The 143,506-nt window shown below is 45.1% G+C and overlaps 2 protein-coding genes across 9 annotated transcripts; one reads left to right on the top strand and one right to left on the bottom strand.

Annotated features, from left to right (window-relative positions):
* The first annotated feature begins 22,449 nt into the window (after positions 1 to 22,449).
* On the top strand, positions 22,450 to 101,741 carry RALY (RALY heterogeneous nuclear ribonucleoprotein). Of its 5 annotated transcripts, XM_025398468.1 has the most exons (10): positions 22,450 to 22,974; positions 61,107 to 61,189; positions 93,583 to 93,847; positions 95,051 to 95,123; positions 95,304 to 95,351; positions 97,349 to 97,515; positions 98,153 to 98,266; positions 98,479 to 98,717; positions 99,979 to 100,027; positions 101,380 to 101,741. In XM_025398468.1, exons 3-9 carry the CDS (start codon positions 93,592 to 93,594, stop codon positions 100,021 to 100,023), a joined length of 942 nt encoding a protein of 313 aa, XP_025254253.1. In that variant the 5' UTR covers positions 22,450 to 22,974; positions 61,107 to 61,189; positions 93,583 to 93,591; the 3' UTR covers positions 100,024 to 100,027; positions 101,380 to 101,741. The 5 variants fall into 5 exon arrangements, with proteins under 5 accessions (XP_025254253.1, XP_025254255.1, XP_025254251.1 ...); XM_025398470.1 differs by lacking the exon at positions 95,304 to 95,351; XM_025398466.1 differs by lacking the exons at positions 99,979 to 100,027; positions 101,380 to 101,741 and having other exon boundaries at positions 98,479 to 99,180.
* A 9,721-nt stretch (positions 101,742 to 111,462) lies between these two features.
* EIF2S2 (eukaryotic translation initiation factor 2 subunit beta) lies at positions 111,463 to 136,973 on the bottom strand. 4 transcript variants are annotated; one of them, XM_025398465.1, is made up of 9 exons: positions 136,713 to 136,973; positions 129,671 to 129,848; positions 127,766 to 127,869; positions 122,626 to 122,761; positions 121,280 to 121,380; positions 120,546 to 120,694; positions 116,924 to 116,980; positions 113,704 to 113,793; positions 111,463 to 113,101 (listed from the first exon to the last, which is right to left on the bottom strand). In XM_025398465.1, the coding sequence occupies exons 1-9, from the start codon at positions 136,725 to 136,727 to the stop codon at positions 113,005 to 113,007; spliced, it is 927 nt and encodes a 308-aa protein (XP_025254250.1). In that variant the 5' UTR covers positions 136,728 to 136,973; the 3' UTR covers positions 111,463 to 113,004. The 4 variants fall into 4 exon arrangements, with proteins under 4 accessions (XP_025254250.1, XP_025254249.1, XP_025254247.1 ...); XM_025398462.1 differs by having other exon boundaries at positions 112,622 to 113,101; positions 113,708 to 113,793; XM_025398463.1 differs by having other exon boundaries at positions 112,622 to 113,101; positions 113,708 to 113,793; positions 122,626 to 122,752.
* Positions 136,974 to 143,506: the final 6,533 nt, after the last annotated feature.

The following is a 143,506-nucleotide window of genomic DNA, read 5'->3' as shown; positions in this document are numbered from 1 at the left end:
TTGTCATTGTGAACAATGCCACAATTAATAAGTTCATGCATTTGTAATTTCATACTTAAAGGTAAAGATGCCATTATAAATTCTCAGAAATGGAATTGTTGGGACAAACAGCACATGTATTTTTAATTTTGATGTTTCCAAATTGTCTTCTATAGGCATTGCACCAACTTATATTCCCAATTTTCATGAGACTGCCATGCCCCCTCCACTGACCCTCTGCCAATGGATATCATGTTAGGGTCTTGCTAATCTGATAGTAAAAAAAAAGTCAAGTTTATCTGAGTTTTGAGTCATAGGTAGGCCTTTTCCATACCCTCAAAAAAAGGGATTTTCCTATGTTTTCTTTTGGTATCTTTACTTTTTTTTTTTTGAGACAGTTTTGCTCTGTTGCCAAGGCTGGAATGCAGTGGCATGATCTCGGCTGACTGCAACCTCCAACTTCCAAGTTCAAGCGATTCTCCTGCCTCAGCCTCCTGAGTAGCTGGGGCTACAGGCATATGCCACCATGCCTGGCTAATTTTTATATTTTTAGTAGAGACGGGGTTTCACCATGTTGGCCAGGCTGGTCTCGAACTCCTGACCTCAGGTGATCCGCCCGCTTGTGCCTCCCAAAGTACGGGGATTACAGATATGAGCCACTGTGCCCAGCCAACATCTTTACTTTTTTACTTGAATCTTTGATCCAGGTAGAAATTATCCTGAGCTGTATGTGGTGGCATGTACCTGTAGTTTCAGCTACTAAGGAGGCTGAGTCAAGAGGATTGCTTAAACCCAGGAGTTGGAATCTAGCCAGGCACCATCACCAGAGTCCTGTCTATCTTTTAAAAGTTCCCGTATCTTATCACCAGGAACTAGAGACTAAAAAAGAAAAAAATGACCTGGTGATGAGAGGGAGAAATAGATCTAACTTGTTGCTGTTGTTTTCTATCATATGGGTACCCAGTTTTCCCATCAACTCTCTTGGAATAGTCTATCTTATCTCCTCTGGTGTAAGATGCCACTATTATCATATACTTAATTCTTGTGTGTATTTTGGATGTATTCTGGGTTTTCTAGTCTATCCAGCTAGTTGTCTATCTATTCATACAATAACACTATACTGCTGTAATTATTATTTATAAAGATTGAATATTTGATAGCAATAGTCCTCTCTCATTCTCTTCTTATTTATTTATTTTATTATTTCTTTCTCTTTTTTTGAGACAGAGTTTCACTCTTGTTGCCCAGGCTGGAGTAATGGCACCATCTCGGTTCACCACAACCTCCGAATCGCGGGTTCAAGCGATTCTCCTGCCTCAGCCTCGTGAGTAGCTGGGATTACAGGCATGTACCACCATGCCCAGCTGATTTTGTATTTTTTGTAGAGATCGAGTTCCTCCATGTTGGTCAGGCTGGTCTCGAACTCCCAACCTCAGGTGATCCGTCCACCTCAGCCTCCCAAAGTACTGGTATTACAGGCGTGAGCCACTGTGTCCGGCCTTCTTTTTTTAATTTTTTTGTAGAGATGGGGGTCTTGCTTTCTTGACCAGGCTGCTCTTGAACTGGCCTCAAGGGATCCTCCGACTTCAGCCTCCCAATGTGCTAAGACTACAGATGTGAGCCACCATACCTCGCCTTCTTATTTACATTTTTTTTTTTTTTTTTTTTTTTTGAGACGGAGTCTCGCTCTGTCGCCCAGGCTGGAGTGCAGTGGCCGGATCTCAGCTCACTGCAAGCTCTGCCTCCCGGGTTTATGCCATTCTCCTGCCTCAGCCTCCCAAGTAGCTGGGACTACAGGCGCCCGCCACCTCGCCCGGCTAGTTTTTTGTATTTTTTTTTAGTAGAGACAGGGTTTCACTGGGTTAGCCAGGATGGTCTCGATCTCCTGACCTCGTGATCCGCCCGTCTCGGCCTCCCAAAGTGCTGGGATTACAGGCTTGAGCCACCGCGCCCGGCTATTTACATTTTTAAAGTTAACTTTAAAACATCCTCAGGCAGGAACTTCAGGAGGTATTCCCGAAGAAGGCATTGTTGTCATCGGAGTTGACAGCTCTATGCATGTATTGTTGCCGAAGACCTTCCAGTGGCACAAGATGTGGGTGGACCTGGAATATGATGATATTGGTGATCCTGATCCTGTGTGGGCCTAGGCCAATGTGTGTGTTTGTGCCCTGGTTTTTAATTTAACAGTTTAAAAAATAAAAACAAAAACCTTCAAAATCAAAAAAGCTTATGGAATACGCGTATAAAGAAGGAAAATAGTTTTGTAGAGCTGTACAATGTGTTTGTGTTTTAAGCTGTGTAACAGTCAATACGTTTTTAACATTTTTTAAGTTTATAAAGTAAAAAAGTTACAGTGAACTAAATTTATTTTTTAAGAAAAAAAGATACTTTTCATAAATTTAGTGCAGCCTTAGTGCCCAGTGTTTATAAAGTCGACAGTAGTCTACAGTAATGTCCTAGGCCTTCACATTCACTCACCACTCACCCACTGATGCACTCAGAGCAACTTCAGTCTTGCAAGCTCCATTCATGGTAAGTGTCCTATACAGGTGTACAATATGATCCTTTATACCATATTTTTACTGTACCTTTTCTATGCTTAGATATGTTTATTTATTATTTATTTATTTGGGAGACAGGATCTTGCTCTGTTGCCCAGGCTGGAGGGCAGTGGCGCAATCTCGGCTCAATGCAACCTCTGCCTCCCGGGTTCAAGTGATTGTCATGCCTCAGCCTCTTGAGTAGCTGGGATTACAGGTGCATGCCACTACACACTGGCTAATTTTTATATTTTTAGTAGAGACGGTGTTTTGCCATGTTGGCCAGGCTGGTTTGAACTCCTGACTCAGGCGATACACCTGCCTTGGCCTCCTAAAGTGTTGGGATTACAGGCGTGAGCCACCACGCCCAGCCAACTTAGATATGTTTAATTACACACACACTTACCATATATATGTCTATGGTATAGCAATAGGGTGTGTAGTAGGGTATACCATCTAGGTTTACATAAGTGCACTCTATGATGTTCTTTGCACAAGGATGAAATCACCTAATGAAGCATTTCTCAATATTTATCCCCATGGTTAAGTGATGCATGACTATTTATATGTACATATATACATATAAAGAGAGAGAGGGAGAGGGAGAGAGAGAGAGAGCACATAGGGACTGTGTATAAATACATATATATATATATCTCTTTCCCTATGCCTTATATATTAAAAAAGAAATACATATATATATATATTTTTTATTATTGAGTCATCTTATCCAAGAACATGACACATTTTCCTATTGTTCAACATGTCCTTTGGTAATATTTTAAACTTTTCTTCATATAAATCTCGCACCTTTATTCCTAGGTACTTTGTAACGAAGTGTTTAAATTTCTTCATAAATTGAATCCCTGCATCTTTTTTGTTGCTATTGCAAATGGAATATCTTCTTCCTTTGTGTCTTCTGGTTGACTATTGTTTGCCTACATGAAAGCAGTTGATGTTTATTAATTATTTACCATATTATTCCGTGGAATTCATGTATTGTTGTCAGCAGCTTTGCAATTAATTCTCTTGGTGTTTTCAGTTACATAATATTTTCCCCCAAATACTGATAGATTTATTTCCTCTTTTCCACATCAATGCCTAATAAGATGACCTAATAAGAAGAGACCTCAGTTCCCTACCTTAGTAGTCTATCTGGAAAAAAAAAGTCTCAACAAATTAACCATAATAAAGATACAAAGGGCAGAGTCAAGACAAGAAGTGAAGGTGTCTGGAATCCCAGTCTAAGTTCATTTGCAGTGTTCTATGCAGCATAAGAGGTGAGGGCCTGCCTGCTTCACCCCTCAATACTGTTGCTTCTCAAATAGCCAGCTTAGAGCTGCTTCTCAAAATCCAACCATAATTTTTCCAGACTGGGCTGAACCAATGAAATAAAATATCTGAGAAGCGAGGAGAGAAGAGGAAGGGTGGAAATAATAATTCTGGCTTTCTTGGGTTTGCACTGTGGCTTCTGGCTAAAAGCTTCATGCCAGAGCTTGCTTAACCTTTCCATGGTCTCAGGAATGGGAGAATCTACCAGGAAGATCCAGACCCTTTGTGCAACAGATCTATGACCAAGATATATCACTAAATAACACATTCCTGTTACAAAACAATGTACCAAATAGGCTTATAGTAATACTTTTTTTAAAAAAAAAAAGTATTTTTATTTTGAATAAAAATACTTTATTTTAAATACTATTTTGCTTTTATTTCAAAATAAAATACGTTTTGAAAAGTATGAATATATGCTGGTACATGCATAGAAAAAGAGATCTAGAGGAATATTAGTTAAGATGATGTCAAAAGCAGTTATGAGCCAGGTGCTGTGGCTCACACCTGTAATCCCAGCATTTTGGGAGGCCAAAGTGGGAGGACTTCTTGATTCAGTAGTCTGAGACTAGCCTGGGCAATGTAGAAAGACTCTATCTCTACAAAAAATTTTAAAAAACATTAACTGGGCATGGTGGTGTGTGCCTGCAATCTCAGCTACTTGGGAGGCTGATGAGGGAGAATTGCTTGAGTCCAGGCAGGTGAGGCTGCAGTAAGCCCTGATCACACCACTGCACTCCAGCCTAGGTGACAGAGCAAGATCCTGTCTCAAAAGAGAAAGAAAGGAAGCAGTAATGTCTAGAGATTGTGGCTATGAAAGATGTCTTAGTCTGTTTTCTGCTACTATAGCAGAACACCACAGGCTAGATAATATATAAAGAACAGAAGTTTATTTGGCTCATGGTTCTGGAGACTGGGAAGTCCAAGAACATTGCATTAGCATCTGGTGAGGGTCTTCCCATGGTGGAAGGGCAGAAAGTGGAAGCTAGTGCACAAGACAGAGAGGGGACATTGGGCTAAACTCTTTCTTTTATCAGGAGCCCACTCCCGTGATAATTAACCCACTCCCTCAAGCCCTCATGACCTAGTCATCTCTTAAAGGCCTCACTACCCAATACCATCACATTGGTAAATAAATTTCAACATGAGTTTTGGAAGGGACATTCAAGCCATAGCAAGGAATATTTATTTTCCATGTTATCTGTGTCTGTAACATTGGTGTTTTAAAGTAACAACCAGATATTGCTTTTGTCATTAAAAAAAGAAAGATAGCTCTACACATACTAAAATGTTTATGAATGAAACAATGTAATTTCTGAGATCTACTTCAAAATAATGTGGGAAGAAAGAAATGGGTGTAGGTAGAGAGAAACCAGACTAGCCATAAATTGATAAACACTGAAGTTGGATGATGGGCAAATGGGAATTTGATATATTATTTCCTCTGCTTTTGTATATACTCAAAATTTTCCATAATAAAAATATTTTAAAAGGAAGTAATTTTATAGACACAGATATGAAGAGACAGCCACGTTGTAATTTTTAAAAGAAACAGCGTTGTATGTATGATATTGCATCTGTGTGCAATGATACTTGTGTCTCTCTCTAGGTTTGGTATATATGTAAGAAAAAAAAACTTGGGTCAAGTAATAATAACAAGCAAGTTTACTGAACACTTGTGAGGGTAGCAGGGAGCATCTTAAGTATAGAAATCTCTACTTTCTTTTTTTTCAAAATGATGTGTTTAAAGCTGAGCGCAGCACGCATCTGTAATCCCAGCACTTTGGGAGGCCGAGGAGGGCAGATCACCTGAGGTCAGGAGTTTGAGACCAGCCTGGCCAACATGGTGAAACCCCGTCTCTACTAAAAACACAAAAATTTGCCTGGTGTGGTGGCATGTGCCTGTAATCTCAGCTACTCAGGGGGTGGAGGCAAAAAAAAAGATATATTTAAAGCCACCACCTGCAGGTCTTTTGGAAATTTAAGTTTTTGCTAGCCCAGTGAATTTTTTGACGTACTTCCCATAAAAGGGTGGTGTCATGTACCCTCCTTTTGAACCTGGATGGGCTTCTGTTTTGACCAACAGAGTACAACAGAAGTCCCACCTACCTAATATTCGCACCCTTTCTCTACCACTTGCTAATTGTGACCTGTGGCACAATATGAACTTTACGGCTCTATACCTCCTTTTCCACCTCTGTAAAATGAGGATAATCATAAATACCTCATAGGATCATTGTGAAGATTAGATGAGTTGTATGTGAAATTCACAGAACAATTTATGGGCAGGTAGTAATTACTAAATAAATATTTTCTTCATTAACAACAACAACAAGAAAGAGTACAGCAGAAATGATGCAGTGTGATTTCAGAGACTGAGTCATAAAATACCATGCAGCTGCTGCCTTGTTCACTGGAGTACTTGCTCACAGGTTCCTGAGCCACTGTGTAAGTTTAACTACCCTGTGGCTGCCATGCTAGGAGGAAGCCCAAGCCACATGGAGGAGCTATGTGGAGGTATTGTGATCTGCAGTCCCCACTCTGCCCAGCCTTTGAGTCATCCCAGCCCAGGCACCAGATAGGTGAGCACAGAAGTCTTCAGATGATTCTAGTCCTCAACCCTAGGAGTCTTCCTCAATAAGCCCCTAAACATCATGGAGCAGAAATAAATTATCCCTACGGTGCCCTGTGTGAATTCCTGATCCTCATTATCTATGACCAGAATAAAGTTGTTTTTGTTTTACATCACTAAGTGAGATGGTTTGTTATACACAATAGATAACTGGAACATAACATGCAGACTTTCAATTATATGAGATAATTACATTTGGTTCTTACGGTTTAAATCACTGTAAAGAGCATTTTTGTCCTTACTCGCAGTTAATCACAGTCTTACACTGTAGTCTTCTTTACTTATATTTTTAAGTTAATCTATTATTTTTGTTTAAATATATCTTTAAGAAGAAAAAAGAGTGTTTTTGTAATGCATAGTAGAAACAATTGCCATGAAAATTTTAAATCATGCATTTCCATGTATCATTTTAAATCATGTTGTGGCTCACCAGGGACGTATCCCACCTTCTAGGAATTACTGCATTAAGCTTTCTTCTGATCACAAAGGTCTCTTCTAACTTTTACATTTGAGAATGTATGAGGTTCCTGTCCCCGGGTTGTCATTGCATGCTGCCCCAGGACACCCTCTCTCTGAAGGAGTTCACAGACAGAGTTCCCGTGCAGTGCATGGGAAAGTTAATACTCGCGGGAGGTGACCCACATCAGGAACGGTGAAGGGTCTGAGATTTTACCCTACTTACAAACTCATTAGCTGGATTATTTCCCGAATGCTGGCAGAAGACACAGACTCCTGGGTCAGAGATAAGAAACTGTATTACTTACAGAGAAAGTAGAGGCTGACATCAGGCTTACCCTGATTCCCCAAACCTCCAAAGTCCTGAGGATGCGATGCAGGTGGGCCTGCTCACACGGAGTTGTGTCACAGGAGAGGAATATTGAGCTAAGAGAAACTACTGCTTTTACAGTGAGCAGTCACAAACCTTCCCTTTGAAGACATGACTTCATCCCTCAAGGTTGTTTTCTGCAAACACAACCCTGAGAAATGGCCTGAGTAAAGGGCAATCAGGGTCTTGCCTTCCTGGTGCACCAGCAAGAACATGCAGGGATGCTCAGAGCTCATGGATATCCTGATCACAAGCTGCATGGCCTAGGTCAGATAGGCTAGGGGGTGCTGTGAGGTCCCAGAGCTGAAACTCCACCACTCCCTTCCCAACTCCTGAAAGCATAGCATAATGTCAGCAAAGCGGAAGGAGGGGTATTAAGGGGATCACCTTGACTCCACTTTAATCAGTAATAATAAAAGGCAAATGATTTGCTCACTTCAGCTTTGCTTTATTAGTACAATAATCCAAATGATGCTGAGCTTCTTCAATTTGCACTTTCAAGGAAAATCACACTAACAGGTTTCGTCAATTAGTTATTGCTATAGCAATGCCACATAACAATCAACCTCAAAGTCTCAGTGGCATATGACAGTAAGCACTGGGGTTACAAGTTTCCTGATCAGCAGGTGGCTCTGCATCACTCCAGAAGTAGGCTGGGTGGCTCTGCTGCACGCAACTCCCATCCTCTTCCTGGAACCAGTGGGCTAACCAGAACATATTTAGTTCTTGGAGATGATGGAATTGCAGGAGAGTATGCCTAGCTGTGTAAGCATATTCCAAGCCCATTTGCTTTATGTCTGGTGCTATGCCATTGGCCAAAGCAAGTCTCATGGCCAAGCCCAAAGTCAAGGGGTGAGGAAGTATACTCCATCCATGGAGGTGGAGGGGAAGGAGGAAACGTTCCTGACAACGATGGAATCTATTTTCTATCAAAAGCCCATGGTTTCTCTTCCTATTTTTCACTCACACAGGCCTCACACTCTTTTTGCAAAGTCTTCTTCGTATTCTCCCTTCAAGTCCAAAGTACCGAAGTACAATTAATTCTCAAATAACGAATATACACATGATAGTTCCTCCCTTACCTCTCAGAATTGGGCTATAGAAAAATTTGCACTCGTTTTTTCTCAATTAACCAATATTTCTTCCCAAATAATAAAGAAGAAACAAAACATTGACTCGGAGTTTATGCCTCTTAGCTCCTACTTCTGCCCACCCTGCTGGGATCTGCTCCTGGAGGCTTGACAATGACCCCAGCACTTTATGTTCAAGCTTTTACATGCACACGAGAACTTCTGTTTGAGAGATATGTACTGTGCAATTCCTTATAAAGAATGACTATAGTTTTTATGGTTATATAAGGTTATAAAAGGTAATAAATTAATTTAGGAACGATTCTGAACGAAGAGCAAGAATAAGAGAACAATAACTAAAACATCTATTTTCTTTGCTGTCTTGTAGAGTTGAAAAGAACATACTTAGGGAATGAGCTTTACAAAGACGTTAAACAATACAGTACCTAAGAATGTTGTTATGGTGATATCTTTTCCTTAAAGATATTTTTTCTTTATCCCTGGTGTGTGTGTATGTATGTGTGTGTGTGTGTGAGAGAGAGACAGAGAAAGAGAGAGAGAGAGAGAGAGAGAGAGAGAGAGAGAGAATATCAGGGGACGTGTGTATCCCTAGGAGTCTCTGGAAGGTATTTGTTACATGCTTAAAGACCAGTTATTGGCAGCCATTATTATAGCCCCCCAATCTTGTCCCAGCTGTGAACATCCGCTGCCTGGGAGGGCACCTGAAAACTCCTCATCTTTTCCATTGCTGGCGATATCAGTATTCATCAAAATTCATCAAAGGTTTTTTGTTGGAAGTGATAGAAACCCAACTGCAACTACTTTGAGCAAGAAACGGTAGTTCATTCGTTCACATAACCAAACCGTGGACAGCGCCCTGTGGAGCCAATACCCCGGATGACTGGATTCAGCTACATAAAGGCCACCAGGCTGTTCTCTCTCTTTTCTGCTGCTCTTTGCCTGTTGGAGCCATTCTCGCCAGTCGCAGGTGGACTTCTCCACAGGGAGGGGAAGACGGACTCTGGCCACTCCAGAATCACAGCCTTTCAGCTTTAGCAACTCTTGGAGTTCAGAGAACATCTCTCCCTTAGTTTTGGTGTAAAAAGTTCCAGGAGATATCTCTAATTGGCCTAGCTTGAATGACATGCTCATGGCCCGGACCAATCACTATGGCTCCATTTCCACAACAAAGGTGGGATGCGCTGATATGGCCACCGGGGACATCATTGGGAACTATGAAACCACTTTAATTTGTATTAGCTATGGAGATTCTTATGAGAACTATCAAGTTGATAGCAAGCCCTCTCTCTTCGTCTGTGCCTTAGGAGGCCCATCAATGGGAGGGAGGGGATCTGGAGGTTCCTCCTATACAGCAGGGTTTGGTCCCTGTGGGTCAGTGAGTGGGGCTTATAAAATTAAAAGCCAGGTGCGGTGGCTCACGCCTGTAATCCCAGCACTTTGGGAGGCCGAGGCGGGTGGATCACCTGAGGTCAGGAGTTCTAGACCAACCTGGCCAATATGGTGGAAACCTGTCTCTACTAAAAATACAAAAATTTGCTGGGTGTGGTGGTGGGCGCCTGTAATCCCAGCTACTCAGAAGGGTTAGGCACAAGAATTGCTTGAACCCAGGAGGTGGAGATTGCAGTGAGCCGAGATCGTACCACTGTACTCCAGCATGGGCAACAGAGAGACTCTGTCTCAAAACAAAACAAAACAAAACAGAACAAAACAAAACAAAACACTAAATGGGTGATGTTTTAGGGTTCTCTCAGTCACACACCTTGGGACAAGAATCCAAGGCCAGGTAGTTTATTTGGGGGATGATCCCAGGGAACACGTTAATAGATTAGGGAGTGAGACAGGAAGGAAAACGCTGCCAATAAATCAGGTATGATGAAGAAATTCCCCACTGTGGACAACTGGAGCTCAATCCCACTGGGACTTCCAGGACACAAGAACACTCAGGTGTATCCAGTACAAGGGGAGAGGATACTAACATCATCATCAATTCCCTGTCATTGGCTGAACGATATTTCTGTGGGTACCACATCTCCAGTACTTCTGTCTTGTCCAGTGAGTGGGCCAAGTTTGCCTTGGTGTCAGGAGAAAGCTCTCAGCAGAGTCACAGCTGCAGTCATCATCTTAGGGATTCAGGGCTGAGGAGGCACACGTGGGGCCCTAGCAGATGACCCCGGATTTTCAGCCCACGAAACCATGATATGCTGGAGTTTCTCCATCCCGCTGCTAAGTCAATGGGAAGGGCCTCTCAGGTCATATTCCCAGAGGATGGCTCAAGGATCCATGTGTGACCTGGCTGACACCCAGGCCTTCTTGAGGGAGGAAGAGGTGGGAGGAAAGGAAGATGGACCTTTTACTCAAATGCTATGAAATACTCCTTCATGAGACTTTTAAACTGGAAGAGACTCAGTTACAATTAGTAATCAGATTTATATTTTTCTCTATCAGAAAATAAAGGAAGCACACACACAAAAATGATCACTTACGGAAAATAAAGGCTACTCAGGAGACTGAGGTAGGAGGATCACGGAGGCCCGGAGGGTTGAGGCTGCAGTGAGCTATGATTGTGCCACTGCACTCCAGCCTGGAAGACAGAGAAAGACTCCGTTAAAAAAAAAAAAAAAAAAAAAGAAAGAAAGAAAGAAAAAAGGAGAAAGAAAATAAAGAACTATGCATTTTTTGCAACTGTGAATTGTAGAGGGTAGAATTCAATCCTTCCATAATCTCCATGATTATATTTGGGGAGCCCTTTATCTGCTTTGATCATTGCCATATTCATTGCATGTAGCACTGTACTAGGCACATAAAAGATGCAGACTAATAATTTATTGAATGAATGTATGCTTCTATATTTCCCTACTAGTGACCCTTTCCCTCCCGAGATTCAAGCCATTGAATTTCAATTAGTATATTGCAGCTTCACCCAGAGCTGTGGGAGTGTTGGTATTTTTTCTTGGACAATTAAGTGCTTTAGTGGAGAGTCAGGGGGTGAGGGGTTGCGCTCTGTGCCCCACACAAGCTACGCTGGCCTCACAGAAAATGGTGAGACTGTCAGAGCACTGGCTGGTGACGGAAGGGCTGTATGTGCCCTTCAATTTAATGGCCTTTTAATTAGTATCAATAATAGCTAGGCCATCCCTCGCTGCACTGCCTGTCTGTCTCCAAGGCTCATTATGACCAGGGATGAACAGCGCTCCTCCAATCCCTTATGTCCTCATAGTCATGAGACCCTTTGCTATTGCATAATATTGCAATCCACCATCACACCTGGCCCACAGTAGTTGTTTAATGGATGCTACTTCTTTTCCACTTTTGGCCCTCCTTTGAAGCCCCAGCAACTTTAGGCATTCGAAGCTGGGCCTCTGCACCCCATTCCTTGTAGACAGAGGGGTGGAAGGGCTGGAGATGAGAGTCCTCGAGAGAAAGAGAGTAGCTACACCCAAGGCCTCCCTGGTGTTCGGGCTCTGTGAGTTAGTTGGGCTGGGGAGATAGATGGAACTGCTCTGTGTGCGTAGGGCAGGGCTGGGACCGGTAGGCATCCTTCTTTGATGTCGGCATAAACTCTAGCAGGACATTTTGAAATAATCTGATCCAGGGTTTCAAACCAGCAGACTGTAGGTTTGAATGGCTGTATATTTTTAAACAATTCAAATGAATTCATAACATTTCCTTTTCTTTTCCCTGCTTTTCCTGAGCTGTATATAACATTTTAATATTGGGAAATTTAACATCATAACCTACATTTCCTGCGTCTCTAAGGAAAAGAAAAAAATCAGGTGATCTAGCTACACTGGGCCCCGATTCCATATGGTAACAGTTGGTTGAAGCTGGGTAGTGACCACCCCCACATAGAAGGGCATAGGCTCAGCCACTATAATCCTCACCTGACCTGCTTCCCTTGTCTGTGTTATCTGCCTGGCCTCTGCGAGCATTTCAGTATGCTTCCCCCTTCACTGAACAGCTGGAAAGACGGGCTCAGGGAGGGAAGTGGTTTGAGTTGTCTAAGCACATACAGACAAATAATGGCCAACTTCAAGCCAGGCTATTGTGAATCCCAGTCCAGTGCTCCTATACCTCACCACTTTCTGCTGCTGCTTATAAGTTTCTTCAACTGGACAGAAGTTACTGCAGTGGGAGGTGCAGTGGAAGGAGCTCACTCAGAAGTGTATGAATGTGACAGCTCTGTCTCTGCTTGACTGGGGCTGTTGCTTCCCATCTTTGGGCCTCAGCTTCCCCATCTGTAAAATGGGGCTAATAACAATCCTAATCTCTTAGATGTGGTAGAGCTCTGAGAACTCTGTGGATGTAGGAAATGTTATTGAACATGATTGTTGTTTCGATTGCTATGTAACCCCGAAACTTTGTGATTTAAAACAATAACCATTTTATTTGCTTATGACTGTTCAATCCGGGCTGGGCTCAGTTGGGTGGTTTTTCTAGTGATCTTGCTGGTGATCACTCTTATGGTTGCATTCAGCTGGCAGGTCGGCTGATGGCTGGGCTCAACAGAGAAGCTGGGATGGCTGGCCTGACTCTCTTTATACAATTTTAGTCTCTTCCCACCATGTGTTCTCTCCATGTGGTCTCTCCAGCAGGGTAGCCAGACTTCTTACACAGTTGTTCAGGGCTCCCAAGAATGAGCATTCCAAGAGGACAAACCCCAGTGTGCAGGCATTTCCCAAGTCTCTGCTTGCATCACAGCTGCTGATATCCCATTGGCCTAAATTTGTCACATTGAGGTAGAAGGCAGGACTCAACTCCAGAGGTGGGGCTCAAACTCTGGACCAGATTGAAGACCAGCTGAACAGGGAAGCAGTGAAAGCACCTCTCCATAAGACATACCCAGCAATGCCATGTCAGTTTACCACTGTGATGGCAACACCTGAAAGTTACCACCCCTTTCCATGGCAATGGCCTAGAAGTACCATCCTTTGTCCAGAAAATTCTGAATAACTGGCACCTTAATTTGCAGGTAATTAAAAGTGGGTATAAATATGACGACAGAACTACCCCTGAGCTGCTACTCTGGGCATGCTGCCTATGGGGTAGGAGCAGTACCTCTGCTGCTGTTGTACACTGCCACTCCAATAAAAGTTGCCATCTAGGCCTGGTGCGGTGGCTCATGCCTGTAATCCCAGCACTTTGGGAGTCCGAGGCAGGTGAATCATGAGGTCAGGAGATAGAGACCATCCTGACCAACATGGTGAAACCCCATCTCTACTAAAATTCAAAAATTAGCTGGGTGTGGTGGTGCTTGCCTCTAATCCCAGTTATTCAGGAGGCTGAGGCAGGAGAATCACTTGAACCAGGGAGTTGGAGATTGCAGTGAGCAGAGATTGTGCCACTGCACTCCAGCCTGGTGACAGAGTAAGATACTGTCTCAAAAAAAAAAAAAAAAAAAAATTGCCATCTAACACCACCTGTTTGCCCTTGAATTCTTTCCTGGATGAAACTTCCCGGGCTAAGCCCCAATTTTGGGGCTTACCTGCCCTGCATCAACATGGCAAAGTCCATAGTCAATGTGGGAGGGGACTACATAAGAGTATGGATGCCAGAAGCATGGTTCACTGGAAGCCACCAAATTAACAGTCTACTGCAATCATTTCATTGGGGTCTAACTAATGGCTAGAGTAGGCAGAGTAGGCCTTCACCTGCAAGGTGAAACTTGATAGTCCCCAAATCTTCCTGCTCAGAATGTTCTCTCCTGATGAACCAGCCCAGATTTGATGTTTACCTTTACTTTGCAGCTTTGGCCCAGCATGACCAGGCTTTCAGAGTTCACATTAGGTCACAGCCCTCAGTGCCAATCCAAATGATTAGTATGATTGTCCATGTGTGGAGAAGGATTCCATGGTGGGCAGGGGGACAGAATGTCCTGATTGGCCAGGCCTGGGTCAGGTGCCATCACCAGGGCCGGGGGGAATGAAGTCAGCCCCTTCTGAATTAATAGTAATAATATGAATACTAGATGACATTTGGGGGTGTTTACTATGTGCCAGTCACTCTTTTAAACATTTTATCTGAATTAACTCATATAATCCAATAACTCCATGAGGTAGATACTATTCTCCACATTTCTTATATGAGGCACAGAGAGGTTAAGGAATTTTTCCAGGTTCACACAGCTGGTCAATGGCAGAGCCAGGATTCAAATCTAGGCAGTCAGACTTTAGTTTCCATACTCTTTATGGCCTGGACCAAGAATAGGAGTAGAGGCTCACAGAAAAATCGGATGCTGGCCAGGCACAGTGGCTCATGCCTGTAATCTAAGCACTTACAGGGAGTCTGGGATGGACAGATTGCTTAAGCTTACGAGTTAGGGACCAGCCTGGGGAACATGGTGAAACCCTGTCTGTACGCAAAAATACAAAAATTAGCTGGGCATGGTGGCACAACCTGTGGTCCCAGCTACTCTGGAGGCTGAGGTGGGAGGATCACCTGAGTCCGGGAAGTTGAGGCTGCAGTGAACCATGATTACAGCACTGCACTCCATCCTGGGTGACAAAGGAAGACCCTGTCTCAAAAAAAAAATTTTTTTTTAAAGTCAGATGCTATTAAGAATATTGGGAAATGATACAGCATAGACAAAAATAGTATCTATAACTTGCAACTACCCACTAATAACCATAAAGACATGATGTGCCATTTAAAGCATGATCTAAGGAAAACCTTCATGTTCTTTACGCAGAAACTTGGGCTACATGTGGTGGCTCGTGCCTGTAATCCCAGCACTTTGGGAGGCTGAGGTGGGAAGATCTCTTGAGCCCAGGAATTCAAGACCAGCCTTTGCAACATAGTGAAACCCTGTCTTTACAAAAACATTTAAAAAAAAAAAATTAGCTGGGCATGGTGGTACATGCCTATAGTCCCAGCTACTCAGGAGGCTGAGGCAGGAGGACTGCTTAGCCCAGGGGTTCAATGCTGCAGTGAGCTATGATCGCGCCACAGCACTCCAGCCTGGGAAACAGAGAGAGACTCTGTCTCAGAAAACAAACAACAACAAAAAACTGGGTAATTGGGTATCTTCCTCTCTACTCCAGATGGGATTCTTTTAGTTTTAGGTTCCCCTTATTGGATCCAAAGCTGAGAAGTTCTTGGGCCACCTAGTCAAGAATTCCTGAAGTATAGCAAATAAGAACATCTGGGACCACACGTTACCAACATCTGGCCACAAACTCTTAAAATAATATGGAGAAGTAGATTTGGAGAAACAGATGAAGAACATGAGGGGGAAGGTGCTGGGTGAAATGTACCTGGGGAATCATGATTGAAGCAAGGATGATTGAAAAGTCTCTTCAAGTATGTGTGACACTTCTAAGTATTGGGGGGTGGGGTGGGGGTGGAAGGCCTCATGTATCTGTTGTTTCCTGGGCACTCAATCCTCTTTGAACAAGATGCTCTTGATGGTTTTTCTCATTAGAACAAATGTCACAGACCCAATGTCTTCCTCGTTTATATTTCTTCTAATGTGCTTCTGCTTGAGCAAGTGAGCCCTTAATGTCAATTTCAATTAACATAACTGCATCTGATCTCAGTGGTGTCACTCATGGATGCAATGAGGGATGGAGGAAGGTCACTGGGAAGTGGGGAGATGTGTCCCCTCTTGTTCGAAGGCTTGAAGGCACCAGTGAGGGAGGTATTGGGAGGGAAGGTGCGGAATGATTTGCTCCCTACTTTATAAAGACCATACTTTAAAGATGTCAGCCTGTCTTTTGTTTGATAAAAAACTAATGGGAAGACCTAGTGGCAAGGCAGAGAGCAGGGACAAGGGCTCTGAGGGCTGAGCCAGGGAGAAATGAGAGACACACAATCTTGTATTGACTTATAAGAGCTTCCTCCATAACCTTGAGCTCCCTAGTGATCAATCACAGCGTGTGGGAACTGTATGCTCCAAGTCTGCTATCCAGTGTCCTGGGGATTCCCAGGGATGGCTCAAAGTGGTGGTCCGGCCCCACCACTTCTGTGTGTGGCCTGATCTCAGCATGGAAATGGGATGGACCACAGTTTGGGGTGGGTGTAACAGAGCAAGCCTCAGGGAGAGGTAGAGATAGTCATAACCTGCCAACTCTTCCTCCCTCTTGTTTTCCATCCTTCCTTCCCTTCCTCCCTTCCTTCCTAAGAAGGGAAGTTGTTCCCTTTGTGCCCTTCCAAAGGGAATTTGTTCAGGAAAGAGAAAATATGGATTTATGTTCTCCAAGACACAATCCTCAGGGATGATTCTCCCTCCTTTGAGAAGTCAGAGCATTTGTTCTTTCATCCTCTTTGTCATCAATAACAATTATTAGAAGAGCTTACTATTTCTTGAGCACCTTCTGTGTGTCAGGGGACACTACATATATTATTTCTAGCTTTCACAGCAACCCTCAAGGTAAATGTAATTTATGCCCACTTTACAGAGGAGGAAATTGGGGCTTAGAGTGCTTGAGGAGTTTGTCCAGTAAGTTGATTGAACTGGGCCCGGTTCATTCGATTTCTGGCTCCAATGTCATCAATTACTTGCAATATATACTTGCAAGGGACTGGCTCCTGGCTAAGACCTGCTAATGGATGCATCTGAAACGAGAAATGTCTTCTATTCAAGTCCCAGACATCCATATCAACAAGGATTAAACACAGAGTTTAACCTGCATCAACTGGCAGTCAAGATGCAAGGGCCGTAATCCTGGTTCTGCAACTCTTTTGATGGGCAGCTTTCAGTGTATATGATGTGTGAACTTCCCTCTCCAGACTTCATTTCTCCATATGCACAATGGGCAAGTTGGACTAAATATGTCCAAGAGTCAGTTCAGTTCAATCCAATCTGACAGCACTCATGGGGCTTTCCTGTGTGACTGTGCCAGAAGGATATAAAGATGGACAAGGTAGACCTCCATTCTCTAGGTGAGCTAGATGCATGCTCTAATACTTATACACAAAGAGCAAGAAAGCTTGGCGAGCACGGTATCTCATTTAGACTCGGCCAGTGGCAACGTGTGTGGCACAGGAGATGAGGCAGGCTTCAGGGTGGAGGTGCCATTGGCACTTGGGCTTGAAAAGGAAATAGAACATGTGGAGGTGGAGACAGGAGGAAGCTTTTCCCAGCCAACACCACATGGAGCAGAAGAACCACCTGGTCATTCCATAAAATTGTGAGAAGTAACAAATCATTGTTGTTTTAAGTCACTACATTTTTGGGGTGATTTCTTATGTAGTAATAGATAATAGACCCCAAAGGTGGGTGTGTGATTATAGGCTTTATCCTATAAAGGTCAGAGATTGCCCATTTTTAGACCACAGCCTACAGTAATTGGCCTGCAGACATAATTCATTTGGCTTGCACAAGGTTTTTAAAAATAGTTGAGCCAACATTTAGAAATTGGGAGATTTTATATGAAAATCCAGATTTGGGGGCTCTCTTGAAGAATCCTACATCTCAGCACCTGCATTCTAGGAACAGTATGCAACACACATCCTCCAGTTCATGACAGTGCTCTCCACTCCCTGTTGTCTCATGTCTAATCTTTCTAGCCCCTGTAGACACTTGAGGGTTTGCTATTGTTGTTGTTTATTTGTTTTGAGAAGGGTCTCACTCTGTTGCCTAGGCTGGAGTGCAGTGGTGTGAGCATGTCTCACTGTAGCCTTGGCCTCCTGGGCTCAAGTGATCCTCTGGCCTCAGCTTCCCAAGTAGCTGGAAGTACAGGCACATGCTACCATGCTGGCTAGTTTTTTTTTTTTTTTTTTTTGTAGAGACAGGGTCTCACTACGTTGCCCAAGCTGGTCTCAAACTCCAGGGTTCAAGTAATCCTCCTGCCTCAGCCTCCCAGAATTCTGGGATTTCAGGCATGAGCCACTGTGCCCGGCATGACATTTGAGTTTTTGATCCATGCCGATGACATGGCAGTGGGAGGCCATTGAAGGTTTTTTTGTTTTGTTTTTCTGTTTTTGAGACAGAGTCTCTGTCTCTCAGGCTGGAATGCAGTGGCATGATCTCTGCTCACTGCACCCTCCACCTCCCAGGTTCAAGTGATTATTCCACCTCAGCCTCCTGAGTAGCTAGGATTACAGGTGCCCTTCACCACGCCTGGTTAATTTTTATATTTTTAGTAGAGATGGGGTTTCACCATGTTGCTCAGGCTGGTCTTGAACTCCTGACCTCAAGTAATCCCCCCACCTCGGCCTCCCAAAGTGCTGGGATTACAGGCATGAGCCACTGTGCCCAGCCCATTAAAGGGTTTTGAGCAGAGAAGGAATGATGAGAGTTGGGCAGTAAGTAATGTATTGGTTGGGGGTGACTCTGGGGTGGGTGTAGTAAAAATCTATTATTCAATCTGCCCCAGACCATGAACTCCATCTTTTGGGAAATGCATCTTTCTCTGACCATACGGTTCCGATGGGGTTGCCATCTCCCTGTACATCCCACTTCCCTATTCACAGTGATTGGTTAGAGAGTGGCACCTGGCTTAAGTTGGGCCAGTCACAGCACCTGGTTTTCCAGCCATAGATGACTGGTACAGGGACGGGGTCTTACCCATGTTGGACCAACCAAAGTTTTTCCCTAAAATTTTGTCCTTCATACCAGAAGCAGAAACCCTCAGTCTCTCTCCGGTAGAGCAGGTGAGAGTTGTGAGTGGTGAGTGCTGCTGCAGCCAGGTGCCTAGCCTTGAGGAGAAAAACTCACATACAGAGGCCAGAAGAGATAAAGGACTGGGAGAAGAGTCCCGGCAACATTGAAGCCTCTGCGCTCACCACTTCTGTGCATTTTCTGGGCCTGGTTCTCCAGCCCTCCCATCAGTTCTGGGAGCTCCCCATTCCTTCCTGATAAATTCATTTGCTGCATCTGTTAACCTGAGTTTATTTATGTTTCGTAATTTGCAACCGAGAACACTGGTGATAACCAGGGGCTTTGAGGCAATTCCAGGAGGGCTACTTCTCACCCCAGTCAGGGAGGAGCCAAGACAGGGTTTATCCTCAAACGCAGAGCAGGAAGGAGATAGTGCTATTCCCACTGGAAAGTGAATTGTCCTGTGAGGCAGGTATCCCTTCCTGCCACTGACTTCCTCCAGAACCATTAAGTAAATATCTATGCCTTTCTGAGCCTCCATTTCCCTATCTGTAAAACAGGACCTGGGAAAGAATGGTGATTCTTAAACTGTATTCTGTAACACCCTGGGATTTTGTGGAGGGATCACTGCTTAAGAAGGGTGGCCTGTGGCTGGGGTGGGGAGGTCTAGCAGGAAGGACTCTGGGTTCCTCTCCCCTACTTCAAGCAAAGCCACCTCCTCTCCCTCATCTGTTTCATGCCTTGCCTTTCTGTGAAAGGTCTTGCGTAAGAAAGGTGGACAGCTTGAGAGGTTTGAAAACCCCTAGATGAGGTGTCTTGGAGGAACTTTCCAATTATAAATAGTTCATGATTTTATGGATTCCAAGAGAAAGCAGGATAACTTTTGTTTTGTTTTGTTTTTGAGGCAGAGTCTCGCTCTGTTACTGAGGTTGGAGTGAAGTGGTGTGATCTTGGCTCGCTGCAACCTCCGCCTCCCGGGTTCAAGCAATTCTCCTGCTTCAGCCCCCTGTGTAGCCCTACATTGGCCATATCACATTTCCTCATCTGTGAAATGGAGGAAAAAAACAGAACTAACCTTGTAGGATTACTAAGGGGATTAAAAATGCAGTCAAACCAAATTACGTTATATTCTTCCAATCTTGACGCTTTATCATTTATTGTCTCCACCTGTTGAACTGTACTCATCTGTTTTAGTTAGGAAATTATGGCTGCAGGTTATAAAAATCACAACTCAAATTACTATAAAAATATATTTGTTCATGTTAAGGTCCAGAGGTGGGTCAAGCTTCAGGAATGGCTGCACCAGTCTCTGGTTCATTTTTTTCTGTAATGTTTTCTGTCTTGCCCTCCTCCGTGCGATGGTTTTGTCTTCTGGCTGGCTTCCCTCATGATGGCTAAAAATAAAAAAAAAATCTGCTGCAACTCTAGATAGGCATCATACCCTATGCCATACTATCCAGAAAGCAAAAGAATGTGGCATCTTCATTCTTCACCTTTATTGGACTAACGACCCTAGGTCCTTAATAATTAGGGAGTAGGATAATATAGTAATTCAGCATGTAGGACCCAAAGTTGGACTCCATCATCAGCTGTGTGACTTTGGGAAAGTTAACCTCTTTGTGCCACAGTTTCCTCAGCTGTACAATGGGGTAAGAACAGTACCTACCACATAGGGGTGTTGTGGGAATTAAATATGCTTGAAAAGCACTTAGCAGACTGCATGGCAATTAGTAAATTCTCACTAAGTGTTAGCTAGTGTTGCCAGCATATTTCCTTAGAAATGTCTCCCTTCTGCTGGATGTGGAGGCTCACGCCTGTAAGGCCAAGGCAGGAGGATCACTTCAGCTCAGGAGTTCAAGACCAGCTTGGACAATATAGTGAACAGCCCAGAGTGATAGCACATGCCTGTAGTTCCAGCTACTAGGGAGGCTGAGGTGGGAGGATTGAGTTTGGGAGGTCGAGGCTGCAGTGAGTCTTGATCATGCCACTGCACTCCAGCCTGGGCAACAGAATAAGACCGTGTCTCAAAAACTGTACAAACATGGCAGGGTGTGAGGTGGCTCACGCCTGTAATCTCAGCACTTTGGGAGGCCAAGGCGGATCCCCTGAGGTCAGGAGTTAGGGCCCAGCTTGGCCAATTTGGTGAAAACCCGTATCCACTAAAAATACAAAAATTAGCCGGGCATGATGGTACACGCCTGTATTCCAGCTACTTGGGAGGCTGAGGCACAAGAATCGCTTTGAACCCAGGAGGCAGAGGTTGCAGAGAGCCGAGATCGTGCCACTGCACTCCAGCCTAGGCGACAGAGCGAGACTCCATCTCAAAAAAACACACAATGAACAGACAAATAAATGACAGAACAAGAAGATAAACTAGAGAACATCTCGAGACAAGGTGTTCAGGGAAGATTTCTTTTGAGGAGGTGATATTAAAGCAGAGTTTAGGGAATAACGTCCGAGGCCTTGCGCTCAGGGTCGTCAACTCTTTAATTTGATTACTCTTCCTTTTGAAGCAGGGCAGGGAGTCATCAAACAACAGAAGGGCAATTATAACTGTTGGTATGGCAAAGCCAGGACTCTGAATTCAAATTCTGCTCCATTCTCAGGAATCCCGTCTGTTAAGCAGGTTCTGGGGAAGCGATGTGAGTCGTGAAATCACAGGTCAGAGCAGGCATCGAGAATATGGTCAGTTCTCAACTTTCAGGGAAGTCCATAGCTGAAGAATGAAGGACAACGGGCCTCTTGTGCTCTCGTTAGGAAGACTGGTTCACTGGAGGCTGGAACACGATTCAAGTGAGAGATCCCGACAGGAGAAATGTGTAGGAGGGAGGACTAGCACCTGGATCAAGTTATAAAACATCTCCTGCATCTTTTTCGGACATCACCCTCAGCGCGGCCTCTTCGCCCAGTCCCAGATTAGGCAGCGAAGAGCGATCCTCACCGTAAGTGCCACGTCCCTTGAAAGCGAAAGGACCAGGAGTTTCTTCCTGCCTCGTCTCTTCCGGATCCCTCCTGCACCGCCCGCAGCCTGCAGGTTTCAACGCCATCTCCAGGCCCCGCCCACCTCAAGCACCACCCCTCAGTCCTTCCTTGGGGCACGCCTCCTTCCGGCACCCGCCCAGAGTAGGCGCCCCTGGGGCCCCTCCTCCCCTCCCTGCTTCCGGGCCCGCCTCCTTCAGGCCCGCTTCTACCTTCCTCCCACTCTAGGCTTCTCTTCAGCCCCGCCTCCCTCCGTCCGTGGCTCCGCTCTCTGGGCGGTTCTCCATTTAGCCCCGCCCACAGCATCTCCTTTCAAGCACTGTCCTGGCTCCCAGCTCTCCATCGCCTGCACGGCCTTCCCTGCCTGTCCGGCGACGCTCTTACCAGGGCCTCATCACCCTCTTAGCTCCGCCCCTACTTCGGCTCCAAACCTGTGCAAGCGACTCTCTCTTCCCGCCCCAGCCCCGCCTCCCCAAGCCGCGTCTCAGTCCCTCCTCCCTTTCAGGCCCCGCCCCGGCCCCGCCTTCCTCCTGTCCCCGCCGAAGCTCTGGACCTTTCCAAAGCCAGGCTGAGAGGGTGGGGAGAGCCCATGCGCTTGAGAAGCCGGGCTGTTTCTGGGCGGGGCTGCAGACTCCTAGTTCTCGTGTCACCGTGTCCTTCCGGGGAGACAGAGAGAAGGGGGAGAGCCCGGGACTAGGGCCGGAGCGGCGGGCGGGGCTGAGCAGCGGGGAGCCGCTCCGGGTGCCCCCACCCCCGCGCGCCTCAGTGGTGCCGGCCGAGGGCAGGGCTCGCGGCTGCGGGGCTCGCGCCGCTGTCAGTGCGGCGGGGCGCGCAAGCGGCGCGGGCGCGGGGCAGCGGAACCCGGAGAAGCTGAGGGGGCGGTAGCGGCGGCGGCGGAGGCGGCGACGACGACGACGACGACGACGACGACTCCCGCGCGTGTGCCCAGCCTCCTCCCGCCGCAGCTGCCCTTTTCCTCCCTCCCTTACGTCCCCGAGTGCGACAGTACCGCCTCCTTCCCAGCCGCGCGGCTTCCTCCAGACCTCTCAGCGCGGGTGAGTGGGGGCTGCGGGCGTCTCCTTAGGGGTGCGGGGAGGGTGTGTGCTTTGTGCCTTTCCGTTCACTCACTTCTTCAGGCAGGCCGCTGCCTATATTTAGAAACTCTTATTTCTGCCCTTCGGGGAGTTCCCGAGAGCCCGAGTAACTCTAGGCCCCCTCCGCCGCTCCTTTCTCCCACTGGGACCCGCCGCCCCGGGTCGCCGGCCCCAGCCCTTAGCGCCCGGTCCCGCTCCCGGCCGCCCTGGCGTTCCCTGCCTGCTCCTTTCCCGCGGGCCAAGTCTGGGCCAGTAGTTGGCTGGGTGGGCCCGCGCCCGCTCGGAAGTTGGAGTCTTTTGTGCTCGTGCCCCGCCCCGCCCGACGAGGGGCGGAGGGAGGGGAACGGAGGCTGCTCCGGGGAGGCCTCGGGCGGGCCCGGCCGCGGCTGCTTCCGGCTCTCCTACCCAGGCTGGGTCTACGGGCTCCCGGAGGCGCGCAGAGCTGGTCCTGTCTCGGCTCCCGCCTCTTCTGGGCTGTTTGCATGCCTTGGGCTCGGAGAGAAACAACAACGGGCCCTCAAACTGGGGCCGTATCCGCGTTTTCCTCAGCCCCCTTGGCGGCCGAGCCTTAGTTTGCCTCTCGGTGACATGGGGGGAAAGGGAAACCCGCCTCGCGGGGTGTTCATGGATTCAGGGAGGGAACTAATATGTGAAAGAAGTGGTTAACACCAACAGGGAGCATTTAATGAGACTTCACCCAGGAACTTCCCAAGCCTTATTTCGTTTAATGCTCACAACGGCCTTGTGGTTTATCCTCATTTACAGAAGCAGAAATCAAGGCGCAGAGGGGTCAAGTAATTTTCTCCGAGTCACAGTAGCCACAGAAGTGCAAAGGAGCGGTGCCAGTACCTGTTATTTATTAATATTTCCTGGTGTGAGCATATATCATCTCTTAGTGCAGAGGGCATTCTTACCTAGCCTTGGGTCACACCATTTAATTAGGGACATAACTCTGGGTTTTCCCTGACTTCTGGGCCGTTGTCCACTATACTATGGATGAAATTCCATTCTGGGGTTACCATAGCTCCAAAGGAAAAGGTTTGGATGAATTCCTTGCTGGTATTGCGACAATTAGAAGTTGATGGATGCAGACTCCAGGACTCAAACACAACTCAAATTCCCGGGGGTTTTGGCTCAAGGAAGCTTTGAGACTGTAAACGGTGGGATCCACCCTTTAGTTTTTGTGTGGCGTGTTCCTCCTCCCAGACCTTGCAGGTTCTCTATGTTTAGATTTATCAATCCTAGTTTGATGGGGGTTAGGGGGAATCGCTCAAGTCATCTGCTTTGAAATAAATATTTCTCCTATTTTCAGATAAGGCCCAGAGTGGTTAAAGTGAACTAAAATTAACTTTGGCAAATGTTCCAGTTTTTCAATGTGATCCGGTTTGAGGGAGTGTCTAAAAATCAGGCAAGGGAGTTTCTGGGCCAGGTCTTGAGGAGTCTCTTGATGTTCACATTAGTTCTTTGGAGTCTGGTAGGTCTGTGGTGCCTGGCCAGGATTCTGGATTTAGGAGTCCTATGTAGGAGTTGAAAGGGGTCCTACCGACCATCTGGTCCACCTTTTTCCATACCTGCCTTTTCCTGCTTCCCTGCTAACTGAACCTTGGAAAGGGGAAGTAAGTTGTCTGAATTCAGATTGCCTTGTCAGAGCGAGAACTGAAATTCCCGGTCTTCTTCCTCCTAATCCAGTAATATTTTTATTTCTCCCATACCTTGCCACTTCTTGTATTTTTTTTTTTTTTTTAGTAGAGATGGGGTTTCACCGTGTTAGCCAGGATGGTCTCGATCTCCTGACCTCGTGATCCGCTCGTCTCGGCCTCCCAAAGTGCTGGGATTACAGGCTTGAGCCAGCCACTTCTTAAAAAGGGCACGAAACCACTTATTCAGGTCTTAAGGTCAGGAATCCTGAGTAATTGGAAATCCCAAGGAAGTTTTATAGTCCCCACCACTTTCTGTGCCTTATGGTTAGTATTAAGAGGAGGCCAGGTTTAAGCACAGGTGTACTAGTTCTCACAAGTCACCACTTCGGTTTTATGTGTTTATGGCTTATATACTCTTCCATAACCATTATGTGGTTTAATTTGTAATCCATTTCTGTGAGGGGGTTTGTAGAGCTTGGTTTATGTCTCTTACTGTGAGGGAATGGAGACATAGCATAGCACTTGCCTTAGATGACAGAATGAGTAAGTAGTGAGGACAAGACACCTCTCTGGAGCAGAGGATTTGATCTGGCATCATAAACTGAGCCACTCATTGTGGCTCTCTGAGCCTCAGTTTCTTTATGTGTAAACTCTCATAGGATTGTTGTGGGGATTATTTAAAAAATGGCTTTGAAAGTGCTTTATAGTGGCAGTAGTAATAGCTAAATTTATTAAGTACTTAACGTGTGCCACCGGCCAATGGACTGAGGACTTTATGGACTATATTACTTAATTTTCAGAGCAACCTGTGAATTAAGTACTATTATTATCCCTGTTTTATAGAAGAAACAGGCTTAGAGAGGTTACATTACCTGCCTCAGGGTCATGTAACTGGTAAGTGGCCAAGGCAGTATTCAGACTGCAGACAGTATAACCTTAAAGCTGGCATGCTTTTTTAAAAAAAAATTGTGGTAAAATATATATAACATAAAATTAACCATTTAACCATTTCAAAGTGTACGTTATGTGACATTAAGTACATTCACATGGTTATGCAACCATCATCACTGTCCATTGTCTTCCCCAGCTGAAATTCTGTACCCATTAAACTAACTCCCCATTCCCTCCTCCCTCCAGCCTCCCGAAAACTATCATTCTACTTTCTATGAATTTGACTACTCTAGGAACCTCATGTAAGTGGAATCATGCAATATTTGTCCTTTTGTGACTGCAAAGCTGGCACACTTAATGTCTTCTTTAGTCTCAGCGTGCATTGTAAATGCAAAATATTAGTCCTCGCCTGTAGCAGAGATGTGACATGCAGCTCCAGAGCAGGAACCCAGGCCTGGTTGTATCTCTGAGTAAGACCTACTTCTCTCCCCCTTCGGTTGAGCTTGCTTATCACCGAAGCCTGTTTTGAATCTCTGCTGGCTCCCTCGGTATCTGCAGAAGAGACCTTATACCCTGTGTTTTTGGAGACGGAGTCTCTGTCGCCCAGGCTGGATTGCGGTGGCACGATCTTGGCTCCCTGCAACCTCAACCTGCTGGGTTCAAGGGATTCTCTTGCCTCAGCCTCCCGAGCAGCTGGAACTACAGGCTTGCACCACCACGCCTGGGTAATTTTTGTATTTTTAATAGAGATGGGGTTTTACCATGTTAGCTAGGCTGGCTTCGAACTCCCGAACCTCAGGTGATCCCCCTGTCTTGGCCCTCCAAAGTACTGGGATTACAGGCATAAGCCACCACACCAAGCTATTACGCCCTTAAAATAGAACCTAGATAACTTCCCACCCTCACCTCGTTTGCAGCTGCCTTTCTGACAGTCTAGGGTTTGGGGATATGGGGCTGCAGTTATCAGGAATAACAGTGCAGTGGCAGCAGCTTGGATCAAAACTACTCAGGATGATTAAGTAGATCACCTTTATGAAATGTTCCCTCTTTCGTCCCCCTCTTTCCATAAAGACACACAGGAGGGATTAGCTTTTGGGTTCTTAGAGGATGTTTATGGATCCTCACTGCTTGCAGTTGGTTAAGATGAAGTTAGATGCTGCATATAGCGTGTCAGAATGTCCTTTTGACCGTCTTCTGTGTTGGTGTATTTAGGGGAGTGGGCTTTTTATGCTTATGAAGATGGTTGGAATTTTGTCCTGATAACAACTGGGGGTTGGGAGAGGTGGTGTCTCAGAGATGGGTAATAGGGTAACAAACACATGATCATGTGTCTGGTCATGTCACACTCTCCTTAAAAATCTGATGGCCCAAACATTGCCTACATATTAAAGTTAAACAAATGTGACCCATGAGGTCAATGTGTTGAATTTATTGGATAGAATCTTGTAGTTGAGGGACCTTATAGTCATTTAGACCAGCTACCTGGCTGATATTTGAATTGGTTACTTGTTGAGACTGTCTTTCATTGGATACCTCATTTTTGGAAAGTTTTTCATTCGCTGAACAATTAGTAAGCATCTGTCAGACCTGGTACTACGCTTAGGGATTTGGGTTCATATAGCCTAGTGGGAAAGATAGGCAAGGAAACAGGCAGTGTGAAAAGTGTTGTGACAGGGACAGGTACCAGGAGAGCACAGAAGAATGATGCCTAACCCAGCACTGGAAGGTCAGGAAAGGCTTCTTTGGAGGAGAAGTTAGTTAAGCCTAGCCCTCAGGAGAAGAACAGACATAAGCCAGGAAAAGAAGAGATCTGGGGAGTCAGGGAGGAGGCAGAGATAAGACTGTTCTAGGTAGAAGGAACAGCAAGTTCAGAAATGGTGATAATAGGTTAAGACTTTTGGCCATTTACCATATCCATTACGTACTATTCTAAGAATTTAATTTGTATTAACTTATTTCTTCCCATAACCATCCTGAAAGTAAGTACTATTATTAATCCCATTCTGTAGTTGAAGAAACGGGCTAAGAAAGCTAAACAAATTTCTCAGGATTATTGGGTGGAGCATAATGCTTGAGGTGGGTGGATGTGGCCAGACAGGAGACTTTCAAGGTAGGCAGAGCAGAAGCCAAGTCAGGAAAGGGCCTTCTTGCCTGTGTTGAGGAGTTTGGACTTCATCCTGAGGTGAGGGGGCCATGATTCGATGTACATTTTGGAAGGATATCTCTGGCTGCCTGTTCAGGAGTGGACTGGAGAGCTAGAGCACTGTGGGCAGAGAGGCCAGTTAGGAGGTTGGCAAGAGGTAATGATGTTTCAAATGAAGGTGGTAGAAGAGCATGTGCAAGAGTGTGTGTAGAGAAAAGATGGAATTGCTGGGCCTGGTGGCTCACGTTTGTAGTCCCAGCACTTTGGGAGGCCAAAGTGGGTGGATCAGCTGAGGTCAGGAGTTTGAGACTAGCCTGGCCAACATGGTGAAACCCCGTCTCTACTAAAAATACAGAAAAAAATTAGCCGGGTGTGGTGGCAGCACCTGTAATCCCACCTACGTGGGAAGCTAAGGCAGGAGAATCACTTGGATCTGGGAAGTGGAGGTTGCAATAAGCTGATATCGAACCACTGCAGTCCAGCCCTGAGTGTGAGACTGTCTCAAAAAAAAAAGAAGAAAAAAAAGAAAAAAGGTGGAATTGAGTCATGAGACACAGATTATTGGTGTGGAGTTAGGTAAGGAAGGAATCAGGATGACATCTGGTTTCTACCTGGTGCAGTTTTGTAAATGGGTGCTGTTTATTGAGGTGGAGACACAGGAGAAGGAGGAACACGTAAGGGAGGGGGTAGGGTTTCTTATACAGGGTCTCCTTACATATGCTTTCGCTTACCTCTAGTTATGGATTCCAGTTCTTTGTGTCAGGTCTGAAAGGGAGAGAGAGTATGGCACAACTGGTCATGTTCCTGGCTAAACTGGATGATGCGAACATTAGTTTAGGAAGAGAGGAGATATTCAATCCTAGACATCCAGGCATGGCACAGCCTGGAAACTACTTACGTTAAGCCGAGAAAAGTTTACATTTTCTCCAGGCTACGTCCTTTGGCACTTTACTTTTCATATATTAGTGTATTCCTCTCTAAGTCGAAGCCACTTCTCTGCTTACTCTCTGCTAGGCACTGGGAAAACAAAGATGAGTAAAACTTATCCTAACGAGCTCATAATCCAGAAGGGCAGAAATCTCAGTAGCTTGGATGCAGCAGTGGCCTGGGGAGAGGGTGGATGGGGCAGGGCAGGGTAGGACAGGATGGAGAGGGACCCGGAAGGGTTTTTATTAGGGATAGGAGTCAGGAGACCCCACTGTGTGTGCCAGTCTTTTTCTCAGTTGGCAAGTGTCTAGGTTTATTCATCCAAATAATGACTAGATGACCCACAAAGTCCCTTCTAGCAATTACATTTTAGGATTCTAGGTGGTGGTTTAGATAATATATCTCTAGGAGAGATGTTTTCTTTCTTCGTCTCCCCCTTCTTAGTTTGGCATTGGTGAGGGGGGAATGGGGGTGGAGATAGCAAGGTTTTCACTTGAGTGTCTTGGTCTTAATTCAATTTTGGCCTCATGCATAAAATGTATAGCTGGAAGGGAGAAAATGACAGCCGTTAACCTGCTTGTCCTGCAACTTCCCCCTCGATACTGTAAGGATAGTTTCAGACCTGTGCTCAGGATGCAGCTCACAGACCCTTAGGAATAGAGACAGTGTGCAGTGGAATAAATAGGAAGTCTAGTCACTAGCCTGAGCATCGTTTGGTCAGTGTGTGGGCTGGACTAAGGCCCTTTTTATAGCCTTGTTTCCTCATAAAATCATCTGGGGAGTCCCTGAAATTCTGTAAAGGTCCAAAGAGTGGGGGTGGGGAGGTAGGGACAGAAAAAGGGTTGGAGGTCCCCCTCTCTCTCACTTCTCCCCTGTCTTCGAATGAATAAGTAGAAGCAGGTATCTGGCCAAGTATTAATGTTTATCATCTTTTGTTTCCACAGCCTTGCCTTAATTTTCTCAGTGTTAGCGTCTTCTGTCATTTCATAATGGCTTTCATGGTAATCAATGTCCTGTACCTCCTGGGAGGAAGGAAGGAAAGATGGGATATTGTCCCTGGGCTCTAGTCTCCATCTCCAGAAGAACCATTTAAGAAATCCACTGTGCCGGGCGCGGTGGCTCACGCCTGTAATCCCTGCACTTTGGGAGGCTGAGGCGGGCGGATCACGAGGTCAGGAGATCGAGACCATCCTGGCTAACACGGTGAAACCCCGTCTCTACTAAAATACAAAAAATTAGCCGGGCGCGGTGGCGGGCGCCTGTAGTCCCAGCTACTCGGGAGGCTGAGGCAGGAGAATGGCGCGAACCCGGGAGGCGGAGCTTGCAGTGAGCCGAGATGGTGCCACTGCACTCCAGCCTGGGCGACAAAGTGAAGACTCCGTCTCAAAAAAAAAAAAAAAGAAATCCACTGCCCCCTGTTGTTTATTCTGGGGTTGGGATAGGGAGTTGTGGCTGAATACTTGGGTTTCCTAGAGGGTACATACTTGAGTTTCCTAGGGAGTGCTCTACTAACTAAAGTGCAAATCTGGCTATCTTCCCAACACACCAGTGAGTTTGACTGGGGAAAACAGCCGTCAGTGGGCTTTTGATGCTTGCCAAACCCATGTTAATTGTAGGTATCTAATACTCTCTGGGATCTCTGTCTTCCTGTCTGTGAAACAAGAGAATTGGACTAGATAATCTTAAGTGATATTTCTACCTTTTTACAGTTTTGTGAAAGTGGCTTGAGAATTTATCTCTGGAAGGAGAAAGGACTTTGCTAAAGTATTGAGAGGATCTCAGAGGGTTAAATTCTGGGTTCACAGACGATACCTTTCAGTATATAAACAGATGGATATTGCTTTTTAGAGTGGACAGCTTGCTGAAAAATTGCTTGTGAGATGAATTTGTCAAGTTGTATGCTGAGCTCCATTATAAACTTGGAGCTGTAGCCTCATGGGACAAACTTGGAGTCTAAGACTATAAAAAAAATTACATTTAAATATGTAGCAAACTTTAAAGTCACATAATAAAGGAAAAAAAAACACTTTAAGATTCTCACACAGTGGTAGTAATGGAAAAACACTAGACCAGAAACTTGAATTTCTTAAGAGCTTTAGCTTATGGAGTATATACCCCACTGAGGTTACCTGCCCCTTGAAGTGCCATCTGTAGAGACTGAATAGTTCTGTTTGTCAAGGTAAGACTCACTGCTTTATTTCAAGTAAATATTCTCTTTTAGAATGCCAGGTTTAGAAGCTTAATGTTATTGGCCAGATTTTCTTCATTCCAGAAACATTTATCTGGTATTTAGCTGTCTCCTGTTTATTTTATTAAGGATTTTAATAAGCTTAGTTAATGGTACTATTTACATGGTGTCTGTTGATCTCTTTGTCTAGTTTCCTTTGAAATTATTTGTGTTAGTGAAAGCAAGCCCAGCAGTAGATTTAAAAGGGTCATTTCCGTAACTTCATTTATCTAGATCTGGGTTTTCTTTGTAAATGTGACCACACTATACTGAGAAGTCAATTTTTTTTTTTTTTTTTTGAGACAGTCTTGCTCTGTCGCCCAGGCTGGAGTGCAGTGGCATGATCTCGGCTCATCGCAAGCTCCACCTCCCGGGTTCACGCCATTCTCCTGCCTTAGCCTCCCGAGTAGCTGGGACTGTAGGCGCCCGCCACCACGCCTGGCTAATTTTTTGTATTTTTAGTAGAGACGGGGTTTCACAGTGTTTGCCAGGATGGTCTGGATCTCCTGACCTCGTGATCCGCCCGCCTGTGCCTCCCAAGGTGTTGGGGTTACAGGTGTGAGCCACCGCGCCCGGCCATGTTATTTCCTTTTTATCCAGAACATGAATTTAAGGCTTTGGAATTTTGTTCTTGCGGATACCTGTAAGGTGGTACTGAGGAATGGTGTTGCTGCCAATGTAATAATGAGGGCTGTGCGTGACTCAGTTGGACACAAGAATAACTTCTCTTCAGACTTTTAAAGATTCACCCTAAATTGATTCTTACACCAATTAAAATCAACCCTTCCTAAAATTAGGGTTCAGAGGAAGTTACTTAGTTGCTGTGGCATGATTATTTATGCTTGGGAGTCCAACAGCCTTCCATCCCTAATCTCAACCATTCGTTCCAGGAATTTGGAGTACCTCCTATGTGTTCTCCTTGTGGAGAACATAAAAACCAACAAGACATAATTCCTGTCCACAAATTACTTTGAGTCTTGAGAGGAAGACAGAGAAGTAATTCAAATCCAGCCTGCTGCCCTGGCTCATATATTTGGATTGAGAGTTCAAACGGAAAATAACATAATTGATGGCTACGTCAGTAGACAAGAAGACCAGTTTGATAATCTGACTTTCAGTGTGTAGACTTTTTTTTTTTTTTTTTTGGCATTTCCTTCTCTCCCTTCTGTTTTTTACAGATATTTATCCTCCGTTGCTAAGGTGTCCAACACCCAGTGTGTAAAGTCAGGAGTGTTAGAGTAGGGGACAACATTGCCCTTCAGGTTTGGGTGGCCAGATACCTGCATCTGGACACCCAAACAGTTCTCTGGCTGGCTTCAGGAAGATTTGGTATTGTTTTGCTTCTTATGAAGAAATGAAGAAAATTAAGTTTCATACTGAATTATTTTAAGTTTTATTACGCTCTATTTTGAAATAAAATTGCTCTGTTTCGTATGCAAGTGGAATTATCTGAGGTGGTTTCTGGCATTCGATCAGTCTGTGATTTAATAATTGTGATTATATTGTAGTTTGTGAAGCCCATTGCCACTGCCTCTGCCAGCCGCCTTTGAACACTTTGCAGCAAGGAGCCCTAGCAAATGGAAATGGTGGGCACATTGAGGCTCTCCTGGTTTTGAAGGGCTCTTCCCTCTTTCCTACCCTTCAGAGAGAAATGTTACTTGGGATGCTGTGTTGTGCTCCCTATTTCTTCCAACAATTTAGCATTGCCTGTGGGGTCTGGAATAATAAGGCCATGTAAACTGGAGATGTCATCTCTCACTCTGAAGTTCCATTTTCTCGTCTGTGAAGTGGGGTTAATACTCCATATCTTGCCTTCCTCACAATGTTATTGTGAGGAGCAAATTAGAAAGTTGTAAAATCACGAGACAATTTATATGTGAAGAATCCATTAGTCATTTGTCAGAGGTGAAAGGTAAGTGACAGAATTTTCCATAGGAGGGGAGATCGATCTCTTTGTAGGGAGCAGGGAGAGTGATCTCAGCTGATCTCTGGGATTGGGAAAAGGTGTGATGAAAGCATTTGGACAGGGGCAATGATGAAGCAAAAGACTAAAGGTGAACTGTGTAGCGGGAACAGTGAGTGAGTGTTCTCTAACCTCATACTCTTAAGTCCTAGGTTAGGCATATGTTTAGCTTTAGTAAATACGCCACAGTTTTAAAAGGCCTGCCAGATTACATGGTTAGCGATGAGAAAATTGCTGTTGTTCTGTGTCCTTGTAAACGTTTGGGATTATCTGTCTTTTTCATTTGAAGCCATTCTGTTTAGTATAGATATGAATTTTAAGAACCACAATATGAATTCTCACATAGCAAGTACCATAAAGGGGTACAGTGATTGGGAAGGTCAGAAGGGGAAGAGATTGCTTCCTTTGTACATGGAGGAGGGGCAGAGGGGGAGTTCCCAAGGAACATTTGTGGACCAGTGAGTATTTGTGCTGGACCTTGCAGGATAAGGATAATGACCATCTGTTGTCCAGGACCATTTTAATTTCTAAGATTCTGTCTGGTTGTACTTACAGATTATGAAATACCAGTATTGCCATGTCTGTACCGTATCTCCCATACTATTTAGAAGCAACACCCAGGTATCTTTTCCTCAACTGATGTGCTTCCCTTCCCCGCTTTTCCAGAAAGAATGTTCACAGGTGATTAGGCTGCAGAGATAGAGAACATTCTGTGCAATGGGGACAACTTGAGTAGAGGCACAGATGAATGACTAGACTGAGTAGCATCCATATTTCTGCTAATGAGCAGGTGGTAGAAGTGTCCCACACTTTGGAGATGGGTGATACCTTCTCATAGCCTCTTAGAGCAGAGCAAGGTCATGTCGTTATGAAGCCAGTTTGTATTTAAACTGGATAAAAGGATGAGAATGATCTCTTTGCTTATAATTACATCATTTCAGGAAGGAAATTAATCCAGTAAACAGTCATACTTGAAGTATATCAAAAGAGAGTTTTTCTTCTTAAAATGGTTGGGGAGGGAAGGGAATACTGAAACCTACATAACTTAGTCTCTCAGAGCTCATCTATTACTTGTATATTTGCTCAGGGAAAAAATTGCCATTTCTTTGTCAGCTTTTATCCTGCCAGTGGACCCTAGCTGGGTGTTTATTTTGTGTAGTTTTACCAAATCACTTTGAAGGTTGGCATGAACATTGATCATGTCTTTGAGCCTTTCTTCTTTGTTCTGTCAGCAAATATTAGAAAATGTACCTTAAATTACTTGGTTGGGGAAAATAAGGTGGCCCTGCCTGCTTCCAGAGAACAGCGCTTTCATGTTAAACATTAGTCAGCTTCTGATCCTGTGTCAGGTCATGGGGTGTTTGTCAAGATAGACAGGGTGCTAGAGCTGCCACTAGGGACTTTCACTAGAGAATTTCTAGGCCCCCTGTCGAGGAGACTAGTTGAGTAGTTGATTTAAAAATCTGATGGGCCGGGCACAGTGGCTCACAGCCTGTAATCCCAACACTTTGGGAGGCCGAGGCAGGCAGATCATGAGGTAAGGAGATCGAGACCATCCTGGCCAACATGGTGAAACCCTGTCTCTACTAAAAATACCAAAATTAGCTGGGCGTGGTGGTGCCTGCCTGTAATCCCAGCTACTCGGGAGGCCGAGACAGGAGAATTACTTGAACCAGGGAGGTGGAGGTTGTAGTGAGCTGAGATCGTGCCACTGCACTCCAGCCTGGAGACAGAGTGAGAGACTCTGTCTCAAAAAAAAAAAAAAAAAAAATCTGACCTGGGTTTTAAATGTTAGCGCAGCCTTGCATATTAGTGATATTAATTGGGTGTCCACTATGTTGAGATACCGTATTTAGTACCTTGTGTTTATACTAATACAGCTAATATTTACTGAAGGTTACTATGTGTGAAGCTTTTTATGTATATAAAATATTATTTAATTCTCACCTCAAACCTAAGAAGTAGGCTGTGTTGATCGTGATCATACAGATAGGAAATCGAGACACAGGGAGGTTAAGAGATATGCCGTGGTCAGCCGGGCGTGGTGGCTCACGCCTGTAATCCCAGCACTTCGGGAGGCTGAGGCAGGTGGATCACGAGGTCAGGAGATCGAGACCACAGTGAAACCCCATCTCTACTAAAAATACAAAAAATTATCTGGGCGTGGTGGCAGGCGCCTGTAGTCCCAGCTACTTGGGAGGCTGAGGCAGGAGAATGGCGTGAACCCGGGAGGCGGAGCTTGCAGTGAGCCGAGATCACACCACTGCACTCCAGCCTGGGGCGACGGAGCGAGGCTCTGTCTCAGAAAAAAAAAAAAAAGAAAAGATGCTGTAGTCACACTGCTGATAGATGGAGTTGCTAGGATTGAAACCTAACTAATTCCTCTTTATTTTTAATATGGAAAATTTCAAATATATACAAAGTTGAATAGGTTAATAAAATATGATTTATCCATCACGTGACTTCAACAGTTAGCAGTTCATGGTCAGTCTTGTTTCATTTATACCCCTACCTACTTTTTTCCATTCTGTGCTTTGAAGAAAATCTCAGCTATCATATTTTGTCCTTAAATATTTCACAGTGTGTCTCTAAAAGATGACTTCTAAAAACAATTGTAATGCCATTACCATCTTTATAAAGTTTAACAGTACCTTAATAAAATAAAAATCCACATGATTATGTTCAAATGTTCGATTGTTTTGTAAATGTCACAACCTTATTTTGATAGTTTGATTCAGGATTCATATAAAGTCCACACATGGTTCTTAAGTCTTTTAAGTCTCATTTAATTTATATGGTCCCTTCTATAGTCACACTTTGCATAGAGATGTTTCAGTCAATGATGGGCCGCAGATATGACAGTGGTCTAATATGATTGTAATATCATTTTTTTTTTTTACTGTACCCATTGTATGTTTTAGGTGCACAAATACTTACCATTGTGTTACAGTTGCCTACACAGTAATATGCTGTATAGGTTTGTAGCCTAGGAGCAACTCTATACAGCGTATACTACATAGTCGAGGTGTGCAGTAGGCTGTGCCACCCAGGACTGTGTAAGTGCACACTGGTGTTTGCACAAGGACGAAATCGCCTAATGATGCATTTCTCAGAATGTATCCCCGTTGCTAAGTGATGCATGACTGTAGTTATCCCCCGTTTATTTGTTGAAGAAGCTGGGTGTTTTTTTCTATAGATTTTTCCATGTTCTGGATTTTGCTCTTTGCATTCCTATGGTGTGTTTTCTGTGTTTCTTTGTCCTCTGTATTTCCTGTCAATTGTTGGTTAAGGACGATATCTCTTTTTTTTTTTTTTTCGAGATGGGGTCTCGCTCTGTCACCCAGGCTGGAGTACAGTGGCGTGATCTCAGCTCACTGCAAGCTCCGCCTCCCAGATTCACGCCATTCTCCTGCCTCAGCCTCCTGAGTAGCTGGGACTACAGGTGCCTGCCACCACACCTGGCTAATTTTTTGTATTTTTACTAGAGATGGGGTTTCACTGTGTTAGCCAGGATGGTCTTGATCTCCTGACTTCGTGATCTGTCGACCTCGGCCTCCCAAAGTGTTGGGATTATAGGCATGAGCCACCACGCCCGGCCAGAACAATATGTCTTAACCTTCATGACAGCCCTACAAAAATAGGTATTGTTCTTATTTTGTAGGTCAGAAAACAGACTGAGAGAGGTTGGGTGGCTTGTCCAAGGCCACACCAGGATTTGAACACAGGCCTACCTGTCTGCAAAGCTTTTGTTCCTTCATCACTAAACCACTCTGTGACCTTAGGCAAATCATTTTAAGTTCTCTGGGTCAGCCAGGTACACCTGTAATCCCAGGACTTTGGGAGGCCAAGGCAGGCGGATCATGAAGTCAAGAGATCGAGACCATCCTGGCCAACATGGTGAAAGCCTGTCTCTACTAAAAATACAAAAAATTAGCTGGGCGTGGTGGCATGTGCCTGTAGTCCCAGCTGCTCAGGAGGCTGAGGCAGGAGAATTGCTTAAACCCAGGAGGCGGAGGTTGCAGTGAGCTGAGATCATGCCACTTCACTCCAGCCTCGGTGACAGAGCGAGACTCCGTCACAAAAAACAAAACAAAACAAAAGCCAGGTGCAGTGGCTCACACCTGTAATCAGCACTTTGGGAGGCAATGGAGGGTGGATCACCTGGGGTCAGGAGTTTGAGACCAGCCCGACCAATATGGTGAAACCCCATCTCTATTAAAGTACAAAAAATTAGCTGGGCGTGGTGGTAGGCACCTGTAATCCCAGCTACTTGGGAGGCTGAGGCAGGAGAATCACTTGAACCCAGGAGGCAGAGGTTGCAGTGAGCCAGGATTGCACCATTGCACTCCAGCCTGGACAATAAGAGCGAAACTCCATCTCAAAAAAAAAGAAGTTCTCTGGGCCTTCACTTCTTTGTTTGTGACCGTTTGAGTGCCTACCATGTTATAGTATGGTACTAGATGGTGTGAATAATACCCATATGAGTAAGAGTGTCTTCAAGGAGCATGTAGTCAATCAGGGACTGCAAGACCATATGCTATTTCAGACAAGGTCATTGTGGGGCTATGGGATCCTTAATCTCCCTTAAGAGTGTCCTGCCTCCCTGCCATCCTGTCTTGCTGTTTTCTGTGCCACGCTCTTCACTGCTGCCTGGTACCTTTTCCTACAAACCAGTTTTGTTGTATTCTCCCTGCTGTAAGTCTAGCATAGGAGTTTTGGTAAATAAACAAAAGTTTTTCCAGCAATAAACTTTTCTTTGGATTGAGTTACTGTTTCAAGGGCAGCTACTCTTTTTTTCTCTTGTGTTTGGCAAAGGTGTTATTGCTTTTATGGAGATGCTGAAGGAATCTAGGGAAGATAGAATGATGATGGAATGAAGCATGGGGAATGCCATCCTGCATCAGGGGAGAACATATATTTAGCATTGTACTGTTCACTCCCAGGGGCATCTGACTAATGGGGTAATTTTGCTCTTTTGCAAAGACAAGGAGCTTTTAGTTGTGATGTTCAGGGAGCAGAATTTTAAAGGTATTCTATTTAGGGGAACCAAGCTGCCAGCAGTGTTGTCGTTTTTTAAATTGAGACAGGGTCTTGCTCTGTTACCCAGGCTGGAGTGCAGTGGCACAATTGTAGCTTACTGCAGCCTCGAACTCTTAGGCTCAAGCTATCCTCACGCCTCAATCTCCTGAGTTGACATGACAGCTGGAATGACAGAGACATGCCACTACATCCAAGTGTTTTTTAAAGTTTTTTGTAGAGATAAGGTCTTGCTTTGTTACCCAGGCTGGTCTCACACTCCTGGCTCAAGCAATTCTGCTATCTTGGCCTCCCAAAGTGCTGGGATTATGTGTGAGCCATTGCACCCAGCCTCTGTTATTATTTTGAGTGGAATTAAAGCCTGGGGAGATTGGAACTGCTTTTCAGTGGAGATTGTATGTATGTGTGAGATGAGAGGTCCTGTCATAGGGCTATGAAGGTGACTGATTTCTCATGAAAAAGGAGGACGATTTTTGAGAAAGTAGCAGAGACTAGAACCTGACGCTGACCATGAGGAATTTTTCCATTTATAAGAGTGGGAGTAGGCCTGTCTTCACTCTCTGAGTCCTCTACCTGGGATTTGTTTTGTTTTGTTTTGGTGTTTTATTTTGTTTGTTTTTTTTTTTTTTTGAGACGGAGTCTCGCTCTGTCACCCAGGCTGGAGTCAGTGGCTTGATCTCGGCTCACTGCAGCCTCTGCCTCCTGGGTTCAAGCAGTTCTCCTGTCTCAGCCTCCCAACTAGCTGGGACTATAGATGCGCGCCACCACGCCTGGCTAATTTTGTATTTTTAGTAGAGACAGGGTTTCACCAATTTGGCTAGGCTAATCTTGAACTCCTGACCTTGTGATCTGCCCGCCTCAGCCTCCCAAAGTGCCGGGATTACATACATGAGCTGCCACGCCCCGGCCTCTACCAGGGTTGTTATATTGTGACTCCTTGTACACTGGCTAGTCCATGCTTTAGAAGCTTGTAACCTGAAGCAAAGAGACATGGCTTGGATCTTTGGGCAACCCTTTGAAGCATTGGCCCAATTTGGCAGAAGCTTTGAGTTTACAACTTCATGTACTTCATGTTCTTCATTTCTCTACTTTTTTCTACTTTCTGCTTCTTTATCGACTGGCTTCTTTAGACAGCATATTTGTTCTCAAGTTTGTCAAAGTCACACCATTTCCTATTGTTTCTTTGATACTCAAGCCCAGTGTCAGTTGTCATTTATCACCAGAGTAGCACTGTTTTTGGGAAACACTTGATCAGCTCATTTTTGCTAGCTGCTTGCCACCAAGGTCCAAGCCAGCTCTAGAAGGAACGCTAATATTGAAGAGACTTTTACCCAGTTAAGGTGCTGGTGAATCCCCTGCGACTAAGTAAATTATCTTCATTTTACTGGGAACTTTTGGTGCCCTTATTGGCTGGTAAATCTGTCTCCTGGCCTATCTTAGGACTTCATATGGACAGCAAACTAGTCAAGGCTCAGTGCATCATGTCCTTGTCAAGTTGGCATTTTTTGCAATCCTTGTTATATATTTGTAAGGTAGAGTGGAAGTGAGTCTGATGCGTCATAAAGGAAACCATGGACATTAATTCAAAATCAATAGTGTTTTACTTAGGAGTTGGTACCTGGTCTTTTTTTCTTCTAGTGGCACTCTGTTGCCCAAACTGGAATGCAATGGTGCAATCTCAGCTCACTGTAGCCTCTACCTCCCTGTCTCAAGTGGTTCTCCCACCTCAGCCCCCTGAGTAGCTGGGACTACAGGCATGCACCACCACGTCCTGTTGTTTTTATGTTTTATTTTGTAGAGATAGGGTCTTGCTCTTTTACAAACCAGGCTGGTCTTGAACTCCTGGGCTCAAGCCATCCTCCTGCCTTGGCCTCCCAAAGTGCTGGGATTACAGGCCTGAGCCACTGCACCAGGCCTGAAAGTAGGCAAAAGAATCACCCAGAAAGTCACCTGCTGGTTCCCTTTGACTTCTTGTGATTACTGTAACATCATCCAGTATGTGGAGTACCGTGGTAATTTCCGTGACAACTGATCCTGATTTCCAGATAAAGAGAGGGAGCTAATAAGTGTTAGGAACTCAAAAAGGGTAGTAGGCTAAGTTTTTGTGATGCTAAGTAGAATTTTTAGCCGAAAGGCCCTTTCAGCGGCAACTGCCTGATTAAACCTCTTGCTCTTGTAGGTCTGAAGAGGTTAAGCAACTTGCCTAAGGGATTGCTATGTTTGTGGAATAAACTCTGGATCCTCAGCTTAGTACCTCTCCGTGCCTGCTATTCTGCATAACTTTTTTCATTATATCTTGGCTGAACTGCGAGCTATATGAAGGCAGAAACCATGTCTGTCTTGTTGATGAGTGTTTTTCCAGAGCCTGGCATAGGATCTAAGTATTTTTTGAGTGAATGAATAAACTGGGGGTGTTTCTCAAACTGAAATACATGGCTGCATAGTAGATGATACATGAAATCACAGGGTAAAGCATACATCTTCCTGAAGTGTCAGTATACTTAGATTTTTTTGGAGTTGGATTAGTTTAAATATTATAACTGGTAATTTAAAGTTTGCTTTTAACTTTAAATATCTTTATGGAATGAATGATAAATTAGCATGAAATGTTTAAATGAAGTGAGAAAGCATCAAATAAGTTACAGGATTATAGCAGGCCCTTTGAATTCTACCCCAGGGTGAGTCTGGCATCATCAGATCTCTGATATTTTTAAGAGCAGCTAGAAATCTAATTTTTTTAAAAGTGAGACCTGATTTTGAATGTTGGCAATTAACTCAAGAGGTTTTTAAGTAAATTTGTACATATCAGACATATTCTTGGGCCTAAACATCTGCTTGTGACCTTTGAGATAAAATACAGGTCTGAGCAGGAACTAGACTTTGGATAGGGCCAAGATAGGTGGTGGTGTCAGGGATAGCTCCTGTTCTGAGTCTGGCTCCCTCAGATTTCAAACTAACCATAAGCAGGGGTGGAAAGAGTAAAGCTAGAGACTTGATCAGAACAAATTCCCACAGTAAACATCCTCTATAGGAAACGGCTTCTGTAACTCACAGGCTACCGTATCCCTTCTCATTTACTCCCCTTGTTTTGCAGATGAAACTAAGGTCCAGAGAGGGAACCAGAGCTTTCTTCTAGGACCCTAAGAAGCAGCCATGGGACCAGATGCAGTGGTTCACGTCTATATTCCCAACATTTTGGGAGGCCGAGGCAGGCAGATCACTCAATTTACAACAGGGTTACATCCCAATAAGCCCATTGTAAGCTGAAAATATCGTAAGTTGAAAGTCTTTTTTTTTTTGAGACAAGGTCTCGTTCTGAGGTTAGGAGTTCGAGACTAGCCTGGCCAACATGATGAAACCCTGTCTCTACCAAAAATACAAAAAGTAGCCGGGTGTGGTGGCACACGCCTGTAGTCCCAGCTACTCAGGAGGCTTAGGCATGAGAATCGCTTGAACCCCAGAGGCGGAGTTGCAGTGAGCTGAAATTGTGCCACTGCACTTTAGCCTGGGCGACAGAGCGAGACCCTGTCTCGAAAGAAAAGAAGCAGCCATGGGTCCTGGGCAGGCTCCACTTCAAACTCTTGAGCTTTGTTTGGTTTTCCTGCCTCACACACTTGGGCCATGGGGCAGTGGCTTCTGGCATAGCCTGCGGTGGTTGGGAGAGCTGGGCTAAGGCTTCTTGGTGCAGCCCTATCATCATGAAGTGGCGGAAGGTTGAGGTGGCAGATGGTAATGTGCTGAGCACTCTTCTTGGTGCAAAGGGTCTGTTTCTGTCACTAGCATCAGATTGACCTTTTTTTTTTTTTTTTGCCTAGAGAGATGTAGAAGACAGCGCAGCAAAAAGAAGCCTCAGGGCCCAGATAGAGCTATCCCTCCTTGTGCCTTCCTTGCCTTTTCTCTTCCTCTTCATTTTCCTTCCTCCACCTTCTTTCTTTTTGAGCCCTACTTACCCTCTCTTCTGCATCCTCCCCAACCCCCCATCCTTTGTTTTTTTCCTCACTGTTGCCCTTCTTGAGAAATTCTTGTATTGCTACTGTAGTGCGCAGAGCTTGGGATCAAACCTGTTTTCTGTGTTTTTAAAGGGAACTTGCAGTAAAAAGTAGGGCATCTAAAATAGGGAGACTAGACATCTTGAAACTGTCCCCTCTTCTTCTCCATTCCCACCCCAAGTCATAAAGAATGAAATCTAAACTCTGGCCTTGGCCACAAGGCTCATGCAGTCTGGTGCCATATCACTTTGCTGCCGTTTGTCAGCAGCAAAGTGCTTAATACCTGCTGTTTCCCTGTGTTTCTGCCAGTAGGAGGTTCCCTGTATGTGCCAGGCTGTATCATGACTTTGACTACAGACAGTCCCTGGTTTACAGTTTGACTTACTGATTTTTTGACTTTATGTTGGTACGAAAGTGATATGCATTCAGTGGAAACCGTACTTGGACTGCTCATACAACTAGTCTGTTTTCACTTTCAGTACAGTATTCAATAAATTATATGAGCTATCCAACACTATATTATGAAATAGGCTTTGTGTTAGTTGATTTTGCTCACCTGAAGGCTAGTGTTAATGTTCTGAGCATATTCAAGGTAGGCTAAGCTAAGCTATGGTGTTTGGTAAGTGCATTTTCCCAGCCTGGGCAACATAGACTTCATCTCTTAAAAAAACAAAACAAAACAAAAAACCTAGCTCGTATAATGGGGCATTCCTGTAGTTTCAGCAGCTACTTGGGAGGCTGGGGTGGGAAGATCACTGGAGCCTGGGAGGTTGAGGCTGTAGTAAGCCTTGATTGTGTCACTATACTCCAGCCTAGGCATCAGAACGAGACCTTGTCTCAAAAAAAAAGACTTTCAACTTACGATATTTTCAGCTTACAATGGGCTTATTGGGATGTAACCCTGTTGTAAATTGAGCAGCATCTGTATTTCCCCTAAGTAGAAATCCCCTTATCTTCTTATCTCCTTTACCTGACAGACTCCTATTTATCTTTCATATCAATTTCAATGCCACTTCCTCAGGGAAACCTTCCCTAATCACTACAGAAGCAGAATTAATTTTGATCAAATAAAATACAGGATTTATAGCAGACCCTTTGACTTCTAGGACTGCTGTAGTTGTACTCTAGTGCTGTGTCACACCCAAATCCTCTCTCGTTCATTAGATCGAGACATTACAGACCAGGGGATAGTGTGCTACTTACCTGTATTTCCCTTGTGTCTCTGAAATAGGCTTGGCACAAATAGTACTTGCAAAATGAATGATGGAAATGTGTATGCATTGATACTCATAGTATAGTTTGGTGTTAAGTGCTACAGATGAAATATGACAAAGTGTGCTTTGAAAGAAGAGGCTAAATTTGGGGGTGACTAAAATCAAAAGAAATTATTGACTTGAGGGTCTCTGTTTTGTAAGAATACGTAATTAGCTTAAATAAGCAGCAAAAGGTTAGTTTTAATTATGTAGTTTCTGTTAATAAGTGTTTTTGTCTGTTTTACCTCAATTTGAGCAGGTAAGTTTGCCTGCTTGCTGGACATGCCTCAGAACACATGAATAGCCCGTACTAGATCTTGGGAACGTGGATCTTAGCGTCACTATGGAATAAGTTCTTATATAAATACCCCCAGCCTTTTGAGAGCAGGGCTTATTAAAGGACGCATATGTAGGGCCAGTACCTACTGGCAGTTGGGTTCAGGGAAATGGGAGTGACGTTTTAAAAAGCAGTCGGATTCTTAGCTCTTGAAACTTATTGTTAACTTAAATTTCCAGTAATTAAAAATTTTAAATTTTAAAATTAGAATTGCCAGTACTTTAACCTTTGAGAAGGGTTTCTTAGAAATAAATTTAGTAATGTCCTCAAGACGTTAGTCTTACATTTAAACTTTTTTCTTTAAAACTTGGTATTGGTTGTTAACTTTTACACAGTTCTGAGTACTGTTAATATCTGGAAAGTATCTTGAGATATCAGTGGAAAGCTAGACAATCTAAATTTAACAGGAAATACTTTTTTATGATTCAGAAAATAAAATCAGATTTCTTCAAAGTCAAAAAAAGAAATACGACAAAGTGCTCTGGAAATTTACTGGAATTCTTGAGAGAGAACTAACTGGAAGAAATGTTGGAAGCTTCTAGAAGCTGGTAGCATTTGAGCTTGTCCTTAAAGATTCAGCAGTTCAGTTGGCAGAGATGGTGGGAAGAACCTTCTAGATGGAAGGAATGGTTGGTAATGAGGAAATACAGAAGTCAGGCCCTACCTGCTAATCTACCTGTCCCCCTTATTCAGAATTTCTGTCAAATGTGTGCTAAATCTCTGTGGGCCAGCCTAAAGGAAATTTACTTTTCTTCCTATTCTTTCCTTCCCTTCTTCCTACCTCTTTTGTCCTTTTTGCCTTTTATTTTTTGTTTCTTCTCAATGTTTCCCCCTTTTTTTTTTTTAATCTCCCCATTTCTCTAGTCCTTTAAAAAAACCCCAAAAAACAAAAAACTTTATTTACCTTTCTGTACCTACTTGTTTTTTGCACTCTTCCTAGGTAACCCAAGAAATCCAAGCCTTTGGGTGGAGATGTGAATCAGCCATACAATATTTAACTCCAAATAACACCTCCCCTTGTGAAGCTGAGAAGTAATTGAGTCATAATTGCTTCTCATCTGTCTCTTGTGTTTTATTGGCATAGACTTTTTTTTTTAACCTCCCACAATGCTGGGGGTGTCATTATCATTTTATTTTTCATAGTTGTCAAAATGTCAATTTTAATGAGAAATTTCTGCAGATAGGTCTGCCCTTGAGTGGTAGGAGCCTTCAGGCAAAGCCAGGGCTAGATGAATCAGAAATGTTCATGGATCTGTTTTCTCATGCATACAGGTGTATAGGCCACACAGAGACAGACATACACTTTTCCCCATCCCTGCAGGCTCAATGCTTTGCAACACGTGCACACACACACACAATTGAGTCATGATGGTGCATATATGTTCTCTCTTCTATACACATTCAAAGTATCTCCCTTACACTTTCAAGCCATCTATTCCTCTTCCTCCCATATGTGCACATATTTACCCTCTTACACCCCTGTCCCACTGTCTTCTACCCAGATACCCAGAATTGTGTGTGCTACAAAAGTATCTGCAAGCCTAATGCAGACACCACACTGTTCACTCCCTTACATATACGCACGAGTCCTCCCCTCCATACATGCCCACATATACTCAGACATCTCTACCCATGCCAGATGCCACACACCGAGTACCACAGCATCCTCCACATTTCTTTATACCCAGGTGCTGTCACCACCACCCCTTAGGGTGGTGTATCTTCATAACAGACATTTTAGTTTCAGACTAGTTTTGAAAGGAAATGTTCTTTGCCGACAGCCAAGCTAGCAGACTGTTAGGAAGTTGGAACCATTTATGACAGATCCTTTGGATTCAGGCCCCTAGTATAATGATGGGGGTAGGGGAGGACTGGATCAGACAACAGTGGGCTACCTCTGTTACTGTTTATGACCCAAGGTGAGTTTGAACCTGAGTTCACTACTATTGGAAGGCGATCCCATACTTAGCACAAGAGAGCCAAAGCCCCACTGCATGTGTTCCAAATCAGAATCTCTGGGGTCTGGCATAGAAACTGATGTTTTTAATGAATTCCCTGAGTCCTTCTGTTGTGTAGCCAGGTTGGGAAACACTTATCTAGAGAAAGAACTAGAAGTAAAAAGATATGCATTATCTTCTGATACCACCTTGGATAAGTTTCTTTTCTGGACCTCAGCTTTCTTCACTGAAATATAAAAAACCTTTACTCATAAAGGACCCTTTCAGTTCTAAAATTTCATGCTGCTTTATGATGAATTTAGTCTGGGATCTTTTTCTACCTCATGGTGTCCGTTCTCTGTGTCTGCCTGGGGCAGGGCATTTGGCCAGAGACTAGCGAGACAGCCCAGGCCCTGACCTTCTGCCAGAAGCACTGACACAGCTCCTAATTAGAAATGGATCAATATGGGCCTGCAGCCAGGCCTGGGGAGCCTGGGAGGAGGCTGGAGTCCTGCTCCTAGGTGAAGAGAATAATTACCATGAAATGGATCTGGTTGTACTTGTCAATACAACAGTTCTGCTGGTGTAGCCCACCTCCCCTGGGGACCAGCAGGCAGGGCTACCCTGAGCAAATGGGGAAATGGTTAACTTGTATCCCTATTTGATGTGTTTTCCTCACCTTTTAAATTCTTACCTAATGTGATGCTAGGTACATAGTATAGGCCCCCTCTTCAGATGGAAAAATCACTTATTGAATACCTACTAAGTGTTAAATACTGAGCCTCATTGTGTTTATTTCTCCTTGCAACCTACTGGCATAGGAGGGAAAGGAAACTGAAGCTCAGAAAAGTCAAAGTGAAGTGACTTGGCTGCCCATTGTCATATAGCATAATCTCTATTGTGCTATGCTATTAATATATTTCTGAGCATTTGCAACACCGATTCCAATCTGATGAACTGTTTTCTACCAGGGCCCTCCTTTACCCTTCTACAGACTGAACTGGAGCTCAGGCTGTCTCCCTGGAGCTGTTCAAAGACTGGAGGAAATTCTTTAAAACCTGTGGTAAGGCAGGTGTGGCGGATGGGGAGGGATGCTCTGCTTGCTTTTGCTTTCTCATCTCCTTTCCGAGGTCCCTAAGGAGTGAGCAGGCTCTAATGGGAGAGATCAGTTATCATTTGGGATCAATGAGAAGGTTTTCTCCTCTATGGAGTGCAGAGTCAGGTTTCTGAACTGGCCTTGTGCAAGGAGGGGGAAGGGGTTCATAACTGGATGCATTGGAGAACCTGCAGGCTTTACATCCTCAGCAGCCAGTGTGGTCAGACCAAATTCCTCCTATAGTTGGTCATTCAGCAGATACTTGTTGAGTGTCTCCTGTGTGTCAGGGCTTGTGCTAGTGCTGGGGTTTCTTACATGACCTCAATCTAGCATCAGAGTCAGACAAAGATACAAACCACAGTATAATGTATGTTCCTTAGAAGAGTGTATAAGGGATTCTGAGATTCCAAAGGCATGAATGGGGGTTCTCCTAGGGGATATAATTTTGATCTGTGTTTTGAAGGAAGAATGAAGAGTAAGAGTTAAGCCAGGAAGGGCACTCCAGACCAGGGAACCAGCACAAACAAAAGCATAAAGATGTGTCTGGGAATTCTTGATAAAATGGTGGGCATTAAAGCAGTACCTAACATGTAGCAAAGCAGATTGACTGCCCTGAGCCCTTATCCTTTGCCAGATTTAAGGCTGTAGTAGTAGCTATTGGATGGCAGTAATGCAGGAGCAGCAGGTAGGGAGGAGGAGATCGATTTATTAGCAAGTACCGACTGAAACTTATTTCTAGACTTCTGTGGGGAAGAAGGGAGGAAGCCTGAAGAGCAGCAGCCCTCTGTCCTCTGGGCCAGACCTGCAGAGGTGTTGTAGTTCTTGGCAGTGGTTTGAAAGTTCATCTGGTCCAGGCAAATAGCTTTGCTTCTCTCATGGCAAAGTCCTCTGCTTCACACAGTCTGCCCCTCCTTTCTGTGTTCTTTTAAAGAAAGAAATTAATGGAATCTGTTCAAAATACCCCTGAAATGAAATTACATTTTTAACTCTAATTACCCTAATTAAAACTTGACAGCCGTAATCCTGGAATGGCAGATATGCCTGGGACAAGCTCACTTACCCAGATGGAATGTTGTTCTGTTCTGGGTTTAGAAGAAAATTTCTTTCGGTGTTTGTTTTGTTTTTTCCATCAGCAATTTAGTCTTTGACCCCACAAATTCCACACGATAGGATAGCTGCACTTTTGGACTACAGGCTTGCCCAGGACCCCTAATCTCGACAGAGGTTCCTTTGCATCCAGAGGTAGAGCTCCTGATGATTCTTACTACATACCTTTGAGTTTTTTCTTCAGTTGAGATTGAATTGCAGCCTTTCCCTCAGTGAAATCACCTGCCTTGGGGAACCAAGGATCTGTTCTTGTTAGAAGGCTGTCTTCTGGTCTAGGGCTAAATACATATTGGGGGTCAGTTTAGGGCTGGTACTTAGGATACAATTTGAGGCTGGGGACAAGGAGGTCTGAAAATAGGATCCCTTGGCCGGGCGCAGTGGCTCACGCCTGTAATCCCACCACTTTGGGAGGCTGAGGCAGGCAGATCACTTGAGGTCAGGAGTTCAAGAGCAGCCTGGCCAAGCTGGTGAAACCCTGTCTATGCTAAAAATATTTTTAAAATTAGCCAGGCATGGTGACGGGCACCTGTAATCCCAGCTACTCCGGAGACTAAGGCAGGAGAATCGCTTGAACCTGAGAGGTGGAGGTTACAGTGGGTCAAGATTGTGCCACTTGCACTCCAGCCTGAGTGACACAGTGAGACTCCGAATCGAAAAAAAAAAAAGATCCTTCTACTCTTCACATAGTTCCAGTTCCTTTAATGCAGCACAAGTGAGAGCAGCCTAGTGAGATGCCTGGTCTTGGCCTCTGCTTTAAGTGGTTACCTGGCTGGACCCAAAAACATGATGGGATGGGAGGTAGGGGCAAGCCCATAAAGCAGACTGAAGGGTTCTTTGATGCTGTGGGTCGTCTCATGGTTCTGCTAGAACCAAAGATCCCCATGTTCTAGTAATCTATTCGGCCTAGAAGCCTGTTCAGTAGGCAGACACTGGGTGCTCTGTTAGGTACTGCAAGGGACACAGAGTTGAGTAAGATACAGTCCCTGCCCTTGAGAAACTTAGAATTCTGGAGGAGTGGGGAGGTAGTGGTGGGTGAGGGACAACCATATACATAACAAATTATGTAAGACAGAGCAAGCTTTATTCGGTAGATAGGAAGCTTGAGTGCCCACTGTGTACCAGGTTCTGAAAATAGTGTATAGACATATGAGACACAGTTCCTGTTTTTCAAGTACTTCCAGTAAATTAGATAGGCATGTAAAGGTTCACTGTAACACATGTAAGTGGAGGATGTGCTGGACAGATTACCTGGGAAGGAGGCTAGTCAGGGAAAGTGAGGATTAACTCCCATGGGGGTGAGGGGGGGAATCATTGGCAAAGACTTCTCCCAGATGTTGGCATTTGGACTTGTCTCTAAGTAGGTAATATTGGCAAAGGGATGGAGAAAGTCATCGCGGATGTTAGGGAACAGCATGAGGAATGGTAGAAGCTGCCAGATTACAACTCAGTGTAATTGGAGTGCAGTGTGCAGGAAAAGGATGTAGAGGATGAATAAGGGTAGAGTTTAAACCATCCTGTAGGCAAAGGGGATCCACTGAAGTTGCAGGACTGTGACAGGAATAATGAATTAGGCGACAGAGGTGATTGGAGACAGATTAGTTAGAACAGGTGTCAGCAAACTAGTGGGCCAAATCTAGCCCACTGCCTCGTTTGTAAAGTTTTACTGGAACACAGTCACACTTGTTTGTTCATCCATGATTGCTTTTGCACTACAATGGCAAAGTTGAATACCACACAGACTATGGTAGCCCACAAAGCCTAATTACTATCTGATCCTATACAGAAAAAGTTTGCTGACCTGTAAGTAAGAAGGTAGTTATGCAGGTTCTGTAAGAGAAGATAAATGTCAGAACTAGGCCTGAAATGGATTGCAGGTATTTGAAGAAGGGACATGATTTAGCAGAGAACACCTGTCTTAACCTACCTCTCAAAACTTTATAAAAATCAAATTTACTGAAAGTCACTGTCTTTTTCTTTTTCTTTTTAATTAGTTTATTTTTTGTGAGACAGAGTCTCACTCTGTCACCCAGACTGGAGTGCAGTGGCGCAGTCTTGGCTTACTGCAACCTCCACCTCCTGGGTTCAAGTGATTCTTTTTTTTTTTTTTTTTGTGGCGGAGTCTCGCTCTGTCGCCCAGGCTGGAGTGCAGTGGCCAGATCTCAGCTCACTGCAAGCTCCGCCTCCTGGGTTTACGCCATTCTCCTGCCTCAGCCTCCCGAGTAGCTGGGACTACAGGCGCCCGCCACCTCGCCCAGCTAGTTTTTTTTGTATTTTTTTAGTAGAGACGGGGTTTCACCCTGTTAGCCAGGATGGTCTTGATCTCCTGACCTCGTGATCCGCCCGTCTCGGCCTCCCAAAGTGCTGGGATTACAGGCTTGAGCCACCGCGCCCGGCCCGGGTTCAAGTGATTCTTGTGCCTCAGCTTCCCAAGTAGCTGGGATTACAGGCATGCACCACCATGCCCAGCTAATTTTTGTATTTTTAGTAGAGATGGTGTTTTGCCATGTTGGCCAGGCTGGTCTTGAACTCCTGACCTCAAGTGATCTGCCTGCCTGGACCTCCCAAAGTGCTGGGATTATAGGCATGAGCCACTGTGCCAGGCTGAAAGTCACCATCTTAGTCCATTTTGTGCTGCTGTAACAGAATACCATAGACTGAGTAATTTACGAACAATATAAGTTTGTTTGACTCATGCTTCTGGAGGTGGGGAAGTCCAGGGCCCCTCACCAGGGGCCGCATCTGGTGAGGGCCTTGTTGCTGCATAAAAATGTGGCAGAAGGCATCACATGGTGAGAGAGAGTGGGAGGGCCGAACTCACTTTTATAATAAACCCACTCTCAAGATAGCAAACACTTTCCTGCAATAATGACATTAATCCATTCATGAAGGCAGAGCCCTCATGCCCTAATTTTGCCTCTCAGAGTCCCCCCTCTCAACATTGTTGCTTTAGGGATTAAGTTTCCAACACATAAGCTTTAGGGGACACATTCAAACCATAGCAGCCATGGCCATAAAAGGATACTTGATACACAGGCAAGTCCTGATTTGTCTTTATTAGCTGTGTGACCTTGGGCCAGTCACTTAACTCAGAAGTTCGGGTGAATATGAGTAGAATAAAGAAAAGACTCATCAATCAGATCTTCCTCAGGAGACGGAACTCTTTTTTAAAAATTTGTTCTTTTAAACTTTCTTACTTTTTTTTTTTTTTTAATAGAGACGGGTCTTGCTCTGTTTCCGAGGCTGGTCCTCAACTCCTGACCTCCCAAAGTGATCCTTCCACCTTGGCCTCCCAAAGTGGTGGGATTACAGGCATGAGCCACCACACTCAGCCTTCTCTTTCTTTTTTTTTTGTTTTTTTCTTTTTTTAAATACAATGTCTCACTTGGCTGCCCATGCTGGTCTCGAACTCCTGGGCTCAAGTGATCTCCTGTCTCTGCCTCCCAAACTGCTGGGATTATAGATGGGAGCCACCACACACAGCCTGGATAAAGCTCTTATTCTCTTCTCTATACTTTATACCTAACCCCTAGTTTTTAAGTTTGAGGGCCCTCTAGTGGAAAAGACAGATACCATAGAAAATCTGGAACATAGTATGAGTTGAGAAGTTGGGGATGGGTAGGCAGAAGGTTTTGATCACTCAAAGCAGCTGATGTTGTGGGTGGAGGGGCTTATGATACTTTGAGACACCCTATTCCTTTTCCCTCCATAACTGTTGACACTTGTTCTGTCCAGTTTGAACTTGTTTCTGCCCCTCAACTGCCAGAGCACATAAGGCCCCTACGAAACTAAAGGCTGGCTTTATCCCTCAGTCGCCTTTACCAAACAGAAACTGTGTGCCACTTGACATCCCTATGTGCCCCTCCCTGCCACTCTACTCAGCCCCCTATGCCTTACTTCCTTTTTCCTTCAGCACTGTGCATCTGCCCTGAAGGATGGAAAAAGTACCATCTAGGGAGACCACAGTGGTGAGTTTTAAGCTCATTTCTGCCTTCAGCTTCCTATGTGACCTAAGACAATTCATTTCACGTCTCTGGCCCTTCTGTAGAATCCAGTACAGGTATCTTCAGCCACTTTTTGGGACTTGGGATTTCTTCTCTAAGGCTCCAGCTTCATAGCATAGCATTTTCCCCCCCAAAGTTCCCCTCTCTTTTCAATCTAGAATATTAGTATATGCTCAGAGATCATTTGCTTGAAATTCACTACCTTCACCCATGAGGAGAGTAGTCATATCTCTTTTTATTGGTAGGGTTCCAGGAACTGGCAGTCAATCTGATTGCTAGAGTGGAACAGACCCTGTCAGCAAGTCATGATGTCTCCAGGATGGGTGGTGTAGTTCAGTACAGGCAAACTTTTGGCTCTGGGAATCCAAGATACAGTAGAGGAAGAAGGGCCAGGCAGTAGTCTAGGCAGTTTACATACTTTTCCCCCCTCATTTATCTTCACTATTCTGAGGTAGGTGATTTAATCACCATTTTACAGATGTGACAACTTCAATTTTAGAGAGTATCATTCAGTAGACAATGACTGACTCATTGCGAATACGGGAAAACAACTAAATATTTCTTGCTCCCAAGTAGAGAAGAGTGGTAGAAGAGACAGGCAGATGAAACAGTGGTCAGAGCACTAAGGATACCCAGTTTTGGTGGCAGAGCCAGGACTTAAACCTAGGTCTATCTGCTGGTTCTTTCTACTATATGCTGCCTTCCTTACAGAGGGGTGGAGAGAGCAGCAAGCCCAAGTGGACATCTAGGCTGGCAGGCAGTCTCTGGACAATGGCCATTCATGGGGAGGCCTGTCCTTGGATTTTGAGCTGGGCTTTAGTTCGGGGGGGTGGGGGTGGCGGGGGCTAAAGTCTTAGGCGGGTGACTAAGACCAGGGATCTCATGTGGAACTGAGCCCATTTATAGAATAAAGCACCTAATTTTGTGCACTCCAGAAAGTGAAGCCTTATGATCAGCACTGATCATATGCTGAAGTATCACAAGAGCCCCACAGTCAGTCTATGGTATAATAACAGGGAGGAAGAGTTGGTATCTAGGTACATGGTTGGGGTCCAGAGTTTTCTTTAAAAATGAATGTTGGGTCTGGTGGATAAATGAGCTCTCAAGTATAGAACATTGAGCACTGGGACCTCAGTCTGCTGGTCCATTCCCCTTAGTTCACAGATGAAAAAACTGAACCTAGCATTATCAGGGGCTTTTACTGAAGAGTGCCCAAGGTAAAGCAGGAGGACTGAAGGATGCTCTAGCCCAGAGCTAACTAGCCATGGTCAGAGAAGAAGGAAGACATGGCCTCTGGGGAAAGGAACCAGCATTTGCAAACGCTGTGCTGAGAGGAAAATGGTTCAAATTTTTAAGCTGAAATGATTTGTAGACTCTAACAAGGCTTATTTTTTTAACCCGAAGACAGCCTCCCTATCAGCTTCTAAAGTCCCTCGCTTCTCTCACTTCAGGTGGGATTCAGCAATTCAAATCCAGTTCTCAGACTAATTCTGATTCCAGGCAGGTAAATGAAACAGTCTTACCCTTGACTCCCATCCATGTACCTACAGTCTTTACGTAACTGAGCTGAAACTGAATCCTTACTGAATTTTTCACAGATTCCATTTTGCCTGGCCATCCACTTACGATTTTAATTTTTGGGTGAAATTGGTATTATCTCTCAGATCGTAACCCTCCACCCTGGAACTGGAGTTCCTGGAGTGAATCTACATCTGCAGTTAGAGCAACATCATTGCTTTTTTGTTGTTGTTGTTGTTGAGATGAAGTCTCACTCCTGCCTCTGCCTCCTGAGTAGCAGGGACTACAGGTGTGTGCCACCATGCCTGGCTAATTTTTTTTTTTTTTGTATTTTTAGTAGAGATGGCGTTTGACCATGTTGGCCAGGCTGGTCTTGAACTCCTGATAATCTCAGGTGATCCGCCCGCCTTGGCCTCCACTGGGATTACAGGCGTGAGCCACCACACCCAGCCTGTCATTGGTTTTTGAATACCTATTCAAAAATTGATTTGTAAACTTGAAATTTGCAGTTCCAGCCTCCACATTGAGGTCCCCTCCAAAGTTATTCCATACTGTATGAAGTCTGAGTGAGGTGAGAGGTAGCTTGGTTGGGAATAAGGAGACTGGGTTCTGGCCCTGCCACTGACTTCCTTCTGTGTGACTTTGGACAGATTCTCCTCCCTGCTCTGATCTTACCTCCCTTTTTGTAAAATAGTTGAACCCTTCCAGCTCTGGTCTCATCAGGGGCATGAAAGCCATTTCTACACGGTCTCAATTGCACAGAGCAGTGTTTGGTCGGAGCTTTGGTGTGTTGGTTACTCATTATAAAGCTTTAGATTCTCACTTCCAGCTCAAGAGGGGGAAGGGGAACCATCCAACTGTCTCATTAGCATGGAGAAAAGAAAACAGTAATTACTCGTGCCTCCCTTGATAATTCCTGCGGGTTGGATCTTCTAGGGAAGGAGGAGGGGAAAACTAGAGATAGCTTCAGCTGAGAAAGGAGAAATGCTGTTAGCTACCCAGAAAATGCAGAGGCAAGAATGATTGTCTTGCACATCTGTTGTATTCTGTGGACGTTCCTCCAGGCAGCTTGGAGACTGCCTAGATTGAGTTTCATCTATTTATGGCATGCATTATGTTCTCATACGTGAACATGGGTTGGGCTCAAGACCCCTAATGTCACCTGTCATTAAGAAACCAGCTGTCCTCTAGGGCCTACTTTTTGATACACTGGGCATCCTGACACCTGTCTTTGTTTGGGAGTATGGGAGGGTTTTACTGAGCCATTTTGTGTCCTGGCTGCATTTTTTATTATGTTGTGAGGTCATTTTCTTTACCCCCACAGCAACACAGCCAGTTGTTTTATTATGCCTGAGCGTAGGCAACCATACAGTAGAGCCAGTTACAAGGGTCAAGGTCAGGTATCCTTGTGAGGGGAGGAGTCTGGAAGAACTGCAAGACCACGGGGTTTAGTAAAGGCTGGGATAAGCAAGTCTTAGAGAAGGGTTGAGGCAGTTTTGAGGCTGAGAGGTTAGGGGAGCTGGAACCCAACTATCAAATAGATTGGCAAGTTAGCTTGTGGGATGAGGGCCATTTGCCCTGTGCCTTTGCCCTGTGCCAGTCTTTTACTCCCTGTGTGTGGTCAGTTGTGAGCCCTCGAGTGCTGACTGTGGCAGAAATGGGTTGGAGACTGCCTTCAGGGGAGCCCTGCCTGAGGGAGCCTGGAGCCATTAGACTGAGATTATCTCCTGTGGCTGTGGCTGCTCACTGGTGCCTTGGTTGCCACCCCGGAGGCCTAGAGAACCCAGCTTCCCTTTCTCTTCCTGTCTCTTCAGGAAGGTAACCCTTCAGCAACACCTCTTTTTTTTTTTTTTTTTTTAAGACAGTCTCACTCTGTTGCCCAGGCTGGAGTGCAGTAGTGCGAATTCAGCTCACTGCATCCTCTGCCGCCTGGGTTCAAGCTCTTCTGCCTCAGCCTCCGGAGTAGCTGGGACTATAGGCATGCACCACCGCACCCAGCTAATTTTTTTGTATTTTTAGTAGAGACAGGGTTTCGCCATGTTGGCCAGGCTGGTGTTGAGCTCCTGACCTCAGGTGATCTGCCCACTTCAGCTTCCCAAAGTGCTGGAATTACAGGCGTGAGCCACCTTACCTGGCCCAGCACCTCTTTCAGCCAGTCTTCCTGTGGGCCCTAGAGCTTGCTTATTCTAAACAGCAAGAGTTCTGTAGAGACATGCTATTTTTTTAAAATTGTTTTACAAATGTAGGAGATTATTTCCTCTATCAAAATCTTTCATCTTCGGCCCCCTGGGAATGCTCCTTTTCTCTTGTCCCAGACCTTTTGCTTGATTCCCCACCCTTTGATGTCCAGATCCAGGCTTCCCATAATTTTCACTCTTCATTCACTTTCTGGCTCCTTTCCCTAGCCTCCAGTAGTAGATTCCTGGGTTTTCTTTTTTTAGAGGATAAGGAAGGTTTTTCAACAGAGCTTTCATGACAGGGAGCTATTGGGGAAAGGTCCAGAGGATGTCAGTAACCCCTTAGCCACAAGGAGAGATATACTCCCAGGGCTTGTTAGCTTGGAATAATGCTGATAGAGGAGGAAGCTGTGACAAGAGAAAGAACCTGCTTGTCTTCTGACCTCTGCAGGCTTCAGCTTAAACCAGGCAGAGGTTGGGCTGGGGCAGGGCAATAGTGAGGACTAAGGGTTGGAGCCCTGAGCAACTTGTCGGTAAGTGCTTCACTTTACCTCCTGTTGACAAATTTAGTTTGGAGTTTGCACAAGCACACTCCCTTCATTTAACATTTATAAAGAGAAATTCCTGCTGCTTCTCTTTTGAATAAAAGTCCTTGGTTCTGGTACCAGAAGGAAAAAGATCTTTTCCAAAGTCTAGACCTCAGACTTTTTAAAAATTTAATTTAATTTCATTTTATTTTGTTATTTTTTTTGAGACAGAGTCTTGCTCTGTTGCCCATGCTGGAGCGCATCGGCTCACTGCAAGCTCTGCCTCCCGGGTTTACGCCATTCTCCTGCCTCAGCCTCCCGAGTGGCTGGGACTACGGGCACCCGCCATCACGCCCTGCTAATTTGTGTGTGTGTGTGTGTGTGTGTGTGTGTGTGTGTGTGTTTAGTAGAGACGGGGTTTCACCGTGTTAGCCAGGATGGTCTCGATCTCCTGACCTCATGATCCACCCACCTCGGCCTCCCAAACCTCAGACATTTTAAACCTGCTCAGGTGTCTCCTTCCTTACCTATTCTCCCTTCACCCCTTTCCCATCCTCTTTTCTCTGCTCCCTGCCTTTTCACTCCTCGCATCCCCCTTAACTTGTGAAAACAAGAATGGGAAAAGGACACCTTAAGCCAACAGATTAGTAGGTGTTTGGTTGATATAAATACTGGGACTGAGACTCTGAATATGGAGCTTGAGATTTTGGACTTGACTTCTAGTCCTCAGAATAAGAGTTACTGGGCAGGTTTTGTTTATTCCTTGATTAACTCACATGTCAGATACTTAGACTGACACAGAGCCTGGCAGGTAGTTCAGAAGACCCTAATCCTACATCACCCAAGACCCATATGACAGTTCATAAGACCCTAATCCTGCCATAAGGTCACAATCTTATGGAGAAGATGAGCAGCAGTGAGCACACAACCCCCACTCCCTCCACATCCCCCATTCAATCTTTGAATTTTGAGGATAGAAAGAACTTTAGCTTATCTGGTCTTCTTTCATGTTACTGTGTAATAAAGTAAGGCAGATCATGAGAGTACGTAGGCTCTGGAGTAAAGTAAAGCAGACCTGGGTTCAAATTCTAGCCTTGTTGCTTACTAGCTGTTTGACCTTGAATGGCACACTTAGCCTCACCTGTCTTCAGTTACCTTGGTTGTAAAATGGACATGTCATCACCTACTTCACAGGGTATCATAAGGATTAACAGTTTAACACCCAGCCTCATGCCTGAGGCATAGTAGCAGCCCATATCTTTCTGTCACCCTGCATCAAGGCTTGGCTTAAATCTTTGCTTCTTCTGTGAAGCTTCTGAGACAACCCCAGGTCAGACTGATTTGTTTCTTCACTTTCACAGTATATAACATTCTTTGAACTGTTAGATCCTGCCTAATATTCTTAGTAATTTTTTTTTGTGGGATATCATAGTCCCATCCTGAATGCCAAGTGCCTAAGGATAAAGACTGTTCTCAATCATCTGTGCGTCCTCCATAACCCCTCACTCAGAGCTGTGTACATAGCAAAGCCAACCAGTACAGCTAGTATCAGGAAATATTTTTTGACTAATTAGATAGAAGGTTCGTGTATGTACTCTGTTTTTCAGCTTACAAGAAGAACTATAAAAGACCTGGCTGGGACTCTCCCATCCTAACTCTGCTCTTTTCCTCACCTGTTATCACATTGATAAAAACATGTGATCATAAAATCCTTGTGTTGGCAGTATAGGAATTCCCATTTTGCAGATGAGGGATCTGAGATGAAGATTAGAACTCAGGTCTCTTGTTGGGAGATAGATCCAGACTAAGTAGGAGGAATAGAAACAGAAATCTTATAACTGGCTGGGCGCAGTGACTCACGCCTGTGATCCCAGCACTTTGAGAGGCTGAGGCAAGCAGATAATTTGAGGTCAGGAGTTTGAGACTAGCCTGGCCAACATGGTGAAACTCCGTCTCCACTAAAAACAAAAATTAGCCAGACGTGGTGGCATGTGCCTGTAATCCCAGCTACTTGAGTGGCTGATACAGGAGAATCGCTTGTACCCGGGAGGTGGAGGTTGCCGTGAGCTGAGATTGCACTACTGCACTCCAGCCTGGGCAACAGAGCAAGACCCTATCTTAAAAAATAGAAAAGAGGCTGGGTGCAGTGGCTCAAGCCTGTAATCCCAGCACTTTGGGAGGCCGAGACGGGCAGATCACGAGGTCAGGAGATTGAGACCATCTTGGCTAACACGGTGAAACCCTGTCTCTACTAAAAAATACAAAAAACTAACTGGGCGAGGTGGAAGGCGCCTGTAGTCCCAGCTACGCAGGAGGCTGATGCAGGAGAATGGTGTAAACCTGGGAGGCGGAGCTTGCAGTGAGCCGAGATCGCACCACTGCACTCCAGCCTGGGCGACAGAGCGAGACTCCGTCTCAAAAAATAAAAATAAAAATAAAAAAGAAATCTTGTAACTGACTAGGTCTCCATTCTTTGGAAGAAGCAGGAATTTTTACAAGGAAGAAGGGGAACCCAGGGGTACTGTATTCCTGAGGCCTTAGCTAATGGTGAGACCAGAAGTGAATATACCCACAAGCCGGAGATGTTTCAAGAACATGGCAGAGAGAGTGGCGAGAAAAGGGTTCAGGATAATGTCATAGATTCACTAGGCCTTGAAAATTAAGAAGGGTTTGAATGTGTATAAATGAAGAAGGGCAATTCCAGTGAGATAACAGTATGGGCAAAAAATATGGGAGGTGGAAAGCCCACAGTAGAAGTAAGGCAGATGATGACCAGATACTGGCATACCTAAGAGCAAGGCTGAGGTGAGCCATGACTTTTTTTGAGCAGGTAAGTGGCATTAGGCCCATTAGTCTGGCAGTGTGGGTCTCATGGATTGGAGTAAGAGGGGTAAGGGAGACTAGTGAAACAGAGACCGGGGAAGAGACTCATGTAGCAGTCTGCCTTTGTAATGTCAGTAAGTTTTGAGAAATATTCCAGTAGTGCAAGCAAGAGATAATGTGATCCTGAACCAAGAGGAAGTTGACAAAGTAGGGAATAAATAATACTTTGGGAGGCCAAGGCAGGTGGATCACCTGAGGTCGGGAGTTCGAGACCAGCCTGACTAACATGGAAACCCTACTAAAAATACAAAATTAGCCGGGCGTGGTGGCCGGCGCCTGTAATCTGAGCTACACGGGAGGCTGAAGCAGGAGAATTGCTTGAACCTGGGGGGCCGGAGGTTGCAGTGAGCTGAGATTGTGCCATTACACTCCAGCCTGGGCGACAGAGTGAGACTATGGTGAAAAAAAAAAGAAAGAAAATAATGATTTGGATGAGCTCTTAGAGTGGAAAAAAGTAGAGCTCTCAGAGGGGAAAAAAAAACCCCACAAGGATTTGGCTGTTGTAGGAATGGGGCAGAGAGAGAAAGAGGGGTTGAGACCATGAATATTTGGAGTCTGAGTACCTGGGAGAATGGTTATGCCATTCTCTGAATCATAGAGGCTGGGAAATAGAAGATGAATTGAGTTTGTTGACTTGTTGATTGGAGGTGTTGATAGTCCAGTCCCTTTAGCACCCGACTCCCTGGTGCCTCTGCCTTTGTCTTTTGATCCAGAGCTACAGAGATCCTTCAATTCCTTGTGCTTGCTGCTTTGTTCCAGACCTGGAGGCCCCCCGCACCCTCAATCCCTCTACTCATGACTTGGAGCAACTTTCACTCCCTCTGAAATAAAATAGTGCTTAGGCCAGTACCTACTCTGTTTCCAACTGTGCAGTAAATGCACAGTTGTTATTAAATGGCCGTTGTTATTATCATAGCTTTGAGATTACAGTAACTAGAGATTAGAGAAGCCTCTGGAACCACCTGGCTGAAGGACTCAGGAGTCATTCAACTTGTATTCGGTAAAAAGCCTGGACTGCAAGTATATGGAGAGGATGTCAGGCTTGGGTGTAGATGGGTGGGGGACTGTGAGCCATGTAAACTAGAACAAGAGAACATGTTTCCTGCCTTCTTCTGTTTTTGAGAATTGTTACATGTAATGTGAGGTTAAGAGGGCAAGCCCTGGAGTTGGACTCCTGGGTTCAAATCCCAGCTCCACCATCTTGTTACCGTGCAATGAGCAAATGTACTTAATTTCTTTGTGCCTCAGTTTCCCCATTAGTAAAATAACACACCAACCTTAAAAGATTGTGAAGATTAAATGCGTTAATACAAATAAAAGGTTTATATCAGTGCCTAGTATGTGCTAAGTATGTGCTACTATTCTTATTCTAGAGTCTGCTCTATTTCATTCCACATTCCTGGGAATGAATATATAGGGATTTCTCTTCACCATCCTCACCCAACAGAGGAGGGGTCTGAGCACAGAAACCTGAAATAAATCTCAGAGTGCTTGAAAGTTTGTCTCAGCTAGAATCTAGGTTATCTAAGCCTGGAGGAGCCTGGGCCACAAGTGACAGTTAGAGTTGTCTAGAAGACCTGAGTTTGACTCCCAGTTTTACCACTTGACTTGTTTTGATCTTGGGCAAGTAACCTAGTCTCTGAGCCTTAGTTTTCTCATACGTAAAATACAGAACAAATTCCTTCTTGTGTTTCTAGTATACCTCATTTTCCTTGTGACTCCATTCTAGCTATATTATTAGTCTTCTTGTTCCTTAAACATACCAAGGCCACAGGGCCTTTGTACTTGCTGTTCTCTCCCTGGAACACTCTTCCCTCAGATCTTTGCATGTCTTATCCCCTCACTTCATTCAAATCTCTCTGGATGTCACCCCTTATAGAGGCCCCTCCCTGACCATTTTATCTAAAATAGACTTCACCCTTACCTTTTGTCATTCTTTATTCCCTTACCTTGCTTTCCTTTCCTTTTTTTTTTTTTTTTTTTTTTTGAGATGGAGTCTCGCTCTTGTTGCCCAGGCTGGAGTGCAGTGGCGTGATCTCGGCTCACTGGAACCTCCCCCTCCCAGGTTCAAGTGATTCTCCTGCCTGAGCCTCCCAAGTAGCTGGGATTACAGGCGCCCACCACCATGCCTGGCTAATTTTTTTTTTTTTTGTATTTTTAGTAAAGGCAGGGCTTCACCATGTTGGCCAGGCTGGTCTTGAACTTTTGACTTCAGGTGATCCGCCCCCCTCGGCCTCCCAAAGTGCTGAGACTACAGGCATGAGCCACCACGCCAGGCCTGCTCTATTTTTCTTTATGGCACTTAGCACTACTTGAAATTATATGCTGTAAATAATTGACCTGTCTTTTGCTAGGATGCAAAATGTGTAAGGTTAGAAATTTTGAATGCCTGCTGCCTGTTCTGAGCAGCACCCCTAATGGACTTTTCTCTCTATTATAGGTGAGCCCTATTCCCGGAGGCAGGTGGTGCTGACCCTGTAACCCAAAGGAGGAAACAGCTGGCTAAGCTCAGCATTGTTACTGGTGAGTGAGGGTGCCTGGGAAAGCTCTGGGCAAGCTTAGGCCAACATGGAGGGTAACTAGTTTGGGAATTGTTTTTACCTTCAGTACAGATAACTCACAAGTGATTATCTTCCTACTCCATGTCTAAGAGATCGGATGTTGCACAGGTAACCTTCTGAACTGGGAGGAGGGTTGAGACTGCTCTCCTAGAGCTGCCACAAGAATGTCTGGGATCATTTACCATGAGTAAGGCAGAGCAGGTCTGCTTCCTTCTTGCTTCTGCTAGCTGCTTTCTGCTGGGATGTGGCGGGTGGGGAGCTGTCCTGGGACCTGGCGGCTGTACCTGTCCTCTCACAAGCTCTTTAACATGACCTCACAGCCCTTAGAGATTTTTTTTTGGCGGGGGGCGGGTAGAGAGGGGACAGAGTTTCACTCTTGTTGCCCAGGCTGGAGTGCAATGGTGCGATCTTGGCTCACTGCAACCTCTGCCTCCGAGTTCAAGCAATTCTCCTGCCTCAGCCTCCTGAATAACTAGGATTACAGGCATGCACCACCATGCCCGGCTAATTTCATATTTTTTAGTAGAGACGGGGGTTTCTCCACGTTGGTCAGACTAGTCTCGAACTCCCGACCTCAGGTGATCCGCCTGCCTCAGCCTCCCAAAGTGGTGGGATTACAGGTGTGAGCCACCGCGCCTGGCCCCTTAGAGACTTTCTTAGATTTAGTTTCTACTGTGATCTGCCAAGCTCATAGGTCAGCTCCAGAAAATCCTGTAGTTTCTTCAGTTCTGCAAAATGTCGTATGAATAATGGTGAGAGTGGAGTGATTAGGGCTTTATAAATGGGATGTCAGGGGAACCTGCAGATGGTGAGAAGGAAGGAAAATCCACACATTAAGAACTTACTGTGTTACTGATGTCAATCTAGACAAAATCCCTTTTTGTTTGTGTGGGGTTTTATTTTTGTTTTTGGGAGACAGGTGTCACTATGTTGCCTAGGCTGGTCTCAAACTCCTAGGCTCAAGTGATCCTCCTGCCTCAGCCTCCTGAGTAGCTGGGATTATAGGCATGTACCACCACAGCCTGCTCTGAAACCTCATTTTATAGATGAGGAAATTGAGGCTCAGGAACTGAAATAATTTGCCCAGGGTTCACACCTGGGAATCCATAAAGCTGATGTTAGAACCCAGGTCAGTCTGACCATAAATGCCGTTGTTCTTCCTGACCTGACAGGCTTTCGTTGGGCCGCTAATTTCCCTCTCTAATTCTGAATTTTCTTACAAAGTTCAAGAAGGCAGACTTAGGGATTCAGAAAGGAGATTCAGTTGAGGGGCTGAACAGGGCAGGTAGGAGTTGGGGGTCTCTCTGAGCAGTGGTATTTCTAGTGAGGGGAGCTACTAGACTGAAAGATAGGAAGAACCTTCAAGCAGGCAGAGGCCCAGGCTAAAGTGACCAGAACAAGAAGAATGTATCTGTAACACATGGTATCTCATAAACACTTGGGCCAGTACAGGATAAGGACCTGAGTACTGGCTTGAAGTTGAGAAACCTGGGTTTTTATCTTCTTTCAACATGTGCCCTTGGACAGTCTTCATTCCCCTATTTGTAAAGTCGGAGTGCCTCCTTGTCCCCTCATGTCTCGTGTGTGCACCAACCATGCAGGTATGTTACAGAGAATCAAATGAGAAATGCAAGTTGGAAAGCTTTGTGAATTGTAAAGCAGCATGAATGAAACAAGAAAGTGAGAGGAAAGCGTTTTAAGTGTCTGTCTTAGCTCGTTTTATGTTGTTATAAAGGAGTACCTGAGGCCGAGTAATTTATAAAGAAGAAAGATTTATTTGTCTCACAATTTGGATGTCTGGAAAAGTTCAAGATTGGGTGTCTGCACTCAGTGAGGGCCTTAGGCTGCTTCTACTGTGGTGGAAAGGGAACTGCTGTGGTTAGAAATCAGATGGTAAGAGAGGGAGAAGGGAGATGCTAGGCTCTTAACAACCATCTCTTACAGGAACAAAAAGAGTGAGAATTCACTCGCTTCCCCTACCCTCCTTCCAGGTAGGGTATTAATCCGTTCATGAGGGATGCCCCCAATGATCCAAACCCCTCCCATTAGGTCCCACCTTAAACATTGGGGATCAGATTTCAGCAAGAGGTTTGGAGGAGTCCAGCATCCAAAATATAATAGTATCTGTGGCATCTCAGTCCCTGACCTGTTTGCCACCCCATTCTCCAAAAGTAAACAGGAGGATTTTCCTTTGGAAATTTTTCACTGTAAATCTTCTCTTATGCCCTTCTCCTCCTCTCCTTTCTTTTGTAGGCCCTACCCATAGCTTAGTTTTTCCTTAAGGAAGAGGATTCTAGGGCACAGATGACAAAGCCAGGTAGCACAGGCAGCCACGATTTGCAATGTGTGGGCTGCAGAGTGCAGGTTTAAGTGCACTCATGAGCCCTGGCATAGGATACTACAGCAGTTCCCAAGAGCCCATCCCAACAGGAGTCGGCACTCCACTGAGGTGTTGCCTCGTTCCCTGCTGTCATCTCTTGAAGAAGGCTATTACTCCTTTGGCCCTAGGTTCCCTGCCTGCCCCTGCTTACTGCTAGTGAAAAAGGCTCTTGTGCTGTAGCCTCACATTTTATGGAGGCCATGGTCATTCCAGTTTTTCTACCATCTTGTTCTCCCCCTTTACCAACGATGGAGACCATTCTCTTCATACTGGGTTTTAACAATGGATATTCTGTTCTTCTATCTGCCTGAGAGTGCACAGAGGGTTTTGACCCCTACCTTCCCTCATACTCTGAATATCCAGGCTCTTGCTGCCACTTCTTTTTGCCTTGTTAATGTAAAGTTCTACAGCTTCTGGCCTTTCCCTGGCCTGGGTGCCAAGCTTGGATTTTATATGCTTCCTGTAACAACTGCTCTGTGAAGAAGCTCCACTATTAACTTTTAAAATATGAACGATTCCATGTAAATCAATGTATAATATATACATTTATATGTGATAAGCTACCCATATAATAGCTTATTTATCTAACAGCCTCATTTTTCCGGAGTCCAACTGAAAAACAAGAGGGAAGTAAAGCATTGTCATCCTTAAGTATTTGCACAGTGCTAATTTATTCTTATTTTTTATTTTTATTTTTTTTGAGACAGAGTCTCACTCTGTCGCCCAGGCTGGAGTGCAATGGCACGATCTCCACTCACTGCAAGCTCCGCCTCCTGCGTTCACACCTTTCTCCTGCCTCAGCCTCCTGTGTAGCTGGGACTACAGGCACCCGCCACCATGCCCAGCTAATTTTTGTATTTTTAGTAGAGACGGGGTTTCACCGTGTTAGCCAGGGTGGTCTCAATCTCCTGACCTCGTGATTCGCCCGTCTCGGCCTCCCAAAGTGCTGGGATTACAAGTGTGAGCCACCGCGCCTGGCCATTTATTCTTATTTTTACGTGTTGTTGTAACAAGTTTAGCATTTGGTTTCTAAAACCCCATAAGATTAAAAGCAGCATATCAAAAAAGGGAGAAGAGCTGCTATATTAATCCCATCTAGGGGTGAGAGCTGAAAGCTGACTGAAAGGGGAGGAGTGAAAGAAGAGTAAGTTAAAACAACAGTCTGGAGGCCACTTAATTTAGGAGCAGCACCTCCACAACTATGTCCCTCAGTAAGATGAGGGTGGGGCTGGGTAATTCTGTGGTGGTTTTGGGTTCCTCTTGAAAGCCAAAGTTTTCAGAAAATGTTAAGTATTTATAGTGTCTACTATATATTATCAAACACTATACTGAATGCTTTACATAAATATATTTCATTTTCATAGCAACTTGGGAGGTAGGTGGTGATATTCTTATTTAATAAATTACTTGAGAGTTAGAGAGGGACGTGTAAGCAGTGATCAGAAGAGCTAAGCTTAGAACCCAGAAGAATCTGGCTCCAGAAAACCAAGTTTTTTTCTATTATATCCTACATTGGCTCTTTCCCCACTACCTAAAACCCTGGTCCTTCTCAGGCTCTTAAGCTAGTAGTCCCCCGCTACTCCTTTTTATTCATTCTCCTATAGACATTTTTCGTTTTGAAGATACACATTTATTCATTCATTCAGTGAGTATTGGATTGTCTGTCATATACCAGTCACAGTTTCAAGTGTTTGAGGTGTAGCAGTGAATAGAATAGTTTTTTCTCTGTAGTTTATGTTCTAGTAGAGGAAAGCAGATAAACAAATAAATCTGAAGAAAAATAAAGCAGGGTAAGGGAATAGGGAGACACTGGATTATTAAGGAAGGCCTCTCAGAAAGTAAAATTTGTGCCGAAATATGTAAGAATTAGAGTAGTGAGCTGTATGTATCTTTGGGGGAATAACATTCTAGGCATAGAGTTCAGCAAGTTCAGAGGTCCTGAAGTAAGAGCATGCTTCTTGTGTCTGAGGAATGAAAGGAGGCCATGTGGCTACAGATGTGGTAAGAGCAGACAGCCTTCCTTACCTTGTTCCCAATTTTAGGAGGAAAGTATTCCATCTTTCACCATCGTGTGGTGTTCAGGCTAAGGAAGTTCCCTTTTATTCCTAGTTTATTAAGAGGTTTCATTATGGATGAGTGTTAGATTTTGTTGATTTTATGGTCTTTGTTCTTTATTCTACATTGACATTACATTAATTGATTTTCAGATATTAAATCAACTTCACATTCCTAGAGTAAATCCCACATGGTTGTAGTGTATAATCCTTTTTATATGGAGTTAGATTTGATTTACTGGGGAATACTGTTCTGTAGTTTCTTAGGTCTTTATCTGCTTTTGGCATTAGGGTGACCTCATGGAATGAAGTGATATGTTCCCTGCTCCTCTGTTTTCTGAAAGAGTTTGTAAAGGATTGGTATTATTTCTTCTTTAATTGTTTGATAGAATTCATCAGTGAAGCCACATGGGCCTGGGCTTGTCTTTGTTGGAAGAGTTTAAAATTACTAATTCAAATGTCTTACTTGTTAAATCTACTTAGATTTTCTATTTGTTTTTGAGTCACTTTTGATAATTTGTGTATTTTAGGAATGTTTCCATTTCACCCAAGTTGTCTAATTTGTTGGTAATTTGTGTCTTTTTTTTTTTTTTTTCTTGGTCAGTCTAGATACAGGTTTGTTCATTTTGCTTGTGTTTTCAAAGAACCAACTTTTAGTTTCATTGTTTTTCTTTTCCATTGATTTTTTACTTGTGTTTTTATTATTTTCTAATTTCTGCTGCTTTGGGTCTAGTTTGCTCTTTTTTAGTTTCTTCAGGATTAGTTTATTAAATTTTGAGGCACAATACACCCCTCACCAAATAATTCTTCAGGCTTGACTATACCAGTGGACTGTCAGTTTGCTCCTTCTGATAACAGTAGCCTCTGGAGAAGTATCAAACTTCAGAGGGGGCCTGATTCAGAAACAATAGGGAAGACAAGTGGCCAACAATGTATATGTGTTACCAGTAGAGAGAGTGCTAGGGCTAGACCCATAGCGCCTGGCAGCCTGGACCCTACCTCCCCAAAATCAGCACTAGGCGGGCAGTGAGGCAGGCTGAGCTTCAAGTAAGACATATGGGGGTGGTGTAGCAGGAAGTCAGGTGACACTTGGCAAGCCAGGGCCTCCCAGGCTTCTGAGGAAGGTTCCCTGATAAAGAGCTAGAAGAGACAGCTGCCTACCTCATGGACTTCAGAGGCTTCACAGTGGCTTTTGGGGGACCTTTCTGAACACCTCTTTTGCCTGTTACAACTGAAATTCTAAGCAGAGATTTGATTCCATTAAATAAGGGTTACAGTGCAGATGCCATAGGTAACATTGAGGTGGGAGGGGCTCTGAGCAATACCTGGGCTTGCTGGGGACTTACTCGTGACCTTTAGTTTCCTCATCTATAAACAAGGAATAATAGTTTCTACCCAGCCTTCTGTGTAAAGCACATTTCAGGTAAGTGCTATATAAGACCATTGGATAGTGTACAAATGTACAAGACTATTAATGTTAGTAATTACAGTGTTAGGGACCTGGGATAGAGTCTGAGAAGGTCTAGGAGCAGTAGCAGTGCATCATTGTCCTTCAAGGTATGGGGATGAATGTTTGACCAAAGTGGACCTGGTGGCTTAGAAAGGGCAGGAGACTCATTGTCTGCCAGTGTAATCATCAGATGGCTCCTAGAGAATTCTGTGTAGGAGCGGGGATCTGAGGGGGAGGCTGCCAGAGCAGCTCATGTAAGAAACAGCTGTTCCTATTCACTCTCCACCCGAGGATTTTGGCCATATTTTATTACTTTGGTTCCAGAAACAGCTGGCTTGCTTGAGGATTGCTGTCATAGCAAAGCAATAACCTACAGCTTGCTTGGGGAAAAGGAATCGCATGCAAAGGGCTCTGAGCGCTATGAGGTCCTGGGTTCCCCTGTTCCCTTCCCCAGTTTTCATTAAAACTAAAGAAGATCCTTTTGTCCCTTTGGAGCAGCAGGCCAGAGCAGAACAGCCGAACAGGAGAGGGACCTATAGGTTAGATTAACTGGAGGGCAGTTCTAGGGATTTTGGCTGTGGCAGTGAGACAGGGTCCTGAGCCTAAGAACATTGCCAAGAGAACAAAATCTAAGCTGGATAACAAAGCTCAAGAAACCATGGTCTGTGAGCAATGGTGGTTCTAGAACTTTGAGATGAGTAAGAAGTGAATAAAGGGGACTTATCGAATGGGACAGATTGGGGGGTGCTCAAAACTTACTTTACCCCATTAACACAAAGCAGAAATTGCTTCCTTGGAATTATCTGTCATTGTATTATTTGAGTCTCCACTATCCATCCTTCCCCTCATTGCCACCTCCCATATCCCCAATTAACATAATCTGTCAAGAGTCAACAATTCTGAGTACATAGGGCAAGAGGTAAAAGATAAAAGATATCTGTGACATAAGTCATCTTTAGGAAGATTAAGTAACTGCATCTTTCCCACTATTGTGTGTATTCTTAATACCAAGATTTGGGTCCTTGATCTGACATTTGTTTTCTGTGTGACTAACTTGTCTGAGCTGTAGTTTCCTCATATAAAGTAATGCCTACTTTATATAGCGATCGTGTTGCTAGTAGGAGATGATGAAGAAAATACCTGGCTTGGCTTGGTGTTCAATCACTAGTGATTGGAATAAATTCTGATACCATGTGTTGAGCGTCAGATTGAAGTAGGAGAGTGTGGCGACCCAAGCTCTTAACCACGTTCTACTGACTCAAACCTGGGAAAGCATTTTATACCTGGGCCTCTTTTTCCTCAGTTCTGCAAACAGGGAATGAGGTGGAAAGTTGGTCCATAATTGCTGATGTTTCTTCCTGTTCTGTGTCTCCAAAGGCACATTGGTCTGTGGTCCAAAAAGATTAAAGAGTCAACAGGGACCCAAGAGAAGTCTCAGCTTCGGTCCTGCTTAAGCCTGCAGCAGGACCAGTTAAAAACAAAGAGCCACTATCTATAGTAAGGTGTTAGAAGTGGCTGGAAGTCTGCTGCAGGGCAGTGACCTGCCTGTCACCCAGCATTTGGAAAATAAATGTCAAAAAGAAAATCATAATGGCCTAGAAGATTGGAAACTGAGTAGCTAGCAAGTGTGAGAGAGGGGCCATGAGGCATAGGACCCAGATTGTGCTCTATCACCCACTCACTGGGTGTTCCCAGTCACGCTGTTTCTCTTTGCATCCTCCATATCCCCATCTGTAAAAATGAGTTAGGCATTGTATTCTCCAAGGGCCTTTTCAGGACTAACTTTCTGAAATTTCATTGGCCCCTTTTTTCTGGCTCTTGTGTTTGTACTCTAGTTTTTGCCTTTAGTACTGAGGATTTCATTTATGAGAAGGCTTTTTAACCAGACAGAGTTTGTCTAGCCCTAGGGTATTCAGAATGCTCTTGAAACTATAATTTCAGGCCATTCAGTTTTCATCTAGAGATGCCTTGGTTCACCTGATCCTACTCCCTCGTTTAACACTGAGAGATAATGCAACAGAGAAGAAAGACTACAGGCTTGACAGCTGACCCTGAATTCAAATTCCTGCCAGTATTAGCTTAATCTTTCTGAACCATATCATCATCATTTAAAAGTGCAATAATGGGCTGGGCATGGTGGCTCACGCCTGTAATCCAGCACTTTGGAAGGCCAAGGAGGAAGGATCACGAGGTCAAGAGGTCGAGACCATCCTGGCCTACATGGTGAAACCCCGTCTCTACTAAAAATACAAAAATTAGCTGGGCGCAGTGGCATGTGCCAGTAATCCCAGCTACTTGGGAGGCTGGGGCAGGAGAATCGCTTGAACCCAGGAGGCGGAGGTTGCAGTGAGCAGAGATCTTGCCACTGCACTGCAGCCTGGGCAACAGAGTGAGACTCCCATCTCGGGAGAAAAAAAAAAAAAAAAAAGTGCAATGGTGATAACAGATTCAGCACACAGAATTATTTTAGAAGAGGAAAGAAAAAACTGAGGCCCAAGAGGTGAAGTCAGGTTCAGGTTCTCACCCAAATCCAAATCTCTTGTGTCTCGTTCCAGAGTTTTTTTTCCCCTCTAGAGCCAAGGTCAGTTGTGCCCATATGGATATAGTAGCAAAGATTGGAACTGAAAGCATGTCAGCTTTTTTAACATCTCCGCCAACAGCCCTCTCAATTCCCCTGTGGCGTGTGTCAATAACACAGCCCGTACTTGTTTTAGAAACAAGCGCTCCATAAGCACTCCTGTTTGATTTTCTTTGGCTGGTACAGGATCCAGATGCTCTTAGAATAGCACAACACTCTCCAAATCAGCCCATTCCCATTCTGAGCCACTCACAGCTCTGATCTGCTGCTGGCTGGGGTTCATCTCTGAGTCTTCCCTACCTATCATGTGAATCACATTCAAACTTTCGCTAGTTTGCCCTTTCCCTCTTGAGTAACATTTATTGTGTGCATACTGTGTGCCAGGTATTGTGACAGGTACTTTAAATAGATTATCTCCCTTAATCTTTATAACTCATTAAGCTATTAATAGCTCCAGAGGGGAAAGCTGAGGCTCAGTGAAGTGAATGAATTTACTGAAGCCATATCTAGTCTCTAAAATAGCTAGAGTTTGAACTGAGTCCTGACCCTATCGACTAAGCCGTAAGGTAAGCTCTTTCCTGAGTATCACACTGCCTCCCTGGCCTCCCTTCCAGGAGTGTAGAGTGTCTGGGAGTACCCAAGAAGAGGCGTTTGGTGCCCTGAGTGTAATAGGAATGTCTTCCATGCCTTCAGTGTATTTTCCTGAGAGTTTCTGCACTCTGTGCCTCAAACCAACTTCTCCAGAACCCAGGTATAGAGCCCAGAGATCCAAGCACTAAGTGAGAGAGGCCATGTTTCCATCGTGATCATGGAACTGAGTCCCTAGTGAAAAGTATATTTGTCCTTTTCAAAGTTGAATGGAGAGAGTATTTCAAGCAATAACCCCTACTTGTATGCCCAACTCTGAAGTACAGGGAAGGAAAGGGAAAGGGTCTATACTCCTCGACTGTGATAAGTCTCCTCCAGGGATCTGGCAGGAGCGGAGACATGCACACACAAAAGATGTTAGGACTGAGATTGTTCTGATAGGTTCTCAAATCTGTACTCAGCAGTTTGCAAAGCGATTTACCTTCAAGAAACCGTACTGTGAAGAAACTGAAGGAATCTGCCTTTATGTGACAGAGCCAGGGGCTAGAGTCCAAATCTTTAGTCTTGATAATGCCAGTGAGGCTAAGTCTTCCCTGAGAGGGTTTTCTCCCTGGCGTTGGACCTACCCAGTCTCCAGTTGCAAAAGGAGCAGGCCCTTAGTTTCTGTCTTTTTCTGAGCCTTCCTCTGCCCTCTTGTCCCCCTCCTCACTCATTCATACTCAATTGCTAGGGACTTACTTTGAACCCTTATAGGGTGTTATTTTTAGGCACAGGGTGATAGGAGATATTTTTTGTCTCTGTATTTTCCCCAGGATCAGTTGCCATAAAATCATGGAATTTTAGGATATCAGAGTGGGAAGGGACATTAATTGACAGTCATCAAGTTTACATAGTAGCCCTTTTTTAAAACATATAAATCCAAAACAGAGCTTCTGGCTGGGTGCGGTGGCTCATGCCTGTAATGCCAACACTTTAGGAGGCCGAGGCGGGTGGATCATCTGAGGTAGGAGTTCGAGACCAGCCTGGTCAACATGGCAAAACCCTGTCTCTACTAAAATACAAAAATTAGCTAGGCATGGTGGCGCAAGTCTGTAATCCCAGCTATTTGGGAGGCTGAGGTGGGAGGATCGCTTGAGCCGGAGTGGGTGGAGATTGCAGTGAGGCGAGATCAAGACACTGCAATCTAGCCTGGGCAACACAGCAAGACACCGTCTTTAAAAAAAAAAAAAAAAGCCACCACCAAACACAGCTGCTTTGGCTGAAGCAGCAGCAAGAGGCCTAGTAGCTCAGCCTCCCCACTACCCTTACCAAACAAAGACAACCCCCCGAGGCAGCTGCCTTAAACTTCAGGGTTCCCAGGATCACAGTTTGTAAAACAACACTGACCTGAACCAACTTTCCCATTTTATCATTGTTAAATTGAAGCCCAGCAAAGGAGAATAATGTGCCAGGGTCACAGAGTGAATTAGTGGCAGGTGCCCTGACTCTCTGCCTTGTGTCCTTTTTACTATCCTATGTCATTATGTCATTTCGTTAAGTGACCACTTCTAACACTTGACTAGCATCCTGTGCCTGGGTGTCAGGCTTCTCTTGCCTCATGACGTCTGGTTCTTGTGAGGTAGGCAGGCTTGTGAATGTGTGTGCCTCGGTCAGGGCATAATTTTCATACATAGAGCGAGCGTGTGTCAAGTTTTGTTTAATTGTTTAATGTGGAAACCAGCAGAAGTAGAATAGCTGTGAAACTGGATTTAGGTTGTTAATGAAAGAAGGACTGCTGAAATAAGATTGTTTTGGTTAGTGCCCTGATGAAAATATAACCTTTGAAATTATTTTGTCTGCATATAAAAGGTATACCTTCTTAGTTTTTTACACATTAACCTCTAACTGCAGAGTTTTAAAACATTTGGACCCTAATCATTTGTGAAGAATAACAAAATTCCGTTTCCCAAGAGTGTCAGATGACTCCGTTCATAATAAACAATGTGTCTAACATGACTTTAAGTGGTCACACAATCATCTTTTTGCCTTACTTCCGAATTTTGGATAATTTTCCTTAACATACAACCACTGAAAATGATCAGAACCTCTTGTGTTAAAGCCAGCTAGAGCCATCCCAACCCAGGAAGGCAGCTTTCTGCTCAGGGAACAGACCTGACCTCTTTACTAAGGTTTCTGCAGTCAGCAGCCATCAGCAAGATCTTGAGTTCGCTCTCCTTGCACCCCTGCTCAGTGGCCTGGAATTTGGCCTTTGCTAACCCTAGACTTGCTTCTTTTTCTTCCCCTGTTCAAGGAGGCTCTTTTCTTGCTTGTGGTCTCACCCTCAGGACCATCTTGGATGCAAAGAGGTTACAGATTTCCATTTGGAAGAAGTTTCTTTTATGTGCAGAGCCAGTTCTACTCAGAATAAGCAGCTGCTTTCATTATGTGGTTTTGTCTCTGAACATGTTTTGTCCATCTCTCCATGCCCACTGCTACCACCCAAGGCCAGATCTTAATAATCTGTCTCTGGCAGCATTTTAATTATCAACTCACTTGCCGCTCCATGTCTAGTCTTTACCCTGAAATACAACCTTTTCTCTCTCCATAGCTTTTAAGACACAGATCTTATTCCTATGACTTCCTTGCTCATGAAACCTCTAAAATCTAATCTTAGTAGCATGAAATTTGAGGTTCTGCAAAGACTCTTTATCCCTGTTCTTTCCAGTCCTTTCTCCAACCCTCTTCTCATACCCTGTTCCATAGGGGTTCATACTAGTGGGTAGGAATATTAGAGAAACCATATTTGGGACAATATGAAGGTTAGGAAGCATTCTTTGTTGTGGGGCCATGTTAAGATTTAATTTGGTAAACCTTTGTGCTGGGCACAGAAATAAGTCTTAGGAATAAGGAGTAACCAAACACATGGTTAAGGGTTTTGGAGCCTGTAGTTGATGAAGGACAGGAAGGTAAAGTAAGTAGGCTAGAGCGATAATCACTCTGAATGGAAACATGGAGAGTGCTTTAGGAGCTTGGAGGGGACCACTACCTGAGAGATGAAGGAATACCTCCCAGAAGAGGTAATATTTGAGTTGGACTTCAAAGATGAGGCATTTGGTAATTGTAAAGGGGAGACTGTAACTTCTAAGCAGAGAGACCAGTGAGGACAGAGGCACAGAAGCTTATGTGTGTGTTTCAGAGAAGGGAAAACAGTCCATTGTAGCCAGAGTATAAGAGTTCAGGAATGGGACTGTGGTTAGGGTTAAAGTTACCAAAGTAAGTTGGGGTCAAACTCTGAAGGACCTAATATTGGAGGCTATTGTGTATGTACTGTGTTTCACACATAGCATACAGTAGTACTTCATTAATTAGGTGATATATATTTGTCTATTTGTGCGAGTATGTAGCTCTGTGTTAGTATGTGCATTACCTTTTTTTTTTTTTGTTTTTGAGNATTTTTTTTTTTTTTTTTTTTTTTTTTGAGACAAGGCTTCACTGTGTCACCCAGGCTATAGTGCATTGGCACAGTCATGGCTCACCACTGCAGGCTCAACCTTCTGGGTTCAAGTGATCCTTCCACCTCACCCTCCCAAGTAACTGGGACTACAAACATGTACCACCATGCCCAGCTAATTTTTTAATTGTTTTTAGAGACAGAGTGTCACTATATTGCCCAGACTGGTCTTGAACTCCTGAGCTCAAGCAGTCCTCCTGCTTTGGCCTCCCAAAGTATTAGGATTACAGGTGTGAGCCACCATGTGTGGCCAAAAAATATTTATTAATTGAAAATTTTAATACATTCTCAGGGATCAACTTAAGGTCTCCTAACTCTTTGCCCAGTATTCTTTCCATTAAGATCGCTTGGTGGGGCCAGTGGTTGGGTTTCATCTTAGGGTGACCAGATAGTAAAGAGAGGGAGGGCTGGATCTCTGTCACTATTGATATGCTGACAAGGATGGCATTTTCTGGCCTTTGCTGCAGTCCTTATATATACTCCCCACTACAGAAAGCCCAGATTCAGTAGTCTCTGGGCTGCAGACTCAAGCTTTTATTGCCTTTGCTCCCTGTAGTATACTGAACAATGACACCAGTGACCCCCAGCTTCTCACTCTGCCTTCTCCTTTATTTTCTGTCTCATCAGTGTCTTGCCTCTCCTTCTATTCTGCTGATAGATGAGGAACTTGAGCTCATTTCACAAACATCAGCTACAAGGTTCACTGTTAAGGAGTTGTTGTGTCACATACCTTGGGAAACCATTTACTGAAAAATGCCCACCTAGGATTCTTTCACCTGTTCACTAGCAGAAATTTCACTGGTTGCCAGGGTAATGCTGGAGGCTGGGATTGCAAAGATTAATAAAACAGTCTCTGCCTTCAAGGAGTTCAGAATTTAACAGAGGGAGACAGATATGTAAATACAAAAGTGCAGCAGATGTTGCAGTAGAGGTCAGCAGAGAGTATCTGGGTCCAGAGGAGGGAGTGGCTGGATCTGCCTACAGGGTGGGAAACAAAAGCTTTCCCAAAGAGTGTTCTATAGGGACATCACATCCGTGGGTTTGTACTCAGAACACTCATGGCCCCAGCCACACCACCAGATCAGAAATTGGTTCCAGGCCGGGCATGGTCGCTCACGCCTGTAATGCCAGCACTTCGGGAGGCCAAGGCAGGTGGATCACTTGAGGTCAGGAATTCGAGACCAGCCTGACTAACGTGGTGAAACCTTGTCTCTACTAAAAATACAAAAATTAGCCAGGCGTGGTGGCGCATTCCTGTAGTCCCAGCTACTTGGGGGGCTGAGGCACAAGAATCGCTTGAACCTGGGAGGTAGAAGTTGCAGTGAGCCGAGGTCGCACTCCAGCCTGGGTGACAGAGTGAGACTGTCTCAAGGAAAAAGAGAAAGAAATTGGTTCCAGTCGTACTTTATTGATGACGCTGTCTCTCTCTTAATCTTACTCATGTTTAGAGTATGATATTTTGAGCTGTCTGTTAAATGGGGGCAATAGTAATACCATTTTCATGTAGAAAATTCTTGAGCATTTAACTTGCATTATCTTTACGTTATCTCATTGAATTCTCACAACAGCCTTATGGAGAAAGTACTGTAATATTATTCCCATTTTACAAGTGAGAAAACCAGGCACAGAGAGGTTAAATCATTTACCCAGCATCATACAGCCAACATATAGCAGAGCTGGGATTTGAACCCCAGGTAGTCTGATTCCAGAGTCATTTTCCTAAAACGGCCCCAAAAAGAGCCATTATGACGTTGATGTAATTCTTACCTCAAAGAGTTGTTTGAGAATTTAAATATACTTAGCAGTGTATCTTCCATGTAATAAGCAATTAATGTAATGATCATTTATATTACAAAACATTCTTTCCTAAATGCTGGGGTGGATTGGGCTGTTGCAAAGATATCCCCTTCCTGTCTCTCTCCAACTTTTCCTGGCTTTAGCATCTGTGCAGCCTGCCGCTTTGTATCTTAAACAGCATAGATAAGGAAGGAGGTGGGGGTAGGGCACGGGGACTGTGGTATGTGGCTCTGTTGGAGTTCAATTCAGCAGATACTCCCTAAGCATCCACTCTGGGCTAGAGCCTGTCCTGATGGCAGTGGGGATGCCAAGATGAAATAGATTGTGGTCCCTGCTGTCCAGGAATTCACAGTCAGTCTGGGAGGAGAGATGACACCGAAACAGATTATTTTAATACAGTCTCCTCAGATGGATCTTAGCCAGCACATCAGACCCCACTGCCCACAGCTCATTCACAACTAGCAGGGCAAGAATGCCTTACCATTATATTGATTGTTAAAATAATAATCCTGTTAATATCTTTGACATCATTAAAGTCACTGTTATTAATGTAGAAAGTAGTAATATCTTAGAGAAGGTCAGCAGCTACTCGAAAGAGACTTTTAACATGCTCAATTGGAAAAACCTATTTTATTTTTATGGGTAGGAGTGTTCCAAAACTGCGGGTAGGGCTAAGGGTGTCCTTGGCTTGGGGACTATACTGTGGGGAAGGATTTATGTCCACCCAGCCTCCCTCCTGGCCACCCGATGTGCTCCATAGTTATCACATACTTTATAGCTTCTTGTTCCCAGGCACATTTTTTTATTTGGCAGAATGAGCAAGAACGGGGGAGGTAGCTTTCTGAGGCAAGACGTCTGTCAGGAGAGGCAGTGACTGAGTGCTGAGATTGGCAGGGGCTATTGCCAGGGCAGCTAGGGCTTTATGGAGTGTATGTCTTATTGCATATATCACCTCCAATTAATGGATCCATGGACACCATCAGTGCTTCCACCACATGCCTAGCAGTGTGCCCCAAAATCTCTGTGCTGCTTGAGGAGAGAAGACTAACACATGAGACAAAAAGAGTTTGGCACAAGATGGGATGCTTTGCTCAGGGGTTGGATTGGTGGTTCAGATGCTCAAAAGCTATAGGGACTTACGAGTGCCTCCTTATTGAGCACTGGACTGCATACGACATCAGAATGGGTGATGGCTGTCTCTTAGTGTCCACAAAGCCCTTTCTGATCTGATCTCAGCTAGGCGCTCTAGTATCATCGGCATCATTTCTTCTTACATCCTGGACCCTGGGCAAACCAGAGTACATCATATTATTCACTAAATGTGGGATCTCTGTCAAACTTCTGTAACTTTCCTTATGCTGTTTCCTCTTAATTGTACTCTCTTCCTGTGTGGGGGTTAACTTCAACTCATCCTTCAGGACAAGATTGGAACTTATTGATGACTCTTCTTGTCTGAGTCTTCTCCCTTTCTTTCTGTCCCTTAGGTAATTGACATGCCTCCAAGTTCCTAGTTGCTCCTGTCATAGACCTCATCAAGACGAAACATAGGTTCTGGTTTTCTTGAGGTCTCCACCACTGACTGGACTATAAATTCTTCTGGGGGAAGATTGTACTTTATTAGCCTCTGTACTTTTATACAGTGTCTGGCAGTAATAGGTGGACAATAAATGATTTTTTGATAAATGAGTAAATCTTTTTAGCATGTTACTCCTCTACCTAGGAACCCACAGTAACTTCATGGCACTCAAAACTTTGTAGACTCAAAAACTAGTAAACATAGTAGACTCTATATCTTCACATGTACATAAAAACAATAATGAGGATTTGATTTTCCCTACTAATTTAACTCTACTCTCCATACCCACCACCTGCCCAATATGGCGATGCGTGATGCTGCGAGGTTGCCATGAAAGTGACATTCATTGGAGATAACAGTGTAAATTGGTATAACTCTTTTGGAAAGCAGTTAAGCAGTGTCTTGCCAGAGCCAATAAAATGTTCATATATTGGACCAGTAATTCCACTTCTGGGAGTCTGTCCTAAGGAAATAGTCTAGTTTATACAATAAGCTTTCCCTCAGATGCTGTTGTTTTTAATAGTGAGAAATTGGAAAAAGCCTAAAAGACCACCAGTCTAAACTATGATAAATCTACTCAGGGAAAACTACAAGCTTTTAAAGCAGTAGTGTAAAAAATGATGCTTACTGAAAACTGTGCGGCAGTAAGGACAAATATGTTATATATAATAAATGTATTACAATGCTAATTGAAAAAATTAGGCTACAGAGTTTGAATGAGGGATCTAACCATGTAATCCAAACATAATGTGCAAGAAAAACACTGGAAGGAAATACACTAACATGCTAACAGTTATGTCCCATAAAGGGTTGGGCGTTTAACAGATGTTTTCATATGGTAATTTCAAATAATAAACTTACTAAATATAATAGCACAAATTCTTACCCAAATTATTGGTTAAGAATTTTGAAATAATAAACCGCCCAGGTGTAGTGGCTCACGCCTGTAATCCCAGCACTTTGGGAGGCCAAGGTGGGCGGATCACGAGGTCAGGAGATGGAGACCATCCTGGCTAACATGGTGAAACCCCGTCTCTACTGAAAATACAAAAAATTAGCTGGACATGGTGGCGGGTGTCTGTAGTCCCAGCCTCTGATCTTAATTTCCGTTTTAAACAAAGAAGTGATAGGGTAATATATTACTCTGGTGACAGTAGAGGATTATTTAAAGAATGTTAATAAGAATGAAGAGAAGGGGGCTACATTCTAAAAATACTGAGGCCAGATATGCAGGACGTGGTTAATAACTCAGTATGTGGGGGAAACATATATGCCTAATAGAGAACATTGGCTCAAGGAGTTTAATGAGATGTCCAAGGTCACACAGATAGTAAGTGGCTGATCCTGAATTAAAACCCTGTTCTGTCTGTCCAAAGCCATGCCCTTTCTCCTGCAGCTGAGACACCTATCATAGTTTTGGAGAAACTTTTTTTTTTCTTTTAACCAGTTGTAGTGTAGAAGCTTGTTTAGCGTAGCACCTCCTTTTTGAGGGGAAGGGGGCCAGAAAGGGTTAATTCTTTCTAAGACAATGACAAGGGGGAAAGACCATAGATACCAAAGCTGCTTCTGTCATGATCAGTTGAACTGATTAGAAGTTCAGTAGGCATTGGGTGTGTCATACCTGTCGTTTTGAGGGCTGTTTTTTGTGAAGTTGCAGTGGTTCATTGGTTGGCTTTTGTTTGTTGCTTAGCTTATGGTAGCAGGGCCTCTTGGACGTAAGCATGCATATGTATACCGTATTACATGCTAATGAACATTTTGTTCATTGCACCAAGTTTATTGATGCTGCTGCTGCTGTGGGAGTGAGAGAGGGGTCAGGATGGCAGCTTCAAACAAGGGACAATGTCTAAGCTGCTCTCTGGAAGGAAGGGTTCACCTGACCATACAATGCCCTATCCCCATACTTACCTCTCAATGACTAATCCAAGAAAAGTTGATTTTGAACTTGAGTCTATCCTTTGAAGTATGATACTTATCCCTTCGGAAGAACCTATTTCATATTGACGTGTTCACTCTCTGACCTTGGGCAAGGTCTCTGGTGCTAGGGTTTACTCTCTGCACTAGGGTTTGCCTAGTAGAGAACATTGGTTCAAGGAGTTTAATGAGATGTCCAAGATCACACAGCTAGTAAGTGACTGATCCTGAATTTAAACCCACTAGGGTTTACTCATTTATAAAGTGAATGACACATAACTACTCAGAGGATTGTTGTGTATAGATTCAGTAGCCTTAACTCATGAAGAGGCTTGTAAGCTACATTAAAGGATTTGAACTTGGTTCTTTATGGTGGGAAGCCCCTGAAGGATTTTAAACAGGAGGCGGCAGGGGCACACTTGATTGATCACACAGGAGGCAGATGCTTAGTAATGTTTGTGGAGTTAGTGTTGTTACCAGGGAGACAAAGGCAGAGTGGCTGTGACTGTGGCATCATTCTCAGTGGTCCCCTTTAGACCAAACATGTGGCACTGTGGGAGATGATGCTTAGAGCCCTAAGTTATGTTTGGATCAGCACCCTGGAGAGAGGTCACCCCTTCCTTCCTTCCCCTGCCTGAATGTGGGAAATTTAAAATATATGTCGATGCATATGCTGTCTTGTAGGGTCAAGCCTTTGGGGCTATGAGGGGTGCCACTTAGTGTGTTCAAGAAGGATTGTTGTAATGAGGAAAATACTGATTCCGCATGAAAGGATTTTAATCAACTGCCCTGATACCTGAGGGACACAGTACTTGGCTGGAGTGCTGAGTTTTGCACCATCCAGCCCTTGCTTCCAGCCTGTTGGCTTCCTGCCTGGGTGCCTCTGTCTAGGAAGACGTGCAGCAGCTATCCATCCTGGGAATATTCCTGTCCATGCTTATGTAGCACATCTCAGGGAACAGAACATGTTATCTCCTTTGACCCTCACAACAACCTGTGTTACAGGGATTTTTATCCCCATTTTACAGGTGGGGACCTGTGAACCTCAGAGAAGTCAAGTGCCTTTTCAGGGTCATACAGCTAGTAGAGACGGGATTCAGGCCCCAGCGCTCCACAGGCAAGGAGAAATCCAAAGCTAATAAGCCCCCTTACTATTTTAACTTAGAGCTGTGCTTGTTGTGGGAGGAGTTAAGCCTTCCTCTCATACAGGTTGGGAAATGAGAACAGGATGCGCTACCACAGCACAGCCTTCTGCACCCTGACTCAGAATACAGCAGCCACAGAATGTAGAAGTTCCATCAGAGACACAGAAGAGTGAGCAACTGGGGGCTTCTTGCAGTATCAGTCCCTGGGGCCCTGTTGCCCAGCAGGGGAGCCTAATCTGCTCTATAGGGTCCTCAAAGCACAAGGAGGCCTTGGTGGGAACCTTTGCTTAGGGTCCTCTTCCTACCTAATTTCTCAAGTTGTATTCCTTATGAGCTCTGGCAGCTGCAGTGTTCCAGATGCTCATTTATTTATTCATTCATTCAGCACTTAATAAGTACCTACTCCTGTCTTTCCTTTTATGTTCAAGGCACGTTTCCAAATACTAGAGTTTTGGTGATACACTTGAAGAGACTTTATTGCATCCACAGTCATAGTATTTTTTTCCTTGATCACAGTTCAGCTCTAGGTTAATGTTCCATTAGAACTGACCACCTTATTTTTATACTAACATGGAAAAGTTCTTGCAGGTTCCAACAACAACAATAATAATTGAGATTGAGCATCCCTAAGTTGAAAATCCAAAGTTCTCCAAAATCGGAAACTTTCTGAGTGCCAACATCACATTCAAAGGAAATGCTCATTGGAGCATTTCAGATTAGGGATGCTCACTCAGCTAGTTAAGTATCTGCAGATATTCCAGAATCCATAATCTGAAACACTTCTTGTCCCAAGCATTCGGATAAGGAATACTCAACCTGTAGCAGCAGGAGCTAATATATTTGCATGCTTTCTGTTGTGCTGGACACTATTCTGAATGTTTACATGAATTATTTTATCCTCTAACAACCCTAGAGATATGTATTGCTATCTGCATCTTACAGATGAGACAGACACTTCCCGAAGGTCATGTCATAGCCAGTTCAGTAACAGAATGAAGGTGTTTGGTTTCAGTTCTCTCCTGATGACATTCCGTGTCCTCTCTCACAGGAGTAAAGATTCAGGCTTTGGCTCCTGCTTGATGGCAAGCCATGTATTTAACTCCTACACACAGCAAGCTTTACTTCTTTCTACACTGAGTCGTATGACCCACTCAGCTCTGAGTTATGCTGAAAGATAACACTACATAAGCTCAAAGCAAAAAGCAGTTTTGTACACTGATGAAAATTTGACTGCACACGTGGAAGATTGAAGGTGCACTATTGTGCCTTTGAACACTGGTGAAGAGCTTCAGTTTGCCCTGTCATAGTCTTAGGTAAGTACAGTAGCATTCAGGAATGAATCTGGTTTCCATCCCTCTCAACTCCCTAGATGGAGAGAGAAGACTGGTTTGTAAACTGCCATGATACAAGACAGAAAATGAGAAAACCTTTTATTCCTTTCACTCTCCTGGCTAGTTTCCTCGTGTTCTTCAAAGTATGGAGAGAGGGTCTGGAATACCAGACTCTTCAGAAATATATACTCAGGCTCCAGGAGAGTGGTTCCAGTCCTCCATTAAGCCTGGATTGTCTTCCCTTGCAGGATGTAGCATGATGTAGAGCAGAGACCAAGATAAATCACCACTCAAAGTTCTAGGTGGCAGGTCCTTAGTCTCCCTATCCCCTTCTCTCAAGAGAGAGAGACAAGAAAAGGAAAAAAATTGGATAGTTTTTGTAAATTAGTCTGACACTGATATCTAAAAACAGTCAGGCTCAAGGACTTGGAAAGAAATGAAGTAAACTTCATGCTTTCTTTGCTTTGGTTTCATAGAAGTTCACAGTTGAGCAAGAGTGGCTTAGAGCTATGTTACTCAAAGTGAAGTTTAAAAAGCAAAACAAAAGGAAAAACTGCTTCACCATAAATAGTTTTGAGAAGTACTGACTTATTTAGTTAGTGTGACAATGTGAAAAATAACCTCAGTCTTTTGATTATAAAATGAGATTAATAATACTTGCCTCAAAGTGCTGCTTTGGGGATTATTTGATGGTAAATAATGTTTTGAGTACTTAATATTTGCCTACTGCTGTGCACTGTACGTGTATTATTTAATCTTCTCCACAATTCTGTAGTAAATTTTCTGAAACTTTGGATAGGTTATAGGATTTGCCAGAGATCAAAGGTGTGGCAAGTAAGCAAGTAGATAGGATTTGAATGGGAGTTACGTGGCATGTTCTGTGTAAGGAGCCTGTTCCCCATGTGGGCTCCCTTGTCACTGTACTTTCTCTGTATCACTAATGGTAGAGATCTGCTTTCTTTTTTTTTATCACTGACCCTAACTTACTTTGTTACCTTGGGCAAGTCCCTTTCTCTGAGCCTTAATTTTTCTTATTTACCCTCAAGGGTATGCCACATGACCTAGATTTTTTTGTTCCCTACATCAGGTGGCATATCCTAGGAACCAGGGACTTTATTCATCTCTGGTTCCACAGCATCTAGCTAGATAGGCCTGGCATATAATGAGTATTCAGTACTGAGGCCATTGGTTACTCTAGAGGATCTGTAAGGTTCCTTTTACTCACTACTTTCTCTGAACATCCTACATACTTTATCCTCTGCCTTCCCCACCCTTCCTCAACATCATGTTTCCTGCCTAGTTCATAGGACAGCATGACCTTATTTCCTTATGTCTGCCTGTCGTAAGCAGTCTTGATCCTGCTGTACTTTCAGACAGCCCACATGGTACCCATGTTTTTATTGTCTGTGAAATGTGTCTAGGATAAACTACCAGGGATATTAAGTTAAGGGGTAGAAGGGGCCTGCTCACAAAATCAGAAGAACACTCTTACTCCATTCCTACCCAGTTGGGCCTGCGCCTACGGCAGCCCTGCCAGGCCTGAGTAATGGCCATAGCTTGGAGCAGGGTTTTCCTTGAGCTCCATCGGGATTTCCAGTAATTGGAACATGGCACCTTCCAACTTGTAATGGATGGCAAAACAAGAGGGGCATTTGTCACTGCCTGACTTCCCTGTGGGAAAGAGGCTCATAAGTCACAGCTGACAAACCCTTTGATGACTTTTAAACTTCATTTACAGAAAAGAATAGCTATAATCAACCAACAGCAAGCAGTGACTAATCTTGCCACATTATCACTGTGAGGAGCCAACCCTTAAGGCATAGGAAGGGGGCGGGGGCCATCCCCAAAGCTCACAGCAAGTGCTGATTGGCTCTTGGACTTGAGAGTATGCCTTCAGCTAGGTCCTGTGAGTTTATGCTCCAAGGATCGGTGTTAGGAGGTAGAGGAAGAAACTGACAAGGCAGATACAGGGCATGCCCAGTTTTGAAGCCGTTCTGGGCCAAGATTATGAGATCAGCTCTGGTCTCGCACATATTCATCCTACCTCTGCCATTTCCTGGCTTGAGTGAGACCAAACACCAAGCCTTAGTTTCCTCATATGTGAAATGGTCACAACATATATCATCACTATCGCATAGCAAAAGCCTTAGTGCAGTTCCTGGCATGTAAGTACTCCACAAGTATTGATGATCATTATCATCATCATGTTTGGGCCTGGAGTACCTTTTGTGGTCACATGGTTTAAAACCTAGGTTATATGGCATGTCAGCAAAGCCAGGACCATTCTTCCTGTGGATGGGGGCTCAGTGGGAGCAGTCTAATGGAACGGGAATAACACAGGCTTTAGAATCAGACAAGCCTTTGGGTCTTTCCATCCAAAGCATGCAACTTAATGTGACTGTAGACAAATTAAGTTGTTTCTGAGTCTCAGTTGTATCTGTAGAGTGCAGATGATACTACATATCTCAATAGATGGTGATCAGGATTACAAGCGATTATGCCTGTAAAGCTTTCAACTCAGTGCCTGGTACAAAGTTCTACATATTAAATTGTGTGTTCCCTTTTTGTTCTCCCTCAAGGCAAGAATAAGTATGCATCTCTCCAGGGAAGCAGGAGACAACAGTGAAGACATTCTTGTATTTCAAACTTCTATTTCCAGCTCTATGTACGGGAGGAAGAGGAGAATAAGGGAATCAAAGAGGAGAAAGGGATACCTTTTGTATATTGTTCCTTCCTCCTGCCAGGCCTCTCCCGCTGTCACTACTCAATGGGAATTCCTCTTAAACACTCTCCCTTTTGCTAGAGCCTTCCATGCTGCTCCTACCCCTTCTCTGATCTCCCAGACTACTTTGCTTGGACAGTAGACCATCTCAGGGCATGTGTACCTTGTGGCCATGATAGATGTCCCCTGCTGGATGGGGAGTTGCTTGAGGTCGCAGACCCAACTGCTGAATAAATAAATAAATGATCGATTTGTTAGTTACTTGATAATACCCAGTCCATAGTTAGCTCCATATTTGGATATTTATAATTATGATCAGACGGACAAGTAGGTGTTTGGATGACTTCTATGGCAAAAAATAAAGAGGCTGACAATCATTTGTAGGTCCTTAATTCTAACCCAGTATCAGGGATTATAGGCATAAGTTACCTACCCATCCCTCCTTAACTTGTCCGGTTCCTGGAACTAGGAAGGGGAGCTTGTTACAGATGGTAAGCCTCAGCCTAAGGCCCCAAACAAGAGTAGAGTTAGTGTTCAGGATGCAGGAGGGTGGGATTATATACCCAGACCATGCTATGGGGAGATAACTGAGGCCTGCCTTCTGTTTCTGCTTTGGGGTATCCTCTTGGGGCCTATCAGATACGGATACCAACGTCAGTAGTATAGGACCTCACAGTACAGTTGAGGGGTGAGAATGACTCAGCAAGGCTGGAACCCCTCCTGGCCAGTGTTCCCTCCTCTCCCAGCCCCATACAGTAGTGGTTTGACAGGAATGGGGTGGGGACACCTTTATGAAGTTTCTAGGTTTGGTTGCAGATACTAGGACAAGGGAGAACATGCATAGGCTCCCTACTCCCTACCCCCAGCTCCCTTACTGTCAGGCAAAGTGTGGTGCACAGGGAGATGACATAGTAAAGAACATGTCATCTTAGGGCTAGGATGTGGAGGAGCTAGAGTGCCAGGCTAGGTTCATCTGTTTTCATAGAGCATTTGGGTTATCCAGTTTCTTAATACCTACTAGTCCTACCCATTATACCAGCACTTTACTCATATTGTCTCCAGTTCTTATCCTAATTCTGGGAGGTGGGTATAATTTCCATTTTGCAGTTGAGGACTCTCAGGCCCAGCAAGGTGAAAGGATATGGCCACAGTTACAGTTTTAAGTGATAGATCTCGGATTGGAGCTCAGTCCTGTCTGACTCTAGAGCCTGAGCTATTTTTGCTATTTCATATGCATTTGTCCTTTGTTACTACGATATCGTTTTAAAAAACAGGTTCCGGCCGGGCGCGGTGGCTCAAGCCTGTAATCCCAGCACTTTGGGAGGCCGAGACGGGTGGATCACGAGGTCAGGAGATCGAGACCATCCTGGCTGACACGGTGAAACCCCGTCTCTACTAAAAAATACGAAAACTTAGCCGGGCGAGGTGGCGGGCGCCTGTAGTCCCAGCTACTCGGGAGGCTGAGGCAGGAGAATGGCGTAAACCCGGGAGGTGGAGCTTGCAGTGAGCTGAGATCCGGCCACTGCACTCCAGCCTGGGCGACAGAGCGAGACTCCGTCTCAAAAAAAAAAAACAAAAAAAAAAAAAACAAAAAAAACCCAACAGGTTCCCAGAGAGAGGGCTTCTTGAAAAGCAAGTAGAGCAGAAGACTGGTGAGCGCTGTGTTTCCCAGCATTTCCACAGTGCCAGCACAGAGGAGGACACTCAGGAAATGTTTGTTAAATGAGTGAAGGAGATAGGAACTGGGTAATAATAGAAATTGGCATAATCTGTATCTTTTGATAGTATATTACAGATGCAACAGAGCACTTTCACATCAGTTAGCCTAGTTGATTCTTGGACCTGAAAGGTAATCAGGGAAGAGACTATTTCTGTTTTTGGATTAAAGACGAGAAGGCCTAGAGAAGTTACGTGACTTGTTGCAGGTCACATGACTAAGAACAGTAGAGCCAAGGCCAAGCCTTCTGGACCTGTAGCCTGCAGTGCTTATACTTCACCCATCCAGGAGCTTTTGCTGTTTGACATGCAGGGAGCTGACTCTTGAGAGTGATCGGGAACTAAAGAGCATTCCTTGGGAAATTAGTCCTGTCTGGCCAGTAATAATCATTTGGGCACTGCTAATGAGCCAGGACTTGGCCAGTTTAATGAGATTAATAGATGTTCTGTCATCCCTGGCCGCCTGGTAAAAGCAGAAGCCTCCAGACCAAGGAGGCCCTGGACGCTGATGAGTCTAATTGCTTGACTTTCTCCAGAAATAGTCTTCGATCACTAGTAGCTATTTTCCTTCTGAACCACCCGGATGTCCCCAGGGTTATCTACGGGCAGAGAGCTGGCCACAGGCTGCTGTTCCCCTCATCGCCGTGCAGGAGAATAAGGCCAGAGGTGCCCAGCAGGACTGAACCAAGACAGAGACTATAAATAGCGCTGGGGACATCAAAACCTAAAGCAGCAGCTCCTCCCTTGAAATGAGCATTTCAAGAGGAAGAGATTCAGTGCTGGGGAGGATTTACAGAGGTCTCTGAGTGCCTGAGACTAGACTTGATCTGATAGGCATTATTGGGAGCACATGAGGGGTGACATGGCAGTTAAGAGTGTTAAGACAGCCATTGAGACAGTGGAATGGAGAGTGTCGAGTAAGAAGCCTTGATTCAGGACCCCTAGCTGCACTCCCCTCACCAGCTGGTTGACCTTAAGTAAGTCACTTATCTTTGCTGATCCTTCTTTTTTTTTTCATTTATACAGTGGGACGGGATGGGTGCAGTGGCTCGTGCCTGTAATCCCAGCACTTTGGGAGGCCAAGGCGGATGGATCAGGAGTTCGAGACCAGCCTGACTAGCATGGTGAAACGCCATCTCTACTAAAAATACAAAAATTAGCTGGCTGTAGTGGCGGGCACTGTAGTCGCAGCTACTCAGGAGGCTGAGGCAGAGAATTGCTGGAACCCGGGAGGCAGAGGTTGCAGTGAACCAAGATCATACCAGTGTACTCTAGCCTGGGCTACAGATGTCTGGTGAGAGCCCTCTTACAGGTTCATGGACAACCATCTTTTCACTGTGTTCGCACATGGTGGAAGATGCAGAGTAGCTCTCTGGGCCTCTTATTTATTTATTTATTTTATTTTATTTTTTTTTTTGAGACGGAGTCTCGCTCTGCCGCCCAGGCTGGAGTGCAGTGGCCGGATCTCAGCTCACTGCAAGCTCCGCCTCCCGGGTTCACGCCATTCTCCTGCCTCAGCCTCCCGAGTAGCTGGGACTACAGGCACCCACCACCGCGCCCGGCTAGTTTTTTGTATTTTTTAGTAGAGACGGGGTTTCACCGTGTTAGCCAGGATGGTCTCGATCTCGACCTCGTGATCCGCCTGTCGCAGCCTCCCAAAGTGCTGGGATTACAGGCTTGAGCCACCGCGCCCGGCCCTCTTATTTATTTTGTAGAGATGGGGTCTTGTGATGTAGCCTAGGCTGGTCTCCAACTCCTGGCCTCAAAGGATCCTCCCACCTTGGCTTTTCAAAGTGCTGGAATTACTGGCGTGAGCCACTTCCTGGCCTGGGGCTCTTTTTCTTTAAAGGCATTAAACTCATTCTTGAGGGCTTTCCCTTCCCTTTGGGACCTAATCACTCCCAAAGCCCCACTTCCTAATACCGTCATGTTAGGGATTAGGTTTCAACACAGATTTGGTGGAGGAGGCACACTCATACTACAAGAGATATAAACTGGATTTGTTCACTAAAATTCTGTGCAACCATGAGGAATTGTAGTAGAAAAGGGAAAGGGCAAGGACCAAGGAGAGCGTGAGTGGCTGACGCAAGGTAACATAATCTTGCTGGGGAAGTCAGAACCCAAGGCATCCCTGTGCCATGTGCAAGATACCTGCAGATACCTGTTTCTGAGGTTCTGATTCCAGTTCCGGCTTTGCTCTGTTAACCAATTACCTTGCTTCTCTGAACCTGTCTCAGTTTCCCTATGTCAAACAGCTCCTCACAGGGCTGTTGTGAGGATTAAATACTGTAATACCATGCAGCATTCAGTAATTAGTGGCTTTTTTTTTTTTTTTTTTTTTTACGGGAAGTCTTGCTCTGTTGCCTAGGCTGGAGTGCAGTGGCGTGATCAAACAGTTCTCCTGCCTCAGCCTCCCAAGTAGCTGGGATTACAGACGTACACCACCATGCTTGGCTTTTTTTTTTTTTTTTCTTTCTTTCTTTTAAGTAGAGACGGGGTTTCGCCATGTTAGATAGGCTGGTCCTGAGCTCCTGACCTCAAGTGATCCACCCGCCTTGGCCTCCCAAAGTGCTGGGATTACAGGCATGAGCCACTGTGCCAAGCCAGTGGCTGTTTTTACTGTGACGGCTCTTTGGGTATCTCATTTACCCAAAGTTCAGAGGTAACTTTTAGGACTTTTCTACCTTTGCAAACCCCTGTCACTTTTCTCCATGTTCAGGCTTGGCTCTCCTGTGTTCAAAAACAATTTCCAGCTGAAATATTTCAACTGGAAAAAAATGAATTTGTTTTTGCCAGGTTTCTTCTGCTCTTACTAGCCTAGAGGAGCAGGCCCATCCCTTTGAGCTGTAAATTGCATTTCAAAGCCTGTGTCCCTAGTGGATTTTAATTAACTTAAAAGGCCCAGCTTTTACGCAGCAGTTGTTTCTCCTGCAGGTATAGGTGAAGGCACTTATTGGGGAGCCAGTCCCCAGTTTTCTCAAACATAGTGTTTTGTTTTGTTTTGTTTTGTTTTGAGACACTGTGGTCTCTCCCAGCTCCTCACTGTCTTGGGGCCTGTCTCTCACCAGCCCAGAATGAAAAATGGAATATAAGGACCCTAGACTTAGCGTCAGAGGACCCATGGGTTAGTCTTGGCTCTGCTACTCACTAGCCGTGGCGTCCTGGCCAAGTTTTTACTGTGGGTAAAACTTCGTTCCTCTGAGTGAGAGCATTTATAAGCTCTATGTGCACACAGGTCTCTGCTCATCTGACATTGCAGAAGTCTCTAGGAACAAATTTGCTTCTCTCCCTTCCTCCAACCACCAAGAACAGTCCTTCTACCCACCTCTCTTCAGCTCATTGCTAAACCTAGGACCCCTGGGGGCTGCAGACACCTTGCTCTCAATTACACAGCTAATCTGAGAGGCAGAGCTTGGCCCAGGGCAGGAAATAGCTTACCAAGTCAAGTAGCTCCTGCTGAATGGATGTCAATATTTTCTAGAGCTGCCACTCTAAGCTAGGGGGAAGCCTTGAAAAGCATAGCAAGAATTGGGTGGGAGGGATTGAGTTGGTCTGTGGAGGTGGGTATTTGGGTCAAAGATTAGAAAAAGGTATCTGGGACCTCTGCCCCAGTGGTCCTAACCACTTAAGGCAGTCCACAGCTAGACCTTCTCACCACCTCCTGGGACATATGTCCACTCCCTCCCTAATATTGATTGAACACTTACTGTGCCTCAAGTTTTGTCAGGCCTGCCCTGTAACATTTGCAGGGCAGAGTAACAAGAGTACAAATAGAGACCCATGTACCATATGTTTAAACATTTGAAGGTTCTAAGTGAAGCTAATAAATTGTGATGTCCCTAACAACTTGGAATACCATGTCTAAATTTAGAATTCTTGGACTCGTTAGGATTCTGTACCTGAACCTGGCAGTTCAGGGAGACCTAGTCTGGCCCCACCTCCTTTTCATTCCCTTTCCCAATTCTATTCCTCACTTAGAGGAGCCTCATCAACATGTGTGTGGTCACTCAAGCCTTTCCACACCCCCATAGATACCTGTCTCTTTGGGCTGAGGGAGTCCACACAACAGTAGCACATCCTGCGCATCCTGCTTCCAGAGGAGTGTGCAGGGCATGAAAGTGGATAGGGGGCTGTTGAGACGAGGAGCTCAGAGGTTGGGTGCCTAGAGCATGCCATAGGTGAGCATTTCTCCTTTTTTTTTTTTTTTTTTTTTTTTTTGAGACGGAATCTTGCTCTGTCCCCCAGGCTGGAGTGCAGTGGCGCGATCTCAGCTCACTGCAAGCTCCGCCTCCTGGGTTTACGCCATTCTTGTGCCTCAGCCTCCCGAGTAGCTGGGACTACAGGCGCCCGCCACCTCGCCCGGCTACTTTTTTGTGTTTTTAGTAGAGACAGGGTTTCACCGTGTTAGCCAGGATGGTCTCGATCTCCTGACCTTGTGATCCGCCCGCCTCGGCCTCCCAAAGTGCTGGGATTACAGGCTTGAGCCACCGCGCCCGGCCAGCATTTCTCCTTTTAACTGCAGACTTCTCACCCAGAGCAGCACTTGCAACCACATACATACACTTCCCAAGTCTCTTCTCTACAGATCAGAAAACTGATGTTCATATGCCATGGCTTCTGGCTGCCGCTCCTTGGCATTATACAGAATGAGTTCCACTCTGACCTTTACCCTCATCTAGAATGGGGCTTGCAGATGGCAGTATTGGAATAAAGAGGTGCAAGCCAGTGTAATTACAAGATCTTGTGAAGGACTTTAGGGTTTGCAAAGTCCTTTTATGTGCATCATTCCAAACCCCAGGGAATGAGAGAAAAGACTGGCAGAGCCAAACCTTAAAAACTTGGCTCGCCAGCCAGGGAGGTGAGTACTGATCTTGTCACAATACCATGAACAGCTGTTCAGCAAATGCTTCCTGCTCAGTGGTGCTTGTGGCTCCCAGTAGAGGTCACTCTGTCTCCATCCACACCCCAGGCTTGGTTGACTCCCTCTAGGCAAAGCAGGTGGCTTCTCCCTGGGCCAAAACTGTAGCTCTTTGAGCTGAACTACCTAGGAGAGAATCATCTGATGCCCATACAGGGGCCCTATTAACTTCTTGTATACCCATGGATAGACAAAGAATTAACCCTTGAATGGCTCGGCATCCATGTGGGAGAGGGATTGTCAGCGAGAACTGTGAGGAATGGCAAGCCCATGGGAACAACAAGCATTGAGCATTTCCTGCCTCGTATGCTATGCACAGCGTGTTATTCTTTGTGTCCCTCACTGCCTAATAAGTGTAGATGAGTGGAACCACAGGTAAACTAACCAGAGTCTGTCTCTTTCCAAGTCAGTTCCAAAGCTGGAACCAGCCCCTTCATCAGTAGCAGTGATGGGACCCTCTCAGCCCCTTTTCTTTATCTGAGATAATGCACTCCTGACTCCAGTATATCCATTAGGTAAGCCTAACCCCAGGAGCAGTTTCTTCCCAAGTTGGGCTCAGGTCCAGCCTATGATTTCCTTGTAAACAGTACCACCTGCTGGTTAGAACATGCCAGCTTTAAGGCAGGGAGGATTTAGGAGAAAAGTCTCTTATCCCCTAGTGGGATAAGAGATACAGATTTATTTTTTCCAGTTCACTGAAAAGAAAATCCCCCAACATATTAGGTAAGTAGGCTGGCAGACTGATGAAAGTTTTTATATATGCTCTTTGGAGTCTTCTATCACCTGAAATGGTCCTAAGGTTAGGTTATTGAGATAGGAGGGTTCCAAAAGGGAGCGGCATCAACCTACACCCATGAGCAGAAGACTGGGCCGGGAACCGCGAATGCCAAGGCTTAACTTAGGCTTTTCCTACTGAAACTGAGCTTCTCTCCTTTTCCCTTTCCCCGTGGTGCCTATGCCTAGCCATAAACTGTGAGGGAAAAATTTGTACAGCCCTTTGGGGTAAAAGACCTGACCAGAATATATAGAGAGCAAAGGGTAGGTGCAGTGTTATGTGTAAGCCAAACAGAAAAATATTTGAATGAGTTAGTATTAATATGGGTAACTAAAAAATAAATCTATTAAAAGTAATTCTCAGGTGAATGTGCTGACTTTCTGTGGTATCTAAATTGGCTTTAGCTCTGGGAAGCAAAATGATAAAGTTGAAAGAAATAGACTTTAGGGACGGACTGACCTGAGTTTGAATGCTCCTTACTAGTAAGTTAATGAACTTGTCAATTAATTTCTGGTAAAATATGAGTAATCATGACATTCACTTGTGGGATCTTGGGATTATTCAGTATTGTATGCCACCCTTAGCCCACAGTGAGTACTTGGCGAGGCTTTGTATTAGTCCATTCTTGCACTGTTATAAAGAAATACCTGAGATCGGGTAATTTATAATGAAAAGTTTAATTGGCTCACAGTTCTGCAGGCTGTACAGGCCTCTGCTTCTCAGGAGGCCTCAGGAAATTTACAATTGTAGTGGAAGGAGAAGGGGAAGTAGACATGTCTTCATATGGCCAGGGCAGGAGGAAAAGAGACAGTGGGAGGTACTACACTCTTCTAAATAACCAGATCTTACAAGCACTCACTCACTATCACGAGAGGAGCACCGAGGGGGAAATCCATGATTTCAGTCACCATGATCCAGTCACCTCCCACCAGGCCCCACCTCCAACACTGGGGATTACAATTAGACATGAGATTTGGGCACGGACACAAATTCAAACCATATCAGGCTTTTCAAAATGGCTGGTAGCAATCCAGACAGTTCTGTGTCTGGATCAGACTAAGCAGTTTTGTTTTCTTTTCTTTGTTTTATTTTTTTGAGACAGAGTCTCGCTCTGTCACCCAGGCTGGAGTGCAGTGGCACAATCTCAGCTCACTGCAACCTCTGCCTCCCGGGTTCAAGCGATTTTCCTGCCTCAGCCTCCCAAGTGGCTGGGATTATAGGTGCCCGCCACCACGCCTGGCTAATTTTTTGTGTTTTTAGTAGATACAGGGTTTCACCATGTTTGCCAGGCTGGTTTCAAACTCCTGATGCACCTGTCAGGTGATGCACCTGTCTTGGCCTCCAGAGTGCTGGGATTGCAGGTGTGAGCCACCACGTCCGGACCCTGCAGTTTTTATCATGTGGTGGTCTAGAGTAAACATCACTTGCAAATACCATGTGACCATAGTTCTACATTGAAGATCTTCAGATTTAGATCCTGAATGGAATAACATTTGAGATGAGCATTAAAGAAGTAGACTTAGAAGAATTAGAGTCAAGCAGATGAGGGGGTCAGATCCCAGCCCTGCCATTCACTAGCATCGTGGCCTCTCTGAATGTGAGATTTCTCCCTTGTAAAATGTTGTGGTTCTGCATATCATGTGAGTACCAAATGAGGGGATATATGTAAAGCACCTGGCATGAGGTCAGCAGCCAGTATGTGGCAACTCTTGGTAACATGACAAGAAAACAAGATGCAGAAACAGGTAAGCTGGATGCTATAAGGGTTAAGGAAGGTAAGAGGCAATTCATTTATCCAGGATATGGGCCGTGGGCAGTCCTTGAGTCCAGCCCAGGGACCCAACTTCACAGATATATGGGCCGTGGGCAGTCCTTGAGCCCAGCCCAGGGACCCAACTTCACAGAGGCTCTCTCTCTTCAGGTAGGCACCATGTCCTTGAAGATGCAGGCAAGCAACGTAACCAACAAGAATGACCCCAAGTCTATCAACTCTCGAGTGTTCATTGGAAACCTCAACACAGCTCTGGTGAAGAAGTCAGATGTGGAGACCATCTTCTCTAAGTATGGCCGTGTGGCCGGCTGTTCTGTGCACAAGGGCTATGCCTTTGTTCAGTACTCCAACGAGCGCCATGCCCGGGCAGCTGTGCTGGGAGAGAATGGGCGGGTGCTGGCCGGGCAGACCCTGGGTAAGCCTCTCTCCACTATATTCTCCTAGTATTCTCTAGAGTAGCTGCTATCACTATCCAGTTCTCAACCCCCTTCTCTGTTTCTCTCACCACTACCACTGCTCTGAGATTTTAGAAATTTATAAGGTATGGTTAAGTAGTTATGAAATTAATCCCTATAGGGAAGAATTTTAGAAGCCTCTGGAAAACACTTCTGACCTATCTCTGCTTTCTCAGAGCTTGTTAGTGACACGCTTTACAGTTCCAGTTAAAATGCAGATTCTCCAGAGAAAGAGACCAGAATGGCCTAGAACAGCCTGTTACACCGGGTACAGATCCCTTAGGTTAGAACCCTTTCTGAGAGCGAGCAGGAGGGTCTGGGAGCACAAGGACAATGCGAATACGCTTACGCTTGGCTTTGGTGTCACGTCCATGTGATATGACTATGCTAGTGGTCTCTCTTGAAGTATGTACAGTGTTCATGTTTGTGCATTTACTCCTGTGTACATGTGTATGTTTGAAAAGGGGTATCTATATGTGTTTTTTTCCTGAACAAGAAGTGTATGGATTGACTGAACATATGGAGATATGTGGATGCATACCTTTGTATGTATAGGTGTCGTGTGTGTGTGAGAGAGAATGTATTTGAATGTGTTAGCAGATATGCATATATTTACCAGGTATTTATTGAGACCTTTGCATGTAGTAAGCATTATTCTAGGCATGAAGGTGTTTGGTAGAACATCCATGTGAATGTGCATTGGCTCATTTGCATGTGGGTAGTTGTCTATACTGAGTGTACTTGAGGGTACACATTACCTGTGTGTCTTTCTTACCTGGATATGTGAATGTGTGTGTGAGGGTGGCTCTATGTGTGTGTTCCCATGTACTTGAAGTATTATGCATTTACATGAGTGTATTTCAGAATATGTATAGGAATACTCGACGTGTGTGGGGGGGGTGGGGGAGGACATGTTTATGAGCGTGTATGGATGGATCTGAAAGTGTACGGACATGTAAACAGGCATATCCATGTGATATCTGGATATGAATCTAATGTTTGATGACTAGATGTGTGAAGACCTTTGTTGGCGCCATCAGTGAGCAGAATCCATGTGTATACCATGTAAGCACATGAATTGCTGTGTGTGTGCATGAGGGTGATGGGTGTGGGCACACTACTGTCATGCTAGCATTCCAACTCTGCCTTCTCCCTCCACACAGACATCAACATGGCTGGAGAGCCTAAGCCTGACAGACCCAAGGGGCTAAAGAGAGCAGCATCTGCCATATACAGGTGGGGCTGTCTGTCTGTCTGTCTGGGTGGGATGGCTCTCTCTTTCCACAGAGGGAGTAAATGCTGGTGTGACAGTGTGCTGAGTCTAGAACTTGGGGAGGTGTTTGGAGATGAGGGCCTGTGGAAAGTGGGCTGAGTGGCCGTCCCTAAGTTCCAGCCCTCTCCCCTTTGTTTCCCCAGTGGCTACATCTTTGACTATGATTACTACCGGGACGACTTCTACGACAGGTGAGCAGGGGAGGGGCGTGCCCAGGCGTGAAACAGCCAAGCTGGAAGAGTCCTGAGAGATTGTTGGTGCAGCCCACTCAGTTCTCCAAATGAGAACCAAAGCCCAGAGGTTTGCCTAGGGTTGCTCCACCAGTCAGTGGCAGAGCTGAGACTGGGGTCCTGTTCTGCAGATACTCAGGCCAGAGCTCCTACTGCCATAGCACACTGTCTACCACGCTAACTACCCTTTTTCCTTTTTGTCCTTGGGTGAGACTCAAGGAGACTGTACAGCCAAGAGCTGTATAAATGTGGCCAGTTGGAATACACAACAGGGTACAGCGCTGGTTGCAGAGAGTTTGAGCCTTTCCCTCTGTGAGGTACCCAAGCAGCTGGTAGGAACCCCAGAGCTCAGTCTAAGCCTCTTGGGTTTATATTTAGAGACAAGAGGCCAGCAGCCGTTTGGAAGTCTGATTAGTCCCTGATGGGCTGTGGCCTACCCTCTACTCCCAAGCCCTACCCAGACTCCAGCCCGGAGGCTGTGGGCTCCCACTACAACAGCACTAGCCACATTCTTGAGTAGAAATCATGGTAGAGACTAACTCAAATCTCTCCTCCTACCTGCTTCTCTCCCTCTGTCCATCTTAGCCCACCCCAGGCAGCCCAAGAAGAACAGTGCCTCTCTGAGTGCCACCCCGACCCTCACCCCCGACCCCCTGTGAATGGTTTCAGGAGACTGTGTGGTGTAGTGGGAAATATCCTGGGAGTCGGAAGATTTAGGTGCTAATCTCAGCTCTGCCACTGAATGGATTGTGTGACCTTGGGCAAATTCCCTTCCCAGTTTGTGAAATGGGCTTGCACCAAGTCTCTCCAGGCTCCTCCAGCTCTGGGATTCTGTGGTTCAGTGATTCTGACCAAGGCCAGAGCCGTCCCCTCCCCTTGGGGGCAGAAATGCAGGGTCTGGGATTGGATCCATTCCCAGAGACTCTCCATCTGCAGCCATCACCACCTCCAGGGAGGGGCTCCCTGAACAAAGGAGCCCCAAGGAATGGGGCTTTGGCCCAGTGGTGACAGATTTCCTGGCTGTTGTCAGGAAAAATGATATGGAGTATACCCCCTACGGCCGTAATTCCCTGAAAAAGGTGGTAGCAGCAGATGTGGGAAAGACTGCTTCTCAGCCTACTCAGTTTCTGCCTGGTCAGCTGGAAAGGAAGCCCTCCGGGAGAGGGCTGGGAGATGACTTTGGTTGGGAGCAATGCACAGCCTGGGAGCCTTGGGGGGTCTGATTGAGCTGCCTGACCTTGATACTGTCCCAGGCCCCTGGCCTTTGTCTCTGGAATGGAGCATGAAGGGTGTGGTGATTAAGGAGGTCAAGTAAGGAAAGGGCTTAGACTTCAGTCTTACGCCTCTGAGGTCATGGGCTCGTGAGCTGAGGGTCTCAGTACCCTGACCTTTCATCTATTAACACATTCTAAAGTGTGTTTTTAACCGAATTCTTTCATACTGTACCCTTGGGTGGACACTGAATTTGGGTAGCCGTCCTCATTTGGCATATGGGGAAACTGAGGCTTAGGCAGGCTCAGTTGACCCCCACTCCCATACCTCTCTGTTCCTAGCTGGGAATTTGTGCTGCTTTGAGAGTTGCAGACTCGGAGCAGAGGTTGGGGTGGCAGTTGACCAAGCAGAAGTCAGGTCATGTAATAGAGCAGGCCTGGTTGTCAGGGGACCCAGGGATGTCTTCTCTTTTGAATGGGGTATAACCACTACCACCTGCTGCCTTGCCTGCCCTTACTTGGCCTGGATGGTTGGAGAGGTTGTAGTGAGGTCGTGAGGATCCCAACAGCCATCAGGGTCCGGAAAGCCCTTCCTCTTCACTCCAGGGCTAGCTGGGAGCCTGCAGAGTTGTGTTTAGTGCAGGCCTCCCAGCCCCTCACCAGCCACACACATTTGGAGCTGGAGCTGCAATACCTGCCTGGTGGCCACAAGCCATGCTGCAGCCTCTGGCCCATCTGCCCTCACAGGCTCTTCGACTACCGGGGCCGTCTGTCGCCGGTGCCAGTGCCCAGGGCAGTCCCTGTGAAGCGACCCCGGGTCACAGTCCCTTTGGTCCGGCGTGTCAAAACTAACATACCTGTCAAGCTCTTTGCCCGCTCCACAGCCATCACCACCAGCTCAGCCAAGATCAAGTGTGAGTAACTGTATCGTCTTTTTTTATCATTAGCAAAATAATAGAATGACATTTTTTTACATTGGAAAATAGATAAAAGAAAAAATCTTCCACAATTCAGCTGCTCTGACACAATCACGTATTTTCATGCATTTCTGTGAGGAGACAGCTGTTTTAGGAGGAGGGGGTGGGTTGGGTAGGGTACATAGGGTCCAGTGCTGGATATGGTGCCCAGTGAAGAAATGATGCCATCTTTCCTCTAGGAAGGATAAGGACGGGTCTACACAGGCCCACTACTCCACATTCACTCTGGTACACACGTACTGCTTAACTAAGCACGCAGGAATTCAGATTGCAGAAGACATGTTCTTACTCAGGTGCGCACAGAAGAGCACACCACACATACACACCTGTGCTCCTGTCTTTCCTGGGTCCCTTTCAGAGTTGAGATATCGGGAGAAAAGAAAGCCAGGTTCAGAAGTGTTCACTGTCATTGTAGGGATGGATGCCAGGTAGTCTAAGGAGGAGACCTTTTCCCTGAGTAGGGAAAAAAAAAATAATAACTGCTTTCCTGGTTGAAAGAACAGGGCTGAGGTTTTGTGCTACTGTCAAGCCTCCAGCCCCATAGATGACAGCCCTGTCCCCCCTCCACTCCCAGTAAAGAGCAGTGAGCTGCAGGCCATCAAGACGGAGCTGACACAGATCAAGTCCAATATCGATGCCCTGCTGAGCCGCTTGGAGCAGATCGCTGCGGAGCAAAAGGCCAATCCAGGTCAGCCTCTGAGGATTCTCACCTACCTCCGCGACCAGGGCACAGGGCAGAGCATGGGGAAATAATACATGGGAGAGAGGAGCTAGGGTGGCCCTGCAGATCCCGAGCCACCTGCACTCACCATGCTGAGGCCAGCTTCTGCTAAGGTGCTGCCCTAGACAGCTGCCCCAGGCTGAGTTTTATTCTCCCCTCCTCCTCCCCTTCCCCTCAAGATGGCAAGAAGAAGGGTGATGGAGGTGGTGCCAGCGGCGGTGGTGGTGGCGGTGGCGGTGGCGGCAGCGGTGGCGGCGGCGGCGGTGGCGGCGGTGGCGGCGGTGGTGGCGGTAGCGGCAGCCGGCCACTAGCCCCGCAAGAGAACACGACTTCTGAGGCAGGCCTGCCCCAGGGAGAAGCACGGACCCGAGATGACGGCGATGAGGAGGGGCTGCTGACACACAGCGAGGAAGAGCTGGTGAGGGCCTGGCCAGGGGCACGACTGGGACTTGACTGCGCTCCTACTCTCAGGAGACCAACAGGGCAACGGGCAGCCTGAGCTGGTTGCCCTCATTGTGAACTTCCTCTTCTCTCCTTCCCAGGGGTTCTAACGGTCCTGGGGGAAAGAGGGAAGAATGAGCAGGGGGCACTTGCCTATCTCAGACACCATCAGAAGTCCCACTGAGGCCTAGGGCAGACCTCCCCTAAGTGCAGGTGCATTCTGGCCTCCGGTTTCCACATGAGTTGGAGAAGGGGAGATTTGGACATAAGAGAGCACACATGACCTGCAGAGCTTCAGAGCAGGGCTGGGGTGGCTTGTGGAGGCCACACCCAGGAGGTGGGTGTCACCTTCACATGAGGATTTTCTAAAAGCCGTTGCTGCTCAAGCACGAAGCAAAAGCTGTCTCATAAGGGAGTGAGCTCCCCACCTATTACTAGAACTATTCAGGCTGAGGGCGGGAGGCCATTTGACAAGGAGCTTATGTTGAATGGGAGGGTAGACCAAACTCTGAGTCTGTGGGATATGGGTTGTGTACTTGCTGCTCATTTACTTAATGAACTCTCATTGAGCACCAAGACCCAGACCACACTCTCTAACTTCACATAACCTTAACAAGAGCCCTGTACTATGCAGAGTATTCTGTTCCCACATTTTACCCTGTGAGGAAACCGAGACTCAAAGACTGAGTGGCGTGCTTAGGGAATCAGCTCATAGGGACTGAACCAGGGTTGGAGTCTAGACTGACTTGCTGGGTCTGCAGCTTTCTCCCTTTCAGCACTGCTAGGTTCTATCATGAGAACAGATGGGCTCATGGCCGTGACAGTTAGGAGGTCTGCCTTATGCCCAACTCATCTCTCAGTATAGCCTGATCCTTCATCTTATTTGCTCAGGCATAGCAGTGTCCATAAAGGGCCTAACAAAGACTTAGATGCCTCCAGAGATGGGGAGCTCACCAGTCTATAAGGCTTTCAGCCTTCTCCAATGCAGGCTGTCTATGCACAGAAATGGGGCTCCTGCGACTCCCAGAACACCCTTCACTCCTCAGACCACCCTCACAAGCTTCCAAGCCAGCTTTGTTGGCTGGTCCCATAGTCATTCCCCTTGGCTGTTCCTGCCTCTTCTGACTGTGTCCTCTAGATGCTCTCTGGACCCTGAAGTTTTTCTGGACAGATGGCTCAGGGCAGGACTCAGAGCTGCAGTGAGTGATGTGTGGTCTCTCTTACCTCCTCCCTATCAGGAACACAGCCAGGACACAGACGCGGATGATGGGGCCTTGCAGTAAGCAGGTACAGGGGTCCTGTCCTGATGGGCAGAGGGTGGGGAAGCAGTGAAGTGGAGGTTGTTGCTTTTTCCCTGGATTGTGCAGGAAGTGTCATGAAGCATACCTGGCCTGGTAGCACTGACTGTGCCCAAGAATGAAGTCCCTTCCATATTTAGCTGTCCCATCACACCCCTTCATTCCTAGGGCTTGCCATGCTGGGGAAGCAGGTGCTGTAGATGGGCCAGCTGGGCCCGCCTAGCAACGGTTCCTTCCCTCAACACACTCAGCCGTGTTGCCTGTCTCTGCCCTTGAGGAGCTCCTAGTCTGGTAGAGGAAGATATGAGCCATTACCACCTAGTGTGAGCAGGATAACAATAGAGCGAGGCCAGGTCATGGAAGAGATGATGTGTAGCTGAGCCTGCTAGTGATTGAGGGAGCAATGTTCCACACCAAGGGAATGGCCTTAGCCGTACAGAGCTGTGACAGTCTTTGGTATGTGGTGAGGCCAAGAGCCTCCTGTGGCTGCAGTGCCCGGCTAGTTGGTATAGGACTCTGCTTAGCATCAGAGGGTGATTGTGAAGGACCGTATGTGTCAGGCTTAGGGGCTGGGATTTGATTCTTTCATGGGGAGGAAATGCCCTGTATGACAGGAGCTACACCTGCTTTCTCTGAGTTCATCTTCAGTCCCACAAGCTGATGATTGTACCAATATAATAGATGTGGAAACAGACACTAACGGGGGCAGGGAGATAAGGTAGTAATTGGTGGAGCCTGGATTTCAGCCCAGTGGTGTTAGGCTTCAAAGCCCACTCTCTGGCCACTGTTTACCATCTACTCTGCCCTACCTTGAAGGAAAGCCAGGACACACCTAGCTCTGCCTACTCTCTGACCCATTCCTTTGGGGTGCCTTGGGTGGAGAAAGGTCTCAAACACCAGTGTTCCCAGGGAGGTGTCTGGATAGATGACACATTTATGCTGTAGTAAGGAATCCCACCAGCAAAGGCCCCAAGAAGAACTTTAGAAAATTCTACATATGCTGCAGTCTTCTTTTGGAACTTCTTGGTTTGTTTTGTCTGGAATGCAAACAAACCTCCATATCCAGCCGTCCTGTTACACCCGTTTGTGCCTGATGCTTGCCAAAGCTTGTTAAAATAGTTCACAGGTGAGTTACATGGGCTCAGGTGAGGAAATGGAGGTTCAAAGAGCAGGTGAGACTTGCCCAAGGTTACATGGCCAGGAAATTTTGAGGCCACAGCCAGAGTGCAAGAGTATCTCTGTCTCCAGACTTCATTCTATCCTTTCTTCCCTACCCCTGTTATTAGCACCAGGGTCTCTTCCTCTCGGCCTTAGTCTCTTCTTTGTTTCTCTCTCTCTCAGCCTGACAGGAGCAATGGCCACCAGCAGGTGAAGGGCATCGCTGCCCCAGGCCTCAAGCCGGGCACCCAACCCTGGATGCCACCCCCCAGCGGGTACCAGAGGAAAGCTGGCAGCAGGTGCCTCCTCCCCCAACGCATCCCAGCCAGTGCCATATCCTCTGCAGGTGGAGTTACTGGCTTACTCCTTCCCCATGAGCCCTCCCTGTCTGCACTGCCCAGGCCAGAGGGTAGAGCACAGGAGTTTCCCCACACTGCCTCCCCTCCCCAGGACACTCCCAGGCTTGGGTTTTTTCTATAGGTTTGGCGGGGGGCCACAGGGAGGGGACCCTGACAATAAAGAGATTGGATCCCAACCTGCTCTGAGATGGGATGATTTGTGTTTTCTCATGAAGATATCCCAGCCCTTCTGCCCACCAAAAAGCTGGTCTGGGGTGCCTAATACTGATCCATCTGGACCTTAGTGTCCTCGGTGGTGATTAAAATGGCCAGTGGGGCCACTGGGGAGGGTTGGATATGCTGGCCCAGGAGCAGCTTGCTGGCTGAAGCGTCAAGCAGTTGTGACCCACTTGGTTTACCCCATAGTAAGTCAAGACCTTATCTCTTTCCCCGGCTTCTAAGTCTGGTCTTTCCCAGCTCTTAAAAGGATTCTGGAGTCTGCCACTGTGTACGTTCTCTCTTCTGGCTGAGGACACTATAATTTTTTCACTTGGACTTTGTCCTCCCACCAGCTTCCCAGTCTCCTGCTTCTGCCCTATACCATCTCCCAGCAGCCATGTAGTCTTTCCGAACGTATCCCTTCCCTGCCTAAAATCCCTTTACTGACTCTTCCTCCTGAATGTGGGGTGTAAGATCCTGCTTACTCCAGCCTCTCCTGTTTTTGTCACCACCCCTTTCCTGCCCCTGACACAAACCCTACATCTCAGCCTCACAAACCACACAAGTTCTTCACACTCCAGGCAGGTTTGGTAGCAAGGAATAGAGTTGCACTCCACTGACAGCAAGCAGTAGGAAGTTTGCATCAAGAAACACGCAGCCTGTCTGCGCCTGTCTTGGGCCACCCATCTAGACATTTGTTCTCTAACAATCAACCGGGTTCCTTCAAACATGTGCTTCTTACACATGCTCATTGTGTACTGCTAATGTCACCTCCTTCCCCCTTAACTCCTCACAGTGAATGGATCCATTTTCCCCATGTTCAAGTTCCCAAGAGAGAATCAACTGCCACTGCAATTTTTTTTTTCCTAATCACTCGTAGGTTACAAGTTCCCACTCTGTTCCAGTGAGCTGCGGGATTCATATGTGGCCACTTAGGCTGGTCTCGTTGATATGGAGCTGTGGGAGGGCAGCACCCAGAAATAGGCTTTGTTCCAGGCCTGGCACGCACTCTTCCTGCTCCTACTTTCTCTACCTGGGAAATAGCCGCTCAGGATGAAGCTGCTGCTGTGGTGTCGCCACCTCTGAGAAGTCTCCCAGACCCTCCGACTGCTCGTTAATTGCTCATCGTTCCCCCAACACAGAATTCAATCCCATCATCAGAAAGGGCTTTAGGTTTTCCCTCCATCTTTACGTGTTGCTCAGAGTTTGCAGATCTGCTGGAGTCCTTATTGAAAACTCCCGTTTCAAACCAACCTGATCTACAGCCTCTAAAGAAGCTTCCCCCTGGGCTTTGGCTCTAGGTTTTGGTAGAGGGTGGAGGCTTTGGGCAGTGCTCAAACTCCACAGGGAAGTCTTTGTTGTCCATGTCTCTCTCACTGAGCAGTCCTCCTGCCTGTCATCCTTGGCAGGCCAGCACTCTGAGGTCCCAGTGTAGCTCTGCGCTTTGGTCTTCCCAAGCTCTCCTGGGGCCTGACTAGGCCAGCCCCAAGGCAGCCAGAGTTCTGGCCTCATACCTGAGCCAAAGGCCCCAATCCCTGCTTGGCCATTGCTTGAGTATTAGCTGCCCCAGCAGGATCACAGTCCCCATACATCTGCCTGCTAGGGACCCTGGGCAGCAGGGAGAGAGTTGAGATTTGTCAGGAGCCCATGGTGGAGGCTGAGACCTTAAGGCCATGAGATACAGGCATGGGGTGAGAAACAGGCGCCTTGGAATTGGGCTGGGCCTTGGCCCAGCTTAGTCAAATCCAAAGGCTTCAATTTGGAGAGATGAAGAGGGTGTACAGAGGAAGGGGCTCGGTCCACAACGAGTGCCTCATCTCCCTGAAGAGTTCTCAGTGGAACATACTTCACCAATCCATGTACCCACATCTTTGCTTGTCCAGAAGGCCAGAGTCAGCTCTAGCAGACCCATTTCAATACCCTGGCAAGTCATTACTGCCCTTAGCTCTTAGTGTCCCCATCTGTAAAACATGGGGGACAGCTGCTAGCCTGTATTGGAACTTGGGCAGAGTTCAAAGAATGGGATTTAGAGCTGAATGAACCTTGCACTGAGGGCATAATAGCACTAGGGCACTATCCCTGTGCCCCCAGAGCCTAGTGCTCTATGCCTGCTGCAGGCCCTACCCAAACGTGCTTTACTGAGGAACTCAGTGTTTCAGAGCTTGACGGTCAGGTTGATCATGCGCTTGTGACCATGGACTTCCTTAGTATGCCAGGCTTGGAGGACCGTGAGAAAAGCAGGGAAGACACTTTCAGGGGTAGCAGGCATCAGCTCTACTCACTCCTGCCCTTAAGGCCTTGCCTAGTCATGCTGGCACCAGGTCATAGGCTGGACAGGGAGAATGAGAGTCCCATCGGGTATTCCAGAAAAGCCCCTGGATGCTCCCCCCTGGGAAAGCGCACAGCGGGACCCTCGGGTAGGAGGTTGGGTTCCAACACTGCGTACACGTGCCCTTCCACCACGTTGGGGCAGCAAAAACATCCATTCTGCTGTGCAGCAGTTGTCATTTTTCTAACATCTGAAAACTCCAAAAGGAGATAGTGATAAATGTGGTACCAGATTCTGCCCAAAGGACCAGTCTTTAGATGTTTTCAAGATTGGAAACCTCATTTTTGATCCTCACAGCTATCTTGAAAGAATAGAGCAGCCAGTGGGTATACTGGATTGTGAGCCAAGAGGCCTGGGGCTTTCCCCCTGTTGCTGCCAGCCAGGTTGATGACTCTGGGCAAGTCTTTTTCCTTTCTAGATCTGTTTCCTCAGCTGTAAAATGAGAGGTTGATCCAGATCAGGGATAGTAAATGGGCCTTCGTTCAGTTACTGACTGTTGTATAACCACCCCCAAATTTAGTAGCTTTAATAAACATAAGCTCCCGATTGTGTGGCTTGGCAATTTGAGCTATGTTCAGCGTGGCGGTTCTTATTTGGACCCTCATGGCTGAAGTGAACTGGCAGATCAGCTGGGGACTGGCTGGTCTCAGATGGCCTCCCCCACATGTCAGGTGGTTGGCTGGGCAACTGGGCCACATGTTCCAGCACCTAGCAGGCTGACCCAGGATTCTAGACATCATGGCTGAGTTCCAAAAGCCACAGAGAACACAAGCCCAGCATCAAGTGCTTTTGAGGATCTTGCTGTGTCGTATCTTTAAGGTTCCATTGGCCAAAGTCACATGGCTAAGCCCAAATTCTTCTTAACAGGAGGAGCTTCAAAATACGGCCATATTTTAAAAATCTACCTCAGGTCTCAATTCACTTGCCGGCTCAGAACTTTTAGTAGTGGCTGCCTGGAGTGCCTTTTGAGGATCTGCAGCAATTTTTAGACTGTTTGGAAATACTGATGTGATAGTTTGGCAGTGTCTCTTATGGGCACGGAATTCAAGTGTGGGCACATGTCAGGTATTTGCCAGCCCTGGCCAGGTTGACCCATAAGGTCATAACCTGCCCCATAGGATGTTATATGCAGTGGGTCTGTCTGACAAGACCACAGAAATACAGAAGGCAGAACAGGGCAAAAGATTCTGAGCCAGGCATCCTTGGTTTTCATCCCAACCAGATCATAGATTCATTGAGGTTTTAGGCAAATCAAAATCCCTTCACCAGTAGCCAGACTCTTCATAATAAACTTCATCCATAACAGTAAACCATTTCCTGAACACCTGCTGTTAAAAAGCACATTTTACACTTACTTAATTTCCATAACCACCCTCAGTAGGTGTAGTAAGGACTTTTGGTTACAAGTTACAGAAACTGAATTCAGTCCTGCTTTAGTGGAAGTTTATTGGCTCACAAATTATAAAGTCCAGGGATGGATCTTCAGACATGGGGACTTGGGTTCAAAAGCTGCCATCAAGAGTCTGGTTAGCCAGGCATGGTGACACGTGCCTGTAGTCCCCGCTACTTGGGGGACTACAGTGGGAGGATCATTTGCACTTAGGAGCTTAATGCTGCAGTGAGCCATGATCCTGCCACTGCACTCCAGCCTGGATGACAAAGCGAGACCCTATCTCAAGGAAAAAAAAAACTGGTTTTCAGGCAGGTTCCAGGTAGTGGTAGAGCATGGCCATAGGGCCTGTGAGGGTAGAGGGACGGAGGAGAGAATTCCCAAAAGGAGGACAAGCGTTGGTTAACAAAAACAGCAGGAGTCCACTGTGTGGTGATGACTATTCTATAGATTTTGTAGATGAGATTTAAAAGCATCGCCCCAAGTAGAGGTGGCATCTCTATCCTTCTATCCTCGCCTTTATCTAAACTCTGTGACCGATCTATAGCATATGATGGTGGTGGTGCTCTGCCAATCTCCCAGTCCGGGACTTAAGCATTAGCAGCTGCCACTTACCATCTCTTGGGACCCAACCACCGTGCTGTGAAGCAGCCCAGGCCACACAGGCCACGTGTACATGTTCAGCTGACAGCAGTATCAAATGTCAGACATGAGTGAGGAAGGCTTCAAGATGACTCCAGCCCAGCCACTGTCTGAGGACAAAGTAAGAACTGCCTCACTGATCCCATTCAAAGTCCAGCACAACGAGAGATAATAAAATGTTTGCAGATGCTAACATTCAGAGTGATTTGTTATATCAGTAACCAGGACACAGGCCCGGAGGTTCAGTAGCTTGCTGTGCTGCTCATGGGACTAGGTTAACAGTATAGATTTTGTTGCCGGGCGCAGTGCCTCACACCTGTAATCCCAACACTTCGGGAGGCCGAGGCGGGCGAATCACGAGGTCAGGAGATGGAGACCATCCTGGCTAACACGGTGAAACCCCGTGTCTACTAAAAATACAAAATTAGCCGGGCGTGGTGGCGGGCACCTGTAGTCCCAGCTACTTTGGAGGTTGAGGCAGGAGAATGGTGAGAACCTGGGAGGCGGAGCTTGCAGTGAGCTGAGATCGTGTCACTGCACTCCAACCTGGGTGACAGAGCAAGACTCTAAAAAAAATATATATATATATATATATATATATATTTTAATAATTAAATATATTTATTTTTATGTGTATATATATATTTTTTTGGACAGAGTTCCTAATCAAATTATTTGTTGTGTGACCATAGGCAAATCATTAGCCTCTCTGAGCCTCATCTTTCTCATCTAAAAACCAAAAGACCACATCCTATTACAAAAATAAATGAGAACATTTACCACCACCTAATCCAGTGCAGATTCAGGTGATTTTCCCTGGAACCAAGTAACAGACCATAATTTCCTTTTTTTTTTTCCTCTACTTATTCATACCCACTTTGTTCCAAAACATTTCAGGCATCTTAACAAGGAGAAAATGAATAAAATATAAAAATGAGGTAAAGGAGATAATGGAAAGAAGGCTTTTTTTGATGTTTCAGCATCTTTTGAGTTACTATAGTCAAGAGTGGTGTGTCAGTTGGTCACTAAGCCTCGTAGGGCAACCCAGCTGGCCCTCTGCATTTGAGTGAATGGGCACCTCCCGCCAACTGATGTGTGGGTTCCTGGCATGCACACATCCCCTCACTGCACCTCTTGCGGGAGCCCAGATGACCTGTCCTACAGAGGTGCAGTAGCTGGACAAGTGCATGGGTTTGGCTCTTCCAGGTGCATGGAACAGAAACGGGCAGGGTTACCCGTTCTCCCTGACCTGGACCTTTTTTCTTCCCTGTCCTCTAGTCTCTAACACTTAAGCCCCCTCATCCCTCAAACTCCACCTTCAGTGTTTCCATCTCCCTGACCATGCAGTGAAGCTGCTTAAGGCCAGAGACTGTCTCATTCATCCTTGCCCATAAATCTTTTACACGTGTATTTGTGACGTGGTCAACTATTTATGAAACATACAATAAAGTATTTACCTTTGTGTTAATTTTTTTGAGACAGGGTCTTGTTCTGCTGCCCAGTCTGGAGTGCAGTGGGCTCAAGCAATCCTGCCACCTCAGTCTCCCAAAGCAGCTGGGACCTCAGGCGTGCGCCACTACATGCAGCTAATTTTTAAAATATTTGTAGAGATAGGGGTTTCCCTATGTTGCCCAGGCTGCTCTCGAACTCCTGGGCTCAAGTGATCCTCCTGCCTCAGCCTCCCATGGTGCTGGAATTACAGGCGTAAGCTGCCACACTCAGCTACCTTTGTGTTCTTAATTGTATTCCACCTCCGCAGCAGCATTAGGCTCTACAGAAAGAGATGTGTGCATATATACATATATGTAGCATTTACTCGTGCCCTTTGAAGTTCTGTACACCCATTACATTATTTATCCCACACAATTGGGAAATTGAAATTTAAGGTTGAGTAATTTGCCCAAGATCATGTCACTTGAAGGAGGTAGAGGCAGGATGCAAACCTTCCCTGACCCTGTCAGAATAAACAACTCTGAAATTCCTCTCTTGGTTTTTGTGACAACAGTCTTTCCTGGCTCTCCTCTGAGCACTCCTGTTTCCCTTGCTGACTCTTCCCCTTGTGCCTGCATCTCTCTACCCTCTTTTCTCTGTACCCGCTCCCTGGATGACTTCATCCATGGCTTCAGACTCCACTCATGGCTCCATGATCTTCACCTCTAACTCATTTTCCCCCCAAGAACACCAGGGGAGTAGGTACAGATGCCCATCTAATAACTGTACTTCGATGTCCACAAGAACCTTTCCAGCCCCACTTGCCTGTGTCAACCTCCACTGCTCCATTTTTCCCTGTTAATTTTTCCCTGGTACCTTAGGTCCTTTCTGTGTCTGTCTTGGACTTTTGCAGTAACCTCTAACTAGTCTCCCTGCTGCTCTTCCTACTCGGCTGTCTCCTTTATCACCATCCCATTGAGTGAGATCCACACCCCTTAGCATGACAAAGAAGACATCCCAGAGATGATTGACCCCTTCTTCTCAACACCTCCCCTCCCGCAGTCTGCCTCTTCGTCTCAAGCCACATGGAATAAATTGTGGAAAGACCTGTGCTGTCTGGCTTGTGCCTTTACACATGCTGTTGTCTCTACCTCGAATGCTGTGTTCCCCCACTGGCTAACCCTCGTTATCCTTTATAACAGCTCAGAAGTTGCCTGCTCAAAAACACCTCCCTGGCCTGAATTAGAACGGCCCTCCCATGTGCTGCTTCCATCACAGATCTTACCATCTATTATTACACACACACACACACCCAGATGTGTGTATTTTGAGATGGGAGTCTCACCCAGGTTGGAGTGCAGTGGCACAATCTTGGCTCACTGCAACCTTTGTCTCCCAGGCTCAAGCAATCCTCCCACCTCAGCCTCCTGAGTAGCTGAGACACCAGACATGTGCCACCACGCCTGGCTAATTTTTTTGTATATTTGGTACAGATGGGGTTTCACCATGTTGCCCAGGCTGGTCTTGAACTCCTGAGCTCAGACAATCCTGATCCTGAAATTCCATCCTAGAAATTCAGCCCAATAAAAGGAAAATAGTTCTATGTGCCAGGCAGGCCTGGGTTAAACATACTATCTTACCATTACCTCTTTAAAGTGGACATTTTCCCACTTTATAGCTGAGAATATAGGATGATAATCAGTGGCAATGGGAGACTGCCACTGTGGACTGTTCAAAGCCCATGCTCAGCATTATCAAGAATTAGCAAGCACTTGCCTTTAGGATACTGATTTAACTATGGCATAATATGGATAGACTTTTTTTTTTTTTTTTGGAGACGGAGTCTCGTTCTGTCGCCCAGCTGGAGTGGAGTGGCTGGATCTCAGCTCACTGCAAGCTCCGCCTCCCGGGTTCACGCCATTCTCCTGCCTCAGCCTCCCGAGTAGCTGGGACTACAGGCGCCCGCCACCTCACCCGGCTCGTTTTTTTGTTTTTTTTTTTTAGTAGAGACGGGGTTTCACGTTAGCCAGGATGGTCTCAATCTCCTGACCTCGTGATCCGCCCGTCTAGGCCTCCCAAAGTGCTGGGATTACAGGCTTGAGCCACCGCGCCCGGCCATGGATAGACTCTTACGTGGTCTTTTAAAATTAAGCCTGTAATTTGGAAAAATTGTCTTGATACTAAAAAGTTATATGGTGGTTAGGATTATGGGAATTTAACATTTTAAATTATAATCTCATCTTCCCACCTCACCTGCTACAAAGTCCAGCTTCTAAGAACACATTGCAAAATTTAATGTTCTGTTCAATTGTGAAGCCTCAGTATTGTCAGAGCAAATATGCGGAAGGGGGAGTCCAGGTGCAGAGCTGGGACCTCACATACCACAGCAGCACTTCTTCCAGACTGTCTGGCCCAGCATGTTTTCTGCAGAACCTGTCCTGTGTTCATCAGGTGAGGGGAGAAGTACGCAAAATTCTGCATATTTTTTACTCCCTTGAAAGAAACTAATTCAAATACATATCACCTACAACTTTCTAGGCATTGCCTGCTCTCAGTATGAATGAGTGAACAAAACAAAAGTGTCTGTGCTCAACACTTAACATTATGGTGTGCTGGAGAAACCATCTTTATAGTGGGCAGGGACCCAAGGAAGTGTGGGAGTGAGCCAGGTAGACACCTCGGGAAAAGCTTTTCAGACTTTCTCTAGGTGCGAGTAGGGGGCATGCAAACAAGGTTTTCTAAAAACTAGAGCTACAACTGCATGTTTCCTACGTGCTGATGAAAATGCACAGCACTGGCCAGGTATGGTGGCTCACGCCTATAATCCCAGCACTTCGGGGGGCCAAGGTGGGCCGATTGCTTGAGGTCAGGAGTTTGAGACCAGCCTAGCCAACAATGGTGAAACCCCGTCTCCATTAAAAACAAAAATTAGCTGGCGAGGTGGCGGGTGCCTGTAATCCCAGCTACTCAGGTGGGTGAGGCAGGAGAATCACTTGAACCCAGGAGGCGGAGGTTGCAGTGACCTGAGATCTTGCCACTGCACTCCAGCCTAGGTGACAGTGAGATTCCATCTCAAAAAAACAGCAACAAAAGAAGATGCACATCACCATATTAAAGATTTGTCAGGCAGTTATGAAACCCACTTACTCTGACTTTTTTTTCTTTGAGACGGGAGACTTGCTGTCGCCCAGGGTGGAGTGCAGTGGCACGATCTTGCCTCACTGCAACCTCCACCTCCTGGGTTCAAGCAGTTCTCCCGCCTCAGCCTCCGGAGTAGCTGGGATTATAGGCCACCATGCCCAGCTAGTTTTTGTGTTTTGGTTTCTTTTTAGTAGAGATGCGGTTTCACGTGTTGGCCAGGCTGGTCATGAACTCCTGACCTTGTGATCCGCCCACCTCGGCCTCGCCACCACACCCAGCCTACTCGACTTCTCTTTACCATAGAACCCCCCTCTTCCTTTGTATAATTAGGAATAGTCCTCAACATTGTTTCCTAAGACACTTTGGAAATGATGGTCTGGTTCTCTTCCAAAACTAGAAAGTGGCTCTTGATCAGAAGCTCTTGATTGCCTTTGTCTTGTCACCACAGTGCAAGGTTCGTTTAGCTGAGCTGTTTGGTGAGAGACAGTGGAGACAGAAGAGGTTAGTGCTGCTGTGTCTGAATAACATTTAGGGGCAACCCATTACTTTTCATGCGCTTTCAATCCAATTCAGTCAGTTATCGCAACTGGACTAACGGGCTGTATCAGTCCTGAGAATCTGCTTCAAGAATAAAGTTAAAAAGGGGTTGAAATCACCAATTTATTTGTCAACCTGTCACCAAACTGAAGAGTATCATTCCTTCCCCTAAGGGGTCCCACTAAATAAATAAACCAAACACCCATACATACACAAAAGCAATGGAGCGCTAATTAGACAAGAGGCACCGATCCTTGCTTTATTCATGTAGAAATATCCAACATTGGGAATCGTGTGGGTGTAGATACAAAAAAAGGAAAATGGGGACATAAACAGCAGTTGGGTTCATTGTGGCAGTGGCAGTTCAGTCAGCCAGTGTATGGGTTGAGGGAAAGCACCCTCTATTGCTTTACCCACCACCCTCCACAGTTTTAGCCAAGGTATTTGACAACACTTGGCCTATGCTTTAAAATTAAGGGTCACAGTGATTAAAAACAACATGGTCAAGACATTTGGGTCTGAGTGACTGTTCCTGGGCTGCTTAGTACGAAGTCTGGCAACAAGAAAGCGAGGAGCAACGTGTATGCCCTTATCCTCAGCAAGTGAGAGCAAGGCAGATCACAGCACAGACACAGAAGATGGCCTTCTCCCATGTGCCAGCGGAGAATCCCCTTCCAGCAAATCCTCAGGAAGCAGAGCACCACACAAGCAGCATTTCTTGGTTTCTCATGGTCATATTCAAAAGCAACTTTTAAATCAGAAAATAGAAAAGCATTTGTGGTGGGTCTTTTTCAAACCCAGAACACAAGTTGGCTAGGAAAACAGAAAGCTTCCTCTAGCATCCCTGTTTGGACTCCTCTTGGAGGAGTTTCCTGAACCGCACATACATTGCTTCCTCACCAACAGAGATGCTCAGCTAGGATCTTTCTTAGTGTGCCAGTTATAAGACACATTTACAGGCTATGTTTCTAAGACCTCTTAGTGGTCAACGAAGAAGGAGGGTACCTAGCACCTTGTATTCCTTCATGTGGTAACAGCTGGGGGAGGACTTGGCGGTGAGGTAGTAGCAACCATCCTCACATAGGGAAAAGAAGTCAAATCTATGGAGTCATTCCCTGGACACTGAAAACAGGCAGTCCTCCCAAGTCTCAAGGTCCCACCACACACGCGTGGGAGGCCGTGTCTGCTTTAACTGTGTATCTCAAGAGAAGCAGAGAAGAGGAGAAATGGCTGCCCAGATGAAGTGCCTGTCGTTTTCAGAAACTGGAAGTGCCTGTCCAGTTTCTCAGGACAAGGATACAGAGACTGTCAGAGCCCACACAGTTTTCTATGGTTGGTTTTTTGCTGATTTCACCAAGCACAATTTTTATAGAAAAGAAAACTGAAGGACAAACCAAATTGAAAGAATCACTGTTATAATAACTTTAATTTATCTTGCATTTTACAGAAGTCTATGAACGATTTTAAAAAAGCACCTCCTTACCCCGTATCATGTTTCTCTGACAGGTGTTAAAAGTAGGCAATGAGTATGTCAACAGCTTGAACATCAGCGTCTTGCAAGGTCTTCAGACCAACCAACCACTCGCCAAAAATCTCGGCAGCTTTTTTATCTTGTTTTTAATACAACGGTATATCCACTCTGATGGCAAACCTGTCCAGCCACATCTCCACAACACGCTTTGCAAAATCAGTGATTAGCAAATTAGTTAGCTTTGGCACGGAGCTGTGCTCGCTTGCCCGTGACAGCCTGGAAGCCGGTTTTGATGCTGGCAACAGAACATCTAGAATGACAAGTTTCGCACTGTAGGAAATAGAGTCGTGTGTCCTTCTGTAGGATTGTGTCCGGTGATCGGCATGTGTGACAAGTGACATATTCCTCTGCAAATAAAGCAACACACAATTACCTGGTGGCCGCAGTGAGGTAGAGAAGTTTCTGCCTTCTTAAATATATCTCCTACAAAGAACTCCATAAGCCCAGGCTGAGAATTTACCTGGGCACCCAGACCAGGGAAGCTCAGCTATCCGAGGGGTAAGAAAACACAAGCTGTCTGCTGTGGCGTTTCCGGCACTAAACATGGGCTGATACTCAATGCCCCAGGATGCAAGGAAGCCTGCCAGCTTGCTTATTCTTGTTTCTGTCTACAGGAGAGCCACTCAAACGTGTTAGCAGACATGCCAATTTTAAATAACTAGGAACAAAAGGGGGCCAAGGCCAGGCCTGAATCACAGGCAGGTTTCTCTGACTTGGCCTTTAGCCCTACAATCAACCAGCAGCTTCAATCAGCTGGGCTTTCTTTAAAAATCCAAATCCTTCCCTATGCCCCTAGTTAGTAGTCAAGAGCCACCTCCCTTTCACTATCACTTTGTCTCTGATCTTTTTAAGGCCAGCTTTTCCCAGCTCACTGCAATCAAATGGATCTTCCTACAACACTGCAGTCTGATGAGAACATTTCAGGGTGATCTAATGAAATTAATTACACTTACTGATATATCTTCTCAAGACATTTTCTATCTGTTTCTGTTGGAATCTTCCTTTGATTACAAGTTGGTTATTACCATCTATAGAACCACTATGAAAGAAAACAAAAATATCTCCATTATTATTGTTTTTTTCTAAAGGAACCAAATTCCAGCACCTTTAAACTTAATGAATTTAAAATATATTCAGTAGCATAGGATAAACTCTACGACTGGTGCTATACTACTTAGTTTCCCAAAATTTATTTATTTATGACACAGGGGTCTCACTCTGTCACCCAGACTTGAGTGCAGTGGCGCAATCGTGGTTCACTGCACCTTCAATCTCCCAAGCTCAAGCAATCCTCCCACCTAAGCCTGCCAAGAAGCTAGGATACAGGCACTCCCCACTGTGAACTGAGCTAGGACTACAGGCACTCCCCACTATGAACTGCTAATTTTTTGTTGTTGTTGTTGTTGTTGGTAGAGATGGAGGAGTCTCCCTATGTTGCCCAGGCTGGTCTCGAACTACTGGACTCCAGTGATCCTCCCACTATGGCCTCCCAAAGCGCTTGGGATTACAGGCGTAAACCACCATGCCCAGCCTCAAAATTTATTTTTAATTAAACAGGTTGTGTCTAATGATGTGCCCATACTAACATCAAATCCAATTAAATCTCCAGTGGTAACAATCAGATTTATAATTGATTTTAAGTCTAAAACAAACTGATTCCTTCATTGTGTGTGAAGTCCATCCAACAAAAGAAAAAAAACTTTTATGAATCATACCATGTACAAAGTAAGGGAAAGGAGAGAGCTAGAAATACAAAAACATGAAAGGGGCTACATTTGTTTTTTAAAATTCTAAGCACCAAATATTTTGATTCAGTCATGGTTAAAAGTATAGTTGATAAAAATACATACTAAAATTGATTGTGGTAGCAGTTATACATATTAATTTTAACATGTGATATTAAAAACCACTGGAGCCAGGCGTAGCTCACACCTGCAATCCCAGCATTTTGGGAGGCCGAGGCAAGCTGATCACCTGAGGTCAGGGGTTCGAAACCAGCCTGACCAATACGGTGAAAACCCATCTCTACTACAAATACAAAAAAATTAGCCAGGCGTAGTGGTGTGTGCCTATAGTCCCAGCTACTGGGGAGGCTGAGACAGGAGAATTGCTTGAACCTGGGAGGCAGAGGTTGCAGTGAGTCAAGATCCGCGCCACTGCACTCCAGCCTGGGCGACAGAGCACAACTCCATCTCAAAAACAAAACAAAACAAAAAAAACAAAAAAACCATTGGATTGTATATTTTATTTTTATATTTTTTTTGGCAGGGGGCGGGGGGGTGTCCAGGGGTGGAGGTTTAATAGGCAAGAGAGAAAGGAGAATAGTTCGCTCGCTCTTGCGAAAGAGACGGATGTCCGAGTGGGACTCCCCTGGATTATATACTTTAAATTTGTAAGCTGTCATTTCAATCAAGCTGTTTCAAGAAAAAAAAAGGATAGTTGAATCACAATCCAGAAACTGTCAATGGTACTTAATGATAAACTGTTTGATAGGAAACTGTTGACAGGCACTTTTGAGAAAGCAAAGCTCTAGGCTAGATATCATTCATTCAAAATTATAAATCATAAAGTGAAACAACAAAATTCAGTCAGGCAGGGTTAAATTTCCTCCTCCACAGATTGGAACCCTTAATCTCCAGGCTACAGTGATTCCAATGCTTAATGTAGAAATTTTTTTTCATTCACTGTCAAAAGAAATGGAATTTTCTCAAAAACCCATTTAACCCATTTGACTGTAAGTTTACTGGCCACAACTTGTTTTAATAGTTTATCCCACCTCTACAAAACCTCTAGATTATTCTAACAATAGAAAAAAACAACACTAGCTTTTGCTTCTTCATTAGTTTGTGCAAGTTACAAATAAACAACGATGGTAACAAATTTATATTTAAAACACGCCGGGCGCGGTGGCTTACGCCTGTAATCCCAGCACTTTGGGAGGCCGAGACAGGCGGATCACCAGGTCAGGAGATCGAGACCATCCTGGCTAACATGGAAACCCCATCTCTACTAAAAATACAAAAAATTAGCCAGGCGTGGTGGCGGGCACCGCTACTCAGGAGGCTGAGGCAGGAGAATGGCGTGAACCCGGGAGGCGGAGCTTGCAGTGAGCCGAGATCACCGCATTCCAGCCTGGGTGACAGAGTGAGACTCTGTCTCAAAATACAAACAAAAAAACACAATTATTCTACAGCAGAGCCAACATATCTACCATGGTCAAGTAAATTACTCCTTAACCCCACACCTAGGGTAGCAAATCCCAACAGTTTAAAGAGAGTAGGAAGAGAACACTTTAATTATCTCTGTACTGCCAGTGAGGCACAGGTGTCAAGCCTGTTAGGTGATGCAAGCTGCAGGGAAAGATAGACCTGATTGTATCTATCTTGACTTTGCCACTAAGCAAGCTAGCTATGTGACCAACTACAACTTCACTTTACTGAACCTGTTTCTAAACGTGAAGACAGGAATATTACTTTCTACTTCATAGAACTATTGTGAAGATTAATTGAGATGGCACCCAAAAAAGCACTTGGCTCACAAGAGGTGCTCAATATGCATTAGTCATCATCATCATAACCTACTCTACATTACTTATTTTTAAAGGGACATTAGGCTTCCAGATAGTAGTCAAACTCACTGGCATGGGCTCCATGAGATCTTGGCCTTCCTGAATGGGTGGGAATGACGTGCTCAGTGCCTTCAAAAGGTGAGCCCTGAAGACAGGTAAGTACCTACTTCATCACAGATCCCTGTTTCAATGGTTTCTAAAGTGCCACTCATCAACTTCCTAGCTGTATTTCTTCAATAGCCTGTTACCAATTTAGGAAAAAATAGTCTGACCTTAAAAAAACTGATTCCTCTAAAGATCTATTATTTGCTCCATAAAAAGACTCATGAGTTTCAAATTAGTAACAGGAAAGTCTAAACATGGCAGTTCTGTGGTCCTCTCATTGGTACACCAGCAGGCCTGTTCAGATGTCAACTCTGTGCCCTATTCCTAAGCAGTCAAGCTCTCCCACAGAAACAAAGTGATTTCACTCCTCCACTGGCCTAAAAGTTTCTCTAATAATCAGGTGAACGTTTTCTCTAAGGGTGTTACATATCCTTTTTAAGAAAGGTTCTTATGAAATGTCCAGCAATACTGTATGTAAACGTATATAGTTTCTTACCTTGTACCCAATTCAGCCAACAAAAATGCAAGGAGATGTTTGGGCTGACGATGTAATCTAAAAAGAAAATCAAAATATATAAACCTTATCTTTCATGGAAATCTCACCAAACTTCTAAAAAATCTGTTCATTGTTTTGATCTGTGATTATTTAGCTATTAGGTGAATTTCACTGCATCGTTTATTTAAACTTTGAAATAAAGATAAAGTATATGACACCACTTTTTTTATTGTTAAGAGATTGGGTCTTGTGTTGCCCAGGCTGGAGTGCAGTGATGATCATAGCTCACTGTAACCTCAAACTCCTGAGTTCAAGCCATCCTCCCATCTCAGCCTCCCAAGTAGCTAGGACTACAGGTGTGTGCCACCATGCCGTCTAACTCTTTAGTTTTGTGTAGACATGGGGTCTCACTACATTGATCAGACTGGTACGGAACTCGTGGCTTCAAATGATCCTCCTGTTTCAGCTTCCCAAAGTGCCAGGATTAGAAGTGTGAGCCAAGCCGGATACCACTTGTTTACAACTTCAATGCCCATAAGACCATATTACATTTTATGACCATATACATATGAGTAAGTGTCTAGAAACAAGGATGGAAAACATAAACAGTAAACATCAACTTTAAAGAGTAACAACTTCCTCTGGGAAGGAAAAAGGGGCCAGGAAAACATACAAAGGTGGCCTTAGTTATAACTATAAAACCACCTTTTTTTCTTTTGTTTTTGAGACTATTGTAAAATAGCATAAAACCTTCTTTTTAAAGAAGTAGGCCAGGCGCAGTGGCCAGCACTTTGGGAGGCTGAGGCAGGTGGATCACGAGGTCAGGAGATCGAGACCATCCTGGCTAACACGGTGAAACCCCGTCTATACTAAAAAATACAAAAAACTAGCCGGGCGAGGTGGCCGGCGCCTGTAGTCCCAGCTACACGGGAGGCTGAGGCAGGGGAATGGCATAGACCCGGGAGGCGGAGCTTGCAGTGAGCTGAGATCTGGTCACTGCACTCCAGCCTGGGCGACAGAGCGAGACTCCGTCTCAAAAAAAAAAAAAAAAAAAAAAAAAAAAAAAAAAATCTGAGGCAAAGTTCAGCATACACCAAACCTAGGTGATGTTATCAAACAGGCTAATAAATATATATGTTAATCTATATATATTTCCTGTTTAAAATTTCCATTAAAAGAAAGTGTATGTAGGCCGGGCGCGGTGGCTCAAGCCTGTAATCCCAGCACTTTGGGAGGCCGAGACGGGCGGATCACGAGGTCAGGAGATCGAGACCATCCTGGCTAACACGGTGAAACCCCGTCTCTACTAAAAATACAAAAAACTAGCCGGGTGAGGTGGCGGGCGCCTGTAGTCCCAGCTACTCGGGAGGCTGAGGCAGGAGAATGGCGTAAACCCAGGAGGCGGAGCTTGCAGTGAGCTGAGATCCGGCCACTGCACTCCAGCCTGGGCGACAGAGCGAGACTCCGTCTCAAAAAAAAAAAAAAAAAAACAAAAAAAAAAAAAAAAAAAAAAAAAGAAAGTGTATGTCTAGAAGGGTTCCGTGGTAGCCCAACAGCAAAAAATGGAAACATCTTAAATATTCACCAACTAGAGGAATGGTTAAATAAATCCATTCCAGGGTATATTCTACTTTTAGAAATATCTCAATATACAAAAAAAAAAATGCACACATACATATAAAATAAAAAACAAATATAGAGCAATGCTATTCAATAGTTTCATTTTTTAAATCTATGCTGTGGCACTGTTTGAACTTGTTCCAACAAGCAGGTGCTACTACAACAATTTTAAGCTATTTTTCCCCAAAATGCAATGGGTGAGAACTGGTAAAAATATAATAAAATAGGTAAGCTCCTACATTGCTGGCGGGAATATGAACTGGCACAACCTTGCTAGAAAACAATGTGCTAATATTTGCCATAAAAATATCCATTCCTTTTAACTCAGCAATTTCATCTTGTCTTATGGTTCTGTTCTGAGCTACTGCAAAGATACATGTATAAAGATGTTTGGTGAAGTTTTGCCTCTGATAATAAAAACCTGGGAGCAGCATGTCCAGCTTATGGAACTGTTAAAATAAAATATGTTGTGTAGCTATTTAAAATAATTATTCGGACTAATGACATGAGTAAAACTTTCACAATATATCGAGAAAACAGGTTAAAAACCAGTATGATAATTTATTTTTAAAATATGTACATAAAACTGGCTAAACATAAAAATATTAAACTATGGTAAGTTATCTACCTCTTTTTTTTTTTTTTTTTTTTTTTTTTTTTGGTGAGACAGAATCTCACACTACTGCCCAGGCTGGAGTGCAATGGCACAATCTCAGCTCACTGCAACCTCCGCCTCCCAGGTTCAAGCGATTCTTCCCACCTCAGCCTCCTGAGTAGCCGGGATTACAGGGACCTGCCAGCACACCTGGCTTATTTTTTGTATTTTTTAGTAGAGACGGGGTTTCACTGTTTGCCAGCCTGGTCTCGAATTCCTGTCTTTGTCATCTGCCCACCTCGGCCTCCCAAAGTGCTGGGATTACAGGTGTGAGCTACCACGTGAGCTACCCAGCCAGTTATCTACCTCCTAATGGTGGACTTTGCAGATGATTATTCATTTTCTTTAGCATGTCTTTATCTTCTAATTTTTCTGCAATGGGCATATACTACTATTGTCACTAGCCAAAAAAATCTTAACTATTTAAATATATGTAAGTAATGAAAACAAGCAGTTATCTCCGGGTGGTAAAATTTTGAGTGAATATTATCTCTTTTTGTGTTTACCGTATTTTCTACTACAAGCACGTATCACTTAGGAAACTGAAGAACAGAGTAGATAAGGTCAGTCATCCTAAGGAACCTGCCAGAAAACATGCAGCTGAGGAGCTCAGAGAAAAGCCATTCCCAGACAGTAACCTAGGGCTGACTCTGGCATAGAATGTGATGGTAATTAAGAAAGGCAATTTCATCAATTGTGTCCTGGCAATGATCATCCAAGGAAGGGGCTCACCAAATTCAGGCACTTTCCCTGAGCTCACTGCTTGCTTGGCAGGCCTGTCCTAGACCGACTGATGAGCCTTTCCACTCCCTGGGCTCCCAAGGCTCCTGTCTGAGGACTACACTGAGACTCCTCACTCTTCACTACATCTAGTTAGGATCCATCCTCAATGGGTCAGCATGAGTTGATTTCTGTCACCTCTGAATGCACTAATAAAACAAGCACTCCTGGGCAACACAGCAAGACCCACGTTTCTACAAAAAAAATAAATAAATGTTTTTTTTAAATTGGTCTGGCACGGTGGTGTGCACCTGCAGTCTCAGCTACTTAGGAGGTTGAGGCAGGAGGATTGCTGAAGCCCAGGAGACTGAGGCTGCAGTGAGCCATGACCACTCCACTGCATTCCAGCCTGGGCGACAAAGCAAGACCGCATCTTTAATAAATTAAAATAGCCCTGAGACTTATGAATTAAAGAAAATGACAGACTTGAACTGTGAACTCCCTCAACCCCTACACTTGTGTGTTCTTTCCATCTATAATGAAGTCCACAATAAGGACATTTAGCATTCTTAAAATTGCATTGAGAATCTGGTATTTGGGATGAAGGTACTCCATTAACCAACTTACAGTTTACAGATATCTGTAAAGTTGACAAAAGAAGTTTTCTTGGTTCCTACTCGGACGACCTGTGGAGGTTTCATGACAAATTTCCTTTTCTCTCCAGCAACCATATCTGGATTCTTTTCCCTCATGATGTTGAATACTCGATTCAGCAACTATAAAAATAAAGTGGTATTCATGAACACGCTTAGTAACTGCCGGGGTATAAAGTTCCCCTTTGAGTCATGTTGCTTAACAGCAAATACTTCACTTCTGATTAAATATACACATGCATTACTACAAGTCTGGGAGCTCTTTGAGGGCAGAGGTTCATCCCCAACCAGCATTTGGTTCGTTATAGATGTTCAGCAACTCCTTATCCAAAGTGAAATGAATGAACAACTACTCATTCTGTTGTTTCTATGGGAAAGTACATGATACATGGAAAAGTAAGATTCAAGAAAGCCCAAACTAGCAAACTCCAGACTACCCTGGCCCCAAATTAGCTAGTCTGTCACTACTGCCCTCCTGATTCCTAGAGGGCTGCATGCACTCAGCAGTCTGCAAATTCAGGTGGGGACAGTCAGTAGTACTACAATGACTGCTGCACTCTGGGCAGGCTGCCCCATGGGTGCACACCAGGAACTGCTGTGCACTGGCTGTGTGACCTCTCTGCATCTGTTCCACCAAGGAAGATTTATCTTGCTCCTTTGAGCACTAGTGAATAGCTTAGCCCCTTTTCACAACAGATTTTGTCTTACCTCCTCGTATGTGTAGTCTCTTTCTGAGCCTGCCCAAGCAGGGCCTGTCTGATTACTGAATGAGATACCATCATCTTTTTTGCTGTCTTCATCTTCTAGAGCTACAGATAATAAAGATTTCAAGAATGAGGGGTGGGCCCTACTATCATACAAAAGTGGGGGTTGGTCTAGAAAAATGAAAAGTTTCAAAGACATTTGTGTTCCCTTCCACAGCTGCATTCACAACAGCCTTACGCATAAACCAAAGCTTACAACCCTTTTCCTTAGAAACAGGGATGTTATGACTTTCAAAAAAGACCCTTAATAGAGACCTCTCTAATTAGGAGTTAACATACGGAAATGTTTCTTAATTTAACAAGCCAAAGATAAAATAATGCATTAGAATAATTAGAGGAAAGAGTCCAACTGTTCTGAGCACCTAAGAAACAGCAACATCCATAAAACTCATCTACTGACAAAAGTTCTCCAAAGACCCCATAGCATTTAGAAACTAATAAAACTGTAAACAAAACTCTAAAAAAAATTTTTTATTAAAAAAATTGGGGCCAGGCGCTGTGGCTCACGCCTGTAATCCCAGCAATTTGGGAGGCCGAGGCGGGCGGATCACCTGAGATTGAGAGTTTGACACCAGTATGACCAACATGGAGAAACCCTGTCTCTACTAAAAATACAGAATTTGCCAGGTGGGAGGCTGAGGCGGGAGAATCGCTTGAACCCGGTAGGTGGAGGTTGCGGTGAGCCAAGACCGTGCCATTGCACTCCAGCATGGGCAACAAGGGCAAAACTCAGAATCAAAAAAAAAAAAAAAATCAGGCCAGACACGGTGGTTCACACCTGTAATCCCAGCACTTTGGGAGGCCGAGGCGGGTGGATCACAAGGTCAGGAGTTCAAGACCAACCTGGCCAAGATGATGAAACCCTGTCTCTACTAAAAATAAAAACAAAAAAACTTAGCTGGGCGTGGTGATGGGCGCCTGTAATCCCAGCTACCTGGGAGGCTGAGGCACAGAACTGCTTGAACCTGGGAGATGGAGGTTGCAGTGAGCTGAGATCGCACCACTGCACTCCAGCCTGGGTGACAAGAGTGAGACTCCGTCTCAAAAAAAAAAAAATCGGTTATAGTAATTTTCCCAGGCCTGAATCGGTATTTCTTAATGTAATCACAATTGACAAATTCTTTAACTGCCATTATCAAGCCAGACACTGTTTCCTTTCAGCTTCTATTATCAAGCAGTAGAAATAAGGGGCAAGAAAAAAATTTTAAAAGCACCCCCCACCCCCATCAAGGAGACTAGGGCCAAAGGCTTGAGTAACCTCTAAATGTGCTGCTGAGTCCTCAGCATTACCTTCATCTTTCTCTAGTATTTCATCCTCATCTGGGAACTTAACATTCTTCTTTTTCTTCTTTTTATTGCCAAGCATAATGTCAAGGTCATCCTCTGGTTCAGTTGGTTCTTGAACATCACTTTCAATCTTAAGATCCTAAGAAAGTGAGATGAGTCTGAACATTTGATACTGGGACTATTCTTTTTATTTATTACATTTTCTGTTGAGATGAGGAGTCTTGCTTTGTTGCTCAGGCTAGTCTCAAACTCCTGGCCTCAAGAGATCCTCCTGCCCTGGCCTCCCAAAATGCTGGGATTACAGGCATAAGCCATCACACCCAGCCTGTTCTTTTTTTAAATTGACGTGGGCTGACATTATTTTGGTGCGGGAAAAAAGTCACATATACAAAATTGAAGTTACAGATAACTTTGGTCAGAGATGGACCAAACTGGGTCACAGAGACTCTGCCATTTAAACTGAATTCTTCAAAACACTTCTGGGATCTTTCCCCCTCATTCATCTCTTTATTCTTCAGCCTTAGGATCTTATAATTATTGTCCTTGTTTCCAAACCAGGCTACTGTCAGAATCACGGCAGAAGCCAGGCGCCTTGGCTCACGCCTGTAATCCCAGCACTTTGGGAGGTCAGATCCCTGAGGTCAGGAGTTCAAAACCAGCCTGGGCAACATGGTGAAACCCCATCTCTACTAAAGATGCAAAATTTAGCTGGGTGTGGTGGTGGGCACCTGTAATCCCAGCTACTTGGGAGGAATCGCTTGAACCCAGGAAGCAGAGGTTGCAGTAAGTCGAGATCGCGCCACTGCACTCCAGCCTGGGCAACAAGTGGGAAACTGTGTCTCAAAAAGAAAAAAAAATCACTTGCGAAACTTTTAAAAGTTTAAATCGGATTGACAATCTTCAGCAGGAACAGGGTTCAGGAGTATTTTAAAGAAGTTTCTAAGTGATTTTGATATAGTCACTGGGAAAGATTTTTCTGGGTGACACCAAATATGTGGTGGTCTTCCACACAGACCCTCCAATGCCAATTAGGTGTCCTCCTGTTTAATTAAGACACACACTATCCAGAGTTATCAGATTTCACAGGTTTAACAGCTCAGTTCCTCAAGACTGCCTTCACTTCAGATGCCAGTCACCACGCACTGGGTCCCCATGCTGCCTGCTTCTGTCCAACATGGCTATAAACTCGAAGTTCCCACATTCCCTGCCAAGAGTCAATAATTTGCTAAAACGAGTCATGGAACTTAGGAAAGTACTACTATTGCCAGTTTATTATAAAGGATACAACTCAGAAACAGCCAAACATAAGCAGTGCATAAGACAAGGTATTGGGGTGGGAGCTGAGGAGTGGCAAGGAAGGTAGGCGTGGCGCTGCCAAGCCAGGGACACCACCCTCCTGGCACCTTGTTGTGCTCACCAGCATGTTAGCTCTCCGAACCCATGTCTAGGAGTTTCATTACAAAGGCATGACTGACTGATTACATTATTTATTTATTTATTTTATTTTATTTTTTTTTTTTTGAGACAGAGTCTCACTCTGTAACCCACGCTGGAGTGCAGTGGTGCGGTCTCGGCTCACTACAACCTTTGCCTCTCGGGTTCAAGTGATTCTTCTACCTCAGCCTCCTGAGTAGCTGAACTAGAGGCACACACCACCACACCTAGCTAATTTTTATATTTTTAGTAGAAATGGGGTTTCACCATATTGGCCAGGCTGGTCTCAAACTCCCGACCTCAGGTGATCCACCTGCCTAGGCCTCCCGAAGTGCTGGGATTACAGGTGTGAGCCACCGCGCCCAGCCAACTGATTACATTATTAACTGGTGGCTGAACTCAATTTCCAGACCATCCCTCTCTGGAGGTGGCAGAGGGACCACTGGAAGTCCCAACCCTCTAAAATCACAGCTTTGTCCTTCTGGTGACCAGCCCCCATCCTAAAGCTATCTAGGGATCCCCAGCCACCAGTCATATCAGTAGCATACCAATGACCCTGTTATCACTTTGGAGATTCCAAGGATTTTAGCAGTTGTGAGCCAAGAACATAAAGAACAAATATTTATTTTTTATTATACCACAGTCAGCCTGGCACCTGTCTGTGGCGTGGTCTTTGGGCATCACTCCAATAGATGACATTATCAAAGAGGGAAAGGCAGAAGCTATGAGGAATTCGGATCAAGTGATAAATAGAGACAAAGTAAAGCTTGACCCCAAGATTAGCTGCCCGAGGCATGGATGTAAACAGGGCATATTAAAACCTAGAAATGAGTCATAAACATCCCAGAAGGGCAGAAAAGGCCAGTCTCAGTTTCCAGCTTTCTGATTTCTCCTTCCTTCTACCACCTTATTCAAATCCCTATCCTGAAGTGTGCTGTCAACCTTACTCATTAATTAGTATCTATTTTGTGTGTGCCTACATCCTGAACTGGGACAATGGCTACAGTCATTTCAGAAATCTTACCAGCAGAAAACCTGGAATAGCTGGGAGTAAATAAAGCTCAGATTCTGAATCCCAAATCCAGCTGTGTAGTCTTAGTGCCACATGTGGCTACAAGACCAATCTGCCAGCTGGGCGCAGTGACTCACACCTGTAATCCCAGCACTTTGGGAGGCCAAGGCAGGCGGATCACCTAAGGTCAGGAGTTTGAGACCAGCCTGGCCAACATGGTGAAACCCCCTCTCTACTAAAAATACAAAAATTAGCCCGGCGTGGTGGCGGGTGCCTGTAAACCCAGCTATTTGGGAGGCTGAGGGAAGCCTGAGCCCAGGAGATGGAGGTTGCAGTGAACCGAGATCATGCCACTGCCCTCCAGCCTGGGTACAGAGTGAGACTTTGTCTCAAATAAATAAATAAATAAATAAATCTGCCCATGGTATCCATTAGCCACATACCATACAAACAGGAAACCAAATACTCACCCAGTCTCTAAGTCAATAAATAAGAACTTAGAAATGCTGAATATAAGTTAGCACGCACTAGCCAATTTCTAGTGCTATAGTATTTTTATTTTATCCCAGTAAGATCTACTTCCATACTGACACCAAGACACAGCAGAAGGCAGAGAATGGCAAAAAGTATTTTTCTTTTTTCTTTTTTTTTGAGACGGAGTCTCGCTCTGTCGCCCAGGCTGGAGTGCAGTGGCGCTCTCTCGGCTTACTGCAACCTCCACCTGCTGGGTTCGAGTGATTCTCCTGCCTCAGCCTCCTGAGTAGCTGGGACTACAGGTGTGCACCACCATACCCAGCTAATTTTTGTATTTTCAGTACAGATGGGGTTTCACCATGTTGGCCAGGTTGGTCTTGAACTCCTGTCCTCAGGTGATCTGCCCGTCTCAGCCTCCCAAAATGCTGGGATTACAGGCGTGAGACAGCACACCCAGTCTGCAAAAAGTATTTTTCAAGGCTTTTCAAAAGCCCTGGAATAGTCTGAAAATTCAGGTGGGAGAGTAGCCCAAGATCTCAAAAACCCTTCAAGTGAATGTCCATGCCTTGCCTGATGACCAGGATACCTCTAACATCCTCTTATGTTATGACTTCAACAACAGTATTCAAGCACTTATTTAGAGCTAATCTCCCAATAAAAGCTATTGGAGGAATCAACCAACAAAGCCTTGTCAATCAAAACTTTGTTACCCAGGATATTTAAATCCCATTTCTCATTATAATCTGAGCATTTTTCTCAATTTCCCTATAGTAGAAAGAAAAGAGAATCCCCAAACAGGGAGAGAGCAAGATGAATCCAGATAAAACTAGCTTGTTCTCAAGGATTCTAAATTATCCTTGAACCAAAATATCTTTGCAAACAGGAAAAATATCTTACTCATGTCAGTACTCTAGCAATTACCACACAATGCTTCAAATGCTTGACTCGCTGTAATCACTTACATATTTACTGAATTAACTGTCATAAAATTATGACACTATTTCTAAAACCCAATGAATTACTGTATACATTTCCTGCTACAAGTGGGATATACTTTATTCACTTGAGTTTGAGCAAATAAACTACTCACCAAAGAAAATTTTGAGTAGAGGGCACAAGATATTTGGTGTATGTTTGCTGTTGTGTGCACACGTGCTTTCTCTCTCTATGTAAGTGTGTGTATTGCTATTACCTTGGGTTTTATAAATAGATGCGTGGATTCTGCTAAAGTGATTCCTAGGCAGGATCTTTAAAATGGTTAACCCTAGGGAGGAGAACAGATCTTCAGCTCCTTCCCCTTTCATCCATCCACCTACCCTCCCTCCTGTTCACCTTCCTGCCCACCTGTTACTCCCCGTCCAAAATAATTTTGAGATATTTGTATTAGAAATCAATTCAGGGCCGGGCACGGTGGCTCAAGCCTGTAATCCCAGCACTTTGGGAGGCCGAGACGGGCGGATCACAAGGTCAGGAGATCAAGACCATCCTGGCTAACACGGTGAAACCCTGTCTCTACTAAAAAATACAAAAAAATCTAGCCGGGTGAGGTGGCGGGCGCCTGTAGTCCCAGCTACTCGGGAGGCTGAGGCAGGAGAATGGCGTAAACCTGGGAGGCAGAGCTTGCAGTGAGCTGAGATCCGGCCACTGCACTCCAGCCCAGGCGACAGAGTGAGACTCCGTCTCCAAAAAACAAAAAAAGAAATCAATTCAGTAATAAGACTCACAGGGTCTCAAGTACCCACAAGATCAGATCATAAAACTAGCCTGAGTACTCTGGTTTGCCTACAGGCCACACTGTCATCAGCTACCAACCACCACTGTGGTTCATTCTTTGCCGCTTAGAGGTACATGTATGAATTTGTGTATATTCTATGTTACCAAAAGTTTAAGAAACCAAAGGAATATTTGCTCAAAAGGATTTCTCACTCATAGAAATAGTTCTCCGCAGCCAAAAATCTCAGTATGGTTAAGGACAAGGGACATTTTGTGATCATTTTAATGGCACACAATACAATATATAAGACCTAAATTTAAATTCCTTAAACTACAATCCCTTAAGACACCTAGTCAGACACACTCCCAAGAAAATGACCCTACCAGTGGCAATTAAGTGCTAATAACAAAAGCACAGCTAGTAAGAGGTGAGTCAAAGGGAGGGAAACATCAGCCATTAGCAACCTTGCAAGAGGCCAAATTTTACCTTCAACAAGAAAGCAATACTACCTTTACACCTTCTTCAGCTTCATCAATATCAAATATCTTTTTAGTTTTTTTCTTCTTTTTCTTTTGATTAAAGAAGTTCAAGTCATCTAGATCATCAGAAGCATCTAAAAAGACCAATGCATAATCATTAACAACAAAAAGGCAAAGCATCAAATTATGAGTTACACAAACATAGCTCAGCAATTAATCAAGTCACCAGAAAAGACTGACTGAGTATTAATTAGTCCCTCCACAATCACAAAAGTTATGGCTCTTTTTTTTTTTTTTTTTTTGAGACCGAGTCTTGCTCTGTTGCCCAGGCTGGAGTGCAGTGGCGCAATCTCGGCTCACTGCAACCTCTGCCTCCTGGGTTCAGGCGGTTCTCCTGCCTCAGCCTCCTGAGTAGCTGAGACTACAGGTGTGTGCCACCATGCCCAGCTAATTTTTTTTTATCTTTTTTAGTAGAGACAGGGTTTCACCATGTTAGCCAGGATTGTGTCGATCTCCTGACTTCATGATCCGCCCGCCTCAGCCTCCCAAACTGCTGGGATTACAGGCGTTAGCCACCGCGCTTGGCCACAAAAGTTATGGTTCTGAAAAACAAAATGGTGGGTCATCTCAAAGATCTATAGGAAAAATCTGGTTAGGGGACCATGTTGAGAATATTTATTTAGTAATCTGACCATATCACTCCTCATTGTTCCCAAGACAAAGTTAGAGCTCTAACACCATTTCCAACTCTCCAACTTTATCTCCCACTTCTGCTTCTTGCCTTCCTCACTTCAATCTCTGGTTCTAACCCTACTGAACTACTTTCAGTTCCGAGTGCAATATACGTGAGGTCTCTCACCTCCAAACCTTCCTGTGGGCCCTCTTGCCTCCATCTCACAGGATCTTGGTTAAATTACTTCCACCAAAGCCTTCTCTAAGCTTATCCATCTTTCCCTGCAACTTGGTTAGGTATCCCCAGAGTGCTTGTATAGTATCTTCTGCTTACCCCAACTGAGGAACTTATTACCAGCTTGCTTATCTATCTCTCTACTAGATACTAAGAGCCTATGCCTTGTTCACCTAAATTCTACCACCTAGCTCAACATTTTATTGCATCTATTAATCATGAAAAGGCTTAACAAATTATTTCACATTTATTAAAATAAGGCTGCACAGTAAATACAAGTTATCAGTGAAATTTTACCTACCATTAATGAGTAGGTTCTGTTCAACAAATTTTCCATTTGACCTGCCATGTTATAAACTAGAAATATTTTAGGATCCCTCTGCTACAAAGTTTTTCAAGAAACTACTTAAAAATCCATTTTATCTTATTACAACAGGAATGAGTTACTTTCCAAGTTTGTTTTAAACATGTAGAACACACTTAGCACAGGGTAGATGCTCAGTGAATGTCAGTTGTCTCTATCCTGGCACAGAGTTATATTCAACAGACACAAATAATGTTTACAGAATCATTTCTCTCTAATAGTCAAATTATGTCTATGTTACAGCACAGGGGTAACTAAAGCTGATGTCTAACCCCAAATACTTTAGGCTTTCATTTTAATCTCTCATATATATTTTCAGACTTGCTAAGACACAAAACTGCCTATGTTAGTACTATTTCTTTCTGCCCACACTCAAATACAACTACTGTTAAAATTAGAGAAGAGACCTGATGGGTTAAACTGGAAAACCAGCTCTGGAACGGCAAGGTTTCATCATCTTTGCAACTTGTGAATTAAATGGGAACTTCCCTGCAACAAGCCTATCAGAAATCGAAAACGGTCCACTGCATATAGCCTACTGATGGCCTTGACTTCACTGGAGCAGCCTGATCAGGCTGAGAGGTTGCTGCATACACAAAAGCCAAAATGCTCATAGAACCAGGGCTTCTAGGACAACAGTAACTCTCTCACATCAACCACTCACCTTTTTTCCTAGTGTCCTCTTCATCAGCTTCCAAATCTTTGTCCTCAGTTGGCTCTGGCTCCACTTCTTTTGTTTCTGAAGGCTGGGTTTCCTCTGTTTGGGTATCCCCTTCCTCATCTAACATAAAAGGCTTCTTCTTCTTCTTTTTCTTCTTGCTCATAGTAGGATCAAAAATCATCTGTTCAAAAGATAAAAAACAAAAAGGGACCAAATGACTATTTTTAATGATGCTCACATTCCAAATATGCTTTATCCTCAAAAGGCATACTCTTAAAAGTAAAAGAGTATCTGATACATTAAAACACCAAAGGAGAATTTACCAAAAAATAAAATAAAATGTCCACCCAACCTTCCCAACACTATTAAACATCAGGGGAATTGAAACATGTACACGTCTTTCAATTTGCAAAGTATCACAGACTCTTCACTTTCAGTTTCATGAGCAAATATGGACGTTTGAATGAATCATGGAATTTAGGGAAGGGACTTTCGCAACAACCTATGCTATGCCTCTTACTTTATAGATATAGGAAAGCAATACCTAAGCAGGGTGTAAATTTTTTTGTACTGTTTTTTTTCTTTCTTGAGACAGGGTCTCACTGTCGCCCAGGATGGAGTACAGTGGCACGATCACGGCTCACTGCAACCTCAACCTCCTGGACTCAAGTGATCCTACCATCTTAGCTCCCCAAGTAACTGGGACCACAAGCATGTGCTACCATGCCCAGCTAATTTTTTCATTTTGTAGAGACGGGGTCTCCCTCTGTTGTCCTGGGTGGTCACAAACTGCCAGAGGAAAAAAGTCCTCCCACCTCGGCCACTCAAAGCAATGGAATAACAGGTGTAAGCCACCGCCCCTGGCCAGGGGTATAAATGTTTTATTCAAGGTTGGTAACTTGGGGCTGCTACAGAGAGACTTGGAAGACTTCTGACCAGATTAAAAAAACAAAATTTTTTTAACTTTATCCTGAAGTTCAGACAGAACTTCAAGGAAACCCATCCGCAACTCCTCATGTGTAAAACATTTCACTCCGCTTTTTGCTTATGGAACATTAAAGGTTCCATTTTCTTTTTAACGAAACAGGGTCTGGCTCTGCTGCCCAGGTTGGAGTGCAGTGGCATGATCTCAGCTGAATCCAACCTTGACCTCCCAGACTCACGCCATCCTCCCACCTCAACTTCCCGAGTAGCTGGAATTACAGGCGTGCGCCACCACACCCAGCTAATTTTTGTATTTTTAGTAGAGACGGGGTTTCACCATGCTGCCCAGGCTGGTCTTGAACTCCTGGGCTCAAATGATCCACCAGCTTCAGCCTCCCAGTGTTAGGACTGCAGGTGTGAGGACCATGCCTTGCCCCCAAATTCTCTTTTTATCTAAATGTCCACTATAGAATAGGTGGAAAACTAATTTATAATTTGTAGACTATCTGCTTGCACTGATCACTTGAAGAAAGAAAAGTTCAGACATCATACAGGCCAGAAACCTGATAGAGTAGAAAGTGCAGGAGGCCAGGCACGGTGGCTCACGCCTATAATCCCAGTACTTTGGGAGGCCGAGGCGGGCGGATCACGAGGTCAGGAGATCAAAACCATACTGGCTAACATGGTAAAACTCCATCTCTACTAAAAATACAAAACATTAGCAGAAGGTGGCGGGTGCCTGTAGTCGCAGCTACTCAGGAGGCTGAAGCAGGAGAATGGTGTGAACCTGGGCAGTGGAGCTTGCTGTGAGCCAAGATCACACCACTGCACTCCAGCCTGGGTGACAGAGCAAGACTCAGTCTCAAAAACAAAAAAAAGAAAGTGCAGGGTCTTTCAAGTCAAATAGAACTGGATTCAAATACCAAGTTTTTTTTTTTTTTTTCTTCTGAGCCCCTTACCAATCTCTCTCCACAGTCTATTAATATCATGCTTAAATTCAGCATTTTGCCCAGTGATCTGCTGTGGACAGTGTAGTAGTAAAGTGTTTAAAAGCACAAGTCTGGAGCCCATCTGACTGGATTCAAATTCTGACTCTGGCTTGTACCTATGTTATTCCACGGCTCATCTGTAAAATGGAGACAAGTAGCAGAGTGACAAGAAACCACACAAGGTTACTGGGAGGGTTAAAGTAGTATGTAAATGTAAACCCCCTCCCATAGTGCCTAGCACATAAGTACTCGATAAATATTAGCAATTGTAATTTATGTAATACTTTACCATTCACGAAGTATGGTTTTCTCTTGATTCCTATCACTGAAATTTCATCAACTCACATGCTCTAATTTCTCAAACATATAAAACTCTCAAAAGCTTCCAGAAATTGATTCTAACATAAACTTATTTATGTTCCAAGATCATTAAGCAAACTAGACTGAAATCAAGCCACAGTCTGTAATAAGGTAATAATATAGTTACTGTCCTTGCCCAGTAGAGAAGTACGGTATTTGCAAAGTATTTTCAAAGTTAGTCTTTTCTCCCTTAACAAGGATCCAATCGTATAAATAGTTAAATCTGAAATGTAGTCAGTCTGAAGAACATTATCTAGCCAACTTAAAGAAGTGTCCCTACCAAGGTAGAAGAGCAAAGAGGAAGGAGTCCCCCACTGCTGATCCACTATTGAGCCCCGGGTCACCCTGCAAGGAGCACTGCAATCATACAGGGAAGTAGCCACATTTCATCCTCATTCTTGAAATAGAAAGACTTGGCAAAGGTTCTGGAAGGGATTACAATCCATTTATTGCATTTTTTCAAGCATCAAGTTCCCTAGAATATTCATTGCCTTTTAACCATTATTCATCAAGACAGACTAAAGATGGAAAGGATCCTGGTATCAGAGGACAGCCTCACAAGTGCCTTCTTATCCCCTGAAAAACCTTATGGTCTACAAGTAAACAGTTTGGTTGTAGCCTTGTAATGGATAATAAACATGCAAGAATCATAAATTGAAATAATTAACCTCTCTCTCAATTACTGTCTGGATACTTAACATACATGCTCATTGCCTTATTTTATTCATACCATCCTGCAAAGTACAGTGTACAAATAAGGACCAGGGATCCCGAAGCAGCACCCAAAGAACGAGGCCATGTTAGTCTTGACTAAAATCATGGCTTTTTAAGACTTTCATCTCTAACTTCCAAATTATAAGCTGACTACACTCCAGATTGGTTTTCTTTTATGAGACTAGTTTGGATTTGAAAAGCAAATAGCTGTTGACAGTGCACTTATGGAAAACTACAGAATCACTTGAGTTATATTTTAGGTTCACAACAAAGCCTTCAAAAGCATAAATTTTCTATTTTCAACTTCTCACGTTTGGTTGGAGAGGGCAAAGAAAAGGTATACCAGCTAAAATTACCCTGAAATGCTTCATCGAATTAGAAGCCTCTTCTTATAGATCATACCTTACGCAAGAAATCAACTTTATAGTTATACTATACCCAGAAGCAGATGTGAGTCACAAAAGAACCCACAGAGAAGCAAGACATTGATCTAAAAGTTCCTTCCAAAGGTAACCAGAACAAATGCCAAGTGTTGCCATCTCTGTGTGATAAGATTGTGGGATTTTTTTTTTTTTTAAGGGATGGGAGTCTCACTATGTTGCCCAGGCTGAAATGTAGTGACTACTCTCAATTCTAATTATAGTGCACTGCAGCCTAGAACTCCTGGCCTCAGCCTCCTGAGCAGCTGAGACTACAGGTGAATGCCACTATGCCTGGCTTAGATTCTGCTATTTTTCTTTGTATTCTTTTGTGTTTCATAAACTTTACACAACACACATCCCATTTTGAATCAAAACCTTTTTTTTTAATTTAAAGCTTCTTTTTGCAAAAACACCTTACCATATTTTATGAAAACCCAATGTTCTGACTCCTTGTGAATGGGACCCCGTAGTAAACAGGCAAGTATTAAATGTTGATGCTGCTTTTAACAAATGTGAAAATACTGAATGCCTATTGATTAGGGGATTTTTCTTTTCCCTTACCAGGGAGCAGCCATATTTCTAGGATTCTGCTTTTTAAAGATCATGGTTCCATGTTGGGAGGCTGAGGCAGGAAGACTGCTTGAGGCCAGGAGTTCAAGACTAGCTTGGGCAACAAAGCAAGACCTCATTTCTACAAAAAATTAAAAAGTTAGCAGGTGCAAGAGCATGTGCGTGTAGTCCCAGCTACTTGCAAGGTTGAGGGAAGAGGATCCCTTGAGCCCAGGTGACAGAGGGCGCAGTGAGCTATGATTGTGCCACCGCACTCCAGCCTGGGCAACAAGAGCAAGAACCTGTCTCAAAAAAAAAAAAAAAACATAGTTCCACTAGGTTGAAAAGGGTTCTGTTTTGGTGAGTTTTTGGCTTAATTACCAGGTTTAAAAATAAATGTAGGCCGGGCGCGGTGGCTCAAGCCTGTAATCCCAGCACTTTGGGAGGCCGAGACGGGCGGATCACGAGGTCAGGAGATCGAGACCATCCTGGCTAACAACGGGAAACCCCGTCTCTACTAAAAAATACAAAAAAAAACTAGCCGAGCGAGGTGGCGGGCGCCTGTAGTCCCAGCTACTCGGGAGGCTGAGGCAGGAGAATGGCGTAAACCCGGGAGGCGGAGCTTGCAGTGAGCTGAGATCCGGCCACTGCACTCCAGCCTGGGTGACAGAGCCAGACTCCGTCTCAAAAAATAAATAAATAAATAAATAAATAAATATGTGCAGTGTATTTCAATTATGCGTCAAAAAAAAAAAAAAAAAAAAAAACCACCCAAAAACAGAAGACTGGGCGTGGTGGCTCACGCCTGTAACCCCAGCACTTCAGGAGGCTGAGGCAGGCGAATCACGAGGTCAGGAGTTCCAGACCAACATGGTGAAACCCCATCTCTACTAAAAATACAAAAAATAAAATTAGCTGGGCATGGTGGCAGGCGCCTGTAATCCCAGCTATTTGGGAGGCTGAGGCAGGAGAACTACTTGAACCCAGGAGGCAGAGGATGCGGTGAGCCGAGATCACACCACTGCACTCCAGCCCAGGCGATAGTGCGAAATTCCACCTCAAAAGAAAAAAAAAACAAAAAAAAAAAACCCAAAAAACCCAGAAATATGAAGGAAACAGAAAATTACTTTTTAATAGTAGCCTCTTTAATCGTCTAGCCTGACAACCACCAGGCAGGATTACTTCCACTCTGGGAAGTCCCTGGCAGTTTATAAATCATTTTCAAGTACAAGAGTTTCATCTGATCCTCACAAGCCTGTACAGTAGCCAGATGTTAAAGGAATGACCTAAAAATACTTACCTAGTCAATAGCACTAGAGGAACCAGGCCCTACATCCTATTCTTCATACCTTGTCTCCACTACTAACTTCTGCCTGGCAGAATGGAAGCCAAAGACCAGGGTTCTAGTCCTATTAACTAGAACCTTTCTGCATGATCTTGGACAAGTTAATCTCCCTCGGCCCTGGTTTCCTGTAAAATGCAGTTGGACTGGCACCCCAAGTGGCCAAACTGTCTAATATTTTATTGGCTTCCAAAGTTCTATGCTGAAATGCTGGTTCTGCCATCTTTGCGTCACAAAATTCTGTTCATCCATCAGTAATGTATTCATATTCCGCTTCTTTCAAAACCTAATCCCACTGCTAAAAATGATCCCTCTAGCCCTCCAAGTCACTATGTTGATGGCCCTATTTCTACCTTGTGTGTCAACTAGTTGACCATACACAGAATAACACCCCATGGAATCTTGCACTACGTAAGTACTGTATTTGCCAAAGGTTATGAGAAGTTTGAAAAATGAGTAGAAACAAAACAAGTGTGAAACACTGCCACTCTCAGAACATTTGAAATACAGCAGCCTAGAGCAATGTCTATCATAACCGCCAAGGACCATCTACAAACTTTCAGTTTCTCTAAGCCATTAAGATCCTAGTCAATCTGGAATTCTACTGGCTCAGCCACTTAGTATTTGATCATGGGCATTATACAACTCTGTAACACTCAATTTTTTCATCTCTAAAATGGGCACAACAGACCTATTTTACAGAACTGTTGTGAGAACCAAGTCTAAGAGACTGGAATCCCCTCCAGAATACATTCCAAATTCCTTAACTTCGTCTTCACAGCCCTCCATGAATTAATCATTACCTGTTTGTCAAGTGTTCACCCCTTAACTGTCACCAAACTGGAGATTATTCTACTTCCTGTGAGCACATTTACTGGCCTTTCTCGGCCATTCCTTTGCCCTTGTGATCAAGGCTTCCTATTGCCTGAGGAAATTCTCAACACCGTACAGGGCCTCCCCCAATGTTAAGCAATACCTACTGAGAGTACTTAAAATCACCTTCATTTTAAGTCGGTAGATATTATATCAACTAGGATAAATCTGGGGGAAAGGGATTTGAGGAAATTCACAGAGTTCCAAGCACCACGGCAGAAAAAGATCCAGCCAGTTTCACAGCCCGGACTTCCCGCTCACGTCGCTGGGAGCCCTCTGTTAAGGGAAGCTCGGGGGCTCACCCGAAACTTTCCGGGAAGGTCAGTCACTTCCTGAGGCTGCAGAATCTTTTTCTCTCGTTCTAATCCCATCACCCCCTCGTCTTTTTAAAAAGCAATGCTAGGAAGGCAGACGAGGGCGGGATACCGGCCCCGACAAGACAGCCTAGAAAGTTTTAACGAGGGCGTTCTACCAAGCTAAGAGAGCTCCTCGCGGCACCCAGTGAGGCGAGCTGGGGCGGCAGTGCCGAGCAGAAAGGAATGCAGGGATCGCTAGCCCCAATCTCGTTCGGGGAATTAACCGGGCATTCGAGCCCCTTCAGGGAGGGCGACTCAACGTGTGCTCTCCATTCCGGAAACGCCAGCCACGGCAGGAGGTCCGCCTCGGCGCCGCCGCCCTGAGGAAAGCGCGCTGCAGCCAAGCCTGCGGCTCCGGAGTCCTCGCCGGCTCTGCCGCTCCGGGCCGCCTAGGCCCGGCTGCCCCACATGGCGGCGGCCAGCTGCTAGGCCGCAGGCCCGGTCTCCCACACTGGAGTGGGTTCGGCTTTTCGCCTCAGTCCTTAGTTAGCCCTAACGCCGGGCTCAGACCCTCACCTCGTCCCCAGACATGGCTGCGGCTCGAGTGGGCTCGGCACGGACGGGAAGTCAGACGGGTCAGCCCCAGGCCCCGGCGGCAGCGCTGCTCCTGCCGATACCTCTCCCACCACCGCACTAGGCTCTTGCATCAGCGAAAGGGAATGACACCCCGCCCTCTCCTCCAAGCGTTGGAAATGCGCCTGCGCAGAGCTCGCCAAGGCGCAGGCGCGCAGAAGAGCCAACCTAGCGCGCTTCGTGTGGCGCGAGTTACCAGGCGACGCCGCGTAGCCAGGCATGCCGGGACTTGTAGTCCACCTATAAGCGGATTGCGCTTGCGCTGTAGCCTCCCAGCGACCTGTGCTCGACGACCCAGCGAGCGGCAGCCGGAAGAAGGTTAGGTTGTTGATACTGCCTCAGCGTTTTGGAGCGTTCTTTTGCGCTGCTTGTAGAGTGAATTGGGGTCCCTTCCTCCTGGATTAGGGTAGTGGCTTAGACACTGAGTCGTATGAACCCGCTCGACCTTTAGTTTCCCACTTGACCCCGGGGCGTCATGGTGTTTCAGAAATTCTGAGTTGGAGCTGGAGGCGCTCACCTCCCTGAGGGTTTTTACTTCATGAGAAATTTGACGGCTGGTTTTCTGCTTAGGAGGTCAGAAACCAAAGTATCTTCCCGGTCTTCTCCCAGGAGAGATAGCATCTCCTGAGGAGAAACAGCCACGCAAGAGGCAACTGTCGGGAAACCTCAAAATACTTGTTTATGAAATCTGACTGAACGGTCTGGCTGCACCACGGAATTTCCTTTTAGACCTAAGAACAGCAGAGACCCTTCAGGGAGGTCTCACTGCGGCAGTGCCCTCCAGCCAAAGACCGTCAAGAACACTCCTGTAGTTGGAAAAGGTGGGGTTTATGGTCTTGCAGGGAGGGCAGTACACCGTGGAAAACACCGGGACGTCTTGAGAAGAGGGTGTTGGAAAGAATTTACAGGATTTGGGCAGGGTTTAAGGAAGCAGAGCTTCTCTCTGGATTAGATGCAGTCAGGAGGTGGGGGTAATTCTATGATTGGGTAATTTAATAATTTTTTTTTTTTTTTTTTTTTTTTTGAGACTCGCTCTGTCTGTCGCCCAGGCTGGAGTGCAGTGGCGAGATATCGGTTCACTGCAAGCTCTGCCTCCCGAATTCGAGCGATTCTCCTGCTTCAGCCTCTCGAGTAGCTGGGATTACAGGCGTGAGCCACCTCGCCCGGCCTATAATTCTTACATAATAAGAAAGTAGAACTGGCCGGGCGTGGTGGCTCACGCTTGTAATCCCAGCACTTTGGGAGGCCAAGGCGGGCGGATCACCTGAGGTCAGGAGTTCAAGACCATCCTGGCCAACATGGGGAAACCTCGTCCCTACTAAAAATAGAAAACGTTGCCGCGTGTGGCGGTAGGCGCCTATAATCCCAGCTACTCTGGAGTCTGAGGCAGGAGAATTGCTTGAATTCGGGAGGCAGAGGTTATAGTGAACCGAGATCGCGCCACTGCACACCAGCCTGGGCGACAGAGTGAGACTCCGTCTCAAAAAGAAGATTAAAAAAAAAAGAAGAAAGGAAGTGGAACCAAGCGAGGCTAAAACTGCAATTGGTTTAAAAAAAAAAAAAAAGTGGACGCGGTGGCTCACGCCGGTAATCCCAGCACTTTGAGAGGCGAGGCGGACGAATCACGAGGTCAAGAGATTGAGACCATCCTATCTAACATGGTAAAAGCCCATCTCTACTAAAAATACAAAAATTAGCTGGGGATGGTGGTGCGCACCTGTAGTCCCAGCTCTCAGAAGGCTGAGGCAGGAGAGTCACTTGAACCCATGAGGCGGAGGTGGCAGTGAGCCGAGATCAAGCCACGGCACTCCAGCCTGGCGACAGAGCGAGACTCCATCTTAAAATAATGATAATAATAAAAAAGCCTGGGCGCAGTGGCTCACACCTGTAATGCCAGCACTTTGGGAGGCGAGGCAGGCGGATCATGAGATAAGGGGTTTGAGACCAGACTGACCAACATGGTGAAACCCCATCTCTACTAAAAATACAAAAATTAGCCGGGCATGGTGGTGTGCTCCTGTAATCCCAGCTACTCAGGTGGCTGAGGCAGGAGAATCGCTTGAACCCGGGAGGCAGAGATTGCAGTGAGCCGAGATCGCACCACTGAACTCCAGCCTGGGCGACAGAGCGAGACTCCGTCTCAAAAAAAAAAAAAGAGGATAGAGTTGGGAGCATATCTGGTTGTTTTGTTTTGTTTTGTTTTGTTTTGTTTTGTTTTGTTTGAGACAGAATTTCGCTCTTGTTGCCAGGTTGGAGTATAATGGCATGATCTTGACTCACCGCAACTCCGCCTCCTGGGTTCAAGCAATTCTCCTGCCTCAGTCTCCCAAGTAGCTGGAATTACAGGCATGCACCACCACGCCCGGCTAATTTTGTGTTTTCAGTAGAGACAGGGTTTCTCTGTGTTGATCAGACTAGTCTCGAACTCCCGACCTCAGGTGATCCACCCACCTTGGCCTCCCAAAGTGCTGGGATTACAGGTGTGAGCCACCATGCCCGGCCTTATATCTGGTCATTTTTTTGTGGTTGGCACAATGTTTCTTTTTGTTTATATTCAGACATCATTGTGGAGTGGTTTTGTTTTTGTTTGGACCCACCGTGGTCACAGAATGGCCTTGCCTGATGTTGGTGTTCTGAAATTGTTAGTGTTCAACAGGGCAGCACATCCTAGTTAACAGTGCCAGCCAGCTTCCTGCTATCATGGGCTGGATCTCTTCACTGTGTTCCACATTACTAAATCATATTCGCTGCTTTAGGCCTCAACACAACTGTGTGAGATAATCCACAGATACCTAGTACTCTCTACTGGATACTAGACCCTAATCTAAGCATGGCAGTTCCTTGCCTCCAAGGAGCTTACAGCTTAATGAGATGGATGGTTTATTAGCCCCTTTTTCCAGATGAGGAAACTGCTTTTGTGGCACTGAATAGTCAAGCCATATGCAGCCAGCAAAACAGGTAACCTGGGAATCCAAGTCCAGACAATCTGATGCCAGTGGCTGCCACTTTCCCACCTTGAGAATCTGAATCCCTAAAGAGCCTGGACTGGTGCCACCAAACTTCAGTCATTTCCAGCTACTGATATTTGTGCATACCAGAGTTACTCAATGGTAGCATTATTGACATATTGGCAGACAATTTTTTGTCAGGCCAGATAATTATTTGTTGTGAGATGTTGTTCTGTGCATTGTAAGATGTTTAGCAGCATCCCAACCTCTATATAATAAATGCCAGTGGCACCCTCCCCCGGTTGTGACAACCAAAAATGTCTCCAGACACTCCCAAATATTCCCTGGGAGGGACAGAATCACCCCTGTTTGATCATTTTTTGGATCTTTGAGAGAGAAACATTTGGTATATGACAGTCCCCAAATCATTTTAAGTGGGAGGCCTTGAAGAGAAGAGAAGGAAACAGTGTGGCCTAAGTTTTGGAAAAGGCTGTTCAAATACAAAAATGACAGAGAAAGGAAAAATAAATGAAATGGAAAAACAAAAGAAGACAAGTGATAGAGGTGAAGAAAAGGAACTTATGAAATGATCTGTGGGCCAGGCATGGTGGCTCACACCTGTAATCCCAGCACTTTGGGAGGCCCAGGTGGGAGGATTGCTTGAGCTCAGGAGTTTGAGACCAGCCTGGCCAACATAGGCCCATCTCTACAAAAAAAAAAAAAAATATATATATATACACACACACACACACACACACACACACACACATATATATAATATATATATATGTGGGATGTTGTGTATATATAATATATAATATAAAATATATTTTTAATTAAAAAATAAGTTACTCATATCATACCAAGGAAGCTAGTTCATTAGTTCACACTAACAAAGACACTAAGAAATTTTTTTTTTTTGAGACAGAGTCTTGCTCACAGCCCAGGCTGGAGTGCAGTGGCGCAATCTCAGCTCACTGCAAGGTCCGCCTCCTGGGTTCATGCCATTCTCCTGCCTCAGCCTCCCAAGTAGCTGGGACTACAGGCACCCGCCACTGCGCCCGGCTAATTTTTTGTATTTTTAGTAGAGACGGGGTTTCACCGTGGTCTTGATCTCCTGACCTTGTGATCTGCCTGCCTCAGCCTCCCAAAGTGCTGGGATTACAGGCATGAGCCACCGTGCCTGGCCTGTACCACAATCGCTTATGAAATTGCTTATTGTGAATCAATCCTCAAGTATCTGTTCCATGATACATGCTTTAGGAAAATCAGATTTCTGGTTTTGGAGGCCAAATACATGAGGTCTTGAGCTCTGGTGCTCTACTCCAAGGGTCTCTGAATGGCTGGGCATGGTGACTCACGCCTGTAATCCCAGCACTTTGGGAGGCTGAGGAAGGAGGATCACTTGAACTCAGGAGTTTGAGAGCAGCCTGGGCAATATAATGAGACCCTGTCTCTGTAACAAATAAAAATCTCTGGGTATTTTTCCCAGCAAGTCATCCTCATGACTGCTATGGGACAAAACAAGGGTCTTTGAGATCTTATTTGGTTAGTTCCTGACCTCCTTCTCCCATATCTTTTTCTTGGTTCTCTTATAACTCCAGTTCGTCCTCCATCTAGCCCATCGAGTTTCCTGGGGCAGGGGGAAAAAAAAAAAAAAAACTAATCAAACTGCTCCCTTGCTAAAAATCAGTTAATTCTCTGTTACCTTCAGAATAGATTGCCAGTCTGCCTCCAAGCCCCCCTCACCATGCTGCTGTCTACCCTTCTTAGCACTCTCCATTGTGTGTGCTAAGTTCCAGTCATACTAAATCATTTAATATTTCATAAGCATGCCGTGCCCTTCATTTGTTCCATGCTGTTCCCTCTCTAGAATGTCCTCCCCTCCTGTTCCTGGAATCTGATGAACTCCTGTCATTCTTTAAGATCCAGATCTAGACTTTTTTAAAGAAGCCTTTGATTTCTCCACAAGGGAAAAGAATGATTCCTTTCTTTCTACTTGTCTTTTTTCTATTACAGCCTTATTGTATTATGTTGTAGCTGTCCTTGAGATCCTGGAGGGTGGGATCTGTGCCTTACTCATATTTCTTTGCTTCCCCAAAACCTAGCACGTGTTTGTGAATGCAGGCACCCATATGGGGTGATAGGTATAAGCGCTAATTACTAACTTGCACCAGTCTTCACTTCCCAAGAGAGGATGGGAAACCTCCCAGCTATATTCTGTTTGGAATAATTGGGTGTGAACGTAGGAAATAAATATGTTTTATATACTCCTTTTTTGATTCACTGTAAAAGGAGGTGATCAATTTTTGTTTTTGCTTTTTTGAGACAGGGTCTCACTTTGTCACCTAGGCTGGAGTACAATGGCATGATCATGACTCACTGCAACCTCAAACTCCTGGGCTCAGGTAGTCCTCCTGCCTCATCCTCTCAAGTAGTAGGACTACAGGCATGTACCTCCACACCCAGCTAATTAAAAAAAAAAAAATTGTAGAGATGGGGTCTCACTGTGTTGCCCCAGTGGTCTCAAAGTCCTGGCCTCAAGTGATTCTCCCACCTCAGCCTCCCAATGTGTTGGGATTATAGGCGTGAGCCATAAAAGCACCTGATAGTCTTCTTGAAAGATTAGCAGGCTTTCAGTAAGGAGTGATTCAGTGTTCCTTGAATATACTCAGCACCTTGGTCACTATTCATTGCCCATCTTTCTCCCTTGCTCTTAAGAGATTTATAACCCCAGTACCCAGCACAGTGCCTAGCACCTATTAGGAGCTCAGTAAACATTTGTTGAGGCTGGGTGTACTGGCTTATGTCTGTAATCCCAACACTTTGGGAGGCCAGAGTAGGAGGATTGCTTGAGGCCAGGAGTTTGAGACCAGCCTGGACAGCATAGTGAGACCCTGTCTCTACAAAAAAATAATTTAAAAAAAAATTAGCCCGGCATGGTGGCTTGTGCCAGTGGCCCCAGCTACTCAAGAGGCTGAGGCAAGAGGATCCCTTGAGCTCAGGAGTTTGAAGCTGCAGTGAGTTATGATCACACCACTACACTCCACCCTGGGTGACAGAGCAAGACCCTGTCTCTTAAAAAAAATCAATTAAAAAAAAAGAATATGAATGTTTTTTGATGATGTTATCCAAGGTTACTTAGTATCTTGCCATCTGTACAGAAGACTTCAAGACTCTAAGAAAACCACAATGAGATACTACCTTACGCCCAGTAGAATTGCTGTTAATTTAAAAACAAAAAACAAAAAACAAAAACCTCCAGAAAATGACACATATTATCAAGATATGGAAAAACTGGAACCCTTGTGTACCCTTGGCAGGACTGTAAAATGATGCAGCCCCTATGGAAAAGAACATGGTGGTTCCTCAAAAATTTTTAAACAGAATTACCATATAATCTAACAATTCAATTACTACGTAAATTTAAAAAAAAAAAAAAAAACCTGAAAGGGCTGGGTGCGGTAGTTCACACCTGTGATCCCAGCACTTTGGGAGGGTGACGCAGGCAGATCACCTGAGGTCAGGAGTTCGAGACCAGCCACGGTCAACATGGTAAAACCCCATCTCTACTAAAAATACAAAAAATTAGCCAGACATGGTGGCAGCTGCCTGTAATCCCAGCTACTCAGGAGGCTGAGGCACAAGAAACGCTTGAGCCCAGGAGGCAGAGGTTGCAGTGAGCCGAGATCCCGCCATCGCACTCCAGCCTGGGCAACAAGAGCGAAGTTCCATCTCAAAAACAAAACAAAACAAAAAACAAACAAACTGAAAGCAGTGTCTCAAAGA

This window comes from Theropithecus gelada, chromosome 10, assembly GCF_003255815.1.
Source record: "Theropithecus gelada isolate Dixy chromosome 10, Tgel_1.0, whole genome shotgun sequence".
Classification (NCBI taxonomy): domain Eukaryota; kingdom Metazoa; phylum Chordata; class Mammalia; order Primates; family Cercopithecidae; genus Theropithecus; species Theropithecus gelada.
The sequence above is the reverse complement of the archived record's forward strand: the minus strand, read 5'-3'. Positions and strand labels throughout refer to the sequence as shown.

What these genes read in the sequence shown, in the direction of transcription:
- RALY (XM_025398466.1), top strand. Translation starts at nt 93,592, where the DNA reads ATGTCCTTGAAGATGCAGGCAAGCAACGTAACCAACAAGAATGACCCC. An exon ending in GCTGGCCGGGCAGACCCTGG is followed by an intron (nt 93,848 to 95,050) that starts GTAAGCCTCTCT and finishes CCCTCCACACAG; the next exon opens with ACATCAACATGGCTGGAGAG. An exon ending in CGGGACGACTTCTACGACAG is followed by an intron (nt 95,352 to 97,348) that starts GTGAGCAGGGGA and finishes CTGCCCTCACAG; the next exon opens with GCTCTTCGACTACCGGGGCC.
- EIF2S2 (XM_025398462.1), bottom strand. An exon ending in AGAGGACACTAGGAAAAAAG is followed by an intron (nt 127,870 to 129,670) that starts GTGAGTGGTTGA and finishes TGGTCTTTTTAG; the next exon opens with ATGCTTCTGATGATCTAGAT. An exon ending in TTTACAGATATCTGTAAACT is followed by an intron (nt 116,981 to 120,545) that starts GTAAGTTGGTTA and finishes TTTTCTTTTTAG; the next exon opens with ATTACATCGTCAGCCCAAAC.